The 144,179-nt window shown below is 34.9% G+C and overlaps 4 protein-coding genes across 5 annotated transcripts in view; 2 read left to right on the top strand and 2 right to left on the bottom strand.

Moving 5' to 3' along the window:
* Positions 1–43,422: 43,422 nt before the first annotated feature.
* On the bottom strand, positions 43,423–97,088 carry LOC127879840 (uncharacterized). 2 transcript variants are annotated; one of them, XM_052426887.1, is made up of 8 exons: positions 96,274–97,086; positions 94,770–95,678; positions 68,165–68,311; positions 59,900–60,051; positions 51,528–51,737; positions 49,038–49,203; positions 47,965–48,099; positions 43,423–46,966 (listed from the first exon to the last, which is right to left on the bottom strand). In XM_052426887.1, the coding sequence occupies exons 1-8, from the start codon at positions 96,278–96,280 to the stop codon at positions 46,482–46,484; spliced, it is 2,211 nt and encodes a 736-aa protein (XP_052282847.1). In that variant the 5' UTR covers positions 96,281–97,086; the 3' UTR covers positions 43,423–46,481. The 2 variants fall into 2 exon arrangements, with proteins under 2 accessions (XP_052282847.1, XP_052282848.1); XM_052426888.1 differs by lacking the exon at positions 51,528–51,737 and having other exon boundaries at positions 96,274–97,088.
* Positions 97,089–109,008: 11,920 nt separating this feature from the next.
* LOC127879843 (uncharacterized) lies at positions 109,009–110,953 on the top strand. The gene is made up of 4 exons (XM_052426892.1): positions 109,009–109,114; positions 109,446–109,811; positions 110,269–110,520; positions 110,731–110,953. The coding sequence occupies exons 2-4, from the start codon at positions 109,448–109,450 to the stop codon at positions 110,862–110,864; spliced, it is 750 nt and encodes a 249-aa protein (XP_052282852.1). The 5' UTR covers positions 109,009–109,114; positions 109,446–109,447; the 3' UTR covers positions 110,865–110,953.
* A 4,141-nt stretch (positions 110,954–115,094) lies between these two features.
* On the top strand, positions 115,095–121,539 carry LOC127878284 (uncharacterized). Its single transcript, XM_052424804.1, has 9 exons — positions 115,095–115,234; positions 115,480–115,759; positions 116,573–117,356; positions 117,613–117,819; positions 117,995–118,225; positions 118,379–118,617; positions 118,940–119,205; positions 119,655–119,903; positions 120,364–121,539. The coding sequence occupies exons 2-9, from the start codon at positions 115,550–115,552 to the stop codon at positions 120,950–120,952; spliced, it is 2,775 nt and encodes a 924-aa protein (XP_052280764.1). The 5' UTR covers positions 115,095–115,234; positions 115,480–115,549; the 3' UTR covers positions 120,953–121,539.
* LOC127878285 (leucine-rich repeat-containing G-protein coupled receptor 6-like) overlaps positions 121,209–144,179 on the bottom strand; it is a 37,565-nt gene continuing 14,594 nt past the window's right edge. The window contains 2 exon segments of the mRNA XM_052424805.1: positions 121,209–121,230; positions 124,810–125,054. Of these exon segments, the coding sequence (XP_052280765.1) occupies positions 121,209–121,230; positions 124,810–125,054 (267 nt within the window).

Consider the following 144,179-nt stretch of genomic DNA (forward strand, 5'->3'; position numbering starts at 1 on the left):
CACGGAGACTTTCACACATGAAAACTTGATAAATGACGACACTCCATGTGGAGAAGAAACATCTCCAGTGGTTAACACTGACACTGTGCGAATGATCACAAGAAGTCAGAATGATCCATTGATTGTCTTCAAACAGACATCCTACCCAGTTCAACAGTGGTCCTTGGGTGATATCAATTCACAACAAAAGTTAGATCCTTCGCTGCTCTTCATAATACAGTCACTAGAAAGGTCATCTATCCGCCCTTCTTGGCAACAAATCTCAACTCAGAGTGAGTGTGTCAAAAGTCTCTGGCGAATGTGGGACCGGCTTTCTATCACTGATGGATGTCTAATGCGTTCTTGGTTTGAGAAGAACAAATCTTCACGCCAGGTCATTGTACCTGCAATAAGGCGCCAGGAGTTGATGAGGTACATGCACGACATTCCTTCCTCAGCACATTTGGGTACTGACAAGATGCTTGATAAACTCCGCCAGACTTTTTATTGGCCTGGTATGACTACCGATGTGGAAAAATATTGCAGTCAATGTCACAGCTGTGGCGCCCGAAAACCACCTAAGCCAAAGAAGGCTCCACTTGGTTCTCAGCCTGTCCTCGCCCCTCTAGAAAGAGTCGCTCTTGACATTCTAGGTCCTCTGCCTCGCAGCGAAAAAGGCAACACGTATGTTCTAGTGATCTCTGATTTGTTCACTCATTGGACAGAGGCCATAGCCATCCCGGATCAGCTTGCTGAAACAGTAGCAAAAACGTTTGTGAATAATTATGTCAGCAGATTTGGTGTCCCATTACAAATTCACACAGACAGAGGCACAAACTTTGTGTCCAAATTATTTGCAGAAATGTGCAAGTTACTTCAAATGCATCACACTTTTTCAACTCCTATGCATCCACAGTCAAATGCTTCAGTGGAAAGATTCAATCGCACACTAGGGACCATGCTTAGCATGTATTGTCAAACAAATCAAAAACTATGGGATGAGTATTTGCCCCAAGTTATGATGGCTTACAGATCAAGTATCCATAAAACAACTGGTCAAACCCCAAACAAAATGGTTTATGGAAGGGATGTCGTATTACCTGTTCAGGCATTCATCGGTCTTCCACCGCAAGACTCGGGCAACACTGACTTGGAGGCCACAGATGACTACGTGAAAGAGCTTCGTGAGCAGCTTGAAGAAATCCACTCGCTTGCTCGGGTCAGCCTGAAACAGAAACAAGAGTATCGGAAACGCCATTATGACCTTACAGCCAAGAGTAGAGCTTTCAAAACAGGTGATGCTGTATGGGTTCATGACACCTCTCGGAAACCTGGAGTCTGTACTAAACTGGGAGCTAATTGGAAGGGCCCATACATGATAGTCAAAAGGATATATGACCTCGTTTATCTAATCAAGTCTTCTGCCAGCGGACCAATTAAGTCAATTCACATTGACCGTCTAACGGCATACAAGTGCACAAACCTACCAAGTTGGTTAATTGACCAAAGAAAAACACAATAGATGTTCACATGACAACCAAGAATTATTATAATATTATTTATTAGCACAATCAGGCCTCTTTAACAGTTTTAAACCACAATATTTTTTTTTAATCCATAATCCATGTTTACAAATGACTGATGTTCATCATAGATGCATACAACATATCCTTATATCCAGGAACTCTTTAAAGTTGTTAGAGATGAGTCGATCTAAACTCTAATGTATTTTCATTGAATATTGTGTGTTGTTGATTCCTGTAGGAGAATAATTTTTTTATGCTTGTGTAAAGTTACCTGATAGTCCGGACGACAATTCAGTGGCCTGATCAACCACAGGAGATTTGTCTTAAGTTTTGTACGAGGCTTTTCATTTTTGCAATGAGATTGCGTAGACGTGAGGTCCGCAATGCGTTTTATTTCCTGGAATCAACAATAGATAGAAAACAATGTTAATACAAGATCTAGGGTTTAAGAACAGATTTTTTTTTTATTATAAGGAAAGAGTCCTCTGGATGGATACAATAAAGCTAGGAAAGCTTTTAAAACAGGGATAGTTGTACATAACAGCATTCATATTTAATGGCGATGGATTCAGTTGTTTTTGTTTAATACAAACAATTTAGGATTAAAATTTGGTAGTCTATTATTTACATATAAATATATAACAATGTTATGTTGGTATCATATATCACACTACAGGCAACACCATATTAGAAACCTTGAATGTTTTGTATATTGCAGGCAAGACCATCCACAAATGTAGTTACTGCTACGAAATATTTACTTGTCACCGGGATGTGGTGCACCACACCATCAAAGCGCACCAGTCCTGCGAATTGCTGTGTCCATGGTGCATTAAGGCTGAGCATCTCTTCCGTTATCCCGCGGATCTCAGCAGGCATACCCAACATCAGCATCTTGAAGTCTACCACTCCTTGCCCCCACGAACCCTGACAGCAGCCAACTGTTTCTACTTCTCCAAGGTGCCAGCACAGTACATGGAACTTTTTGTTGCTGTGTCTGTATTCACGTCCCTAGAAGCCCAGTTCGCCATGAAGAGTGTTGCCCAGTGGTGCACTGGTCGCACTCCTGGGGCCTCACATTGGATGACAGGTTGGCAGCTTGCCAAGTCCACCTCCACCAATCCCCAGATTTCATCATCATCAGTGATCGCCTCTTCATCTCAGAAAACCACTGACCACTCCAAGACTCCTTCATCCACCACTTTACCACCGTCCTTCCCCCTCATCTTGAAATCTATCGACATTTCGAATGGGGCCGTCAAGATTTTCGTTTCATCGGAAACCCACCTCTATCAGGTCAGGCTGCTTCAGCAGGCTCGTAGTAGACCCGAGGTGATAGGGAGAATTGTGACCCTCTCCGCTACAACCGTAGAAATGTTTATCGCCCCACCTGCTGCAATGTTTGAATTGTGTCCTGATGACGAAGCACGGAAACACATCTCCAAACTGCTTGCCATCGACGCAAATGATCTAACCACAGTCCGTCAGATGCCCTACACATTGAAGAGGTCCCTCCCAATCCATACAACCCACATAGCCAAGAAGATTTGTGCCAGTCCACTGCCGCCTTCTCACCCACCTACACATCCATCGAAGACCCCCATCCATCACCCCTATTCCGCAACCTGTCTCACCTGTTTCAGATCGTAGTCAATCATCAACATCATCCTTGCATGATCTGAAAACACCATCACCTTGTTCTCTAGGATCTCCTTCACCAATCGACCTTGAGAATACTACCCCCTTCAACAAATATCCGTGCAGCCTCCAGCACTCACACAACTACAACAGACTCCAGTACAACTGCTGCTGCGACCATTCCCCAAGTATCTCCGTTGTTTTACAGACCACCTCCAGACTGCAGTACTCCCTTACTCTACGTCCCATCATCATGTGCAACGCCAAGTTATCATCCTACAACGATGACATCCTTCAGGCCCGTACAAGCAAGAGTCCGCTTCGCACCACCAACTGTTCCTTCCTCTCCTTCAGCCCCCATCTACATCCCCACTCCTAAAAATAACGACCTGCAACAAATGGCTCGAAGCCTCTTGTCTACTGGAAATATGCCAGTCCTCCCTCCAGCACCCAGAGAATGGAGTCTGGTCCCTGATGAAAGCATTCATCTGACCCCCTGTCTATCGTGGCCACCAAAGAATTGGACATCATTTTCACCAGAAGAAAAGGGTGTCCTCACTGAGTATGCTGCTGGTGCGCTGGAAATGGCAAGCGGAATTCACCCGATCCAGCGCCAAGTCCTTTTGTATAAATACAGCTATCTTTCACTGACTGGAGCCATGATTCCTCCAAACAAGGACACACAAATGATTTTCTTCAACTTCAAAACAGTTCGGGACATTGCTCTTGGGATAAGTACCTTCCCAAAGGAATTCCAGAAGCAGTTTCTTGAATGTCTTCAACCTTTAAGTCCTGTGGACATGGTGAAGTTTGCTGCCGTCCCATTGAGGCTAACGTCTGAATAAAACCATTATGTTACCTTGCTGCCCTGATTCCGATGTCCTGCTACCTTGCTGCCCTGATTCCGATGTCCTGTTACCTTGCTGCCCTGATTCCGATGTCCTGTTACCTTGCTGCCCTGATTTTGATGTCCTGCTACCTTGCTGCCCTGATTCCGATGTCCTGTTGCCTTGCTGCCCTGACAGTTAACCGACGTCCTGCCAAAGACCCTGATGCCCTGTTGCTGTCCTGATGCTCTGTTCCTGCCTTCTGACGTTTCGTTCCAATCCTGCCTGTGATCTCTGATGCCATGTGCCAGTTTGCTGATGCCTCGCGAACTGACATTTCAAAATTGATTAATTATTTGCATAGACATTATTGTGTGTGAGTTTAAAGTATGAGCTCATACTATATTGTAAGTATGGTAATTGATTAAATGTTTATGTGTAATTAAGTGTTTTAAAATAATATTTTGAGATATTCTGTTTTCAATAAATAACTTTTATTGACTTTTTTTTTTTTTTTTTTTTTTTGTTTTTTTTTTTTTGTTAAAGAACGTAACCTTTAATTGGGTAAAACAAATACATTTACGTGATACTAGTTCTTGCATAATTGTTCTTGAGTCTGCAAACTAGGGTGAGCTTCATAAACTGTGTCTGAAATCAAAGCACTGAGAAGACTTGATTGTACCTGAAACAGAAATGTAGTGTTATTTATGCATTGTTATTAATGTGTTAATTGTTCAGTAATTGTTATTCTTTCATTTCAAATTTGTATATATCTGTAAGTTTAAATTTTTACTTCAAACTTCAGGAGAAGTTTATGTCTTTAAGGTGGGGGAAGTGTAATACCCTGTATCCGAATACTATATACGTCCGAAATATGTACACTTAAGAATGCCTTACCTGTTTAACTTTAATAATCCAAATTTTCCTTGTTGTTATCTGGTTTAACAACCATTATCAAATGTTTGTTAAATCCAGTTAATGCTTTCTCCATTATTGAATATCCATTACTTGTAATTTGAATCGCCAGCATTGAATCGAACGCGGGTTAAATGTTCCAAAATGTCCGCCATTTGCAATGTCGAAGGTTATGACATAGCAAGTTAATTCTACGCGAATAAGTTATATCTTATCGAAGAAATGTGTTTTCCCAATGTTTATGTGTAGTATTATGACCTGTTAACTGTTTTATTGTTACAATGTTACTTATACAGTTAGTAGTCCTGTCAGATATTAATGCTGGTGGGGAACTATTTCAAGTATTTTCGCGCAATGCTTTCGCATTGCTTTCACTATGTGTTAGATGAAATATTATTATTATGATTGAGAAATGTAATGAAAGCATTGTATAGTTATGCATAATATTTTCTGAGCTTTTTATTGATGTAATGCTTTCTTGTTAGACTTGCAATGCTGTTAATGCAAATGTTGTTAATGTTGCTTAAACCGTTTTACATAGTTAAATACTTTCATGAAAGTCTGGCTCTGATTGGTCGCCAGCAACGCCCAGCCTCAGCAACTGCTTATAAATAGAGCTGTGGTTGATGATGAAGTCAGTCGTAACTCACTAGTCAGTAGTGACTTGACCCAGAATAGTCGCTCATTACTTAACAACCCATTTAAGATGTCGAAAGCCAACAAAGGTAAACACTAACATATACGACTCACTTACCTACGTTTAATCTACATCTGTACGTCATAGTTCTGACTAGTTCTAACTGACATTTTGCATCTGCATTAAATACTATTTAGAATAACTATAAAGAGTGACGACTGATTTCATCGCTTTATTTAATCTGAACTGCTGTTCAAATAGTTAATATCATACTTGTTGTTTAATTAACCACTCATAGTACTGTTTATATGGCAAACGTTAAGCTTCTGCCCTAATAAATAAATAGTTACAGAAACCATCCTGACTTCTTTTTAATGCGTTTGAGTTCTGAATAAATAAAATGCAACATCATCGATACCGCTCGGCTTACAATATAAATCATATGAGTGGAGATGAATAATAAGTAATTAATATCGTTCATAATACAACTGTGTTACTTTTACTGGCTGTTACATTAATGAATTTTTGTTTGTTAAGAGATTTAAAATAAACAAATTTAAATGAGGTAAATCGTAATAATATTCACTGTGTTTGAATTTATTTATTTTGAAATGTAAACAAACAACACTTCATAGCCTTAAAATGCGAAACCGCGTAACAGCATTATTAAGAGAGGAGACAATTTACCTATTTTTGTAGATTGCAAGAATTACAATAAATATATATTCACCCTTTAAACTGATCATAAATACTCAAAATCAACTAATACTTCGCAAAAAATTTCATACAAAATACATTAAACCCATAACATATCAGTATTCCTTATATAGCAATAGCCAAAATTTCAACGCTATATATGGTATGGTAACATAGAATTATTAATATAAATATATATATTCCTTCCCTTTAAACTGATCATAAAGCACATTATCACACGGAAAACAAATATTAGCCTTGCTCTGGAAAAACGGGCTTTAATGCATGTAAGTAAAGTGTCGTCGCAGATTAGCGACTAATTATGCTCATCAGAGACGACACCTTCCGCTTTGATTTTGCGTTTAAGATAGATATCTTCTGAACGAAAATCCAGTCTTATGACGAAAACACATGTATTGGTTACCCTTATAACATAAATAACATCGTTTCGCTTCGGTGTTTTTTTTTCTGAAGGGATATATACAGGTACTTTTCCGTATTTATCATGTAACACGTTCAACCAAAATCTCATATATTGTAATTCATATAAATGATACATGTTACGGAATTAAAATTGTTAATGGGTTATATATTACTCAGCATATGCTGTATACCTGGTATCAGCGCTCACTTGGTCATATAATGAGAAATAAGTGGTTTAATACTGATGTTCATATTTATTCGTTGCCTTTCAATGTTTCATCGTAAACCGTAAAAACTGAAATCAAACAATAAGATATTCTTAATACAACTCGTACGACCTATACTTACAGTAAAGTATTATAAAAAAAGACTGAATATGCAAATTGAAAAGCTAGATGGCGTAAAGTATTATTCAAATTCAAACCCTTGTTTAGCAGTGACAAACCAACCTCACATGACTGTACGTTCTTTGAATGCAATAGTACCGTAACGCTATTTATATTGCAAACAAGTAGTAGTTTAGAGCATTAAGACCACCAATCTTAATAAGCACAAATTATAAAAGACAAGACTATATATTATGCACAAAACCAAAGAAACAGTATCATAGATCTGTCACAGCTAAAACAGTATTAATGGTATACATAGCATTTGAATTAAGCTCGTTAAACATGGGGGTTAATTCTGCTAATTTGAAACTTTTGTTCAACAACATTTGTCTCCCTTGAAAATGCAATTTAAGAAAATTCATGCAGAATCGTTATGCAAAGCTCTCGTAAATAATCCCTAGTATATGCACATTAAGAACAAAACATATGCTATATCTAATATTTCGAAAACACACGTACTTGACCTAAACATCATTAGAATTCAACAATACACTTTGGTAACAGTAAAAAACAATGCAATTTTACAGACAATAGAAGTCGTAAATAAACGCAGAAAATCATCATCTACATGTTTCATAAGATCTTGACAGTGTATATGCAAGTGCATGACTATGTATATACCTCGATACTCGACCAAGCTGGCTGAAATTGTATTTATTTGAACATTAAAATTTAGTTCTTTTGTGTGTTGCTCTAACTTTCCTTTAAATGGCTGAAAATACCGCATGTAAAAACAATAATAGCGCATGCGCATAATAAACGGTTACATTCCACTAAACTAGTTGCATCAAAGACACTCACACCAGGTAGTCCGAATTTTTTATGAGTTCTTTTGCGTAATGTTTGTGTCACGAATCAATGCTTTTATTCATTGATGCATAAATAAGTGTATAAATATAACTAGTCCCATTTCATATACATGTTGTATATGTATTTATCATTTATTATGTTAAGTAACTTCGTTAACTGACCATTTTAGGGCTTGGAATCATTATGCATATATATGTATCTTAATGTCATTATCATATAACATATGACACGTACTTCACTGTACTCAAAATGGACCATAAACCTAATGGAAACGCTGTAAATGAAATCTTAAAATCATATCACATTTGCACTTGTTACACATTTCGAGGGGTGAACGGAAGACTGTTGTAACTCATATTAAATAAAGAAGGATATACTGCAGTTTTCCGTTCAGCCCTCGATTTATAAGTTAGTTTACAATAAATCAAATTCCTATTGGTACCATTATAAAACTGCTAACTGTCAAGGCATATTTCACGGCCGTAAATCACGGGCGCCACCTCTTTTGGAGATGCATTAATAAATGAGCAAATGCACCTTTTTGTGTATTAAGTGATTTGATTGGCTGGGAATATGCTCGTCACACAGGCAAAAGACATCGATTTGCTTTTACGAATTCTTCCATGCCACAACTTATAAAAGTCCTCACGTTTCCAAATGTGTTGTGATTATACGTTTCTGTACAATTGTTTATTAATTTATCTTCCCTGAAACGCACTTCATTGGTCAATTGTTACAAATAATGCGAAATATGTTTTAAAAAACTTATAAAACCTAATCACCCAGTCAAATTATGCGTTAAATTGATGAATATCCGGGCCTGAGCGCCACCTCGAAAGTAGCATTGGCTCTTTTATTAATGCATCGCAAACAAGAGGTGGCGCCCGTGATTAACGGCCGTGTATTTGTGTCTATGCTTTATATCACATTGTGCAAGCCTGATATCAGTAAGAAAAGACGAGATATTAATTCAAAGAAAATGCATCTCGCCTGAATGAAAACATCGGTAGATAACATTTCGAAAAAGCCCATAATTACATAAAGCGTACCCCAAAATTCCTTTCTCGACTTAAACTGAGATGAAATGCACTTAAATGTTAAGACACACGCATAGCATAGTAAAAGCCACACAAAGCGTATGTGCGATAAATAGCTTTTATACGAGAAAATAAAAGAAATCTCTTTCAAAAGCTGCACTCCGACCAAGGAGCGATAAACAATGATTGAGTTGAATATAACCTAAGATGAAGATCAAACGTTCAGATCATTGGAAAAAACGCTTTAACATAATTATTCACATTTGTGTAACACAAACGCAACATAAAAGTTCAATCCTAAAATTAAAAATTATCCTGAAACACATTTGAATATGAAATACGATAAGCAGTCTGGCTGGGGTTTACAGTACTTGCTTTTCATGGGCATCGCGAGCTGAAATTCGTTTGTAAGTTTAGTAAGACGGTAAGATTAACAACTAATGTCGAAAACCTTAAATGCAATAGACATCTACGATGTGTCAAACGAATAATAGGTATCTTTTAACACGTTCTAATGTGCTGCGAGATGAAACCTTTTTACGCCAAACAAATGTTTCACTAAAAAAAAACGTTTTTTAAAACGTCGTTTATGGTTTAAAGCAAATGTTTTCCCGCTTAAAAAAAATCAATAAAATAAAACAGACAGACAGATAGTGATTTTATAAAAAAAGGGCCTGTCCCTGGTTTTCTTAAAGGTAAGTTTACACTAAATCAATTCCAATACAGACCCTTTATAAACCGGCCAACTTTTAAGGTATTGTTCTTGCCCTTCCTTTTGTTCAGATAGATTACAGTGCAAGCTTGATATAAAGTTAAGATGGAAACGTAATCTTCCAAAAATTGCAGTAAGAATGTATTGTCATGTTACTTCCAAGAAAATCTCACGTGAATGCCTACTTGCGCTATTTGCATGTACCGTTATCTCTCATCTTCATTATACTAGACTTGCGGAACAGACTGTCCGTGACCTCAACCTTCGTTGTATAACTACATGGAGTGATATGTCCTTGAGCGGGTTGTTGTTTCGCTCTTGTACTGTATTTACGCATGATCTATAGCATCAATAACCGTGAAGACAACAAAACAATATCTGACTTGAATAACTACGCCTTTAATGCGTTGATGTGAGTTGAGATTTTTTTTATCAGATTGGTCTTTTTACGGAAGTGTGTGAACATACAGTTTTACTAATATCGGTAAGATTTCTACTTCGCGCAGTTTGTTTTTGCTTCGTATTCGCTTATTACTGATATGACTTTTAAGCATAATGTATAATCTTTTTGAAGTTCTCTCCCGAGTGATGTTAACAAGCGAAGAACGCACTGAAAAGCTCATGCGGGCAAAAAAGTCAATCCTTTAACTTCCTAGTAACAAGAGTTATGAGCGCAACTAAGTTATATGCGCACCTATGCATATTCAGTGCACTATTAATTTTACAGTGCATTTGAACCCAAATCGGTAGCAGAAATATAACCGGGCACATACCTCTGCTGGTGAACATACATATATGCAATATTTTCTTACGTGCAAGGCCGACGGCGTATATTGGCTAAAAATATTAACCTTAATAAAAGACGCGAACACTAAAACAAATTGTTAGTTATCGATATCAGAGGGGGTAATCACGTGACGATCAAGATGGCGACGTCCATGCTAAAACAGTATTTTCATTATGCACGAGATTCATAGTTATCTGTATTTTCAACGCAAACACCATTGCTGTCATGAACAGATCTTTCTAAAATGCATCTACCATCACTTTTATTGATTACGAATAGTGATTTTCAGATCATTTTGAAACTATTATGTCACGTTACATCACGTAATGACACAGGTCCCTGGGTTTTTGTAGTAGTATTGCTATTCCTTTTAAGAAATCATAATCCTCTTTATCCCTGTGTATCCCGACAATAAAGTGTCGTGAGCTCACATAAAAGATAATAGCCGTGTTAAATTGGGATAAGATAAACTATGGCTGAACTTACCAATTTTAAACATATTTAAGATCTTCTGACTCCAATTTATTGTAGCTTATTACTGTAGCTATTGACATTGCGTATGCTATTACATGTTATGCTGTTGTTTATGTTAACATTTCTCGTGTACATATTTGAATTAATTCTAGCATATACGCTTCATAAATAATCTCATTTAGCCTTCCACTGTTTCGTTTCGAATATATGGCAAAACAAGTGTATTTCATTTTGTACTGCGTGATACTGATGCCGATGTTTTTATTAAACTTCGATAAATGTAATATCAATTAAAAAAATTATACTGATCACTTAATTTAAATAAAAGTGTTTATCATTCTGGACTATGTGTGATTTTTGACAGGCCTAGATTGTCATTCGTAAGGATTTTGGTATTGAATCACGGCAAACTTTTTTTTCATGTTTTTACAATCTTCAATACTGTAAGATTTATCCGAGAATATGTTCACTGTTATTTCTTCAGTCAGGCTAATAGTTGTTTGTTGTTGCTGTTGTTGTTCTTTAAAATGTAAGCTTATAAATTATATTTGTAAGTTTTATTTGACAAGACATATTTATATTGTATACTTTTCACACGACTCGTCTTGAGTAGTATGTAAAGGTTGTTTTGCTGGATCGATAATCCTGTTTACTTGTAGTTTCGCTAATTGAAAATCAAAGCTATAGCTCGTTGCTAATGCTACCTAACATATTACAACATGTAAAATATTATTTTACACATTTAGTGCAACAGGTGAATTTGTATTACTGTCTTTCCCTCTTTATCTGGCTCTCGCATGCTTTATTCTCAGGCTGCATTAGTCGACCGTTTATATTCGTAACGAATCTCATATTATGATCAAGGTATCGTGAATCTTCTATATTAATCGTTGTTAACTTTACGGGCGTCATGGTCATAGAGACAAAGATTCAGTTGTAATATGCTATTACAGCACGTCGTCAACATAAATATTGGTACCATTTCTTCTTTAGTTTGAAAAAACTATTCCTTTTGTAAAAATCGATGTTAAATTGTTGTCAAGCTAGACTAATGATCAAACTTGAGGATGCTGCCTTATATCTTCAGCAATTGAATTAGACCGGTGCATCGACCCGGAGTTATAATTAAATAAACATAATTTTAATAATAAACATTTTCTACGAACGGAATTTTTGTATGGTGTTGTTGTTGGACAAACTGATGCAGTGCTTTGTTGTCTATAAAAATCATGTGACATAATCATCTTTCCTAATTCACGTGTACTCGTTTTTTTAATTCGCGTGTTTGGTTGTTTATTACTCTACTCTTTTTTCGTAATGTACGGTTGTTACCCCCTCCCCCTTAATCCAAACGTGGAACTCCACTAAAAATTATATAAAGATTATACACCTCACTCCAGCGGCTTATTAAAATATGTAAATGAGTCTTTACTGTCGCGGCATGTTATTGAGTTAGAATGTCCCAGTGTGCATTCATTATGGATTGAACTTAATACTGGCTACTTTTCCGCTTTACTTTGCTGCTTTTATCGTCCCCCCCCCCCCCCAACTCAAATGTATCTTTTTGGAATGACCTCGAAACTAATATTGATAAAGCCTTGGATATGAACCAAAATGTTATTATGCTTGGTGATATAAACGAAGACCAACTCAAAAACTATACCCGTCTTAAACAGGCATTGACAATACTTAATTTAAGAAACGTCATAACTGAAGCAACTAGTGTCATTGCAAATACTTCCACATTAATTGACCCCATAATTGTCTCCGATAATTTAATTGTATTGAACAGTAAGGTTATTTCAATTGATAAGCGATCACCATGCCACGGCTGCGCACATTAAAGTCTTAACAGTCATAAGTAAACCGATGCAGAGACATGTTTGGTTGTAAAAACGAGCTGATTTTCAACGTCTAAACATTTTAATTAACATCGAAAATTGGAATTTTATAACAATGATGAGTGTAGAAGATGCTACCACTTTATTCACGGACAAACTTTTGGAACTAATGAAATTATGTATTCCATTTAAATTAGTTACAGTCCGTCCCAATGATAAACCTTGGTAGGACTCTATGATACGTACATTTTCACGTAAACGCGATCGACTTAAAGCTACCGCTATAAATCAAAACCTTCTGAAAACAACAGGGCTAAATTCAAACATGCTCGTAACAGAGTCAACAATATGATTAAACATGCAAAGGAACAATTTTACTCCAATATTGAAACTACATTAACTGATTTAAAATCAAGCAATTCCAGGCAAAACCGGAAGATGTTAAAACAGCTCATCAACTTGCATTCACACTCTGATGTGATACCACCCCTTAAATCGGTCAACTTACATGGAAACGTAACTATATATACTTCTGAAGAAGAAAAAGCAACGTGCTTTAACACTTATTTTGTTTCCATTTCAACTTTAGATTCATCTTCGGGAGTTCTTCCCGTCACTACTCAGTTTCCATTTGCCAGTTTGCAAAATGTGTCCATTACTGAAACTGAAATAATCGATTTAATCAAAATTTTAATAACCAACAAAGCTGTTGGTAAAGATTTAATCAGTCATCTTGTTCTTAAGCGTACGTGCGAGTCCATTTAAAAACCGTTATGCCTTTTGTTTAATAAATCACAACAAGAATGCACATTTCCTTCATTATGGAAAAATACAATTGTGATGCCCTTATTCAAAAAGGGTGACTCGAACATACCTTCAAACTATCGCCCATCTCTCTTTTAAGCTGTTTAGGAAAACTTATGGAGCGTGCTGTATATAAACACTTGTATAACCATTTTATTGCACACAATGTAATTTATTGCAAAAAATCAGGATTTCATAGAGGGCACTCAACAGTCTACCAACTCATTGATATATTTAATCAAATAGCTCGATCTATTGACGACAAGAAACTTATTTGTATGATATTCTGCGATATATCCAAGGCGTTCGACCGTGTTTGGTATCGAGGTCTTTTATTCAAACTTAAACAAAATGGTATACGTGGAAATATACTACAATGGATAGAGAGTTACTTGTCTAACCGTACCCAAAAAGTATTTGTCGGCAGTCGCAGTCATATGAAGTAAATTCCGGTGTACCCCAGGGCTCGGTATTAGGACCGTTGTTTTTCTTGATTTACGTTATTATATCAATAATGATATTGTAGAAAACCTTTTAAGTATTACTCGACTGTTTGTTGATGATACTTCATTATCATGTACCACGTCTGTATTAGGTGATCTCGAGGGTATTTTAAATCAAGATCTTTACCTAATTAACGTATGGGCAAAGCGTTGGCTTGTTGATTTTAATCCCAATAAAAAACTGAAGCTATTCTATTCACAACACAAAATAATATTCCTTTTCCCAAGTTAATGTTTGGTAATGTACCCGTAACATTTGTTGATGAACACAAACATCTCGGTCTTACGCAACATACAGCAACCTTAACTCGGACTTATTCATTAATCATTTAAAAAATACCCCCCTATGTGCGTGCGGAAATGATGTTGAAAATGTTGAGCATTACTTCTTTCGTTGCCATACATACCATTTGCAATGAACAGCTCTATTTACTGCGCTAAAATCGTTTCATCCCCTTAATTGTGAGATGCTAATTTATGGTAAGCCTTCTCTAAATAATGAAAACAACACCATCATTTTTAACGAAGTTAAAAAATATATTACTACGACAAAGCGATTCATTACTTAGCTAACTCTTTTTTTACATTTTGCTGGACAGGACTTATTACTTATTACTTATTACTATATTACTATCTTTAGTACTATCATTATTAATATCCTTCATTGTATAAGATATCTGTATATTTTCTATAAAATCATTATTATTATTTTGTTTAATTATTATTATTACTATTAGTTTTACTATTCTTGGTAACTACTGTTATTATTAGTAGTACTGTTGTCATCATATAATAAATATAATTATTGAGATTTATGTTCTCAATTGTATACTGTGTAAATGACATGAATTAACATCCTATGTAAGTATTTCACCATTACAACACGTTAAAACTAGTGCAAGGGAAAGACCCCCGATAAGGTTGAAGAACTTCAGGTCTAACCCTTTTTCCATTATGTATGTATGGACCAATGTTTATATTTGTGCAATGTCATTACTTGGAAATAAAATATGTTTAAAGTAACAGTATTTTTTGCCGTCAATACCTTTTATTACTTTTGTTTATTAATACCAATTGCACGCTAATCAATCTCTTGCTGACATGGCTGGACATTGAGCGGCATTTGAAAAATACATTAAATTTAAACAAGACAAATCTTTAAACAAAAGTAATATGGCGTTGGTTATGGTCGGTGTTAATAAACGATCAAAAGTTTTATCTATGAGATCAAAAATAGCGAATGCTGCTTTTTCTGCGCAGTTCTTAGCTGCAGCACAAGCAAATCAATTACGGGATGTTGCGCACGATTTCGTGGCTTAATTCGCTTTATTATATATTATTGATCATATTCTAAACTAGCAGAATAGAAAAACACAAGAAGAATGAAAATAAATGAAGGCATATAGGTCAGCCGGAAAAACACGAATCATCCGTACATGTGTGAAATATTTGTACGCGCTTTTTTCTAACAGACATGTTTTAGTAGTTGTCGGACATTGTTATTTGATTCTATTACTAATAGTATCGTGAATCATCGCGCATATGCTTAATAATTTGGTCTATATGGTGGAATAGTTATAATTAAACTATTCAAAATTGGTACTTATCACGCAATCATTGATTAGGAATCTATGAGAGACATACCATATTAATTTCGCCGAATATCTTCATTTAATATCTTTGTGATAAAAAAAACCTTCAAGTTCACATAGTTAATAATCTATGATTGACATACCATATTTATATCGCCCAATATCTTTATTCGATATCTTTCTGATCAAAATGAACTTTAAGTTCACATAGTTAACGCGATAGCGTCTCTATAACAATTTCTGTTACTGACCGCGAACTGACATTGATACCTCGCGGGTTGGAATGCAATGCATTAAAGTGAGGTAACGATTCCACTGCTGAAACGACGGCTTGTTTAAAGCTTTATTCATATGCATGTTTAACGGTCTATTTCGCGAACAACTTAAATTCAAATCTTTTCGTCAAAGCGTATATCAGGTTACCAAACAACAATACTTATATGATTTAAAATATATGAGTGCACAGAATGCATTATCGTAGTAATTACTAAATATGAGAAAACAGCCTTTAAGTACAAACGCTCTGGCGCTGACAATCTTCTTAATATAAAGGGGCACACACAAATGTAATGGTTACTACAGTGAGTGTGAAACTGCTCTCTCGCCCAAGCCTTATCAATAGAGATAAAATTGTTTCATGCTGAACACGAAGTTAACATCGTTGCTTAACGCACTGTAGTATCCCATTTCATACCCTATATATACTTCCCAAAAATAGAAAGTTGATTGAATAACATATTAATGTAACTGTGAAAACTGTTTGCAGAGTGCACGTTTTCTTATTTGGAAAATGTAGATTGACAAGCGAGCATTAATAACAGAAATCTAAACCGATTCAGATGGACTCAGCCAGCGTGATTGCAGATATTCAGAAGGAGTACAGTCGCCAGCGCGAGGATCTAGAGAGATCAGCTGCCTACCTTACAAAGAAGTTCGCAAAGGACTATGAAATCCACCATTCTGACAATGCCCGCATTACGCAGGTTGGTGAAGAGTCTACGCTGATATTTAAATATTTATTTAACACATATTTATTACAACTACTTTATAAAAGGACTGGTGTCTGACATTATTTATTGCCTTTCAATCAAAAAGCTATAACATATCTAATCATTAAAAGTCAAGTACCAGGTTTGATTATTAGTTCATTTATTTGTTATTAATAATGGTTGTCATAGGATTTCATTTGCAATTTGTGTGTGATGGGCAAAAATCCTTCGAATCAGTGATATCCACTGTACCTAAATACGACATTGTGGTATTCACTGTTTGGCCCGTAATGTACCCCTGTATCGTAGATCTTGTTTTATACAACTGTGTTATCAATATGTTATGTTAAAAATCACAAAGATCTCACATTGCTTTACTTTACCAAATAACTGTATGCGAATAGTTGATCGTGTACATTATAAAATAATAACTTTATCAACACCAGTCATGTACTCTATCACTATAAACTCTTTATCAACACTTGTTGTGTTTTGTTAGTGTGTAATTGATCATGAATCACTGTGTCACTACATATTATGTACCATACTTCTAACTTAAAAGAATACACGGTCGACCCATTTTTTAATACAGATGACCTTACTTGTGCTGTGACACTTTCCTCTCTGTTTCTTTTAATTTTGTAAAACGTAGATAAGGAAATATTGGTGAAGCAACTGTTGCGTGCTTTATTGTATTTACTTTATAATATATTGTTTTAGAATTGGATCAACTTGGATCCCCTTATGTCTAGGCGGACCATATATCTACATTGCAACTTCCTTTTGAGTTTTGGCAGTATTAACAATAATTTTGCTCATTTTAATTATGCAATAACATGCAATTATGTGCGAAAGATATTTAAACGGTCACAAATTATAAATAATTAATCCACTATTGGTATTCATCATATGTTTACGAACTCCGTCAAATTCTGAGTTGGGATCGATCACTGCCAATTTATTGACGAAGCTTGTCATGTTTTCATTTCACATACTTTATGACTAACCTTGCGTAATTGAGCCAGGATAATTTTGTTCGATCACTCAACAAGCCGTTGGTTAATTTTAATTGACTGATTAACAATTGATTTCTTTATAATCGGACAATATATATATTAGTTAGATTATTCAAGTCTCATCCAATACATGTGTTATACAACATATATAATACAAATATTCACTGCATAAATTATAACAACTTGTACCGGCAAATCTAAATCAGATTTACAGGAGACTATTATACACAAATAGCCAGTAAAATTAGTCTTTCTACTTATATATCATAAAAGGAAGATTACCATTGTTAACCTTAAATAAAGAACTGCCCTAAAAAGGAAAGGACCTACGAAACTGAATTGTGTAAACCCTGGCACTATCGCGCTTAAAAATGTTTTAAAAAGCATATATCACCCATAATCAGATTAAGAATGAACTGGTTTACTATGATTATCTACACAGAGTTAAAACATAATAATAATGAAAACAAAGTATAGTATCAAAATAGTATCATTATATATACAATAAAAGTGCACAAGATACTTTTGTAAAAGTAATACACAATTCAAACTTGAAGCTCAATGAAATTAGATAGGGAGAGGTCTGTCAGTCAATTACCATTGCTAAAAGTCAACAAATAACAGAAAAAGCCTTGTCACCCTTATATTATAAATAGAGTAGATTAAAACTTACCATTTGAACACCAACAACAGAGCAATTCATCGGACAAACCCCCTTCACTCCCTACCAAATACTAGTATTTCCAATCACTAAGTGAATGGGGAGGCGGAAAACTACAACGGGCGAGGCATGGTCAGGGGTGATAACCCCAAAAAAGGGTTAGGGTAAGGGTTAGGATTAGGGGTCGGGTTAGGGTTAGGGTTGGGTTTAGGCTAACCCAAACCCTAACCCGACCCCTAACACTAACACTAACCCAAACCCTAACCCTAACCCTCTAACCCCCCCCCCCTTGCGCAATACCATACCATGCCTCGCCCGTTGTAGTTTTCCGCCTCCCAAGTGAATGTTCCAAACATTATTCTCATACATGTCAAATCATTGTATGGGATTCTATTAACAGCAGAGATGAAGGAATAGGACATACACCGGCTAACCATAGACTCTCCATCGGGCAGTGCCAATGAGCTGTATCATCCATCCATTTTCCTGCAATTTGAAGAGACCCAAACACAGTTCCGTGTATATTAAGTAAACACTTAATTATATAAATAGTTATTTCTAGCTAGTTTTAACATATAATGGCGGGTTTTGGCAGTGTACATAACAATTTTAATATTTGATAACAAGAAAATCATTTTATCAATATCTGAGTGATTACTGAACTCGCTATGAATATCATTAGCCTTTTCATATAGTTCATTTCTTGTATTTAAGTGAGCTTGATAATGCAATAAAACATGTTCATCATTTTATACAGACACTTTACATAATGGAAAAAAGTCTAAAATTTTCAGGTATATTTTCATATCTCCCAGTTTGTTTCTAATCTTATGGGAGCAACTCCACATCTGAATTTAGCTATAGCAGATCTATATTTATATTTTAATGGCAAACACGAAGTTCAGTCTCATAATCTGTCTTAAAAAGAGCACATGTTCTTAATTTATTTCTTCCTCTACCCGATGATCCAACTGGATTTTGTACACTATCTTTCCATGTAACAATACATTTATCAATAGCCTGTTTAACAAAATAATCACATAAACTTCTTAATGACCTATTTATAACAGCATTCTCATCTTAGTCTACAAATTGAGCATCTTCAAAATGTTTATGATCTCTGTAATTCCAGTTTTATCAGCTTCTATTACTTTAAGTATAACACAATTTGTTAACTCTATAAATCAATCTACTTTTGTCCATACACGTATTAATTAGTCTATGTAAATTTGTGAAACATACCTCAGTTTATTAACTTGTGGCGGCTACCAACCAAATGTATGATGTCGATGAATATCAATAGTGGATTAATTATTAATAATTTGTGAAAGGAATGTAGGTACGGTATTTAGACGTCTCTGAATCACATTGCCTTTGTCGAAACAATCAACAGGGGTTGTTGACAGTATGAAAAAACATTTAAGCGGAAATCAACAATAAGCGTAAATGAGAATTTAAAGTTCTGCCATTAAGCTTAGGAATATTATTTGATACGTATTTTGTCACCAAGTATATTGTTAATATCACACCACAAACAAACGTTATGAAATGTATCGCATGACAATTTAAGCTACATGAACATCAATCAACATTTGGATAATAATCATACACGTGCAAATAATAGATATATTTTCATACTGATCATGACAAAATATTTCAAAAAAGAAATACACTGAGAGGAATATTAAACTTGACAAACTTTGGAATTGTCTTTTCATTTTCTGGAAAGTTTAGATAAACATAGAAACAACATTAATTGAACATCAAAATGTATAATATGATACAAATAATCAAGTATGAACTTTAAAACTTGAATAAGACAGTTTTGTATTTTAAAAGATAGAAAGAAGACAACGAAACCTGAACTTTGACTTTAAAAGTTTAGACACATTTAAGGTATTGAAGGCGCAAAAACAAACGTTGTGAGGCAACAAGTCGAATACTATTTCATTTTAGGCTCTTTTTGTTTAGATAATTATTAAAACATAAATACAAGTAATACTATCATGGGCATCTTTGCAAATTATAGAATAGTGTATGCTGCATTGTATATAGTACACGTATGTCCGTTTGTGTGGCATTATACTACGCTTGTTTTAAGAAATAAATACCAAATCCATATATATTGAAGTGTCACGTAAATTAAAAATCAGAATATATCCGATTGTGTTTTTCCCCATAAATAAAGTGTACATTAATAATTTACAACATGATAACACATTTTAACTACGAGTTAACAATGGATCGTCTTCCCGCGGTTCTGGACGCTTGGATAGTGAATCCACTAAATGTAACAGTTTTTCCTTGAACAATATATCAAAACACTGTAGGTACTTCTTCGTGTAAAGAATGCTCCTCAGGGTAAGGTCTAACTTTTGGGAGAGAACGGTCTGTTCCATGATCATTATTACAAGTTTCTGGTTGTTGTTAAAAATCATGTGATGGTGTGCTTTTCTGAACTCTAACCTTCCCCATCGACTCGTTAGAAATGACTCACTTAGCAATATAATGGTCACTGCCCTCTCTTTGATGCCTTTGAGAATGGCATCGGCAATATTATCGCCAACTTTAAAGTCTCTATAATATACACAAAGTTTAAATTCTGGCTCTAGCAAAGGCACTAATGTTTCTTTAACAAACGTAGTATCCTCATCAGTGAAGCACACAAAAGCGTCATACATATAGCAGGCCTCAGGTTTCTTGCGTCTTCACTTTCCGCAATTTACTAGAAAGTCGAGACGAATGTGCCATTTGTAAAAGGCTATAGCCTGGATTTCGTACCGAAATTTGAAGACAACGATAACAACTATGAGCAAAATAACAGATACAGAGGCTACTGGAATTATAATTTTAAGACGCTGATATAAATCCCAATTGTCAGGGTGAAAACTAGCAGCAGCAATTGTGCCTGATTGACCTGAAGTGCATGTTACATTGTCGATAGACGTTGTGTGTTGGGTTCGGATCCAGGTGAAGAAACGCTCGTTTCACACGAGCATTCCAATGGATTGTCTCTTAATGTTAGAGATAGTAGATATGACAAGTCCATGCTATTGAATATTTTGAGTTTGTTATGGTCATGGTAGAGACATTTCATCGATTCTGGAAAAATCTTCGGAGAGACACTTTCAAATAGGTTTTCCCCTAGGTCCAATATTGTTAACGCTTTTAATTCAACATATGAAACGTCTATACGTTTGATGTTGTTGTGCCGTAATCTTAATTCACGCAGCATTGGTAACTTATACAGTAGTCAATTGTGTTAACATAATATCAGAAAAATCTAAGAATTGAATGCCTGATAAATACTGTAAACATAGTGACATTATTTGGTTAAAACTTCCATTTATACAAAGTAGTTTTTGAGAACAAATCTTCAATGCAAGGTTATGTTTCTTTTGCTATCAGAGTTGGAAAATATATTTCAAATTATTGTTCGAGATATTAATACCAGAGATACCAGTTGAGACAATCCGCTAAAAGTATCCAAGGGAAAGAAATCAACTTTGACTTTAAAGTTCAAATGTTTTAATATGTTCATTCCTTCAAACAGTTGTTTGGTTACATTCTTCAACGGTAAATCAGCTATTTCGAGATTAACACTATTTTTAAAATTTCTTCCAAGATATCCCCCTTCAATATCGTTTATAACTAAATGATTGTTATAACCGCTTCTTCCACCTATTAAAAGACTTTCAACTCTTTGATACGCCAGGTTCCATGGTGTGCTATTCATGTCTGTCCAACTGATGTTTGATCAAAATTCTCCCGGTTCAGATTTGATTTCTTCATTAATATCAGGCATTAAACGGTCGTAGAAATCTCTTTTCCAGATTGGAAAATCACATTAAAAAATTATTATTTCCGGTATACCATCATTTCCTGACGGTTGTCTTCTTGCGGTAACAGAAAAACTAGCCACTATTTGTAGCATACCAAAAATACCATACACGCGAATCAAAGACATAATGTCGGCTTGAAAACGTTTTATAAAATTCAGACAGAAGCTTTTTACAGTCACCACGTTTTATTTATTTCAGTTGCGGTTCGCGTTTTGTTGCTACAATATATAAGATCAATTTAGGTTACACTCAGCAGTCGAGCTTTGATTTCTGGAAACTAATAGAGACATACGTGTATCATTAATCTCAATTATTTATCAAGCAATGTTATTACATAACGCAGGTAATACGCTTTCCTTCTAAATATAAAAGTATATTCAACAATTTCTGTCGTATATTATTCATAGTTTAGTTTTACATTTCCATTGACTGAATTCAAAAGCCGTATCTGCGCACCTAAGTCGTTGATTGCTTGCAATACAAAAGATTATTCATGCACATTATCAAACATGGAAGAAAAATACATTCCATAAATAAAATATTTCAGCATGTACAACTTCAGCCGTTTCTCATTTGCTTTTTGTTAACACACTCAGCCTTTATTTACGCAATTGCAGATTGATGTTAAACCTGTAATAGAATCCCGGCAGGGTTAAGGACGACTTAATTTTCAAAATGATTACATACGATTTAGAATTTAGCAATTATTCATTTGATACTCGGTTCACTTCCTAATTTAAAAGTTTGGGTACATTTATAGTAGAGGACAAAACAGGAATTGCTATCCTGATAAAGATTATAGAGTTTTGTGGCTTTCAAAATATTACAACAGTTTATTTCGAGCTGTGTATATGAAGTAGAACGTATTTACAATACATATCTGTAATATTGTCGTATTTCATTCTTAAACGGTCGGTAGCGGAAGAGGTATTTTTGTTATGTGGATGAAACATATTTACGATCTTACTTACATAAATTTTGATTGACCTATTTCTTGAGATACTTCACTAACTCGAAAGTGTATTGTCTTTACATATGAACCATCTTTCTGTGTAAACTGATAACTTTATAACCTACCGCTAATCAGTTGAATAGATTTTTGATACTTACTTAACTAAATAACTACACTTAAATTATGCGTTTAATATTTGATTCGCGATACACGTTTTGACTTTTGCTTTTTTATCATTTTCTGTGTGCAAAGTTACATTAAATTTTGATTAAAATTATTTTGGATGCGCGTTGGTTTATTATTAATTCTGAAGTAAGTTTGAGGCTTTGCTAGCCCTAAAACCTATAAAAATGCTCGGCATAGACCTTTCTTAGGCGTTGATCCCAGTTTTCCCTAGTAATCATCCCAAACATTTTGTTTGTATAGTTAGTATTCTGATATAAAAGTAGTGGATAAGAACAAATTAAAAAATGGTCAATACCAGGAATAAACAATTGTATACAAATTAAGTAAATGTCATTGTGTCTAAAGAAAACATGAGATATGATAGGTACGATAACGCAATAATAGATGAGGTGAAGACAAGGCTCTTTTCGATTCTAACAGAGAAAACGAGATTTATTTCCCAAATTCTAAAGCGTAGTCATCTGTATGAGTTATTGAATATGATTTGAAAGATTTTTATTTCTTCGACCTTTGACGTCTGATTTGACCTTTCATTTCTTGATGTGTAAAAGGTTATGCGCCATCCTTTGTCAAAACAAATATACATACTTATCCATATGATCCTATGTTATCAATATGTTAGGTGAAAAAATTGTTCATGTGTGCCTCAGGGACCATTCGAGCCTCCCGCGTATCAACCACCAGAATCTTGAATGGCAATCTGTGAAAAAAAAACATTCTATATGAATCACATGGAAACCAATTTTGTGTAACAAGCGCAAGTGGTCTTGATATTTTCCTCAGGTCCCGTCATACCTATTAAAATGATTTTATGTCAATGCGTTCACTAGATAACATGCTGAAACCTTTGTATACCTGATGTTTTGTCACGAACGTAAACCTTTCGACCTGAAAATAAACAAGCTTTTTTTGTTTTTCCGAAGAAACCACTTTAAAAAAAAAGTTTTGAAGAAACCGTGCCTGATTGCAGTCAACATTTTATTTAGATTTAGTGCAAACACACATGTTTTTACAAGCCTCTGTGACCATGAACTTTTACTGGACCTCAAAATCAATAGGCGTCTTCCCTTCCTCCAAAGTAATCACTTTACAAATTTGTGTATTCAAACGTGAAATTATTTTCAAACCTGTGCAGAAACAAATGTACTACTTCAAGTTCATGTTACCTTTTCCTTTGACCTGTTACAAAACTAAAAATCAATAGGCTTTTTCCTCACTAGTTATCATACCAATATGCGTGATTGTATGTCAAATCGCATTCTCTATTTGTCGATAGGACTCGAAATACTAGTGGATCGACCTACCGACCAACCGACCAACCGAAGGACATGTGTAAAGAAATATAGCTCCTCTTCTTCGAAGAAAAGACATTGAAGAATCGCCCATACCAGATAGATTTTGTTGCTTATCATGCTTTTTATAAAGTAAATCTCTAGTTTTGTTGCGCAACAATTTTAATAGATGACCAAATTAAATTAATCGAGTATTTATTTCTAAAAATACGAAATAAGGAAAACAACATGATGATAATGATTGTTATTGTTTTAAAACCTTATATGAAGTTGATTTTTGGTAAATTCAAAATATTTGAAGGCCCGATGCGTATGAATGGCAAATCTAAAGAGTAGAAATTTCATTTCTGAGAAGTTGAAATTGTAGCTCTTATTTTGTAAAATTGCACGCACAAAGAGTAGGAATAACAGTTCTGATGCGCATAATATTTGAGTTCTAAGAGGAAGGAAATTTAGTTCTGATGCGAATAAATTGCAGTTCTGATTGATAGGAATAACAACATGATAGCCTATAAAGAAACTTGCACAAACGTTTATCAATTTTAATAACCCAATCGTTAAACATACAGTAAGTTATTGTGTTCTTTTTTCTGTATGAAGATCAGTTGTATCATGGTTTGCTATCATGTGTACTTGTATAGTATATTATTTTTAAATGGGTAAATAAATGAATACATATAAGTAATCATGGAGATAATTTCTTCATTCAATGATCAAATTGAGTTGATTAATCAAAACTCGTTTTATTGTTTTCGTTGTTTTTATCATACGAGATCTAGAAAGACCGATTGGGTCTAAAATCACAATAGAACACACGCATTTTCATCACACTCAACATTTGCAAATCCATCTGCATTATCCTCAAACGATCATCACAATATCATGAACACCATCAATATCATATGATTGTTTTTCCAAAACTAAAATTAAAAGTATACAAAGCACGTTTCATCACGACGCGACACACGACTCAATGTTACCAATCATGAAGATGTGCCTTGTCAACAAATTGTGTTGTTTTTTTCATGTTGCGAGCGCCTTTACAAAAGTCACAGTATCATCCTTCTATTCAAATTCACGTACGAAACGCAATAAATCAACATACAGATTATCATATAATTGAAAGTGTTTATGCGTCTAATGGGATAATTAATATGAAACATTACTAGTTACTGCATACCACTAGAAGTGATTTTTGATTCGGTTATAAAAGCACATCCTTATCGGAAACAAACAATATATGCATATACATGGAGAAAGGTCGGCAGTCACTAGCTGTTTTATAAAAAGCTAACAGATGAAAACAGAAAACCATTCTGTTCTATTAATTAATTAATGCGGTATCTTTGAAACGTTAATTATGTATGGTCACTTTGCTATGCTTTAATTATTCACATCTACAGCTTATTCAACGTGTATTGTGCAAATATGGTCCTTTCCAATAGCAAGCTCTTAAACAATATAGAAATGCGTTTTAAGCTGTTAACACTTTCTTAAGTTTCTTGAAATAAAATGCCATAACATGTTGGTTATACAAAATCAAGTTTATCGCAATATTGAATTAAGGTATATGATACGTGGATATGCTTAGTTCAACAAAGTTATTTAATCTTTGAAAAGTTGATACATTAGGTATTATTCTAGAAGAATTTCGTTTGATTTAAGCGCATGATTTTTTTTCACTTTTTATACAAGTTTTTTTAGAATTTACAATATTACCATGTAATAAACAATTTTTATCACATGCTATACACTGTTTCCCGTGTAATACAACCGTTACATATTTTTTTATATTACACATGTGTAAAACAACATTTTTAAGCGTTTTCATTGGCTTAGTTTTCGTTTATTGACCAATCGCATTTTGTTATTTTGCTGAAATGACGTTGCAACGTCAAATGACGTCACGAAATGTAAACAACATTCGGGATTTATCATTATGTTTACGTAAATATTTATTTAATTTGCTCATTAAAAAGCATGTGATAAAAAAGATCTGACACTCGTTGTCATATCATACCATATTTTATTAAACTCGTCCAGGAAATTCGTTAGTAAGCGCGCCAAAGGCTCGCGAACTCGTTTAATAATATTAATGGTATAATATGACAACTCGTTCCAGATGCTATATATAGCGAATAGGTATTATTCTAGAAGAATTTCGTTTGATTGAAGCGCATGATTATTTCACACTTTTTATACAAGTTTTTTTAGAATTTACAATATAACCATGTAAGGAACAATTTATAGCGAATAGTGCCTTACTATTTTCGTTACAGAAGTGAATAGTATTCCTAGCTGGACAAATATTTTAAGGAAGAAATAGAAAATAAATGAGACAATTGAAAAATTTGAAAATCGGAGAAAAATTATTTTAAACCGTTACAAAATGAAAAAAAAATATCCAAGCATAGATGAAAATTGGAACTTTGTAATAAGAGTTCAAATGAATTCAGAGATAATAAGAAATTACATTGTTCACAATTCGTCGCGTCTGTCTGATTACGGACGAGGTGAAAACTATCGACCGTCACTTTCAGAGTATTTCGACTTCAGGTGCTCGACAAAGAGTGTGTACAAAACAGGCCAACTATATTCTCAGTCAAACCAGGGTCATTTTTTACCAACAGATTCTTAGACTCAATAATATTGTCAAACATGTAATGTTTAAAAACTACTTACAAGTGAAATAAAGCATGTTTTAAATACCTAGAATTGCATTTGTTTTATTTAGAACAGTGTGTTAATGATATAAGCACCATTTTAAGTCTGTATATATTCACACACTGAAGTATGTTCATATTCCCCTTGTCACGAAATGTTTACGGCTGCATCGGATCTCGCTCACTTGATACTCAAGAGCTCTGTTTGAAAGGTGGTATTTCCATCAGACATGAAATCACATGATTCCAGTACAGGTATCAAGCTTTATGATCAACCGCCTTGACCCGTGATATCGGTGTGTAGAAACAGTTTTAGAGATAAAAAGCCGTGCACAGGAAGGTAAGGATTTAGATTTTTACCCTATAGTGTCTTTATTCCTTGCTCTAGTTCGAAGATGCCTGAAGAAAACTGTTCAAAGTATTACAGAAAGGATCGAGCGGTTTCAATCACTTTTGTTTGCAGAATGTCATCGCCGCTGATCCATCCATCATACCACACCAGTGGTCGTTACAAAAGTTGCAGAGTTGCATTTGTGTTGCACTTTTGTGTTCGCACCTGTTTGCACACCACTTAAAGGTCGCGGCTATGAGAAACACTGAGTGAAATGTTATTTTGCAAAAATCTGGCTAATTAAAATGTTTAAGAATAGTTGTCTGAAGTTAAATTTTTTGTTTACATAAGATGTATCTTGTTTACAATTACATAGTGTTTTCCCAGAAAAGATCATCCTTAAAAAATGCTTGTTTTGAATAACCCGACAAATTACATGGAAGGCGGGAAGATGATTTTGTTTCATTTATGAATTTATTTTTACATGTTGCCATTTTGATTTATACTGATTATGATTTAAAATGCTCATATTTAATCTAAATGAAAACGCTTATACGCTTTCACGCGACATGTTGGTAGCTGTGTTGTTGTTGTAACTACTGCTACTCACAAATAGCAGCGTGTTGATGTTGTAAATACTGCTACTCACACGAAGCAGTGGTGATGTTGTAATTACTGCTTCTCACAAGTAGCATCGTGTTGATGTTGTAAATACTGTTACTCACAAGACGCGGTGGTGATGCTGTAATTACTGCTATTCACAAGTAGCAGTGGTAATATTGTAACTACTGCTACTCAGAAGTAGCAGTGGTGATTTTATAACTACTGCTTCTCGCACGAAGCAGTGGTGATATTGTAACTACTGCTACTCACAAGTAGCAGCGTGTTGATGTTGTAACTACTGCTACTCACAAGTAGCAGTGGTGATGTTGTTACTACTGCTACTCACATGTAGCAGTGGTGAGGCTGTAACTACTGCTTCTCATAAGAAGCAGTGGTGATGTTGTTACTACTGCTACTAAAAAAAATTCGCCGTGGCGTAGTGGATATGTTGTCCCCCTAGAGACCGGCACGTCATGGGTTCGATCCCCACTCTGGGAGCGTTTTTTCGATCACCTTGTACTGGTTTTAGTTCCAGGAACTGAATCAAGAGCGTTTTAAATAAGTAGAGAGTACTTTTAATGCAATCGATTTAAAATAAATAATTTTAAACTAAACTACGTCAAATAATACGTAACACGCTCTGCTAACGTTTATGGGACAAAGTGCATTGGTTGCGTTACACTGGTTTCAGCTTTAAAAAAGTTTAAGCTTAAGTTGCTAATTACGATAGTCGAATTTGGAAGTATCCTACATCTAAAAGGGCATGCTGTATGCTGTCACCTCTGCAAAAATAAGGACTACTAAAACGCGTCTTATAAATTTAAGTGTGAGTTTCTGTGATCGTGATTTCGATAACAATACTCGGCAGAGCAGGGCCACGCCGGGTATGCGGATACTTTGATAACGGACGGCACTTCGAAAACAGAGAATAACAAAAGCTACGCGCGAGAGAAGAGTTCTACAACTTTTTGCATTTATGTTCTGTTCATTTGGTTTTCAGACACGGTACATTGTTTGGTCGATAAATCGAATAGCACTTTGTATTGCGAAGAAAGAAATTCGCGGAAAAACGATGGATTATATTTTAAAAAACGATAAAATCCCATCGATAATCAGCATGAATTGGATGATCAGTACATATTTAAAAAAAAAAATACTTTTAAATAAATAAAGAACGTGTTAACTTTTCAAAATAAAAGATCAATATTACCATTAATGTTACAACACGTTACATTTTAATTTACTAACGTATTTGGGAAAATTAAAATGTTTAAAGAGTCGGATGCCAAATTTTCATGGACACTTCTTTTACCGATCATCTCAATAATAATGGCAGTTCTATTCCCGATTACTCGACACTTTTTACCAGTTATAACAATTTTTTTAATGAACCATAAATGCAGAATTCGCTGTGGAATACTGTTATAATAGGCAGGCAATACATGAAAATGTATTTACTTACGTAAAATAAAAACGAATTACCGCAACATTTTCTTGGCACTTTGGAATATGATTATGATTTTGTAAAAATGTGAAAGATAAATGTGAAACTAATTCGATATTTCTGATGAGTACAGTCTTTTTGAACATATTTTTTTTATAGTTTTCGATTCACCCAATCGCTAGATCTTCGCATAGTACAAGAGCTATGTTGTTGGTAGCGAAATGGTTTATCTTAGGCATGTATATTTATGTCCTAATGAAGGTACTCAGGCCATTTACTTTATATTATATAGCATGTCATTAAACCCGCGATGCAGGTCCGAAATTCTTTTAGCTCAACCAATACAGTGATTGAGGGTCAGGTAAATCGCACTTCGAGCTAACGTTAAAATTGCGCAACAGTAAGTGCTCCCTATAAGCAGAGCTTTAAAGATAAAGGGAGTTTTCCCTTCTCTTATTTATTTTGTGGCTACGCATTAGTATTGTCTGGATGATGCGATTCTAATGAAAACCAGCGACATAGGATTTTATGAAGAACAAAAGTGCATTTTCTTTTAAAAAAAACTTTGCTTTCGCTATTAAGAGCCCTGCTATAAGTAAAATTTAACACGATCGAGTTGATCCATATGACCCGTTGTTGTTCATCTCTCTGAACTTTAAGTTACCACTACCAACAAGTTCATTATGTAGACAATTATTTCCAGTCGTCAATTGAAACATATTTATTCAAAAATAAACATTTAATCTTATTAAAAAATTGCAATCATAATATTAATAGGAATGTGATTTTTGAAAATGAACAATGCCGTTGGTTACATTTCACGTGTGTCTGTAATTAAGTTATGCAAATTTCCTCCAATGTGTCACGCTTGACTGTGCACATTGATTCAAACTTCAAATATGTTTGGTATGAATAGCCATAATATACATAAATGCATTTTAGGTAGAAGATACAACTCGGTTATCAGAGTTCCCAATTTATTGAAAGTCTCTGTTAGTCGAAGTGTCCTTTATCGGGAATCAAAGTGTCACCAACTTCAAGAATAACCACAAATAAAAAATGCTCTAGCTTCGTTTATACTTCATTGAATACTATCAAATTTTCAGTATTTGAAGCACAGTGATTACTATACATGCTGTAATATCAAACAATATATTGCAATATTTCTAATACGTTTTATTTTGTTTAAATGTTTACTGTTCTCCCAGTTCATGCTGTTTTCCGACCGAATTTTCTATTTTATGGACAAAAATCTATCATTCTTCCGTGATTTTTTTTCTTCCCAATAGAATAGGATACACCATTTATCAACTCGACCATGTGCCTTTACTAAAATTCTAACCTTAAGGATATAAACTAAAAAAAACTGAGGAACTTGGCTGTCGCGCGTTTCTTTTGCTTTCTCTTTATCGATGTGTCATCGGTTATCAAAGTATCCGCATTACCAGCGTGAGGGCCATAAGTAACTAATCGGCACGCGGCAAACAGAACGGCCCGATGGCCTTTTGGCCGAGAGCCATTAAGCTGCCAGAGTTAATGATACATTCCGGCAAAGCTCTGTCGTGTGTTATCGGTAAATATTAAATACAGTAACATCCTGTTTTGTTCTTGCACTTAAATTCATTACAGAACAAGCTTCAAGTACGTTCATTTCATTCATTTGAATACACAATGTATGCCATTTTTCGTGAGAAGTAATTTCTCTAACGAAACACACAAACAGTCGATTGCATAAACAATTTAACCATAAGGTAACCGCAAGATCGCGGTAACTGCCGTGGTTGCCGCGTCTCTGTGGTTTGATTTATAAAAACGACGTTGCCAGTAACGGCCCTATTTCCGCGTTTATTTTAACCCATCCCTGTTCAACCCTGGTTACCACACGGACTACTGACCAACATGGCGGACGTACTGTATTTTAGACACAAACAACAGCAACGATTTCGGCGAATTGACTTACAAACGATTGGCCTTACTATCGACAAACTGCGTCGAAGGTATAGGTTTTCTTCCAACAGCCTAGTCAGACTTGTCGACCTTTAGGACTCTATTTTATGACAACTGACGCGACGAAACGGGTCAACGCGATATCAGTTACTGAAAACTTTACGATTCTTTGTTATTTTGTATGTTTTTGTCAGGTTATCGGCAATAACTGTGGCGTCGACATAGATAGTGATTCTCGGGTTATTATCATTGTCGTTGACGCTATGGTCGGACTGAGGGACCGATTTTTTAAGTTTTACATTTAAAAATCTATTTAAGCTTATGTAACCTACATATGCAATGGACCGAAAAGAGTTGAACAATTTTGAAAGAAGGCATCCGAGAATCATTACTGTGAAGATTCCTGACATTAACATCTGAACAGCGGTTTTGGGGGAGATATCGTTTGAAGAAAAAAAAGACGGACACACGGACGCATGCACGCACGCACGGACGACATATACCACGGTATTCCACTAGATCGTCATTAGCACGGTACATTCATTAGAGCTTATAGTAATGTTAACGCAAATGACCAAAATAATAATATAAGAACAAAGACTTTATTAATGACCGTAACATGGTAAAGTAGGAACGAAGGAGGGGGAAAAGAGGAAAGGGGTTCCATAAAAAATGAATACACGTTTTGAAACTTTTTATCATTCATCATGTAAATGTAAGTTCTACAATCGTAACAAATTTTATTTTTGATGTTAATCACCAATGTTAATCATCAGTATAGGAATATACATATATAGATGGGAATTCATTCATACATATTAATGAATCATCTGTGTCATACTTTACGATGTGAAAAAAATCGGACTGCAAGACGACATAAGCATAAACATATAAATTAATTATAAGTACAAGATACAAACATATACAAAAGTATTTAATTACAACAAATACTTGTCCTGGTTTAATTGAAAACGACGATTAAGTAAAGGAAACAATGTGCAACGTCGACTGCACCAACTGGAAAAAAGTCTTACAATAGAACGAAGGCCTCATTTATGGCAAGTGACTTGTAATGATCAACCTGATTTTCAATCATCAGAAGAGAAAATTGATCTTTACATCCCTCGGGTATCAAATGGTTATCAAACTAATGCACTTGGCGACATACTACTGGAGTTATGCAAGCACGTGATTTACGAATATGTAACGGTCGAATAGGGAGAAATGCGGGAGTTGGTAATTCAAGTGTTACACGCATAATGTCGAAAGCGTTGTTGATTATTTGTTAGCAAGTTTCAATTGTTTTGACCATTAAAGTAATTTCTGTGTTCAAGATTATACCGAATTTTCAAATCACGCAGTGCTAATATTTGATTTAAAAACGAATATAAAAATATATGTTTATGATATAAACGCAAAAAAGCTATTACGTTAAAAGGGAAAATAATATATTGATCAGTTGATTTGGGGTATTTCTACAGGAGTTTATCAGTTATGCCAGGACCTATATCAAAGCAAAGAAAATAATTTAAATACGGATGAAATGGTCGACCGATTGACATTGTTTTTAAATAATTTTGGAAATAAATACCTCAAAAATGCTCACAGTTTTCAAACACATGCAACAAATGGTTTGATAATGTATGTAAACAAAAACGAAGTATAAACATTGAGAAGTAAGAAAAGTACACCTTGTATAAAGATGGTCATAGTACACATTTAATGCTTATAGCGAAAAAAGATTGTTAGTATAAGTATAGACAATCTAAACGTAATTTTAACAGGATTCAATATTATAAAACGAATGAAATGCGATTTAAATATATATATATATACATTTGGATTTAGAAACCTGTTTACAAGAAGTCATTTAATAACTCGGGTGATAATATTTACACAGATTCCTTTTTGAACATTTTAAAACGTTATCTTCTTCTAATATAATGACGAAGAAGAAGATATTAACAAATAAGTAATACGTCAGAATACAAGTAACATGGCGTCGGGGACATTTCAAGAGTTGGATAGTTTATTTACAAAGGGAGAAATACGAAAGGCAATACAATTATTAGGAATCTCATCAATCTCATTAAATTGATAATTGTATATACGAATATGTTTAAATGGGAAATGATGTCCTTGATACACCACTTGAAATATTATTTAACTTTATACTAACTAAATTTACTTGAAAAGCAGCCATTACCAAAATCGTGTTCAAAGGGAGTAATTATACATATTTTCAAAAAGGTAACTCATTCGACCCAAACAAATATCGAAGTATAACATGTGTGTACTGTTTTGCCAGATTGATTGACAGTCGTAATAAACGAACGGCTTAAAAAAGTGGGCTATTGTAAACGATACGCTCACATACGCTTATTTCGGATTCAAAACTAACAACAGCACGGTGGAGGCTATTATTGTAATGAAGGCTTTTATAGATAAACAATTATGTAGTAAAAATGAACTATACTGTTGCTATATTCACCTAATGAAAAGCTATTATTCAGTCTATTGTAACGGACTATGGTACAAGCTTATTAAGAGCGGACTTAACAGTATACTGTTTAAAATTATTATGTCGATGTATGATGAAGTGAAATTATGTGTACAAAATATGGGGACCTTGTCGAATTTTTTTCAATTGCGAAGTTGGATTATTGTACGGGGACACTATCTCGCATATATTATTTTATCCCATCATCAGACGTGCATTGTCGAAATAAACCACTGTGGAATATATTTTCCTTTATTTCGGCAATGCTGAAATATAGCTGTCACGCGCGGCGGAGGATGATCATATTACTCGAAATCAAATATAAAGTAATTATTTTTAGTAAAATCAAATCAGATTCAACAAAACAAACAATTTGATACCAAGATGTAATATATTTTTAACACAAAATGCAACTCAAAAAGCAAAAAAAACAACATTATTTACAAATATTAGGTGCGCGTATTCGTGACGTGATTATTAACACGTCATACGACACAATGCATGTTCTTTCACGCTAAAGCTGCAGTTGTTTAGTGTGTTTTTTCATTATTTCTTAAAAATCGGGGACGTAGAGGTATGATGAACAGAAAAACAGGTTAGTTACTGATCTTTTTGCAAAGTATTAGGCTCGGCACGATTAGAATAAGGAAACAATGTTTGCTTAAAATAACTTTGGGATTTTCCGTGTAGTTCGATTTTCCTATTCTATTTTTAAAGAAATAATTTACGACTAAGAAAATTGATGGGATAAATCGAATACTAGGTCGGTGCCGAATAAAGTCGGCACCGACCTAGTATTATCTATTTCTCCTTTCACTAACGTAATCGAACACTTTTTGAGTAATAACAATGAAAACTTGATAACGTTAGACCAGCCCTCTATTTATTATCCCCGCCGAAATAAATTTCGGAAGGGGATATAGTAATTGGTCTTTCCGTCCGTCCGTCCGTCCGTCCTTCCGTCCGAAACTTTGTCCAGAGCATAACTCCAAATCTATTCAATGGATTTACTTTAAACTTAGAATATAAACAGATGGCAACTAGGAAAAGTTCAGTGACCAATAACCATAACTCTATCTACCTGAGTTTTTGAATTATCTCCCTTTATATAATTTCAAACTTTTGTCCGGAGCATAACTCTAAACTTTCTGAAGGGATTTACTTGAAACTTGAAATATAAACAGATGGCAAGTAGGAAAAGTGCCGTGACTAAGAACCATAACTCTATCTACCTTAGTTTTTGAATTATCTCCATTTTTTTATTTCAAAGTATTTTTTTTTTGTCCGGAGCATAACTCTAAATTTACTGAAGGGATTTGATTGAAACTAGAAATATTAACAGATGGCAAGTAGGTGAAGTGCAGTGACTAAGAACCATAACGCTATCTACCTTAGTTTTTGAATTATCTCCCTTTATCTAATTTCAAGCTGTTTTTTTTGTTCGGAGCATAACACTAAATCTACTGAAGGGATTTACTTGAAACTTGATATATAAACAGATGACAAGTAGTAAAAGTTCACTGACTAAGAACCATAACGGTATCTACCTTAGTTTTTTAATTATCTCCCTTCATTTAATTTCAAAGTAATTTTTTTTGTCCGTAGCATTACTCTAAATCTACTGAAGGGATTTACTTGAAACTAGAAATATGAACAGATGGTAACTAGAAAAAGTGCAGTGAACATGAACCATAACTCTTTTGACCGTAGTTTTTGAATTATCTCCCTTTATTTTATCTTTTTTATTTTTTTTTTCATTTGATTTATGTATAATTTCAAATTATATTTAATTTAATGTCATAGAAAATGTTTTAGCTTTTCAATTTTTAATATCTCCCTTTATCTAATTTTAAAATAATATTTTAATTTGAACACTGAAGTATTCACTGTAAAATGAAGGAAAATTAAGGAAAAATACAGTGATCAAGAACAGAAACTGTTTATAGTCTTCTTTTTTAATTACCTCCCTTTCTTTCATTTCCATATATTTTATTCTCTACAGCATTACTCCAACACTATACAACTAATTGATCCTTTAAATATAAATAGATTACACAGGTGCTATGTTTTACAAATATTATTCTACTCTCTATAACAAATGTTGTCATACAAGCAAACACATTTCGGTGGGGATTTGCACTACTCTTGTTTAATATTGTATGCAGATGGTGTATTTGTTTTCCAAAACACCGAAATGATTGTCAAAATCTGTAAATAATTTATACACATTTTGTGATCGATGGAAGCTGAAAGTAAATATAGAAAAAACAAAAGTATCGGGAGTCATATATAAAATGGAGGAAATAATTCACAGAACGAGCCAATTATTTATAATAATTAGCAAATGGAAAAGGTTCAATCTTTTAACTATCTCGGCATTGTACTAACAAGTGGTTGGTCATTTATACAAACTACACAAATTTTAGCAGATAATAAATAACAGGCTATGGGGTCACGTTTTTCAATCACCAAAGACATGCATGTTCCTGTTAAAATAAGATTTGAATTTGTTTGATTCGTATGTTTCTTCAATACTGTGTTATGCCTATAAGGCTTTGAGTTTTAAATGCTAAATCTATTTAAAAGATATTAAAAGAGCTCAAAGAATATTTTTGAAACGAATACTTGGTGTCAAAATGAGTACTCCTATTTCAACAGTATACGAAGAACTTTGGCGATACCCGTTATATAAATCGCTTTTAGCGATTTATAAAATATTGTATAAAATTGCAAACTGTTGAACTAACGTGTATATTATATGGTACACTATTTTATATCCGAAACGGTGCTAAAAATTTGTAGATGTTAGGATGTATCCAAAGTCAGTCAGTTCAATTGTATTTATTCCTTTATTTAAAACTAGACTAATGATATGTACATGGGTTTGTGGCGAAATGATTTAAATGTAAAAGATTAATTAACTTTATACAAAAAAATGAAACATCGATTTGAATTATCCGATTACCTGAACATAATTCAAATGTTCCAATTTAAGAAAAACATATTAAAATTAAGACTTTCGTCACATATGTTAAAATTGTTTCTCGGAGACATAAATATTTCTAATATAGAACGTATATGTAGCTCAAATGATAACGAAGACGAGTATCATGTTGTAATTGTATGCCCTCTTTAAACCGATATTATAAAATGTATATTGACAAATTCTGTTATAACCAACCTAGAATGAATACATTTAGATTTTTTGTAGCAAATACTAACACAAAAGTTCTAACTAAACTCGCGATATATCGTAAAAGTTACGCACTAAGCATGTGCTTTTTGAGTATATATTGCCAGTTTCGTATAAGACTTATAAATTTCTGAATATAAATTAATAATATTTATTTTCGCGGAACCGATGGTTGTTTACTGGTTTCTATAGGTACGATTATGTACGGATTGCCTCGGTCGAGATCGTTAGTACAATAGAATTACGCAGTTTCCGTACCACGTGATATGACGTCATTCCGCCTTTTGTAAATTGCCTATGCTGGTGTTTAGATTGCCAAAAACGTTTACAATTTATATCTCGAGCAATCTTCGGAAACGCCTCGCGGTAGACGAAAGAAGCAAGTGGAGTCAACGGGAGGACAATACTCAATTTCTGCAACCCGACTCAGGTAGTGTTTTTTATTGATTTTAAGGAGATTTTTCGTGCTACATTTAGTGTTCGTGCTCCATTAAGTGTTCATTGCAATACAAATTACGAAGCGGGGTGCGGTGTTACTGGCGAATCTGTTACTACATTCAAAAACGTTATCTTTGCTTGATTTAGCAAAAAATCGGGGGCGACCCCTGAATACGGGTCAGTCACTCGAATTACGGCGTTAAGCGCACAATAACTTGGACGCGCAGTGAAACAACTCATGGCGAGGGGCGATTATGTGAACGCGCTTAGTGCATTCTATTTAATGTTCAAACATATATTCAGAACATTTCCGTTAAAAATGGACACAGTATTTTAAACAAATAATCTTAATTAAGTACACAAAAATCATGTAATAAGTGTGTGACATTAAGCTACTCTAATTAAAGCACTGCAGCAAGTCTGTTTTCTACTACGACTGTATTCTGTATTTCATATATTATAATATTTAGACGTGTTTGTTTTTTGTTGGCAATATAGCATGTTCTATCAAAATGATTACTCGTTTTGGGTGTTGTTTGTGCACGTTATTTTATTCTAGCAAAACGTCTCTTTTTCTCCTCACAGCAATTGTTTATAAAATTCTCTTCTCACGAAAATCCAATACATAATCGTGTCTACCTTATTAATAGCTTGTTTTCAGTGTAATCACAGTCTGTTATCATTCCCTAGCTGAAACACGACGTTTCGTGTATCTGGCATTTGTTAAAAAACATTTGCCCTGCACAAATAACTCGGAGGTTTACAACAAAAAATCCCAATATGATTTTACGAACAGAGAAGTATATAATGTGTTATGACAGGTTATGTTATTATCTTTCGTGGTTCGCATTTCATATTTAAAAAATTATGCAGTTAAAGAAAAACATTAATTGCATCGTGAACAAACATAAAACTAATTTATTACACAGTGGCAATCGCTTATTGGGTCCATCGTTTGCAGGGCGATTCCGGCCGACCGCCCATTTTGTAGGATCTTAATTAACACCACCTGCGGCATAACAAATGCAATTCACCGCATACATATAACGCGAGCTGTTAGGCAAGACCTTGACATGTGGCTCACATTTTTGCTCATTTACAAGGGAGTATCGATTTTCAATGACATTTTTTTGTGGTCATATAAAAGTGGGTTCTATGGGACAATCGTGTTAACGTTACGTCCGTGTACACATATATGGGTTTCCTGTTTACTCCTAAATTAAGTTGGTTCAAGGCTAAAACTAAGTTGGCAATGCATGCTGAAACAATCCATTAATGCTATAAAAGTTATCAAGGCTATTATGGAAATTTTGACATTCATCAGTATTTTAACCTTTTTGATTCAATGGTAAAGCCGATCCGTCCATACAAAGCTGGGGTCATTAGTTTTCTCAAATATAGAACAAGTCCAGGCTAAATTTTGCACAGATTGGATTGGTCTCAATAGGTCAACACACAATTGCATGGCTCTAGGGGAGTTAGGTAGATAAGAATTATGGTCGACTATCATTTTAAGTGTGTTAAACACGTGTGTAACCTTATTCACCTGTCGTTGCATACATATACCAAAAATATGTTATATGTTGAAACGCCATGAACAAATCCGAAGGACAACTTGGGCTACTTTTCTTAAAAATGTGTTATACAATTATGGATTTGGTTATGTCTGAGTTTATTAGGATGTTGGTAATGTTCATGTATTTTTACACCTGTTTAAAGATCGCCTTATCTGTTGTCACAAGCAACAATGGTCAGGTCGTTTATTCGACTGTCTCGGTGTGAAAAAAAAAAATGTTTAAATCATTGCTTGAACCCGGAAAATATCTTTCGCTTCAACTTACCATTATCCCATATAAAAGTATTTGCCAAGTACAGATGCTCCAACCGCAAGTTTCTAATTGAAAATGGACAACATCTTGGTATAGAGCATGATCTTACATATTGTCCACATTGTCCTAATGTAAAAACTCTTGTGTCATTCAAAACAAATTTCATATATTTTTATTGTTCTACATTTCAAGAAGAACATTATTATCGTTTACCTTGGTAAAGTGGTACCGGAGAACAAATCGTTTTTATTAATATCGCAGGCCATTGCATTAATTATATCGCTCTTAATGCCAACGTATAAACATACACATATTCACAAATCATGCATTAAACATTTCAGCTTAAAAGATTGAAACAATACCGTAGGGAAAAAACTTCTATGTGTCAAATCGCTGGTGGAGCGATTATTGGTATTAAACGACCGAGTTAAACAGTGTATAATCGCTGGTTGAGCAATTATTGTGCTCATATTACAGTGTTTAAAACAGTGTGCTATCGCTGAGCGAGTTACAAAGCCACGTCACAGGTTACCAATAGTTTGTCGGTCAACTCGTGGCCTTCGCACAATACCGCATCAGAATTTGTGGGGGATAAATTTGTGAAATTTATTGTGGAGGAAAATTCTGTTTTCCGGAGGCTTGGATGGGTATGCGTACTTATTCTACAAAATTGATCTCTACAAGCTAACCTTAGCGACAATTACTCAACAAAATGGCTCGAATGGACCCTGGGCTTCATGCGTAGTATATCCAAGTAATTAAAAGGTTAAGCTTTAAAAATAGTAGCAATGTCGTAGGGGAAAAACTTGTATGTGTAAAATCGTATTCAATGTCCGAGTTAAAAAGTGAGTAATCGCTGGTTAAGCGATTATTGTGATTAAATGACCGAGTTTTAAAAGTGTGGACTCGCTGGTTGAGTCAAGTGACCATTGGTATAAAAAGTGTGTAAAGGTATCTTGTAAATGGTCAAGTGACCATTGGTATAAAAAGTGTGTAAAGGTATTGTGTTAATGGTCAAGTGACCATTGGTATAAAAAGTGGTGTGTAAAGAGGTATAGTCGCTGGTTGAGCGATTAATGGTAAAGCGACTGGTAGAGCTAGGCTTAGCCCAATCAAGTGAATGGTTTTTCCTGGCCCGGTCGCTTGATGAGCAAGAACATTTTTATTTTGGGTAGGCAGTGTTGTTACTATAGCGGCGTTACTTCACATCGGTAATTTAACGTGTGCTCGTCCACCTCCGGTAGGCATAATTTTCGGCTGTTTTCTGTTTAACGCTGCGCGGCCATTATATCCCACTCTCTTAATTGCATGATATATTATATGGATCTATTTTTAGTGAATACTTCATACATGTACATTCGATTTCATTTGTGTGATGTTTATTGGGAGGCAAAATATATTGAAATAATGTCATTAAACTATTGAAATAATGTCATGAACTGGACTTATTTTAGTTATATTAATCAAATTCTGTTTTGTTCTGTACTAATAGCCAAACTTTCAAGCCAAGCGGCCCTTTTTTACTCGTTTTTACTGTTAAAATAATTTATAACTTCAAAGTCATTTGCCTTACATAAACAACGTGTGGATGAAAGTGAGCATTTTCGTTTTGCAATCGTTCTGGAGTTTCTTTTTTTTCAAAATTTAATCCCTCTTACCTCAAGGTAATAAATGTAGTAAAATATAAAATGTATTATTCTATCAAAAATGATTTTCTACAAAAACTAATATTACATAAAACTATTTGCTGTCATTCACACCTTGATTATACTAAAAAATAAAATTAAGTTTAACACAGAATAACAGCATCCTTGGGCTCTTGATGACCATTGATTTTGAAAAGGCGTTCGATACCCTAGAGTTTGATTTTATTGAAAAAAAACACTTGACTATTTCAACTTTGGAGTAACATTTAAAAAGTGGATTTCACTCTTCCTCAACAACACCAAAACAGCAATTCAAATTAATGGCTTCCGTTCAGACTTTATAACAATAGAAAGAGGTTGCATACATTGGGACACCATCAGCTCATACATTTTTATCCCCACGCTTTTTGAAAAGCGTGGGGATATTGTGGTTATCACTGCCGTCTGTCTGTCTGTCCGTCCGTCCGTCCGTCATGGCCACTATCTCCTCCTACACTATTAGCACTAGAACCTTGAAACTTACACACATGGTAGCTATGAGCATATGTGCGACCCTGCACTATTTTGAATTTTGATCTGACCCCTGGGTCAAAAGTTATGGGGGTTGGGGTGGGGCTGGGTCAGAGATTTTCACTCATTTTTTTAGGTTATTTTTCATTACCTTCTTCATTTCTAACTACCAATTCACTTCAAATTGATACTGAACCTCTCTTATGACAATACGGTCAATCTCAACTATGCATGGCCCCATTACCAACCCTGGGGCGCCCCGCCCACATAGACCACACCCACCCAAAATTGCATTTTACTATAATTTCTTCATTTCTACACCGATTCACTTCAAATTGATACTGAACCTCTCTTATGACAATACGGTCAATCTCAACTATGCATGGCCCCAGTACCAACCCTGAGGCGCCCCGTCCACGTAGGCCACATCCACCCAAAATTTCCTTTTACTATAATTTCCTCATTTCTACACCAATTCACTTCTCATTGATACTGAACTTCTCTTATGACAATACGGTAAATCTCAACTATGCATGGCCCCATTACCAACCCTGGGGCGCCCCTGGGTCAAACATGCTGCGTGGGGATACGCGTCGGCCTCTGCCGCGCCATTTCTAGTTATTCTATGTGCTGAAATCTTAGCAATTAAAATACGGCATTCCAATACTATCAAAGAAATTGAAAGTGATAGCACTGAATATAAATTAAAATATCTCAGTTTGCTGATGATACATCACTTTTTTGATCTTTTAAATGACTTTGCATTGTATTCTGGATTGAAAATAAAGTACGACAAACAAATTTAATATGGATTGGCTCCAAAAAGTACAGTACACAATCCATAAAAACAAAATACAAACTAGTTTGGGGTACAACTCAATTTAAAGTTCTTGGAATTATATTTGATGTTGATTTAAATAGAATGATAGATATCAACTTCACAAATAAAATTACTAAATTACAAAATACTATACACTTTTGGAATAAAAGAAATTTACCCCCCCCCCTAGGGAAAATAACTGTCATAAAATCTTTATTACTTCCCCTATTTACTCACTTATTATGGTCGCCGTGGTGTAATGGATAGGGTGTCCGCCTAGCGACCGGGAGGTTATGGGTTCGATCCCCACCGTGGGAGCGTTCTTTAGATCTCTCCCAAAGACACCAAGTACTGGTTCTGGGCCCATAATTTTGTCCGGGATGGCCCTGCGAAAATCAAGCATAGTATTGCTATTCAATCTTTTGAGGAGGGAGGAATATCTATGATAGATGTATATGCTTTTGAAAAAAACTATGAAACTAACATGGTTAAGAAAAATCGTCTTATGCACTGGAAAATGTTTTCAACTTGTTTATTTAATATTTGATGTTAAAAAATGATGACTTTAGGAAAAGACTATGCTGAGAAAATTTGTAACGTATTAAAGAATAGTTTTTGGAAAGATGTTCTTACATGCCACATTATGTATATCAGTAAGAAAGTTGTTTGCAAATGTGAAGATATACTTAACATGCCTTTATTTTATAACCACAATTTTAATAAAGGTTTTAGTAGTATATATAATAAATTCATGTATGACAATGGAATTCGATTTGTTAGGGATATTGTAGACACCTAGAATTATATTGGCACAAAGCTCAACTTCTTATTTTATGAAGATTGATTAGAACTGTGAAGAATTTTCTCAGTCATTCGTAATTCCCAGTTATTAAAAAGCCAAATACAGAATGTGCATTTATATCGTCTTACTTGAAAAGCATAGTTTTTACGCAAAACCCAAACCAAAATGTCTATAAAACTTTTATTATCAATTTTGATATACCGACTTGCCAAAATAAGTGGAATAAAATTTTCAACAACATCGAATGGAAAAAATACATAGTCTCGTATTTAATATTTCCAAAAATACTTACACTCAATGGTTTCAAACAAGAATAATACATAGAATCCTAGGAACTCAATCTCTATTGTATAAAATGAACATTTTGAACGATAACATGTGTACTTTTTGTAAAGAAAATGAGGAAACTATAAAACATCTGTTTTGGGATTGCTGTTTTACACAGAGAATCGTGAATTATGTTGTTGAATTTTTAAGTGAACATAATGTGCAAAAACACTCAGAAATAAGTTGTAAAACAATGATATTGGGAAGTACAAAACGTAATATGACTGATATAAATATTCTTTAATAGAATTGAAGAAATATATATACCTTTGTCGGAAAAAGGAGATAATTCCATCCATACAAGGGCTTACAATTAGCCTGACTTTGTCTTTTAAAATCCAAAACAATGTTAAGTGTCATGAAACAGAACTACAGTCTTGGGCAATTGTAAGTTTGTTTGCTGAACCAATATCATAATATGAATATTATTTATCTTTTATAAACTCCACAATCAACCATTTGAAAATACTTAATAAATTGTCACTTGTCCGATGCTTATATACTTCCACAATGAAAATAGTTTGTGCATATGCTTAACCTAACATTGCATTTGCTCTTCATGTTTTTATAATATACTTTATTTTCTTTTTTTAAACATGTGTAAATGGTATAGAGTATATGTATGTATAAGGATGTTTTATTCTAACAATTGAATACAACACTGTTTACTGTTTACTCATACTATCACAAAAATGTATGTACGGTATGGAGCAGGATGACCTCGACCTGCACATACCTATGGACAAGGTAAATACAGATGTAGTATTACTGCGAAATCAACAACAATTAAAACAAGAATACTATTCTATAAATGAATGTGCAAATATGGCTATGTTTTAATGAACATGCGTATAAACTTACAAACGCAATTGCACAACCATGGCTCTGAAATGTATAAACACTAGTAACAAGGCATGCTATAAAAAAAAAGCCCAACGGCGTTGCAAATTTTTTTTTTCAAAAATGTAATTGTAGATGATTACTTACGGACCCCATAGTTTTCAGTCCTTATTAATTGCAGTTTCAAACAGCATAAGACAAATGAACTTAAACGAAGGTAAATTAATTCAATTACTAACACCTTTAGTATGAATAAACTGATCATGACATACAAGAAGAAAAATAGTTTATTAAAAATTATTATGTTATCAACGTATTCTTCGTGCGTCTAAGAAATGCTAATAACTTTTAAATTACTAAAAAGGCTTATGTCACCAACTGTGGCATTTGTATTCACCAAAAGATATGAAACGGTCAATGGTACATAAAACAATCCATTCACTAAATAACCAAAATTTACCGAATTTAATCCTCAAATAATGTTCCAGATGCATATTTGTTTTTTCAATAAATTTAAATCAAAGTATTTTCAGTCAAATGAAATTGAGTGTGGAGAACAATACAACTTATATTAAGTTCGCTAACTAATCTTCACTAAGGGTGTTCGTTTATCCAGATGTAGGTATGAAGCAACAACATTCGTATTGTTAAACTCCACAAATAAAATATATTATACAGAAGAACAAAAACGTTATATTTATAACGCATACTTAATAATAATGTGTATTGAATATATACTTTCAAAAACACTGGATCCTATGAGGATACAAGAACAATTAGAAATAAGTAAACATATGAGAAAAAAAATTGTTAAAACAGTGTAAAAAATAAGTATCTTATACCCTATTTTTACACTGTTTTAACAATTTCTTTCTAACATGTATATATACCACAGCGGAATGGAAATACAAAATAAACCGTAAGAATACAATAAATACAAACCAGAAATGTACTTCTAGCAATGTTCAGTGCAAATATTTGATTTGCTCATTTATGGTAAAGGTATTTTGTACACATAATATAACGTACGTATTAAAGGTAAACGAAAATTCTATGGACCCTAAGGCGCTAACCATGAGACCCGAAACAAAACTATTCTGAGAAGGTGGAGTTAACAAAGATCAAGTACTTTATGAATTTTTATTTAATTTTCTAGGGACAATTTGCCATCGACATCGGCTGAGATATAATTAGAATTAATGTAATGACCGAGAAACAGGAGGATTGGAGAAAAATGCGACTTCTAGAGTGTTCGCAATGGTCTAATATAGCCATATAAGGAAACCTGCCCCGTCCCTGGTGGCCATGTTTTCGACGAACAACAACCAATTTCGAATTCGGCCGAGCTATCATTAAAAAAGCTGTTCTGACCAGGTTTTATGAAGATTGAACAAACTGTGACTTCTAGAGAGTCCACAAGGTTACACTGTAGCAATATAAGGAAATTGCACCGCCTCATGTGGGCAATGTTTTTTGACGAACCGGAACCATTTTCTTACTCAACTGAGACATTATTAGAACAAATGGTTTCATGCAGAATAGACAAGCTTTTTCTATTATCTGTCATAGTTACCTATTTTCGACCTCACGCGACCCAGTTTCAAACTCGAACAGGATATCATTGGGATATATGTTCTGACCAAGTTTTATTATTGGACAAGAAATGTGGGCCTCTAGAGTATTTACAAGGTAAAGATTGACGACGCACTTCGCACGTCGAACGACGGATTAAAAAAGATCCCAAAGTCTCTGGAAGCTAAAAACGGGCATGCATAATGTATATCATATTAAGCATGCTAAGCAACTAGTCAGACTGTCCTTTTAATATTAAAGTAAATATTAAAACGTCAAAATGTGAAACAAACATGTTTTTAAAGTCATAACTGTGGATTTAAAACAAAACTACACGATTAACATTCATTATTGCTAGTCAGATACATATCTACTGCTTTGTTTGAAGTAGAAATTCGCATTATTTTCAACTCAAATTGTTTTGTACTTGCAGTATTTCGGTGAACATTGTCATGTTTACAAGGTAGCTTACACCGCCATAAGCCACTTCACAGTCGTAACTCACGTCCCCAAATGAGAGCTCCTTGAAGTACAGCCGTGTCATGTTCAGGTGAAATGAAGACTTGCATGTCTGTAAGGGCAGTTTTCACACCTTGCTGAAGCGGCGTGGGTAAAGCAAGCTCACTTACTATGAAAACGTGTTTAATCCCTATTGCGCAATGCTTGGCAATGAATATCCTAATCCGATCGACTGCCTGTGTAATAAACGGATCAAATAGGGAAACAAAAACGCTTGGTTTGATTCTCAGCGAGGCGGCTGTCACCGATACCCCGTTCTTGTATACTGAGTTTTCTATCTGTTCGTTAATAGATTTCCCAGTGAAGTCTCTGACACAAACTGGTAATTTTGTTGGCATCCGGAATGTGCATCGATCGGACATTTTCCAACTGCGGGATTTCATCCTGAAATCTTCTATCAACTCCATATACGCATCTATATGGTGCATCTTGAGGAAACTCACTGCTTCACAGCCTAAAAAATATGCAAATATCATGTGAGAACTGTGTTTGGAATTATATTATTCGATGGTTATTTAATTTTACCTGTTTCAAGTTTTTGTAGTTCAGCATATAAATAATACATTAAGTAAGAAGTGTTTTAGTAGGTGATGTTGGGTAGAAAAGTAGGTAAATAGGAGAATAGATTGGTAAGTAAGTCGGTCGACCGCAGACACGCACTAACGAACTGATTTTCCAAGTGTGTGAAATACATTTAGGAATAATTTATTAAAAACAAATGTTTCTGTCAGTTTTATTTTAACGACTTTATTAAACACACATCGCTTGTAAAAACCCATTGCATTTACAAAACCGATCATCAAGGCCGTAAATCTTTATTATAGATAATTCTATGAAAGTGATCAGAAGATCAGGTGAGCAATAGTCCGCAACGTTTGACCATATATGGAACCGGTTGTCGGCTACTAGCACACACGTTCTCCACGCCTAGTCGTCAAAAGCTCCAGTAGCTGGCTTTCGCATAGCACACTAATCTGGTGACCTATTGCTGACTATCTAGAACGCATCATGTGCCCTAAATCAAGTAACTAATGATACAAGTCTCTTTAAGTCACAGTAATCAGTTGATTCGTAAAACCAATATTTTCCACGTCGGGCCGTCAATTGTCTTAGTAGCTGGCTATATAAATATCATAACTACGTTTTATATACATGTTTTACTCCATAGTAGCTATCGATGCAAATAGCATTACACCTCTCCATATCGATGAATTCCGTTTATCAACAAGAAAAACGCGTTGCAATATGAGTATGCTTTTCAAGTATTGTTGTTTATGCGTTAATTATTTTAGTTACACTAAAACTAATAAGAACAATGTTATACTTAAGTTTCTCAGTGGTTTTGAATCTCGGTATAAACATTGACGTAACTATGGCCGCAGCAATGCGGCTTAGTATTTGGTCTCTAAAAAAATTATAATATGATAATTATTGATGAAACATCTGACGTACCAGTTAACGTATCGATGAATGTTTCAAACTCCCCATTCACGTTTGATACACGCAACGTGCTGTCATACTCAGTGATAATATGCTTCATCTGCATGTCACTTGTCATCATATGCAAGCTCAGTGCAAGTTTGTTCTCTAAAATGGCAATAAGCGTTTAGAATTGTGTATTTATTCTATAAAATGAACATTTCGCTATCAATGGAAGTATCAAATTCTATTTTACACAAGCATACATTTAAGAGAATTTATGTTCGACAAAAGTTTGTTTCAGTTTCAAATGTCTTGTTTCTGTAGTTTATTTGGTCGTGCAGAAGGTTGAAGTAAATTTATTGCACAGTTCAATACATTTATAACGTATGAGAAACGTATTACTTATGGCAATAACAACACCAATACAAACTTATGAACGACTAGCGAAAACCTCTAGAATTAGTAATTATGCAAAGATTATAACATTCTGGAGAAAATGATATGATCATGCATTTAACGTTGATATTTACGATGGTTATTAATAGGCAAAACGTTTAAATAAGCAATATATAATACGACATATCAAACACTATACTATTCTTTGCACATATTAGAAAATATATTCCTGAGACAGTATCAGGACAAACTACTGTTATCTACCGCATTCTTTTGCTAAAGGAAAGTGACCATTTGCCTAAAAATAAGGGACTGCAAATACAACAAAAACGGTCTACATATAACAATTATTAAAACTAGGGTGATCGCTTTTAAATGGTCAATTCAAAGAATACCGGGTTCTAAAGACATAATGTGTGTGCGTCAACCCTGAATAAATGCGCATTGGTTCTTTTTCAAAACAATCTCATCAAGTAATGTGGGCATTCTCATATTATGATACAAACACAAGTATTATTTATTTTTTGAAAGCTATTATCGCATGAATAACGGGTTTTTATCAATTTGAAATTCATAAAAAAATAAGGATCAGACAAAACAAGAAAACGAGGTATCTTGATACTTAGTTCTGCCTTCAAGGCGAAACGAAAATCGTGTGATCAAAGCAGAAGTTGCATTTCTTCCAGCAAGTTAAACACAACACAAACCTTGAAAATCACAGATGATGAAAGACTCCCATTTCCCGGGAATCGTGTGGTTTCCTTGAACATTTGGAGTTTGAATATCATTTACGATACTTTTCGGGTGAAGATAATAGACCGCCGCTGCCTCAGATTCGAGCATTATACTAAGATGTCCAACCTCAATGCCAGTCTAAGCAGATAAATATACCATATTAGAAAAGAACAGACCACTAAGGGGTTTCCCGCAAAACGACCTACCATTCAGCCGAGTTTATGTTCGTTCGACGTTTGCGGATCAAATGGCGGAGCGACCAAAATTAGTGTAGGACAAATATGTTCTCTTCTAATGTGTTAACTATTCCGCTCGAAGTAAATATAAACCTTTCCAAACATCAGATTGTATGACTAATTGTGTTGTGTGTTAGATGTTTCACAATAGCACAACAAATGGCTATAAACATGTATTCATTTCATCATAATCTAAACAAATATTATAATATAGCTTAAGGACAACGCATTACAAAAAAAAAATATTATTTTATTTTATATATAATATTTTTTCAACAAGAGGACCAAGGGGTATAAGTCGATTACATGAAAACCGAAGTTACGGTTCGAAGCAATATTTGTATGTTTTAATTATATTCGTAACCTCGCACTTTATACAGAAGCATTTTGAAACTGTACTTATACATATTCAGAATAAATGTTTTAATAAATGCGAGTGCTTATAATGTAAAAACGTGTGACTTCTAGAATGTTCACCAATACAAATGTAAATATATAAATATTTTTGCACTTAACCTATCAAACAGAGGGCTAAAGAGCCAAGGTTTCTCTCATGATACCCGAAAGAATTTAACTGTTGTAATCGGCTTTTTTTACCATTTTACATGTCGTCCACTGTGTCCTTAGGACAAATATTATGCACACGTTTTTTTTTGCAGATTCGGTAACACATACGGCGTCTAGAGTGTTGTCTAGCATTTCATGCCATTTGACTCATTTTCTAGTTTTGTTGAGCCACGCAACCCACGTTGGGAGCAATTCTTAGCACGGATGCATTAAGATTGAGTAATAAATGTAACTTCTGAGTGTTCACAAACATTTGTGATTGAACATATTAACCTATTTATCCCACGTGTAAAAGTTCCGAACTCAATTAATATATAATAAGGAAAATGTTCTGGCAAAGTTTCATTCAAAATAGGGTTCTTCATGTGACCTCTATATTATTCAAACTTGTTTTAACGCGACCTAGATAATTATACAGTCTTTTTTAACTCATGTGAACCAGTTTCGAATTGTGGGTTGATATCATTTGATAGCATATTCTCACATTAAGGTTTGACATATAATGTGGCCTCTAGAGTGTTTACAAGCTTTTTCTTTCCTTTGACCTGGTGACCTAGTTTTAGACATCACGAGACCCAGTTCCAAACTCGGCCGATAAACAATTGGGACAAATGACAACAACCTTCATGTAGAAGGCAATAAATATGGCACCTTAAGTGTTAACAACCTTTGTCGATAACAACATGTATGATCACATTTAAATGAACTCGGTCTTTTATCTAGCCTTAACAGTGTTCACACGTTTTTTCTTTAATTTTTACAAAGTGACCTAGTTTTTGATACAACGTAATCCAGTAAAGAAATCGGCTCAGATATCATCGGAAGAAAAAAGTTATCAACAAGTTTTATAACGTTTGAACAACACACGTGGCATTTTGAATGTTCACAAGCGTATTCTTAAATTTGATCTTGTTACTTCTTTTACACTCGTTACCCGGTTTCAAAGACAATCATGATTTTATTCGGCCTAATATTCTGACAAAGCTTTAAGACGATGGGGCTATATGTACGATTTGGAGTGGTTATCCGCGTTTTCATTAATTTAACATAGATTTTATACCTGTGCCACACAGTTTCAAACACAGCCGATATGACGTTAGGATTAGTATTCTGAGCAATTTGTGTGTTCACAGTGGAAATAATGACGACGGGCGACGCACGACGAATAACAGACAAAAGGATATCACAAAAAAAACATTATCCATTGAATCCGACAAAATCGTGAACATTAGCCTCGTTTCTTTAAACACATCAAGGACATTTGTTTTATAAACTTCAGCTCACACTTGGGCATGCATTTCCTTAAGAAATATACCTCTTATGTTATGTTGAATTCCAACCAGTTGTTGTACTCATTTAATAGCACGGAGACGCTTTATGCATTTAAGAACTTTCTGTCTCAATTTGGTGATGACGTTATATAATATACTTCAATATGGAATTGAACGTTTATCTAACAATAGCAATATTACATTATGCAACTTTCTAAACGGGTTCACTTTCTACTGATGTAATGTTTTGAAAACTATAACGTACTAAACTCTCAGTTTCGTTTCTTTGAAGTGTTAATTTCCCATAGGACATGCCTGAAGGAAATACATATGTTTTATATAAACAAATACGCGCAACACACTGGTGAAACGTAATTTGTGTGTTTACCTTCTTAACAGCTAGTTTCAGTAGGTTCTCCATATCCGTATTCCAATTGGCAGGCACAGTCAGTATAAAATGTATGTCTTTAGACTTTAGATTTCGAATTTTAAAATCTAGTAAACTCTGAAGAAGGCATTTTATCAGGATGGAAATAACTTTCACTACTGGTATTTCTTTACCCGATTTATCTTTTAACGTTGCCGCCTCTAAGAACGCCTGAAAATATTAATCGGTTCATAAGTAAAAGCAGTCAATATCGTTTTTTTTTCTCGGGGAGGTCGTTAAAATTAAAACTAGCAATAACTGAACTTTAAATCCTCAGATAATAGTGTGTATTTGTGTTCTTAAATAAGAAATATTAATAAATAATACTTGATAAAGTTTAAGACACTTTTATAATACCTTTATAACGACACTTAAATAAGAAATATTAATAATTAAATGAAAAGATTGTAGACATAGATAGACATGTACTTTTGAAAAAAAGTCTGCCTCGACCTGAAATATTACTAAGTTTTGCAAATGAATAACTCATTAAATGTTTTACTTCAAACACACAATCATTTTCGGCATGATATTTTAATATTTCTTCACAGATAATAACACGTGAAAAATATTAGTCAATAAATTGGAAAAGGACAGATTGTTACCGTTTTTATTTCGCGAATAAATACATCCGGATTTTGTTCAGTTAAAATCACAAAGTTTATTATAAACTATAAATTTTATATTGCCTATAAAATAATGATATAATCAGAAGTATATGTTAAAACATAACACAATCAAAAACAAAGGCAAATATGAACGTTTCAGAGAAAAATGTCTGCCTCGGCCTGAAATCTTTTGATGTTTCGCTAATTAATATATCTGGGAGTATTTAAGTTCAAATCGCAAATGTCCCCTCAGACTATAGATTTTAAAGAAACCTTTACAATAAAACGTAATAATAACATTCGATAAAGAAACATTTACTTTTGAGGTAGAAGCAATTCTGAAATGTGTACTTTAAAAAGCTTACTCGGTCTTAAATATAACGTATAGGCTCTTATTATTGCTGTAGCGACACGTATTGTATCAAGGTTTTATGTATATTTCTTATGACTTTCATTTGTTAAAACAGTAATATGTATACAAACTTTGTTTCATGCTTCATCAGTTTCAATTCTACTATGCGAAGTTATAAAAACACGGATATTTTAATCGCACGGGCGTTCACGCTGAGAAGACTTCTTTTCACAATAAGCCAAAATTAATAAGAGCGCGAAGTCATGTGACTCGCAGAATTCCAGAACGAGGCTAAACGTGTTGTCATTTTTGATAGTGCTAGACAACGCAACATTCGATTTCGACCCTTCTCGTTGTTGAAAATTCGTCGAGGTTACGATATTGTCAACACAAGACGACATTGTCAGAATTAGCAGTAGATATATACTTCTCAATAATTAGAAAAATGATTAAAGTTCTTGTTTTTATTCAAAAGATTGCACAATAATCTTGTTTAGTTATAGTCCTGTGGTATATTATACCCCATGGTTCAGCATAAACCAATTATCTCGTTATAATCAGATACTGTGTCGACAAATACTAAATAACAACATGGTACCATAAACCACAGGTGGCAGTTGTCTGGTCATTATACAATATTTATGATACCACCATGCCTTCTCGTAGTATAAGTATTCGTAATCATTTCTGAAAGTAACTTAACGCCAAATACTTAACTGTTGATTTAAGTAGATATATAACATATTGTAAAAATGAAAGTCATTTGTCCAAATGGATTGTCAGAAACTAAACACTGTATAGATATTAGCCCAGTTTAATCATAATAAAGAACTAAATACCACAGATTTATAAATACAACACATGTTCTTTAATAGATCTTTGTTAATGCCTATACATTTTTAATATTTAATTAATGTAATGCTAGACATGAAACGTATTTAGCGGGTATAAGTAGAATAAAGTCCGTAATTATATAGTCATATAAAGAGTGCTCGATAGTGTACGGAACAGCACAATTAAAACAAGCATTTTGTTAAATAGTCTCTACGAAAAAATACATATATATACAAATTTATGATATAAAGCGCTATATTTATCTCCCATACTCACTTATGGAGATTGAAATATACATGCATAGACAGTTTAACTTACATCACGTCAATTTTTATGTCCCCCACCACTATAGTGGAAGACATATTGTTTTTGCCCTGTCTGTTGGTTGGTTTGTTGGTTTGTTGGTTGGTTGGTGTGTTTGATTGTGCAAACTTTAACATTTGCAATAACTTTTTGCAATATTGAAGATAGCAGCTTGATATTTGTCATATATCATGGAGCTGCACATTGTTAGTGGTGAAAGGTCAAGGTCAAGGTCATCCTTCAAGGTCAAAGGTCAAATATATGAGTCAAAATCGCTAATTTAATGTACACTTTTGCAGTATTGAAGATAGCAGCTTGATATTTGGCATGCATGTGTATCTCATGGAGCTGCACATTGTGAGTGGTGAAAGGCCAAGGCCAAGGTCATCATTCAAGGTCAAAGGTCAAATATATGGGGACATAGTGTTTCACAAACTCATTGCTTGCTTTCACTTTTATATCATATTTTTTCAATATTTGCATTCACTGTAAAAGAAAATGTATTCAGTGTACTAGAAAATTAACATAATTTTTATAATAAAAAAGTGCCATGTACTAACTTTGCTTTTTGTTGCGCTTTCTCTTATGGTTGACTTTAAACACCTCTTAAACGTTAGATCGTTCACAAAAATTAACACACACCAACACACCCATACCTTTGAGAATTATAGTGAATAAAACTATCATTGTATCATAAAGCTAATTTATATCTTTATTTTGCGCAATTATCGATGTGTAGTCTTCAGACCACCTTTACTCTGACGTTAATGGGTAACTCGAACAGAACAGTCAACTCGTTTTCCCCAAAAAAACTCGCTCCCTCCGCGGGTCTTTTGTCTGCTAGCGAGTGTTTCCGCGGAGGGGAAGACGAGGTGTACTCGCTAAAGCTAATATCCGCGGCGTGTATTACTTTAGCCTAGTCGGTAAATGCAAACAGTTTCCGTTCTTATCATGACAACGCCGCGCAACACCGCGGTAGCAGTGTGCTACTGTGCATGCAAAAAATTAAAGCATTGTAACTAAGAATTGTTTAAATAATGTGGCTTATAAAAATAAAGATGATTGTATAGAAAATTAAAATATGTACAGGTACGTCTACAATATGAATGAATATGTCAGGTTATCGTTTAAAATTATTAGAATGAGTATCACGTTCTTCCATAATATAGATATAAACAATATATCTCGCTCATAGCTATATATATGGGCAGAATCGTAAGAAAACGTGTTTGTATTGAGGATATCACTGAAAATCCGAATGAAATCGTTTGAAAACAAACAATAAAGTGATTTTTATTTTGAAGTCGAGTACGGTAATGTGCGAAAACGACCTAATTAATATTCATGATTCGACACGTGAATTAAAACCTAAACAAACAAAATAACGAATTCAGCGGAGAGAAGGTAAGAAAAAATGCAAATACATCTGTAACGGACGGGAAATGAGTTGCAACGCTACGTTTTTGCTAAATCTATGTATTTATCTTCTATATGCTAATAATGTTTAGCGAAAGCTAAATATAGATATAATTTGCATAACTCGCGACGTTACAATGATTTTCGCCTATTGCATGTATCTATGATTATTTATATATTATTATATCGATTCAAACCGATTTTAACCAGGTTTTCGATGTCAACCTTGGTAAAAATGTAGTTTAATGAAAGTTTATTTCTCGCTATACGATTTACAGCCAAACCTGTACCTAAGACCACCTTTTAATAGCGACCATAAGTCAATAACGACCACACCGATTTCCTCCCGAACGATTTCACTATATATTGAACTTGCGAAAAAAGCCCACCTGCGAACAAAGACCAAAGACCACCCTTTTACATTCCCAAAAGTCCATTTTGATAGCTTACAACAACCACTGCAATAATAACAAGAGGGCCAAGATGGCCCTAGTTCTCTCACCTAAGAGGAGTTGGTTCATTCAATCTTTACCGAACGTCAAACTTGACCTAGATATTGTCCAGACAAACATCCTGGTCAAGTTTCATCATTATTGAGCCAAACCTCTGCGTATGGGGTGATTACTAGGTTTTTGTAAGATTTGACCTGGTGATCTATATTGACCCCTCACCCCTCACGACCAAACATCAAACTTTGCTTACAACAAGAGATGTGTTTGTCAGAAACACAATGCCCCCTATTGCACCGCTTTGAAATCAAATTTCAATATATCATTTGGCAGGTTTAGAAATTATGTCTCTTTTTAACCTGATTACTTCCATTAGATTGTATTTTTTGAATTTTGACCTTGAAGGATGACCTTGACCTTTCACCACTCAAAATGTGCAGCTTCATGAGATACACATGCATGCAAAATATCAAGTTTCTATTTTCAATATAGCAAAAGTTATGGCCAATGTTAAAGTTTTCGGACGGATGGACGGACGGACTGACGCACTGATGGGAAGTTCAAATGCTATATGCCACCCTACCGGGGGCATAAAAATGAATATTATGACCAAGATTAATAAAATCTGAAACAAAATTGTGACTTCTAGAGTGTTTTCGGGGATTTTGTATAATAAAATGAAAATTTTGACAATCTAAGCGCAATAATTTTGTCATGTATTATGCGATTTTGCTCATTATCAAACTTGACTTAGATCTTGCGGCCATATAGCTTCTCAGTAACTTTGATAAAGAATGCTTGAGAAATGTGAATGCTAGAGTGTTTACAAACCAAATGGGGACGGACGGACGGACAGCGGACAGAGACCAACTCTAAAACCTCACATGAGCAATCAGGTGAGCTAAAAAGTCTGTTTTTTCACCGATCTGAGCCATTTTCCAACTTACCCGAGATATCAATAAAACCAATGTATTGACTAAGTTTCACGATGATTAAGCAAAAAATATGACTTCTAGAGTGTTCACAAGGTTTCTCTAATGTCATATAAGGAAAACTTCCCCACTCACCTCCTGGCGGCCATGTTTTTTGACGGATCAGGACCATTTTCAAACTCATCTGAGATATAAATAAAACCAATTTTTTTACCAAGTTTCATGATGATTGGGCACACAATGTAAATTCTAGAGTGTTCACAAGGTTTTTACTATATAAATATAAGAAAAATGCGCCCCCCCTTGGCAGCCCTGTTTTTGAACGGCCCGGAACCATTTTCAAACTCAACTCTCGTATCTAGGAAACAAATCTTCTGACCAAATTTCATGAAAATTGGGCCAAAAATGTGACTTCTAGAGTGTTCACATGTTTTCACTTTATACATATAGAGAAAATTGCCCCACCCACTGGCGACCATGTTTTTTCACCGATCTGAGCCATTTTCGAACTTGTCGAGATATCAATAAAACCAATGGTTTGGCCAAGTTTCATGATGATTGGGCAAAAAATGTGACTTCTTGACTGTTCACAGGCCTTTTTTACTATATAAATATAAGGAAAACTGACCCGCCCCCCTGGCAGCCATGTTTTTCAACGGACCAGACCCATTTCCGAACTTTACTCATGAAGATTGGACCAAAAATGTGGCTTCTAGAGTGTTGGCATGTTTTCACTATATACATATAGCAAACACTGCCCCGCCCCTTAGTGGCCATGTTTTTTCACCAATCTGGACCATTTTCGAACTTGTCCGAGATATCAATAAAACCAATGTATTGACCAAGTTTCATGATGATTTGCCAAAAATTGAGACTTCTAGAGTGTTTACAAGGTTTCTCTATAGCAAAATAAGGAAAACTGCCCCGCCCACTGGCGGCCATGTTTTTCAACGGACCAGAACCACTTTTTAACTCAACCAACATATCATGAGGACAAACAATTCAACAAAGTTACATGAAGATTAGGAATGAAATTGACTTCTACAGTGTTTAAAAGGTTTTTTCTTTTTTTGACCTAGTGACCTAGTTTTTGACCCAGCATGACCCAATTTCGAACTTGATCGAGATATCATTGGGACAAATCTTCTGACCAAGTTTCATGAAGATCGCACAAGAAATGTGGCCTCTAGAGTGTTTACAACCAAATGTGGACGGACGGACGACGGACGGACGGACAAAGACCGATCCCAAAAGCTCACTTGAGCAATCAGGTGAGCTAAAAATCAACGATTTCGCAATTTTCAAAAAACAAAATGACCGCCAGGACGCTGTGTAGTCACGTGATACACATCTTACCAGTGGACTCGTCGGTCGCTATGGAGATATTGGCAAGTGACAGTTTATTGCACTCGATAGCAGTTGTTTGTTTATTTAACACGCATTGCTAATTGGTAGTTGCCTGCTTCTTTTATGCATTTGACAGTTGGTCAAAAGTGTAAAAATTTGCCTTTGTATTTAAATGACTCGCGATTAATGTACTAACTGCCGAAAATATCAAAGACAAGTTTGGGGCTTTCATTAACTCATTAAGGAAATTAACGGTTTCATATCAATTACGATGCCTATTACACACAAACATTTTGATAGTCATCCCCCCAGGAAACCCGATACCTTGCGGGTCGTGTAATACCATAGGGGACAGTGCTGTGCATTTTGGCATGAAATTACATATGGTAAGTAAATTGGAAAAATTTAATTTGTCAAAGTCCAATTTGAAACAACTGTGTATTAACATTGATAACAAAGGTATTGGCCTACATGTAGAAACAATCCTGACAAATTTTCTTAAAAAATGAGCGAAATGTGGCTCCCTGCAGAAGATCGGGCAAAACGGGCCATGTTCAGGCATTTAGGGGAGAAAAAATTGTGGGAACGAGTAAGCTTTCTTGTGGGGACGACTTACTTAGTCGAGGGAACGAGATAGAAAAAACAGAGTGCAAAAGAAAATAAAAGAAGCGTGTGTATATATATATATATATATATATATATATATATATATATATATATATATATATATATATATATATATATATATATATATATATATTGTGTTTCCTAGTTTCCTAGAAGCGATAATTCGAACTGGTGCTGACCGGATTCACGTTTCAAAGATCAAAGCGTTTTACTGGGTGATACAGGTCGATCATACCATTGTTAATACTTCTTTGTTGGCACCATAATCTAAACCTACAAACAAGTAGATTAGTAGACATGTTAGAAATATTATGGCAGATCAACGCGAAACCGTTAAAAAAAACGAATACGCGCAGTGCTGTGTACAGTGATATAGCTATTTTCGTACAGAAAAAGTGCGCAATATTCCTAGTGAGTGATATTTTTTTTCTTCGTATTAAATAACGTGACGACGCCAAACCACGTGTTTTAACAAATCCCCATGTCAGTCAGTCAAAAGTATTCGCTTTAACACAAACAATACATAATACTCATACTTGTAAAACTGATTAAATGTGTGATAGAAACACGTCCTTACTTTCCGATCGTCTTAACATCGGTTGTTCATCTGTAAAAGTTTCAGAAAATTCAGCTAACGGTTCAAGAAGATTTGGCTCAACAAATAATTTCATAATTATACTATTTTAAAATAAACAAGAGATATACATGTGCCATAATCAGTTATGAAACATTTTAAATATACGTTGATTAACTTTTATCAATATTTATTATCTAGATGTTGTATAATAACTTGTATAGAGGGATCGATTGCAAACGACTACCACATCAGCGTATAGTACTAAATCGGGAAATCGCTTTTCTGGTTGAGTGAACGCCGATTATCATTAATTTATTTTAACAAAGCTACCGAAATCTGCTTGAATTAAATAACAAAATCGTTAGAATCGTGCAAAATTATCACTGCTTTATTTATCGTTTAATCATAGCTTTACAGAAATCGGACGTAATTCACGTTTCGTTTTTCGAATTAACATTATGCTTAAAGTAAAACGAATATGTGCCAACATTAAACATATTAATACCAAATCTTTTCATCGAAATGATCATACAAACGTTTGCGTTTAGAAGTTGTGTTAAGTGTTTTATGTATAAAACAATTAAACAACGTCATTTCGTCAAAGTGGACTATACGACAAATGTCAAATGTGTGAAGTTAGTATTATGAACGATCATATCTTCATATATTTCTATCTGATTGCATGTGTGTTAAATCCCTAATAGGTGGAAATATAACTCTGATATCACTTTTTTGTACATAATTCTCAGCACATATCGTGTTTTTCCGTCAATGATATGGTGATAAAACCAATGCACACGTGTAATATGTGTTTGAAAATATTACGCATGTGTTCATGATGGCTTAAAGTTACCATGCTACAAAAATTAATTATGATATCATACGTACCGTGCTTTCATCGAGGTCCATCCAAAACCGCTCAAAGAAATACCAGTCATTCTGTGTTCCATTTTCCGCCAACTCTGAATACTTTTCTTCTGCGTCATAGCCAAATGATTCAAGAGTTCTTCCATCAGAATGGATTAACACAGTTGCTGGCACTAAGTCAAACAAATGTTTACTATATTTTGTGTATATGGACACATTGATCGTGAGCCCCTCCACATTGGCATGGCCTCGTGAATATTCCGTCGGAAGTAAAATTACACCTGATTGCTCGTAAAAGTTTAAATGAACTAATTCAAACATAAACGTATTAATTAAGCAAACACACTTTTAACAGGGAGAATTTAAAGAAAACAGCAACATGTGGATCAGGAGGCGTTGTGATTCTTATTAAAAACACGATTGAAGAAAATTTCTATGTTACGTGTGCTAGCAAAACTTTCGAAGGCATCCTTAGCCTAAAGCTTACGAATAAACTATCATCGTTTGAAATTGTCATTACAGTATGTTATCTACCGCCCGAAGGTTCAGAACGAGGCCAGCACGTGGACGAATTATTTGATCATCTAACGGGCATTGTATACCTACACTCAAATGCGGACTGCTTATTGTTTTGCGGTGACAAAAACGGACAAATCTCGGATTTAAACGACACCATCGTAAATATAGATAATGTGAATGTCAGAAAACCAATTGACTTAACAAAACATAGGCACGGTGAATCATTTGTAGAATTTTTAAGAGAAGCGAAACTGTGCGTATTAAATGGACGTATTTCTCCGGAATATGACAATTTCACGTCAATTTCTACTAAAGGGAAAGCAGTGGTAGACTACATATTCACCCCACACTCGAACATCGATTTATTTAACAGATTCGAGGTACATACCGTTAAAGAACTCGGCAATAAGTACCACATTAAACCGGATTGCGCAATGCCTGACCACTCAGTACTATGTTGTGCAATGATTGTTAAAACGTTAATCAATAATGAAACAAACAGAGCCAACGGACCGTGCACTGATAATAATAATCCAATAGATGGGAAGAGGTTCAATTACGACTCAATACCAGCGCAGTTTATCGAAAACAACAGACTGATAGAAATGATCGATAGAATACAAACGTGTAATTTGCGCCAAAGTGAAATCGATAATTTATATACAGAGGTGTGTAACTTATACTATGAAACACTCCTTGCAAAAGTAAAACACAGTGACATGTCAAAACGATCAAAAAGGGCTTCCGTCATCAGTCAAAACCGTGGTGGAACAGTGACTTTGACTCTCTCTTCAAAGATGTGTGTGAAAGTGAACATGCATTCCTAAAGTGTAACAGTACCAAACGAAACAAACTTGAATACAGGCGCCTGTATACATTAAAGCAACGTCGTTTTGATAGGGAAATTAAACGATGTAAGCGGCAGTTTGAAAGGGACAAACAAATTGAACTGGAAACTATATGCACGGAAAACCCAAAAGAATTTTGGCACCATATTAAGGCGCTAGGTCCTCGACGAGACCACAAAATACCAATGGAAACTGTCGACGAAGATGGTAACATAGTAACCGACAATAAAAGTGTCCTTAACATTTGGGAGAGAGAATTCCAAAAACTTTTTGACAAAGCGGAAGCGTGCGAAGGCGGAAACTTTGATGAACAATTTTACGAAGAAGTAAAGAGGTTTAAATTGGAACTCGAACAACAATTAACAGAGGCTAAAAATGTTTATGACGATAACTCGAACCCGATGCTTAACGCAACAATAAGCGTGGCGGAGGTGATAAAAGCTCTATCACACTGCAAAAACGGTAAAGCATGCGGAGAGGACTCACTTCCTTACGAAGTTTTTAAAAATGAAAGTTCATACCATCTGCTCTCCGAACTGTTTAACAAATGTTTTACCCCTAGGATAACGCCCTCTATGTAGTCCGCGTCAATAGTCAAGCAAATCCCGAAGAACAACACGTGCGACCTTCGTATACCACTTAATTATCGCGGTATCAGCGTACTTCCGACCGTGAGCAAAATATTCGCGAGTGTTCTTAACAACCGTTTGACACAATACCTTGACCAGAACGAACTAATTGTCGATGAGCAAAATGGCTTCCGCAAACTTAGATCTTGCACCGATCACCTATTCACATTGTGTTCCATCATTCGCAACAGAAAGGCAGAGGGACTAGCAACGTATACATGTTTCATTGATATGATGAAAGCATTTGATAGGGTGGACAGAGATTGTCTGTTAGCCAAACTTTTGGCAATAGGTGTGAACGGTCGCTTCTATCACGTTCTACGTCATCCTTTACAGCACTTCGAAAGCGAGGGTGAATATTAACAATCACTTAACCGACTACTTCAACATCGAATGCTCGGTCGAGCAGGGAAACATAAGTTCACCGACGCTTTTTGGACTCTATATAAACGATCTTGCTCTTAAATTGAAGGAAATAAACTGTGGTATAATGATCAACGGTGAAAATATATGTATCCTACTGTACGCGGACGACTTTGTAATTTTAAGCGAAAGCGAACAAAATCTCCAAAAGATGCTGGATAAAATCGATACATGGTGCAAAAAATGGCGCATGTAAATAAATCCTTAGAAAAGAAAACGAGCGTTATGCATTTCCGAAAACAAAGTCAGCAACAAGCAACGTGTGCCTTTAACATTGGAGAGCACGCTATAAACATAACGAACAGTTATTTATTCCTCGGGTGCATTTTATCAGACACGCTTGACTTCTCCGTTACCGCTAACACACTGGCGGAATCGGCCGGCAGTGCTGTCGGTGGGATTTTAAACAAAGCTGAAACAATAAATGGACTAACGTTTACCGTATACACCAAACTTTATAACAGCAGTGTTATACTTGTGATGGATTACAGTTCAGGTGTTTGGGAATACAAAACATACTCGAAATGCGACACTTTACAACAAAAGGCGATTCGAGCCTTTCTTGGTGTGCATAAACACGCATCGAATATTGTAATTAACGGCGACGTTGGGTGGCAGACTACTACCGCAAGACACCATATTGGGATGCTACGCCTGTGGGACCGCCTTGTAAAGATGCCAGACGATAGGCTAACAAAGAGGATTTTTAATTGGGACTTCTCGCAGAATAAGGACTGGAACTCCGACATTTAACACATCTTTGAATCACTGAACCTCCAGCATTTATTTGCATCCAGATCGATGGGCAATATCTCATTAGATAGTCTTCTCAGTCGGACAACCGAACACTATAAGAAAAACGACATCAACAAATGGACGCAGGGTCTCGAAACCCAGCCGAAACTCAGAACCTATCGGCTAATAAATCATCTATATGAGTGCGAAAACTACGTGACAATGTACCTCCCGAAACATCTCAGATCGTTTATTGCACAGATCAGAACTGGAACCTTGCCACTACGCATTGAAACCGGGTGATTCCGACAACTGAAGCCTGAAGACAGATTGTGTTTACTCTGCAAAGGAACCAAATAAAATCGAATCCGAGTACCACTTCCTATTTGAATGTTCCTGTTATACAAACCTCAGACTTATGTTGTATAATTCCATCATAACGATAATACCAGACCTGATTCGTATGGATTATAGTGACAGACTCAAATGCTTAATGACGGACAAACGAGTGATATATAAATTTGCTTTATTTATAAACGATTGTTATTTAAAACGAGAAAGTATACTGTGTGTGACGATATGACTTTATTATGGCTATTATACAAAGTTGTATATGACACTTACAAAATGCTATATCCTATATTAAATTAGTGATTATTTTACAATATACTCTTTAACAGACATTAGGCGGCTACACTTATCCATGTCTAATTAGTGACTCGTAAGCCATTTGCATGGCTGGGTAGTACTGTTTGTTTTGAAATTGTATATTATAATAACTATATGTATATACTATGTGTCAGTTAATTAAAATATGAAACTACATGAAACTACACTGTATTGCATCGTTAATGAAACAAGTATTCTTTGGCGCGATTAAGACAACTTTTCACAGATTAAAATAGTTGAAACCAGCACAAACAAAACAGCAAATCACAATGGTTTTACAAATATTACCCACTCACTCAGTTTTGCTTGTTTAAAAAGAACATGTTGATCTGACGGATATGTCTGGTAGATGTAACTTCTATTTATGACTTTAACTGGCATTCGCTTATAAGAAAAAAAGCCTGGACTTGTAACATAATACTGTTGATAGCACTAGTCCACGTAAATATACCAAGAAACAAATGTATACGGTAATAGATTTGAAACAGGTAAAGCAATGAAGGTTCATCATTAGTTCGAAAAAAAGATAACGGAAACCGGTCTTGCCTGGCAGTTAAAGAAATACACATTGACATGATGAAATGACTCACAGACGAAAAAAAATGAAAACAAAATACAGACTCTTTTAATCAAAGCATCGACTGTTGCAAGACAAGAAAAAAAATCTAAAAAGTTTTGCCTTCAATAAGTCTTGTTGTACTTAAAATAAGCTTTTACAAAACCTTAAATGCTGAAAGTAGACACGATACGTTCTGTAATCAAAAGATTCCTGACAGTAAGTTAGGTTGTATGCCAAACACACTCTGTTATAAACAGCATATAATTGTACAGTAAGGTAAATGGGGGGGGGGCAATCCGGAAGAACTTTGCAATATCATAGCGCTGACGGGGACGTCGAAATAGAAACAGCATCGAATAGAAATTTATTTAATTTAATCAAATTATTCACCATAGACTCGCAATGCAGCAGTAGAAGAAACATCATTTGGGTCGGAGTAAATTCGTTATGCAATTTATATATAAACATAAAGTGAGATTACGTAGGTAATGTTATTAACAAACGAAATAACCTATCTAAGTGAACCAATACTTTTTTTCCTAAATACAACAATCTTAAAAAATAAACATTGTCAAAAGTTTAGAAGAGAAATTAAATTGATGTATATATTGATCACATCGTGTATTGCATTTGAACAAATCTTTCTATCCACTACATGTTCACTTTTGCGATTTTGATATATTCCTCTAAGCTCGCGTCAAGTATTTCTAATCGCAATAATGGTAGTATTTTGTCTCACCAACCTTGTCATAGTATCAAACCGACTTTAGCCTTTTTGTTTTTCATTTCACTTGTATAGTGTGTTTAACTGGCGTGGTACTTAGACGTAATCTTTTTGTTTGATGGGTTGGACATTTCGCTTTTAATAGCGCTGCTTAGTAACGCTTTCTTTTTAAATCTTGGCATCCTCAACTTCTGTAACTGGCGTCTTGTTACATGGGATTAGTAAGCCTAGTATTCTGTTTAGTAAGCATAGTATTCCGTTTAGGCATATTCAAACATAAGCATGTTTATACGTGTTAAAAAAACATGTAACAAGAGGCCCCGGAGGGCCCTGGGTCGCTCACCTGAGAGACTTAGATGGAAAAAAAACAAAGATTAAAACTCTTCAGCAAATATTTCAAATAATTGATATGACACGACTAACTTCAAAAATAAGGCGTTCCACAGGATTCACAATAGGCCTTTATAGAAAATTACCCCACCCATCCTGGCGGCCATGTTTTTAATACCCAGATTAAAAAAATATATATAAGGAAAATGCTTCTTACATACATATAGATAAAACTGCCCCATGCCCTGGCGGCCATGTTTTCCACTGATCACAACCCTTTTCAAACTCATTTTACATATCAATAAAACCAATGTTTTGACCAAGTTTCATGATGATTGGCCAAAATATGTGACTTTCAGAGTGTTCACAAGCCTTTTTAGTATATAAATTTAAGAAAAAAGACCCTTGGCGGTCAAGTTACTAGATGGATCAAAACCATTTTGGAACTCAACCGTCGTATCCAGAAAAAAATATGTTCTGACCAAATGTCACGAAGATTGGGCAAAAAATGTGCCTTCTAGACTGTTCACATGTTTTAACTTTATACATATTGAGAAAACTGCCAAACTCCTGTCGGCCATGTTTTTTCACTGATCACGACTATTTTCAAACTCAACCAAGACACCCATAAAACCAATGTTTTTACCAAGTTTCATGATGATTTGGCGAAAAAATGTGTCTTGTAGACTGTTCACATGTTTTCACTTTATACATATAGAGAAAACTGCCCCATCCCCTGGCGGCCAAGTTTTTCCACTGATCACGACCATTTTCAAACTCGTCCGAGATATCCACATAGCAAATGTTTTGACCAAAGGTCATGATAATTAGGCAAAAAAAGTGAATTCTAGAGTGTTTGCAAGCTTTTTTACTATATAAATATAAGCAAAAAGACCATCCCCATGGGGGTCATGTCTTTTACCGATCCGAACCATTTTCGAACTCAACCGTCGTATCCAGGAAACAAATATTCCGCCCAAATTTCATGAATATTAGGCAAAAAAATGACTCCACATGTTCTCATTATATACATACAGAGAAAACTCAACCCCCCTGGGGGCAATGTTTTTCACCGACCTGGACCATTTTCGATCTCGTCCGAGATATCTATAAAACCAATGTTTTGATCAAATGTTATGATGATGAGGCAAAAAATGTGACTTCTAGAGTGTTCACAAGCTTTTTTTACTATGTAAATATAAGGAACATGACCCCCCTTCCCTGGCGGCCATATTTTTTTTACGGATCTGAACCATTTTCGAACTCAACCATCGTATCAATGTTCTGACCAAATTTCATGAAGAATGGGCGAAAAATATGTCTTCTAGACTGTTCACGTGTTTTTATTATATACATATATAGAAAACTGCCCCACCCCCGTGCGGCCATGTTTTTCCACGATCATGACCATTTTCAAACTCGTCCGAGATTTCTCTATAGCCATATAAGGAATATTGCCCCGCCCCCTGGTGGTCATGTTTTTAAACGGACCGGAACCATTTTTTAACTCAACCAATTTATCATTAAGACAAACATTTTGACAAAGTTACATGAAGATTGGGCATCTAATGTGACTTCTACAGTGTTCACGAGGTTTTTCTTTTGTTTGACCTAGTGATCTAGTTTTTGACCCAGCATGACCCAGTTTCGAACTCGACCAAGATATCATTTGGACAAATCTTCTGCTCAAGTTTAATGCAGATCAGACAATAAATGTGGCCACTAGAGTGTTCACAAGGCAAAATGTTGAAGACGAACGACGCACGACGGACGACTGACAACGGACGGCGGACGACGAACAAAAGGTGATCCCAAAAGATCACCATGAGCACGTTGTGTTCAGATCAACTCAAGATTACACTGTGTAAACAATACCGTAAATGCATTATATAAGACACACGAGATGTTAGTGCTAAGTATGTGAACAAACATTCAAATCAGTGTTTATATCACCTTTGAGATAGTGATTTTAACAAAACCATTCCTCATATATTTCACACTGGGTCACTTTCAAAAGAATACAAAATGTTAACTCTTGACTTCTTATGAGTTCTTAAAACATTCACATCAATACGGAATTCATTCACAACAGTTATACCGTGTAAAACCTGTTGCCATAGGTATAAGCTGTGTTTGTCGTTTGAAAGTAATGTCCCAAAATATGGTCACAAGAAAACAGTTCCAAAAAGGGGGGTGTAACCATAATAATTTCGCATTAAATGAATTAATAGAGATAAAACACGTCGAGATAATTAAACAATCGTGACATGTGTTTTATTTTACTGTTAACATGCGCAAATACTGTTTAATAATTAGAGAAATTCGTACATCCAAAATTTCGAAGGTCAAGTTATTTAACAATTTCCTTCAATATCTGTTTTTTTTCGACGTCTAAGATCTTGAAACAAAATCGAGGAAAGCTTAAACACTGAACAGCTAGTGAGTATTCATTTTAAAGAAATATCAATATAAAGTGGCTTACCGAGTGAAAATACAAGTTACTCCTTAGCGAAAATCATGAGAACGACGCCATTTTGGTAGTCAGTTCCAACTCACGTCACTTAAACACATAAGCTCCCGTATATGCATTCCCCCTCCCTCCTTCTGGGTAGGCAAGAACTTTCCCATTGGAATTTAAAATGTATGCATAGAAAGCGATCGAATAAACTAAAACAAGATATTTAATACATACACGACTACAATGACGCGAATCTACGAGCTGTTAAAAAACAATATAGTTTCAGACCAATGGTGTTATTATAATTCTTACACAATATAGTAATAAATACTTTTCTTCCTGCAACGCAAAACAATTTATTTTTTGTGATTATAACTGTATCTAGATGTTACCTTTGTCACGGATTGTTCGATCGAAACGCTGTACCGAACTTCCGAAACGCTGTACCGAACTTGCCGCCTTGATGTTGTCGTGTTTGAAGATGAATGATAAAGTAGTATAAGCCACTCCCAGACTTATACTTGCAGTGACAAGACAATCTGCAATATAATAGGAATAAAGTTACTTTAACAAGGGACAACATTGTCACAAAACCAGGTTTTCAACTCAAAGTGTGACCTTGACCTTGGAGATATCAACGTAATTCTTTCGCGCGACACACCGTCCAATGATGGTGAACAAATGTGCCAAATGATTTTAAAATCTCACCATGAACGACATAGTTATGGCCGGGACAAGCTCATTTATGGCCATGTTTGACCTTTGAACTCAAAGTGTGACCTTGACCTTGGAGATATCGACGTAATTCGTTCCCGCGATACACCGTCCAATGATGATGGACAAATGTGCCAAATGATTTTAAAATCTTACAACGACATAGTTATGGCCCGGACAAGCTTGTTCCACCCGCCCGCCAGCCCAATAACCCGCCCACCCGCCCGCCCGCCGACATTTGCCCGCCGACATTTGCCAATCTAATAACCATTTGTTTCCTTCGGAAAACCTGGTTAAAAAATATATTTTTAATGCAATGAAATGAATAAATAAATGTTTAGCTCTTTAAGGACGCGGCTTTTCAGCAGCTCATTTAAATTCATGTTGTTTAATTGTTGTTTACCCTTAAACAATCCTATATTGAAACGTAATTAATATAGATTATTATGTATTCGTAACTATTCTTGTATTTCTTAAACGGCTCATATTCAAAGGTTTCATTTTTTTATATAAGCAAACGAAAATGACTGGAAATTACGATTAACTGAAAATTACGTCATGAAAATACACCCTAATGACGTCATTAATCCTGTTGTCAGCAAGGTGGGATATAGTTTATTTAACACAACGAGAAGTAATTTCATCAATTAGGAGCTCGACAAAGCCTTTAATTTGATGTAACGTAAGCTTTACCAATTGATTGCTATTAGACGGGCACTCCAGAAATATTTTCTTAAAAACGTCTTCTTTAATCAATTATTATAACTTCTTACTGAACTAATGGCGAACGATACACATTTAACTTGGTAAACACATGACGTCTGAGTAACTTGTTTTATCCCATATTTACTGCAACATTGACGGTATAACACCCCATGGAATAAACAAACCCTTATCCCACCTTGTTAAATAAACCTGTCGCGTGCACGGACTACTTTTTATTCTACCACTGAATGATTTTTCATAAGAAATCTCTAGAGTCGAGAAAACTTTAGCTTTACAATTATACGACCTTCAACCTTTAGATCTAGTCAAGGGACATAATATTTCGCCATCCGTAATGAATCAGCTTATTGACGGCGTCATAACATGACATTCTTATTGCGTCATTTTCCAATAATATGCGATGTCGTCTTTTGGTGTACACGAAACTAGTATGCGATGTCTGGGAATAAAACATTGAAGACGCGCTTTTTTTTCGTGTTAATGTATCCTGGATCTTATTATGAAAAAGTGCATATTCTATGGACAACTTACCTCGGATGGAACCGGTGAGACGAAGGATTTAGATCTACATGTAGATCTAGCTTATTCTTGTCATTGATTTTCAGAATGTGCGAGCCTATTGGGATGTGAAATTGTGTGTGTAGTCTGTAGAACCTACTGATGGGTGTGTATTTTGGTTCAGTAGTCTATTCGAATTGTTTTGCTTTTGGATGTAAGTAAACGTAAGAGTATTTTCTTTGATTAATAAACTCTGTCTTTGTTATGTTATCTAAGAAAGTCTATTCAGTAAGAATAACCCGTTTGTATCAAGTGTTTCAAAGCTTAATATCATTAGTACGGATTATCTTGTGTTTGAGTTACAAACTACAGGATGTGAAGGCTAGATCTAGACGCCATCAAAATCTGCAATTTATGTTTAGAACGACTATGTGTGTAAATCTAAATGTACATGCATGTTGACATCGACATAATTTTGTCAGGAGCAATCGCCGCTATATTGGAATTTGGTCATTTTCTTTCGAAAATTAAATGAATTATATTAAAGTAAAATCTTCTTTTCGCGGTCGTACATGTAATGTGTTACAATTTGCATGCTGCGTAAAATTGAATCGAGGCATATGGTGATATTTTTTCTCGTTATACAGTTTTTGTGTGAAATTTTATCAGACTATTTTGCGAACCAGAACAAATACATTCTATATCACTACACATGGTTACATTCGTAAGATATAGATTTTAAGCGCTTTTAAAAATGAATTAAAATTATTGTTAGGGTTATTAGATCTTTTTATGTTAAATGTCACGTTGAAGAAAATCAATGGGATAACTAGAATACTATGATTAGCATTGAACTGAGAGAAGTTTATGTTGCTCGGCTCAAACACCGAAAGCGCTCGCCAAGGCTTGCGCTCCCGGTGTTCTAAGCCTCGCAACATAAACTTCTCTCTATTCAACGCTAACCTAGTATTCTCTATATCTTATAGAATCGAGTGATTGAGTGATTAATCTAGTGATTAAGTCGAAGTAAATCCGCATGTACATTAAATTACTACACGCTACAACTGCATCGCAATCGTATGATAGACACTGTAAAATGCATACCGTTCATAAGAAAGAGTTTTAATCGGATAAAATTCGTTCAAGTTCATCAGACGTTACGTAACATAGAAATTATAAAATTCAAGAGACAGTATCAGGATAAACATTATTTATAAAAAAGGCTAGTCAAATATGTCGCCTGTCGCCCTTGCAAGTCACCACAAGGCAATTGAAGCGACTTACGAAAGACACTCGTATTGTCGCGTCTGTAGTCGCATTGCAACTACGATGATTGCTTATATAAAGTATAAAATGCATCTGTCATTGTATTCGGAAGAATGGCCGAGTGGTCTAAGTGGTAGACTTTTTACTCCAGGACTCCAGGGTCAGTGGTTCGAACCCTGCTTAGGGTTACCTTTTTTTCTTTTTTTAAATTTATACTTGATTTTTTACTGGAGCTTTATGTATCCAATGTTTACATTTATCAATATAAAGCATTTAATGACAAACTTCAAAACATGACAAAATCTGCGAAAAGGCCCCTTTAACATTTAGGTTCTTTTTGCAGTACATCCAGACGGACGAATTTATAATGGAAGGTATTGACGGACAAACATATAGCAAACCCATTGCTCGATGCGATATTAAGTTAAAGAGGATGTCTTATATTCTTTTTGAATTATCACACTTATAAATTGTGTTCTATTGTAAGCAGCAGTAATTTGAGCTTCTGACTATCAAATGAAAAAGGTTCGTGAATAATCCTAATATTTCCCACAGCTGTTAAGAAGTAAACCGAGTTTTACAGTATCCAGTCCTTTCAAACGGAAGGACTTCCGCGCGGACAGACACATACGGTCGAGGGGTAAAGCTATAGTCTCCTCCGTTGAAACTTGTATGGGGACTTATCAAATAGATACTTACTCTAAATGTTGATAATGAAACACTCAAATCACAAGAAAGACCAACACACATATTTTTATCATGGGCAGCGTGGTTTCAAACCAATCATGTTTCATCAACAAGCTCCGGAATGCTAATTATAAAAGAAATATTTTGCATACAAATGGTCTGCTGAACCAGAGTGCTAACCCAGAGTGGAGAATGTAAGTCTCTAAATAAAATATCAAAACTTAATGCTACACACAATTATTTTGCCATACCGGGTTTACTTGTAAATGTTATCATCAATAACAAAAATAGTATTCACACTAAGGTGTATTTCGAGGTATATGAAGTCCTCTCCGAGCAAGAGGCTACATTATGTGCGGACCCAGGGTGTGCCCTGCACTCCTACATAATTAATTTACTAGTCTCACGAACGATGGAATGAAATGCGAATTATAGCTGCTATTTCCAGCTGTGGTGCTGTGTGTGTGTGGGGGGGGGGGCAGCCGGAGTAACCGGAGAACACACCGGAACGTGAATTGAACCCGGGTCGCCTAGGTGAGAAGCGAGTGTTCGCACTAACGAAAACTGAACTTGCTTATCTACTGCGACAGGGACTCATCTTATCATTAAAACGGTTTAATGGTTTCTTTCGATTATGGGGAAAAGGCATTGCCCTTACATGGGCTAAAAGTATTACGTAAAAAGCATGTAGGGGAGATTTTCGGCGCAAAAATCAACAACTATTAACATACACACATAAGTGTTGTTTTAGTATTTAATGAGGTGAATCAAAGATACTCTGTATGTTCACTTCCAATTGCTTCCATTTCAATAACTTGATATTACTGCAAACTGTGTAGAGTAACAAACATAAGAAAGCGGAATATGTAAAGGGATCGGACTATGTATAGATTAACCACATAATATCTTGTCCATATCATTTCCATAACTTTCAAACGACAATATTTAAAATGAGTTATCTTTGCGAAAAGACTGTAGTCCGATTGTTATACGCGGTCGTTTTCATGACACACTTTCACTGTGTAAATTTATCATTAATATTGTTTCATCATATCTAAAACGTTTTCTAAAAGGTGGTGGGCGCATATCATTTGCCGTTTTCGTCGAGAATTTTAATTCCTATTAAAGCCACACAACTTATTTGGCATAGTAAATTTAAGTATAAATATGAAACATATTTTATCTATGCCAATTAGAATATATCTGGTGGTTACAAGGTAGAAATCCGTCTTTGTTGCGCTTTAAAACTTGAAAACAATCGCGTTTGTCGAAATGGACATATAGGTTTAGAAATCCTACTTTCGGTTTTAAAAGCGGTACCGTTTGAAAAAAAAAATTACTTGCTAACTAGGCTTTATATTTAATTTTATCTATGCCAATTACAATATATCTGGTGGTTACAAGGTAGAAATCCGTCTTTTTTGCGTTTTAAAACTTAAAACTTATCGCGTTTGTCGAAATGGACGTATACGTATAGACATCCTACTTTCGGTTTTAAAAGCGGTACCGTTTAAAAATTAATAAATTACTTGCTAACTAGGATATATATTTAATTTTATCTATGCCAATTAGAATATATCAGATGGTTACAAGGTAGAAATCCGTTTTTTTTTTGCGTTTTAAAACTTGAGGCTATAGATTTATGACACTATTGCACACTTTCAAAATGCATCTATATGTATTGATTAAAGTGATATTATTGGCATTTTTCACTGTTGAATTGAGCTGAAAAGAATTAACAGGTCAAAAGAATTAGTTAAAATGTGGTAACTGACCAATTATCTACAACTCATCTTGCTTCCACTTGTTTATAAAAAATATATATTAGTTTCGATATTTAACATGACTCACCCAGTCCTCTAAGCCGAAATGATCCGTAAAACAAAATTGTGTATTTGTGTCGTATGATCGAATCTGCATGAAAACTACATTTAGACTCACATCGTACATCGAATCATTTCTGTCGTCAGTTGTCAAAACGAAAGTACGGTCGATATTCAAATGGATTATTTTTCTCTTTCCGGGTTGTTGTTTAAGTTTAAGTTTGTTGATGCTGCATTAAAAAATATAAGTGTATACGAAGTGAAAACACCAAAAATAAACAAAGGTTGCGATAGACATTTATATACTGTTAGATTCCCATAATATCACTTTAATATGTATTTCATTTCAAGGTCAGAGGCAAAGTGCGTGGCTTTAACAATGTCCTCCGTCGTTGGGACACGGGCGAATAGTAAAATAAAATCATTTATGTCCCGACTACATTCGCGTTACAATAATTAAGACTGATGTTTTTCGGTGACAGAATGCCATATATAGCGCGAGATACGAGTAACATAGGTTTTTAATAACATCAAGATAAATTAACCTCAAACAACGTATAGGGAACGACCTTGGGTCGGTAATTTCGGAGGTTGCGATACTAAACGCTTACATTATGTAACACACTTGTAACGCTATTTTGCCTCAATATGTAATCAAAGTACTGAAAGTACTGGTGTGACGATGCTTTTGAAGAGGATGTATATATAGAGGAAATTTGTTGGATTCGGTGGAATATCGATTTTCCCAGAAAAACAGCGATACATATCGATATTTTCACTGTTATTTTTCACTGTTTAAAACAGTGAAATACCAGTTTTATTTCACTGATATTTCTGTTTAAATCACCGGAAAGCATAAAATAAATAAGCATCCATTAGAGTTAATCTACATCACCGCAATTGTGTAATTTTTATTGCTTGTCATTTATCCGCAGGTCAATAGTTAATGTTTGTGGTGCAATAGTTTTCGTTCTTGGACACTGCACTCCTCTTCAATGAAATTTATTTACCTAAAAGTCTCATATTTGAACTTACAATTCTTTTGGGAGTAATGGTCCAGACAACCAATGGATAAAACAGCAACAATATGCTAACCCATAATTTTTCGAGGAACATTATTGAGAATTCCTGTGCTAGCCCCCAATCACAGTATGTTGGGGTATAATAATAGTCAAATTTTGTTTTTCTTCTCAAAAGATTGTCGTAGATTATAAGTTGAGGAATATATCATCCAAGACTACAACTTTTAGAAAGCCTTTTTGTTTCATTTATTTGTATTGATAAACAAGGTTTTGTAACAATCTATACTATACATAGATAGCTTTAACAGTACAATTGGCTCACCTGAAACTGATTGTTTCCTAGTGATGTTAACTAATTTTTCATGAAGATCTAGCAAAAATTATGGAATTGTGAGTATGAACACACTATTTGCGTCTATCCGATCTAGTTGAGCCTTGTTACCGAGTTCCTACTTTTATTTATTTGAACATTTTGATCAACTGCCATGAAGATCAGGTAAAAATTGTAAGTGTTAACATAGATTTTAATGATTTTAGTTAGTGATCAAATGCTTGGAAGCACATGACCCACTTTGGAACGTGACCTGTTTATCACTGAGACTAGACATTGTAACCTAAATTTTGAATATGCTACTTTCAAGCTTGACTTTGAAATCATTTAAAATAATGTTCTAACCAATTTACAAGTGGATCAGAGAGAGAATGTGACCACTAAAGTATTAACAGACCTTTCCTTATATTTGACCTAGTGCCCTAATTTTTGACAGAATATGAAACCCAAAATGACATAGAGGTGACTACGTTTCATAAGAATCTGGCAAAGAAGTGACACCCAAATTTAAACATTGTAAAATTATATCTTATGTGTTCACAACAAACTTTGGATAAAATACAAAAGACAAAGAGTGATAACAAAAGCTCACCTTGTCACATAATAACAAGTGAGCAAAATAACCAAAACTATGACATCATATAGTTTCTCAGTAACTTCCAATAACAATAAAATGTTACTTTTGAAACAAATACAATACCTTCCCTTTCTTACTACAGGCTATTCAAAAACAAGATAGCCCTGTATTGCTCACCCGAAACTCCATCTATAGTGTCAAAAACTTGTGTATGATTTGACTAAGTTGTAACCTAGCTTTAGCCTGCACATGACCAACTTGCAAATTCAGCTTTTGATTTGCTTCAGATGGACATTGTAAGCAATTTTCATGAAAATCAGCAAGATAATGTGACCTGTAGAAAGGTAAAGGAAGTTTTCTATAATTTGACCTAATGACCTAGTTTTTGACAAACTACCAACTTTCAAACTGAAACTTCATTTCATCGAGATAACATTCTGTCCAATTTTCATGAATATCTAGAAGAAAATGTGACCTCTGGAGTGTTCACTAACCTTTTCTGTGATTTGGTCTGTTGACCTAGTTTGGACCACATATGACCTACTTTCAAACTTAACCTAGAATTGACCGAGATGAACATTTACCAACATAAGACAAACAAGGGCTATTTGTAAAACATGCATGTCCCCATATGGGCTGTCAGTTGTAGTGGTAGCCATTGTGTGAATACATTTTTTGTCACTGTGACCTTAACCTTTGACCTAGTGACCTGAAAATCAATAGGGATCATCTACCAGTCATGATCAATTTACCTATGCAGTTTCACGATCCTAGGCCTAACTATGCTTGAGTTATCATCAGGAAACCTTTTTACTGTTATGAGTAACTGTGACATTGACCTTTGACCAAGTGACCTGGAAATCAATAAGAGTTATATACCAGTCATGATCAATGTACCTATGAAGTTGCATGATATTAGGCGTAAGCATTTTTTAGTTATCATCCGGATACCATTTTACTGTTTTGAGTCACTTTGACCTTGACCTTTGACCTAGTGACCTAAAAATCAAAAGGGGTAATCTGCCAGTCATGATCAATGTACCTATGAAGTTTCATGATCCTAGACGTAAGCATTCTTGAGTTATCATCCGGAAATCATTAAACTGTTTTGACTCACTGTGACCTTGACTTTTGACCTTATGACCTGAACATCAATAGGGATCATATGCCAGTCATGAGCAATGTACCTATGTAGTTTCATGATCCTAGGCCTAAGCATTCTAGTCACTGTGGCCTTACCCTTTTACCTAGTGACCTGAAAATCAATAGGTTTCATCTGCCAGTCATGATCAATGTACCTATGAAGTTTCATGATCCTAGGCCTAAGCATTCTTGAGTTATCATCCGGAAACCATCTGGTGGACGGACCGACTGACGGACCGACCGACATGTGCTAAACAATATACCCCGAACAAACCACATACGAAATGCAGCAAAACACATTCTAAAAGTAAAAGACATCTGTGCAATGATATATTTTCTTCAAATGGTAAGATGAACAAAAAAGGGCCTGAAAGGCCCAAAGTCGTTTACCTGAGATTACAAGATATTATTGTGACCAAAATTCATGAAGATCGGAAAATAAATGTGGCCTCTCGAGTGTTAACAAGGTTTTACTATAGCAATATAAGGAAAAATGCCCCACCGCCTGGCAGCCATGTTTTTCAACCAATTGTAACCATTTTCGAACTGATTCAAGATATCATTGAGACTTATATTCTGGCCAAATTTTATGAAGATTGGAATATAAACGTGGCATCCACAGAGTTAACAAGGCAAATGTTGACGACTCACGACCGCCATAAAGCGATCACAAAAGCTCACCATGAGCATGTTGTGCGATTACACTCAACATGTTTAAATTTTTCTCACAGGCTTTGCCATTGACCTTTATAGTATGGGTGGCTTTGTTATTATTTATTGCTATCATGTACCTGCAATAGTGTGTGTATATTTACAATACACAAAGCATATGATATAAATAGACTAATTGAGCTTATAATAGTCTGATTACTATAGCCAGGTTAATTAAGGACTTAAAAAACATTGTTTTGTCCTGATTTCATGAAAACTTGAGATATTTATGCACATAGAGTTTCAAGATATGGGATGATCCACAAATAAAAAGTATTTTTGATCTGTGTTGTGCAGGCTTTTTTTCTACAACTGTCAAGGTGAAATTTCCATGTGAAAAGGATGTCATTTTATTTCTGAAGTGCTTCATTCAACTATTGTTTATAATGAATTGTTCTGCATATAATTTGCCATTTTGATAGGAGATGACCAGGGTAACAGAGAAAAGGGATATGCATTTAAGATCTGGTCAGGACTCCATATAAAAGTGGTTATATTTAAAAATGTTTAATTACCACATGACCACGGACTCTAGATCTCCGTGACATGACTAAGGTTCTAAATTAATCTAGTATGAACATTTGATCTATATCTTTTTAACACTAAAAAATAATATTTGATGTACACATTTAATCTACCAATGTGTACGGATACTACTTAACATATATTTGACAGTATTGAATGTAGGAACTAGTTAAAATATCCATTAGAAAAAGAGATCAGGATATGAAATATTCATTGCCTGAAGCACTGACCCTGGAGCTATGTTTATATATCTTTAAACACACTGATTAAAGAAGTAAAACAATGCATTGATACAACAGAGTGAAAATCATCCCCTCTTAACAATATGATACATAATTATGTATCATATTTTTTATCTGGATCTGGATAGGTACACAGCAGGATGTTTAGGTGTGCGCGCTGCGGGAGAGATATAGGAGTTACTTATATTTTGGATTTAATTAAATTCACTGAAATTCATCACTGAAGTTACAGTATGATCTCATTTGATATAGATGTACATGATTGTATCAAGCAAAATATATTAAATAATTATCAGTATTAATTCACTGTCATGATTTCAGTATCATTAAAATAATTTCAGTAAAGTCTATCATTCATATGCATCAATTTTGTAAATATCAATATAAGTTTACTACATGAAAACATTTTTGAAACAAGAGCTGTTTGTAAAACATGCATGCCCCCCATATGGGCTGTCAGTTGTAGTGGCAGCCATTGTGTGAATACGTTTTTGGCACTGTGACCTTGACCTTTGACCTAGTTACCTGAAAATAAATAGGGGTCATCTGCGAGTCATGATTAATGTACCTATGAAGTTTCATGATCCAAGGCGTAAGCGTTCTTGAGTTATTATCCGGAAACCATTTTTCAAAGTTGAGTCACTGTGACCTTGACCTTTGACCTAGTGACCTGAAAATCATTAGGGGTCACCTGCGAGTCATGATCAATGTACCTATGAAGTTTCATAATCCTAGGCATAAGCGTTCTTGAGTTATCATCCGGAAACCATTTTACTATTTCGGGTCACCGTGACCTTGACCTTTGACCTAGTGACCTGAAAATCAATAGGGGTCATCTGCGAGTCATGATCAATGTACCTATGAAGTTTAATGATCATAGGCCTAAGCATTCTTGAGTTATCATTCGGAAGCAATCTGGTGGACGGACATACGGACCGACATGTGCAAAACAATATACCCCCTCTTCTTCGAAGGGGGGCATAATAATACAGTAGCATGAACCAACAAGGGAGGCAACTCGTTATGTCACAATTTTGCAGTGTATAAAAAGCAATCGTAACACTTCGTCCATCTCCGGATTCTCCGTAAAGAGTAGACTCGTACCTAACTACCAGCCATCTTGGCTTTGATACACCCAACGCGTGATCCGCCTGCGTTATAAGGCGATATACTACGCATAAAAATAGTGATGCAATACATAGAGGGTAAACGCATTATTACCATTCCAAATCATTTTCTTATTATTTTTTATGCAAAAACAAGCAATTGAATTATATATAATTACATAATAAATGATAAGTTGACTTTTACGGCAAACGGTATATTGCATGGTATTGTTTACATTTCAGAGTTATAATGGATTTCAAGTCTTATCTAGAATATGCGACGAGCAAGCTGAAGATAGAGTTTAGTTTTAGCGACTACCAATTGAAAGCCCTAAAGAGTCTTTATGATTTGAAAGATACGATCGCAGTTCTTCTAACTGGCTCAGGAAAAAGCATTATTTTTCAGGTAGTAAGATGTTTTCGCGATCTTTACCAAGATTGTTATATTGTGTTGAATGACAATAAGCAATTTGCTAATTCCACACCTAGCGACTATTCATAAATATATCTGACTGTTTATTATTCACAGATTTCTGAGTAACTATGGACACATTCCTTGTTTAAAGAATGAAAAAAGTTGAATTTTCTGATTGCATTTTCCAGTTCATTCAAAAACAGTGTTATAAAATAAATTAAATATGGATTGCTGGAACTACGACAGAACAACATCATATTTGTAATGTGTCTTGTTTTTACAGGGGTTCAGATTTCTGCAAAGCGTTCAACAGACTTGGAGACCTGACATGTTTGTTTCCCAAACTACCTCACTTGGCACTTACAGCGACAGCAACACCAAATGCTATAGAAAACCTTATTGAAAGCCTCCAATTCAAGAACACAACAAAAGTATTAGCCAACCCTGACTGCCCTAATATTTTTTGGGGAAAAATAAGAAAGAATGCCAAATATTCACAAATATGAAAAGTATGATATGATAATGCATGAAGAGCTGCCTGAATTAAAAGAGCAACATATTGAGTTTATAGTCACCATAAATTATGTACTGTGATAATTTGGAATCTCTAGGCTATTGCTTTTAACTACTTTGCTATGAACTAGGAAAACATGCATATTGTCCTGAATCCAGTACACAACCAGAAGATTGAATTGTAGCACAATTTCTCAAAAACTACAAGGACAGAATGAAAGCTCACATTATTTCTGAGCTTAGAAAGAAAAATCCAAAAGTTTGTTTAGTGCTTGAAACAGTTGCCTTAGTTATGGGTCTAAACGCGCCTTCGATTGCAAGAGTTATTCATATGCAACCACCTACAACACTTGAAAAGTACATGCAAGAAATCTGTAGAGCAGGTTGCAACGGTAAACCTGCAAGTGCCTTGACTGTGTTATTATAACAACGGTGACATTTTGAAAAACAGGAAAGGAATGGACATTGAAATGTTCTCATACATTCAAAACAATTTCACATGCTTGCGCTTACATTTGGTTAATCATTTTGGCTACAGTAACAGCAGTGTCTTGTTTTCAGGGAACCAAAATAGTTCTTGGAGTAATTGTATGGCTGGTTAAATGACTGAGAGATGCCAATTAGAACCATTTTCACTCTGAACCATGAAAGAATTTATTCACAACTATGTTTAAAGTACTTGTTTGTTTTTATTCACTATACATTATATAGACATGCAATTTAAAGTATATAATAAGAACAGGGACTATACAAACAGGTATGTATAGGTCCCTGCTAGAATTGGGAAACATCTTTCAATCAAGTACATGCTATGTTTTATCCTTAAACATGACACAGTTGCTTGACCTTTCACATTTGTTAAATCCAAAATTAATTAACTTGAAATTGAATAAGAAATACCAGATGTTTCCTGGTCACGTTTTGTGAAAATAGTCTAAAAAAGATGTATTTTAATGCGAAAGACAATGTCATGTTAAGTGGAGTATTTAAAAACTATAAAAATTTTGACGGATTTCACATTTTAATGTGTTTTTTTGCAATCAGGTCAATATCAAGGTGTTTATAGTGTATTCTTAATGTTTATGTTGGGTACTAATCAGTTCTGATTATGATGACTTCCTTAATGCATACATATGTGTTACACTATGTGTAGTCCAACTAATTTAGGTAAAAAGTGGACAATGTTATTCCATTTTTCATCTATCAATATCGCTACTTCTTTATCCATTGCAACAAAAAATAAATGCCTGGTAAAAACATGACATTTATATTTAATATCTTTGCAATTTTATATTGCATATTATAAAAGAAATGCTATTATCACACTATATGTATATTGAAAATCGTTAAAATAACAATAAACAGCTCTATGCAACTGGATTTGCTTGTTTTACTCATAAATGTAGCACTATATTTTGACATTTTTCTGATAATATTTTTAATATATACTGGTATGTGCTTCTAGAATGATTAAATATAATCTAAAAATTAACATCTCTTAAAGTAGAACAGTTTTATAGTGCTTTCTGTCTGTATTATTTAAGTTTTAATTACCATACTTTTTGGGCTTAAATGAACATAACCATCAAAGCGCAATGTACTGTATGTCTATATTGTTCCAATGAATCAATAAATGCAAACGGTAAATATAAATGTTACTTATTCACAATTATCACAGAAATCATTACTAACAAAAATATACACCGGCAATTGTGTGTAAGATTAAATACAGGACTTACATCATGAAGAAACTCATAAATGTTGAAATGATATTCACTTTGTGCTAAAAACTTCAATGATTAAAATTTCCAGTATCCAAGATCATACTTAGATTTAAATGTTTCAACAGTACATAAAAAATTAAGTTTTTTTACAAAGGAACACATTTTAATGTTTATCCCATAAACGTAATTAATACCTTTATATTTTGTGAGTACCTGGGCTGGTTTTCTAGAATCTTCTAACATAAATTTAAAACTTAATTTGACTTAGATGGACATTTTATATCAATTTACTGTGCCAAATTCAACAATTTATGCTCTCAAAATCAAGAATTTACTTCACTGCATAGAATATTATTTACAGTTGCACAAACAATGCCAGAATCATGTACATTGATATGAAAAGAATTGGTGATTTTCTTAGACAAAACTGTTAATTACATATTCAGAACGTATTATTGCAATATTCATTCGTTTTTAGTACCAAAGCGCGTTTCTCTTACTTTATTATTTATAGTAATTGCATATTTTATCATTTTGACTGCATTTATAAACTGTATCATTTTTTGAGTATTTACAAAATCAAATTTAACAATTAGTTTTAATGTAAAATCAGTTTTTATATGCAAGTGTCTATTTCACTTTCAAATTATAACAGCATAATTATTATACATTATTGAAAAGATTATTCCAAGCTTGATGTCATATTCCAACTTTGCATTGTGTATTTAATTGAACATTGTATTGAACTGTATGGGAAGCTACTAGTATATTGATTAAGTAATTTATCTATCTATCTATCTATATATACTGTCTAACTCCCCTTTCGGGTAATATCGACAGGTGTGTTGTATTATACAAAATGCATTATTTCTACCACAAGTATACCATATAAGGCCTATGGCTACTAATTAGGTACTGTATAAATTGTATTCACTATTATTTATATTAAATTCAAGTTTTTAAGACTTCATCTCCATTCGTTAGATACTGATGGGAAGCAAACAGCATAAAACCAGAACAGACTGTGAGTTACTCGCAAGCTATTCTGGTTTTATGTTGTTTTCACATAGCAATTTCCACTTTAGCTCTGAGTGGGAAAGGGTTAACATACTGATTTCCTAGTAAAGTGTAATTGTGATGATAAAAAATATACTAGAAGATTATTAATGCTGGAAAATGCTGAAAAAATACATTCTTTCTGTTAAAAGTGTGTCTTGTCTCCATTTTTAAGTGTATTGAACGCACACTAAATGCAGAAGATACAATGCAATTACTGTTGCATGAAATGTGCATTAATTATATGCTTAAGTAATTAAAATCATCTTTAAATAACCTTTTATTCCCCCGGATCGAATGATCTAGGGGCATATTGTTTTTGGCCTGTCTGTCTGTTGTGTGTGTCTCTCGAAAACCTTAACCTTGGTCATAAATTTTGCAATATTGAAGATAGCAACTTGATATTTGGCATGCATGTGTATCTCATGGAGCTGCAACTTTTGAGTGGTGAAAAGTCAAGGTCATCCTTCAAAGTCAAAGGTAAAATACACTATATGATATCATTCGTATGAATCATGTGTTCTGCTTGAAAAAAAATCTGCCACTTCTGTTTTGTTGTATGAAAATTACCCATAAAATTCATTTGAAAGCTCAAGAGATAAATAAAAGCATGCTACACCCTACTCCTTTTAACATGACTTGATGGTAATTAGTTCCCAATTCTATATGGCCAAGGGCAAATTTGCAGATTTGACAAGTCTGAACTGGAATCCAAGAGGCAGAGTCTTTCCTTATACTTGTATTTAATTTAATTTAAAATCTGATCAAAATTTTGCTCTTTGGCAAATTTTAGTTGGTCACAGTATTCAACTGAAGTTTTTTCACTTTGTAGTTATTATATATTTATAATTTTAATATCAGATAACATCTCTCTTCAAAAGTTTAACATGATAATAGATTGCTTGGTGAATTCAGAAACAAGATCAATGCATCATAACATAAAATAATAAAAATATGTAAAAATGGCAGTTAAAAAAACAATAGATTATCTGCCTTAAATCTGAGATGATATGGTGATGTATTGGAATTTCTCTTAAAGATAATGTGTCCCGTAATTTTATAATTGTATAGTCACATCATGAGTGGTGTCATAATACAATTTAAAGCCTATAATTTACTAAAATTTACTATAATTAAGTGACAGTATAACTGATTTGGTTGTATGCACATGCAGATATATCATGTTTTGTGCTTAGGACAGTGGCAAACAAGAGCACCGCATAGCTGATGCCAATGCTCGGCTGCGGGTGAAGTTTTGAATAAATGAAAGCTTTTCAGAAGAATATTAGAGGTCACAGTGACACTGACCTTTGTCCTAGTGACCCAAAAATAGGTGTGACATGTAGAACTCATCAAGGTGCGGCTTCATATGAAGTTTCAATGTTGTAGGTGGAAGCACTGAGATTTAAGAGCCAATGTTAAGGTTTAAGCAAGCCGGAAAACGAGCTGTACATACACAGTGTGTTAAAGGGGCCTTTTCACAGATTTTGGCATTTTTTAATTCATTCATTAAATGCTTTATATTGATAAATGTAAACATTGGATCGTAAAGGCTTCAGTAAAAAATCAAGAATAAAATTAAAAAAAGGAAAAGAACATTGCCCTGCGCAGGTTTCGAACCAGTGACCCCTGGAGTCCTGCCAGAGTCCTAAAGAAAAACGCTTTAGCCTACTGAGCTATTCCGCCGAGTACACAAACTAGACGTATTTTATACCTTATATAAGCAATCTTCGTAGTTTCACAAAATTTAACGACAAAAACAGAACTCTCCAAATTATTCAATCGTTTCGCGTTGCAACGCTTTATAATTTTTAACCAGGTTTTCCGAAGGAAAAAACTGGTTATTAGATTGGCGAATGCGGGCGGGCTGGCTGGCTGGCTGGCTGGCGGGCTGGCTGGCTGGCGGGCTGGCGGAACAAGCTTGTCCGGGCCATAACTATGTCGTTCATTGTCAGATTTTAAAATCATTTGGCACATTTGTTCACCATCATTGGACGGTGTGTCGCGCGAAATAATTACGTCGATATCTCCAAGGTCAAGGTCACACTTTGAGTTCAAAGGTCAAAAATGGCCATAAATGAGCTTGTCCGAGCCATAACTATGTCGTTCATTGTCAGATTTTAAAATCATTTGGAACATTTGTTCACCATCATTGGACGGTGTGTCGCGCGAAATAATTACGTCGATATCTCCAAGGTCAAGGTCACACTTTGAGTTCAAAGGTCAAAAATGGCCATAAATGAGCTTGTCCGAGCCATAACTATGTCGTTCATTGTCAGATTTTAAAATCATTTGGCACATTTGTTCACCATCATTGGACGGTGTGTCGCGCAAAATAATTACGTCAATATCTCCAAGGTCAAGGTCACACTTTGAGTTCAAAGGTCAAAAATGGCCATAAATGTCCCTTGAGATATAACCTTCATATTTGGTATGCATGTGTATATGGACAAGGCCTTTCCATACGCACAACAATTTTGACCCCTGTGACCTTGACCTTGAAGTAGGGGTCTGCGTTTAGGTTTCAAAATCTGCGTTTAGGTTTCGAAAAATGCTCTTAACTTCTATGTCCCTTGAGATATAACCTTCATATATGGTATGCATGTGTATATGGACAACGCCTTTCCATACGCACACAAATTTTGACCGTCCGTCCGTCCGTCCGTGTGTCCGTCCGAAAACTTTAACGTTGCTCATAACTTTTGCAATATTGAAGATAGCAACTTGATATTTACCATGCATGTGTATCTTATGAAGCTGCACATTTTTAGTGGTGAAAGGTCAAGGTCATCCTTCATGGTCAAAGGTCAAAAAAAATAAATTCATGTGCATATCTCCAAAGTCAAGGTCGCCACGACTAAAAATACAGGGGTGTCAATTTACCGAATTCTAAAATCCTGAAAATCATCCTAGAATTTGGGGACCAGAGTCAAAAGAGTTTTAATGTTTCATTAAATTATGTTTCCTTTGTAAACAATATATGCCAAAGGTCAATAATTTGTGTTTAAGAGTGACATTTTGTGACAAGAATGCTTAAAATAACCAAAACAATCCTCTGATTTATATCAATATCAAAAGATTTCCTTGAGGGCTTAAATCCTGAATTCAGGAATAATCCTGAAAATTGACACCTCTGAAATAGATTTATTTTAAAACAAACTTACAAAGGGGGTAAATTTTCTTTGTTCATTTCAAAAGTTCAGTTTGAGTTGTCTCCCTTTATCAGATTTTTTTTCACAATGAAAACCTGGTTTTGTGACAATTTTGTCCCTTGTTAGGTTTTAAAATCGTCAAAAGATGCATATAATGGCTATATTAGAGCATGTTTAATGTTCAGTATTACTGTTTCCTCACAAATATCATAACTTAAACGAAAACTTACGAATCTGAAACAACTTTTTTCAATTTTGTCAATTTACCAAAGCGTGAAAAGATCCCTTTAAGGCTTGATAAGCATTATAATTCAAATAAATTATATGTTTGTTATATTTTTAATTTAAGTTTAATGTATGAAATTTTCTATGGAGCATACTCTTATTTCTTATTATTGTTATTTAAAGTAATACGAATATTACTTATATCTTTTGTTCTTTTCTTACATTTGTACAGATTCAGCATTAATAACACATTGTTTTTGTAGTAGTCTTGTGAGACCTATATTAATTAAGATATCCTGCTCAGTGCTGGAAAATCAAGAATCTGCTTTACCAACCAACATAATTATATATTTAAAGAAAAAGAGTGAATAAAGTAAAGTAAATCACTTTTAAAAAGTTAATGTTACATTACTTCAAATTGCAATCAATTTAAACTAAAATTTACAAGAGGGTGATATTAATTTTGTAAAGAACTAAGAAATGACTGTGTATTTAAAATGCAGTTGTTGTTTTTTTACAAATATTTATTGGTTTATTTATTCTATTATTCTCTTTTTTTTATGAAATACTCTCACAACCAAGTTTAACAATACTAATGTAGTCTATTGGGGTAAATGGACTTGTTACATGATTTGAGTTTAATTCTGGCGTTCTTATAGATTCTGTCTGGATTTTCCAATAAACAATAGTGGACAGAGGGCTGATTAATTTGTTATTAGAAACCCAAATGTCATAACAAAATCAGTAATTTAAATACCCTTTGTAAATTTTCTCTTAGAGTTAAGAAAATATTACATATTTATAATAAAAATAAGCTGTTTTTTTCCATAGTATTGCTTTTACATTGCATGGGCGGCTTTCTTAAAAAGTTTATGCATAGTTCACAAAATATTGCATTAATAATTTAACTTAGATAATTTCTAAATACCTTTAAAACTAAATAAGTAACTCAGTGCAACATTTATTAACTCAAAGATTTAAAGGAAAAACTTAAAGAACAATAGCAACTATTTTTTCTAAGTTAACTCGTATTATTTTACACGTGTTCACATTTTAATTCTCGGATCAGTGTAAATATCACATGTCAGTTTAACGTACTACTAAGAATGCATTTGTATCAAAAGAAAGTACATGTAATCAAGTGTGTTTTTTAGTTTCATTTGTGCTGCTACAAAATCCTTGACAAATTTTGTTCTGAGGAGTACTCAGTAATATGAAAATGTTATGTCATTGTAGCTAAATGTACATGTAAGCTATTTTTATATTAAATTTGATTAAACAATATCATAGTAGGGGTTGCAGTGCTCCAGCTCGGCCTAAATCGAAGGGCGCCGAGCCCTACCCTCCCGAACCTCCCCCCTGGCCCCACCCCCCACCCGAACCTCCGCCCTGACCCCCCTCCCCCCAAAAAAAAATTTTTTTTTTTTTTTCCCATATGATTCATAAATCTCTTATTACATTGTAATTACTTTAATCCTCATTGTAGAGATTATATTTGAATGGTTTAATATTAATGGGAATAATACAATTATTTATAACATATAAATTAACATGCAATAGGAAGCATTTCAGAAACACCCGCGCGCTCGTACGTGCCCTTTTGACAAAATACTGCGCGTCGAAAGTGCCCTTTTGACAAAATACTGCGCGTCGAAAGTGCCCTTTTGAATAATAAGCCCCCTGCCCTTTTCAAATCCTAGCTGGAGCACTGGGGTTGTATTATTGGATAAACCAACTTTTTGACACTCCACTAATATTGAGCTGATTTTTTTAATGGGCAATATTTGGTTCCAAAGAAGACCTGTAAAAATAACCTAAATTCTTTGCTTTTTTTTTCATAAGAATAATTGAGATGCACTGAATTACAGTACCTTAACTAATTTACTTCCAGGTTAAACCAATCTGGTTGGACAGGGACATTAAATTTCAACTCTTGTGTCGTCCAGCTGGGCCATAGGGTTGTATAAGAAGCTTACAAAACATAATTAATTGCCCACACAATTTTAAAATGTGTGTGTTTGATATTTTTGCTTTATGAAAATGTAATGAATACTTAATAAAAACAAAGTTTCAACACATGATATATGTTAGTTTTACAACATACGATGACGACGGACTTGTACTTTTGACCAGACAATTAGAATACTTGAGATGGTTGAGTGGCAAGTCTTGGAAACTGGCCATGAAAAGTTAATGTGCATCTAGCTGTGTTGACAAAAAGTATTAACTATATTGGATAAATGCTTACCACAAGCTTGCTCCAAGAAACTTGACTTCGAAGATGATTGTGTTTTATGTCTTAAGCACTATAGCTATGAAACACAAATCTGTATTGTTAGTTTCATAGAAATACTGCTGACGACAATTCGAACTATGGTTAGAAGTTAAAAAACAAAGTTATAGCTATTACAGGGTGCCGCTACTACAGAACTTAGAATTAGATATCCAAATTTTCCTTGTTCCTCTCCAATTCCCAGGACAGAGCGTTCATAACTTTGGTCTTAAATCGAGGCAATCTATAGCCTAACTGCACTGCATACTTTATGTATCGCGTTCCTAAGTATTGGGCATGATTTGCACTTTGTTTTCGTTCAATTGACAGCTGTCGATGGGCGCGGCCATTTTGCTTGAAAGGGGTGCTGGACGTTTCGTGCCACTACCAGTTCGTGCCACTGATATTTGTGTAGGAGGGCATTGGACGTTTCGTCCCACTGATAATATATAGGCGGATAGGTGTGAATAATACCGTATAGGTGTGAAATCAAACTTTCGCACCTTTGATTGTAACATCTGTTCAATGGGAATACAAAATTGTTTTATTTCAAGATTGTTTAAGAGTCGATTTAAATGCTTCATATAATACATTTACAATACGTTACATAAATATATTAAAACATCAGAAGTAAATGCATACATACATTTTAAAAAAATGGCAGAGATTACATAAATATATACAAACATTTGCAATAAATTGACATTAACAGCATCAGAAGTGAATGCATGCATACATTTTAACAATATCTAGATTGATTACATAAATATATTCAAACATTGTTTTAATACACATATACAAAATTGCACAAATATAGAAACACAAATACAACAGCATACTATCCTATCATACACATACACAAATCATATATACAATGTATTGCATTTCAGAAGTCCTCATCGTGGATGTCATCCTGGGTTGTGCTCGGTCCAAGCCCGATGATATGGCTGCACGCTCTCAGCAGTTGAGAAGTTGTCATGTCATCGTCTTCGTACTTCTCCCAGATCTCGAAGAGCCGCCCGTGCACTTCTTTGAAGATTTTCCGGTGTACCCGAGTCAGGGCGTGCTCCGACACAAGGTGGATTGTCAGATCCACTCTTTCTGCCTCACGGCGCAACAGGGGGACGAGCACGTAAAACTCTAGGTCGGGACGCCCTGCTCGACCGTTGATTCTGCGATGCCATCCTGGAAAATAGAAATATGTTGTGAACTATGATGTATATTAGTTTGTATATAATAATATTTAAATTATAACTATCCAATGAAAATATGATATATTAGTTTTTATAAGATAATATTTAAATTATAACTATCAATCGAAAATAATATATTGCTTTATTATTCTATGTATTTAAAAAAAAATACCTTCAACGTCGTTGTTCGTTCGTCCGTCTGGCGGTATTATATACTGTGTGTTCAACTTACTTCATTTACTCTTTCAGTGAATTACACAGTTTGTATCATAATTAAAGCGGTGAGTTGTTTACTAATAGGTTACTAATTGGCCATTAAAGGCCCGTGTCGGTAAATTAAAGGCCCGATTCGGTAATTAATTGTTTGCTAATTACGTTAAGACACATACAGCTAATTGAAAGTTTGTGAGTCGATAGTAAAGCATAAGCTTTTCTTAAAAGAAAAAGACCAACTTTTTTTAAAATTGTATTATTGTTCATTCATGTTATATATTATTATTTATGTATTTAATACATACAATTGAAGCATAGAAAATAACAGCATTTCATGTTTTATATTTATTAAACATAATGAACTATGCAAAATTTTATTATTACAAGCACATACACATGATTCATAAAAAATAAAACACTTTTTGCTTTATGTTTATCGCATATATTACACTATTTACAAATATTAGTATACTAACGATAAATCATTTTATTTGTTTGTTATTTATAATCATAATTGTCAAAATTGTTGTAATTTTCTACATTTATTAACAACCCAATATCATTCACACCTATACGGCATTATTCACACCTATCCGCCTATATATTATCAGTGGGACGAAACGTCTACCCCTTTTCAGCACAAATATCAGTGGCACGAACTGGTAGTGGCACGAAACGTCCATAAACCCTTGAAAGAAGTCCGAAAACAAAATGGCGCCCACGTTATACCAGAGGCTTCCTTATGCAATAAAAAGCCGGTTGGATCCAGAGTGTATAAAAAGTTGTACTTAATTATCTCCCTTAACATGGGTTTAAATTACGTTTAAAAGCTATTTTCTGATTGGATGAAACAGTCCGAAATCATCCAATAAATAAAGTCGAGATATTTATCTTGCGGAACATGCAATGCCATGCCGCATGCAAGCTATTTAGAAAGTAAATATCGTAAATCAAAAAGTTTGTTTTTTTCGCGGTCATAGACAGTGTTCCTGGCTGATAACGATGCAATATTACTTTTAAATCATTCAAGTATTAGTTTTTAGCAAGAAAGAGGTATAGTATTTGTGTAAGAATACGAATTTTTATTTAAATTTGTGTCTGCTACAATTTAACGAGTGGTTACGGAAACTACCGATTGTACAGATGTATCGACAGACATATGCAAAACGAAAGAATAGCTTGCATATTTCAAGTTTATCAGCCTTGAAATCACCTATTTATCAAATGAGAATCGAAATTATTAAAATATAAACCAGTAATGTTCATTAACACCAAAATCTTTGGGCGCAACCATCATATTTTTGGAAACCGCGACGTATTGTTTTTCGGAAACCGACGATCGGTAATTTCCGTACCCATATGGAAAATTTCATCACTGGCAAGTTTCGTTCCTAATGTTTTTCAAATATTCTACCACAAAATTATTGTATACCATTACGCAAATGAATAACAAGTAATAATTCCTTTGTTTTCGGGAGGGACACTGTCTATAAATGCTTATAAATACGCATTAAGGCTAAACTTAAGTGCATAAAATATTGAAAAATAAATCATAATTCAAGTGTAGTCAAGTGTTCGTTCCATCCGATATATTCATTCATCCACATTGCTATGTCACTCAATTATATTGGAAATTATTACGAATATCTGATAAAACTTGCATTATTTATTTTTATCTTTAAACTTACATTTCATAAATATTTTTTTGATGAACGTCGTCAATTGTATATAGATTTCCCTATAGTTTGAAAAACATTTAGGCAAATATTACTCATGAAAGATAAAATGCAAATAATTAATAAAATATTCCCTTTTCATCAGTATGTTGGTTTATCGGTCATTAACAATATCACTTTGAACATTGAATTATTTAAAAGTTATATAAAACATAAAATGTTCTCCGAACAAATGATTCATAACAACATATAACAGATTGACAGGAAGATATGAACAAATCAAGGTTGCTAGGTTTCCCGCCTAGAATGGTCCTGTTAGTATGGAATTACTTGATATCTAAATTTATTAGCCTTTGGGTGTTGTAAAGACATAAAATATTTTATGAAATGTCTCAAAGTGTAGAATTATTTTGCATTTAGTAAAAGAAAGAAACATATAACCTTTAAGTGGCTGACAAGAACTTGAGGCTGAATACAAATAAAAAGAGGCATTATGCTTCTTGAAAATCAAAGTATACATCATTTTATAGGAATTTTCTGATCAAAAGTGTTATTTTTAATGAATTGGGGTAATACATTTTCAAGAATAAACAATATAATTATAAATGTTTTGGTGAAGTGCATCATAGTATTATTATAGTACCAGTTTTTGTCTAAAAATCCAATAACATTTTTTAAATTTCATAACCGTTTGTTGCAAAAAAAAAAATCATGAAAAATAGATTTTTCAGAGTAACGTATTAAAATAAAATAAAAAATGCTTTATTAGACCCTAAATATTATTTTTGCAATCATTTTTCATCAATTACATATGTTTAAAAAAAATTGTTTCATGCTACTCATGGTACCAGTTTTTTTTGTCAGAAAATTAATTACATTTTTTTTAAATGCGTTACCCCTTGTTGCCAAAAAATCCATAAAAAATATAATTTTCAAAGAAATCCATTAAAACAAAAAGAAAATGCCTTCTCAAACTTTAAGTATATTCCTGCGAGCATTTTACATCAATGAATTATGTTTGAAAAAATCATTGGTTCATGCTAAATACAGTTTGAAATACTGTAAATAATGAAACTACACATCCAAGTAGTGAGTCCATCAAACTATTGCAACCGAAACACCTGGTGTGCTAAGGCACCAGCCGAAGTCATATGCCTTCTGACTTAGTGCATTTTACTTTTCATAACATATACAATAGTTACAGATACATGTTTACATTTGTATGTGTTCGAAGACATGTTTAATTTCAAAATCCTGGCCCTGGTCTGACACATCGGTAACATTAACATTAAACTGTTACCAGGCTTCTGAATTTAATTAGCCAGGTCACAGGAAAAGGGCAGTCTAATCAGTATCCAATTAAACTATTTGTCATTGTCAGAAAACCGCTCTTAAGCAAACAGCTTTCAAGCAACTGCAGGCTGATCTGGATCTAAACTGGCCACAATCGCCTTAATGTCTCTTTTACTGTGATACAGTTCATTTAACTTTAAAGGGATCTTTTCGCGTTTTGGTAAATTGACAAAATTGAAAAAAGTTGTATCGGATTCGCAAATTTTCGTTTTAGTTATGATATTTGTGAGGAAACAGTATACTAAACATTTACCATGGTCAAAAATAGCCATTATATGCATCTTTTAACGGTTTAAAAATTATAAAGCGTTGTAACGCGAAACGACTGAATAATTTGGAGAGTTCTGTTGTTGTCGTTTAATTTTGTGAAACTACGAAAATTGCTTATATTAGGTATTAAAAACGTCAACCATTTATACTTGGCAGAATAGTCGAGCAGGCTAATGCATTTTTACTCCAGGACTAAGGGGGTCACTGGTTCGAGCCCTGCTGCGGGCTACTTTTTTTTAGAATTATATTCTGGATTTTAACTGGAGCTTTTAAGATCCAATGTTTACATTTATCAATATAAAGCATTTAATGATTAACTTCAAAACATGCCAAAATCTGTGAAACGGCCCCTTTAACATGATATCTTCTGCTATAAATATGAGGTGGATATACATGGACTAAACGGTACATAACGTCTAATTATTTGGACTATAATGATAGCAACTACTTAAATAGAAAGAAGAAATAATTCAAACAAACCAGTAATTTGAGTAAAGAGTTTGTAATCAATGTTGTATTTCAGGACAGCTTGGTGATATGCAAATCCCATATGACATAATGATATCGGGTATCATAGCCATTAAATAAGTCGCAAAATGCTCGAACAAAATTTATAAAGCAAAATGTGACTTAAATTGATAACTAAAAATACCAGTATCATCAGTATGCCAGTTTTGCCTTGTCAGGCTGTCGAGATACAGAAAGTGCTTCATTCACATTGAATATATCCTTCGAATTCCATTTATTGTTGCATTACTAAATAGCGAAACAAGCCGATTTAAGCTGTAAGAAAGTTTTGACGCGAGTGTTATCAAGTCTCTCATGGGCGAAGCCATTGTTGTATAAAGTTATTCATTCACATCGAATATATCCTTCGAATTCCATCCATTGTTGTCATTAGCGGAGATTTAGTGAACAAATAATTCATATATCATAAATTACAGCTTCTAAATAGCGAAACAAGCCAATTTATGCTGTAAGAAAGTTTTGACACGAGACTCTCATGGGGCCGCCATTGTTGAATGTTGAAACACGAACGACAACTCTGCTAGGAGAATGTTATCAATGAAAATCAACGAGGTCGAGGTATTTTGATTTGAACAACCGAGATATCTCAATCGGACTTGCTCGGTCTTACATGGGTCGCCATTGTGAAGAATTTTTTTATGGTATCATACCTTAGACGATGCTGAAACAGCATCGTCAAAAAGTAGCCCTCGTGCCTTTTTAATATCAAATACATTTCAATCTTTTTGTGTTACAACACTGCAAATAAACATTTGTAGTAAATATATTGGAATGATGTTTCTTTAGGTTAAAACAGTTTTTTAACATAAATACGTATTACACAATATCTGTGTTCGAAAACGCTTGGTACATGCATAAGCTATAACAAGCTAAACGTTAACGGTTACCCAAACATGGCTATAATTGATTTTATTAATAATAGATCACGTAAGAGCAATTCCTGCAAAGTTTTATAGTTTCAATACTTTTGATGGAGTACTACTATAAATTTAATTTTATTTAAGGTGCATACGGTTATCTAAACAATTAAACTAACCTTCTCCATAACACCGTCGATATCTTGTCGCGACTGTCTCGGTTATCTCAAACGCAGCTAATGAATGGAAAAGACCGATCAATACTGTCTCGTCCTTGAATGAAAATGTCATGTCTTTTAAAGGTTTATCAATCTTTGTAACTTCTGTGTTTATGCCCTCAAGTTGTGATTTAATCGTTTTTACAGCTGAAAATAGCTCAATATCACTAGCTTTATTGTCGATTAGCGATATTTTCATGCCATCTAAAAGCGATCGTGCACTATCTAGCGTGGTTCTCTTTGAGGCATTAATAGTGCTGTGTGCTTGCTTAAGTGTTTGGATGTTGACCAATAATTCCTTTTCTTTGTTTTCAACCATTGCATTCATTTTTATTTGAAGGTCCTTAATCAAATTTATTCCTAAAGCATAAGCTTCGTCGATCTGATTGCATTCTTGTATAGCATCACGCATCTTATATTTCACATTTGTTATGGATTCGTCCACCTCTTTCTTTAATTCCAAATACTCAGCATTGTTTCGGAAGTCGGTTGATGCATCCGGAATGTACTCTACCTGACAGTCGCGATGGTCCAGTGTAATACAAACAGAGCAAACAAGAACTTGGTGAAGTTTGCAGAAGAATTTTATTATTTCGTTTTGATGTTTTCTACAAGGCTCAATGCATCCGACCAAACAATTTTGCTTCTTCTGGCGTTGAGAAGGCATCTTGCCTTGATCAAGAACTGAATGCATACGCGATATACTAAATTTTTTATGATCCTTGATGCACGTGTCGCATAAATATTCATCACACTGTAAACAAAATCCATTAGCAAATGTCTTTTTTCTGTCTGTGGAACACGGTTCGCAGTATATGTCTACTTCATCGGACGCGGTCGCGACATCTGTTTCTTCTGTAACGCCGTGTTCTGGAAAAAAACATCATGGAAAGATTTACCAAAATGGGCTTACATTATTTCGGTTTTAAGTCAAACCCTTAATTCAGTAAAGAATAGCAAACAAGACCGATACGGTAACAATGCGCCGCTTAAACCGGACAGGGTGAAATGCATTACCATTTAAGTGGCATTTCTAAAAGTGTAATAAATCTTGGCAGAATTTCGGAGTCTACAACTTAAATAATTAGGTTTAAAATTAAGTTTCCAACAAATATTAAATTGAAACTTTTTTTATAAGTTTTAAATGTTAAGTAAGAGGGGCAGGAGGCGGGAACCAAGATGGAGCAGGCGCGGCAACCACCGTTTTCATTTTAGATCTTTCTCTTGACGTAACATTTTTAAACTTCACCCACTTGTATCACGCAATTAACCATTATTGGCCGGTTTAACGGGACCGGTATGTCTACGTGCCGAATTCATCTAGTATTTTATATACGTGTAAATTGTACTTTCGATTTCATGACAAGTCTAGACACTTAAACTATATGTTTAAAGTTTATATTTTTTATTTTACGTAATCGCAAATGTCTTAATATATTAATGAAAATGATGCAAGCGCACTTACCTGCCATTTCAACGACTAATTACAAAATAACTCCACATAAAACTCAATCAATGTGCTGTATAGTGTAAAGCACAGCAAAGCTTGTAATCAATTGACCTTTCGACAGCGAGAGTGAAGCCACGCCCCCCGATTTCAAGGGAGGTCACTCCGCCGAAGTCCGTCATAAAACTGGCTACGCGAATCGGTACGTTGGAAGATATTCACAAAGATTTCGGTCCAAATTACATGAAATGTTTCTATTGCTATCATGTTTTATTTAAAATGTGTTAAATGTAATGTATCAAATAGGTGTTTAGCTCCCCTCAAAGATATAGTACCAGAAAGGCCGTTTACCAAAAAGGCTTCCCAAAAAGTCCGCATCAGTGAACCAAAAACGCCTCATGGTATACCAGAAAGGCCATACAATATTTTTATTATCATTGAATAGTTATGCTGAATATAATTATCATATCTATGAAATAGTCATAACTTTTTTATAAGTCTACTTAAAAGTCGTTAATCTATAGTCAAAGTCGGCCAATTATCGCAAATTATCACATACAGTATGCATTGTCGTTTGTCACAATACTTTTCATTGAGTAATAGATGTTTCAGTTTTTTAATTAAAAGCCGTTAATTTTGCAACCGATGGCAATATTGCAAATGTGGCAAAGGTAAGTAAATTTATTATATAAGAAGACAAAGAACGTTATATTGAAATCCGATATAACACATATCTATAATGCGTTTGGTCAAAATGACCCATGAGCATTGTTATAATCGTGTAACATAGTCAATGTCGTCAAAAAAGTAACATACACAATATATTATTAATTTCCTCTTAAAGGGGCCTTTTCACAGATTTTGGCATTTTTTAACTTATTCATTAAATGCTTTATATCGATAAATGTAAACATTGGATCGTAAAAGCTCCAGTAAAAAATCAAGAATAAAATTTAAAAAATGAAAAGAACATTGCCCGGACCAGGTTTCGAACCAGTGACCCCTGGAGTCCTGCCAGAGTCCTGAAGTAAAAACGCTTTAGCCTACTGAGCTATTTCGCCGAGTACATATGCTTGAAGTATTTTATACCTTATATAAGCAATCTTCGTAGTTTCACAATATTTAACGACAAAAACAGAACTCTCCAAATTATTCAATCGTTTCGCGTTGCAACGCTTTATAATTTTTAGGTTTTAAAATCGTCAAAAGATGCATATAATGGCTATATTAGACCATGGTAAATGTTCAGTATTACTGTTTCCTCACAAATATCATAACTAAAACGAAAATTTGCGAATCTGAAACAACTTTTTTCAATTTTGTCAATTTACCAAAGCGTGAAAAGATCCCTTTAAACTATTTTTTGCAATGTTTAAAATATAAGAAGTTGAAAGAATTTTCATGTACAAAAAAAAACTCGCTAATCAGACTGGCTATCAAAGTGTCAAGGGTCATTCACAGTTTGCGGCATCTGTTTTGATAACGGATTGGTAGAAAGCCCACATATGGTGTAAAATGACATTTATTGGCAACTATTGATAATTACATGCGCATTTTAAAATAGTTTCTTAACTTTTAACGATATACAACTAGCTACATTAAATTCAGAAGATTTAAACCGAAAGAAATAAAAATGCTCTATTTTATGTGATATTATTAAAAATTATAACTGATTGTCTTTATTATTACGCATTTCATTAGCATTAATAATCTAGTTAGCAAAGTTTAGAATATTTTTTTATAAGCCGACTGCATTAGAATGTCAAATTTATTTAACGTTAGCCACCTTTGAAAATATGGTTTTAAATGTTCCTTTCTAATTTCTCTATATAGAGGAAAAACAAGTAAAAAGTGATACTCGTTTTCTATAGCGTGTCCGGTGCAAAACTTACATATTCTATTTTCGCGTAGTATCTTATTATGACGACCTTAGAACAAACGTCGAGGTGTTTTGCTTTCGGGCGATAGCTTAATATGTTGAGATTAAGCTGTTCGTTGAGACGACTACAAAGACGAATCCAACGTTTGCATTTTTTAAGATTAGTACCCGGTTAATGGAACGGAAAAAACGTAGTTCCATCTTTTAACCGTTCTGGATACATTGTGTCTGAATAACAAGTGCCATAACAGCACCTTTTAACCATTTTCTTTGTTTAAAACACAGCATTACGTATAAGCTTATGTGACGAACAACGGCGAGTTTGACGGACAAAATGGCGGATAGAAACGGGCCTAATCTATGCAGTAATCTGATTGGTTAATAAGCCTGTCAATCAATCGGCTGTCGAAAGGTCAATTCGTTCACGAATACTCAGTGTAAACAGGTAACGCAACTTGCAAAGTTGGTAATCGTGATATATCGGCTATCGGCTATCGATTCTTCCGCAAAATAGGCCTCGTGCATAAATGTCGCCGTCTTGCTTTGTAGGTCACAATATATTAAAAGATTTCCTTATCAAATGCAATGTGAAAGCAATAAAATTCACAAAATATAAAGTCAAAGTTTTTGCGCGTTGACACCCTTATAACCATACCTGTTCTTAAAGAGAATTCCAAGCCGAATTGATTTAAACAATAAAAAAGATAGGTCATGCAGTATGTAAGAAAGAAGTCTACGCGAATCAACAGTCACTGTTTTAAGGCTTTTTTTGTACTGGCTTCTCTCCAGCTGATGAGGGGTTCTCGCCATCTGTCAAAGTCTCATGTTGTCTCCTATCTAAAAGCAAACCACTGAATTTGTAGTATACAACAGTGTTTTCCCTACCACAAGCACATAGAAATAATAAAAAATAAAGTAATAGCAAGTGCCCATACAGAGAATTGTGTCTTCAAATTTTAGAGGGTATAGCAGACAGAAAGACAGACAGACTGTTTATTCAGACTTATACACAAGTACATCGTCTTCATACAAAAGTATACATATTATTTTCTGTCACGTAACTCGGTATAACAAAATAACATTACATAACGTAAAATAGACATTTGCGAATACACATACAAATAAACTATAAAAGCGGTAATGAAATTATTGAACTGAATTATTTAGAATCGCATTTCTTATCACAAGAGCTTCTTTGATAAATTTACATACATTATAAATAACAGTTTTGTCACATGAAACTAATAAATTGTGGAATTTATATACAGATGGGTTTATATAAAAATTTACGGCTTATAATTTTTTCCATAAATCAGTATAGCATTGAACACCAAACGTATTTAGTATACTGGTACCTATAAGAGAAATTTATTCTTATTAAAATGTGTCTTTCTTGCATATTATTACATTCCCATGAATTTTGCACCACTGTATTAAGTTTGGCTTGTTTATCTGTCCATTTGGCCATTCTGCCCCATATTTTCAAACGCAGATGATTTCGATCCGAAGAAGGCCATTATTAAGATTTAAAGCTGGTGCGTTCTTTACCTGCGACAAAATACCAAAACAAAACAAATAAACATGCCCGTGGGGCTTATGTGAGGTGAGGAAATAATGAATTTGTTAGATATTTTTACTCTAAGCAATTTTGATAATGGTTTTTGTTGTATTTAATTTCCATTACAACAGGGAACTACCTATAGGTCCCTGGTTCCAATTTTGGTTGCTCGCGAACTATGTCAAAAGCACCATAACTATGAAACACTAGTATTTTGCATATTGCAATGTTCCACAGAAATGATGTTGATGATAAATCAGCACGATCATGACGATGATGAATGATAAGATCATTTCATCCTATCATTTCATATCTCTCACTTGACCTAGCGCAACCCGTAACGTAATAATCAAGTTTGATTGCGCCGACGTATGATGTAGATAGAGACAGATGCTCCTTAATTCCAGTTTACTAGCTATTCCACTACCAGTTCAATTGCTTTGAATTAAGTTGAAAACAACACTATTCCACTGATTAACCGTACCACAAATAATGAAATTCGAGCGTCCTCATGATTTACACATTTTCTCTGACATTTAAAAATTAGAATTTCGATAGCCATATTGTTGTTGTTGTTGTTGTTGTTGTTGTAGTTCTAGGTTGAAAGTAGTTTAATATATTGCGATCATTAAACCAGAGATTGATTTATGGAATTAATCGTCTGCTGATCCAGAGTGGCACAGTTGCGATCAATGTTCAAACGAAACGACCTTCATCAGAGTGATAAGATATAATGCAAAACAATCTTGGATTTGAACAAAACTTGAAAGCATATGAAATATCACACAGTGTAATGGTATATGTGTGAAATAAAATGGTGAATCCATATATTACCGGTAACGTGTGCTTGTTATTTTGACTATACATTAATGGGTCAAATAAATAAAATGACGTTTGACTTGCTATTATGAAAGATATATTAACCACGACTATTTATGTAAAATTAGCATAAACAGGCATTTCATTAATTGTAATAATTGTAACACTTTTTAAGTTCGCAAATGCGTCTGCGTGTGTGCGTGCGTGTGTGTCGAAGTTCGAGGTGTGAAGTCCATCTGCGCCTGTGGTTGCACATTAATGATCCGGAGCGTGTCCCAACACTTCTACACAATTTAATTACTAGACAGACACAATTTTGAATTTCAGCTGTAATTACTATCTTTTGTGTGTTCACTGAGACCTAAAGCGCTTACATGAGCGCCCAGGGAAATTAACTATTCAGAGCAAGTTAATAAATACATACATACATACAAGTACTTTTTACAAGGTTTACCAAAATACAAGTAGTGAAAACTGCCCCAGCAACTGGCTGCCATATTGGCTGCCATGTTGTTATAAATCTAAAAGTCAGTTATGAACTCAGCAAAGATATATAGTTTACTTTTATATTATGTACAAGCTTTATAATGAGTTGGTAACATTATGACTTCTCGAGGGATCCAATGGCTTCACTTAAGCGACATAAGGGAGAATTCCGGCCTAATGACAGGCATGTTTTTGCAATGGACAGTAGTGACCATATCTCACTGTTCTGAAATATCATTACAACAAAATATTCAGATCAACTATCATGAACATTGCGCATACGAAGATGCCTTATTGAGTGTTCAAAAGAGTTTCCTCTAATTTGACATATTGACTTAATATTTGGGGCCACATGGCCCAGTTTCAAATTTATGTGAGATATTATTGGGCCACGTGTTTCTAACCAAGTGTGATGAAGCAATCTGAAATTAACGTAACATCTACAGTGTTCACAAGCTCTTTCGTTAATTTTATATGGTGACCAAAATGTTAAACCCCTAAGACACAGTTCGGAACTCGCCTGGGATATCATTTGGACAAATCATCTGACCACGTTTAATGGAAATGTGGCCTATAGAGTGTTTATTAGCTTTGTCTAAAAAATCACCTAGCAACCGTCTTTTACAAAACGTCATCTAGTTTTGAAATGGTTTGAGGATATGGAAGAACATAAAATTTATTTATACTGTATATATTACATTCACATATGGTTTTCTTTTTTAAATATCAACCATTTTAGTAATGCATTTCAAAAGATCTAAATTGAGAACATATTATGCTGGTATTTAAATGAAAACATTTTTTATCAACAGTCATGTTGCAGTTTATAATAAAAAAAACACATGCGAGCAAAATCCTTGTTTTTATCTGAGTTGAGTGACGCCTTGTTCGTTGGCAGTGCAGTTGCACACAATTTTCAATTTACAATTTAGATAATAACACTGGTTGAAAAAAAACTCATTTTGAATGTTGATAGATATATTGGTTTGGTATTGCAATTGACAGCTGTTGCAGCTGTTACTCATTTTGTTTTTGTTGTCAATGACGACTGACGTTAAGCAATACAAGAAAAACACATGGACTACCGTTTGCTACGAGGTAACACAGTGTTAGTGTACTTCCGGAAAAAAGATATCACAAGCGGACAAATGCCGCTTATAATGGTCTAGTTATGATCAATCGTATTAGCATGATTATGTACATCACACATTATTGTCGTTAAATTAATTGTAATAAATTCAAACATGTTTGTAGCAGTAGTCTTCCTGGTCACTGTAGGACGCCCGAAGGATTGGGTATTTGTGTGTGGGGGGGGGGATGAAGGTACAGTACGAAGCACGACAGAAAATAGAAAAATGAAAAAACAAAAGCACACCATTAGAAGAGTGCTTACGTGAGCTAATGATAATGAATGGGAATTACCGAAAAGATAGACATAAGTATTTTCTTATAAAATTGGACCGATCGTTTCTATATGATACATATAATAATACAGATTTTGTTACATGGCATTCTTACTGTAGAATAACAAGCGAACAAGACTTTGAGACTCGTCTCTAGCCAGTCCACAGCAGAGATCGAGAACCGTTGAATTGATTCGGAACACTCACCAGCTTTTTAGCTGCATTTACACATTGCCCGTAATGCTCTAGACTTTCCCCATCCTGCTTGAATATATTTTGAATATACGCAACATTTGTTGGATATTGTTTTCCAAAAAATAAAGTTGACGTTTAATTTTCTATTGTCTGTAATCGCATAGCTTAAACGGCTTTCTGGTTTTGCTAAACGTCTCAATCTTTGTTAGAAATCTATCTCAGTCTATTCTTCAATCACAACTAGACAGTCGTGGTATTGAATCTGATGTTAGAAATCTCATTGTTGTTCAAGCTAAATGTCTCGAGCGTGTTACTGATTCGGATGTTATAATCACACTGTTCGTCAAGCTAAACATCTCATCGTGGTATAGAATCTGATATAAGTAATACAATTTTTCTTCACGCCTTGTGTCTTTCGATCGTGGTATTGAATCTGGTGTAAGAAATCACACTGTGCTTAAAGTTAAACGTAGCAATCGTCGCACTGAATCTAATATCAGAAATCACATTGTACTTCAAGCTCACGGTCTCTATCGTGGCACCGAATTGCACTATTCTGCTTGCTCACATTGATAATCGTAGTACCCAGGGTGCTGGATCACGTGACCTTTTAACTTTAATGGATTTATACACGACGGTTAGTGGTGCTTAATTTCAAATAACTTTTTAAAATTCTTTTTCTTAAGAATTTAAACTAGTGCATAAAAGACAGATTTTTATAAATACAGTACAAATACATGTCACTTATATAGCGCAAAAATTATTATAAAAATATTCTATTGCGCTTCACAAACGATGCACATTGGTTATCCGTGAAAAAGATTGAACAAATGAGTTTTAAGTCTTGATCTAAAACAGCCCTCATTGTCAATGATTTTAAAGTGGCTTGGTAGATTGTTTCACCACTTCGGGCCAACAACAGCTAAAGATCTATCCGCCATCCTAGTTCGCCTCCTGGGAATAACAAGATTACAGTCATTTTGTGATCGAAGTCTATACCGACTGTTTGCTGGGACAAACATTTCTTGCAAGTAACCTGGAGCATAACCATGGACAACACGAACAACCATAACCAGAACTTTGTACATGATTCTAGCTTTTACTGGTAGCCAGTGGAGTTGTTTCAAGAGTTCAGTACTTGGATGATCAAATGACGCATTCAGGACCACTATTGCGGCATGATTTTGAGTCCGCTGAAGCTTTTGAATTTGGTAAGCTGGTAGATCGGTGAATAAACCATTGCAAAAGTCAATATGGGAGTGTACAAGACCATGCACTATCACCTCCGCTGACTTATGTGTCAAATGCCTGCGTATAGATTTTAAATTACGCAATTGCATTTGGGCAATTCGGCACGTCTTCGTGATGTGAAGGTCAAGGTTAAGAGTGTTGGTCATTGTAACACCAAGATCTCTCACACGGTCTACTAACTTAACCACGCATCCTCCAACACTCACACTTGATATGGACATTTTAGATAAGTGTTGCCTTGTTCCGTATAAAATGATTTCTGTTTTTGATTGGTTCATTTTCAGCTTGAAAGTTGTCATCCAGTTTATAATATCATTGAGACACGTATCAAGTTGTTTGTAGAACGTATGCTTCATTTTCATGATTCCCTGCCTGAATCTTGAAGGCAACCTTGTGGTCGTCTGCATAGCCATACAGATCAGCTGGATACTTCTGAACCACCTTGTTGAGGGCCGATATATACAGAGTGAAAATCACTGGTCCAGCACAAGAGCCTTGGTGGACGCCGAATCTCAAAGGCTCAGTGTCAGATGAAGATTAATCTATCAAAACTTTTATTGTTCTGTTAGTCAGGTATGACTCAATCCATTTGTATGGGGTAATTTGGATTCCAAACTCATTTTGAAGAATTTGAATAAGAATAGGAATATCAATAGTGTCAAACGCAGAACTTAGGTCTATTATTATAACAACGGTTAATAGGTTTTTGTCTATGGTTTCCAAAAGGTCATTGTACATTTTTACCATGGCTGTCTCTACTCCTTGATGTTTTCGATAGGCACTTTGATATGTTGGCAGGAGGTTATTTGACTCAATGTGGTTGTTTATCTGATGTATTGCAGCCTTCTCAATAATTTTTGAGAGAAATGATAGATTTGACACAGGACGATAATTTTGAAGTTCAAGTGGAAGCCCTTTCTTCTTTAAAAGAGGTTTAATGACAGCTCCCTTCCACTCGTCAGGAAACACACCAGAAAACAGTGAGCGGTTGACGATTTCATTCACAACAGGTGCTAGTTGTGTAAAATGAGCTTTGAGTTTAGTTGTTGGAAAGACATCCAATTCACATGTTGTAGGTTTCGATGAATAGACCAGTTTCGCAATATCATGTTCTGAAAGAGGCTTGAATTCAGTAAGCATGTTCATACCAGAATCCTTGTAAGTACCTATAGATATATTGGCAGATGATGGGTCAGTAGATATTGCATCCAGATCATCCCTTAACTTGATTATCTTGTCTGCAAAGTAACGCAATAAATCGTTTTCAAGCGAGACTGCACTGATGTGACACGGGAGTGTATTGACTTTTGACCTTCCTAGTAAATCAGATGTTACCGCATACAACTTCTTGATGTTTCCAGCTGCATCACCTATTCTATCCTGGTAATAACCATTCTTCTCCCTTGAGACTTCAGCAATATAAATGTTTCGTACATGGTTATAGACTTTTTTGTTAAGTCAGATTTGTTTTGCAAATATATGTTCTCTATTGATCGCCGGTACATTTTCAACTGCTTCAGATAGCAAGAGTACCACGGAACTGTTGGTCTGCAGACTATGGTTCGTTATTTTAGAGGAGCGTGCTTTTGGACAATATCTGACATAGTTTTTTTGAATTTTAAAACAAGATTGTTGGCATCGGACGTCTCATGAATAATATCATTCAAACGGTCAAAGTCCTTTTGTAAATTATCAATGGATATTGATTTCCAGCTACGAGATATGACCTGCTTATGGCAATGTGAAATACATCGGAATTACTTTATTTAACAAGCCTGTGTTCTTGTTCAGAATTCGGTATCTACTGTTTTCATTGTACACGGCTATGTATCACGCAACGTGAAATTTTGTCAACGATTTCAGACGTATTCAATGATTTATTCTTATACCTGAATATATCGGCACAAACTGCAAGAAAAACCTATGCACTAAAGATTTTTGCAATTGTATTTCAATAACTTGAGATATTTGCACAAATAAAGTTCTTAAAGGTGTGTTTACATTCTGTCCAACCCGTGTGTAAACCCCGGGAAACCCCGTTGATTCTGCACCTTGGTACCAGAAACTTGAAAAATGTCTGTTACGACCTTTCAGCGATATGACCCGGAAGTGTTTTACTTTACCGACATAAATGTGTCGACATCGTTCACAGTGAATAGTACCGCTATAATACATTTGTGCAATTCATGCTTTTGTCTTCTGATTGTACATATTTTATTATTATTATTTTATTATTATTATTATTATTATTATTATTATTATTATTATTATTATTATTATTATTATTATTATTATTATTATTATTATTCAGTATGTTCAAAGTAACATTTGATTTGAAGATTAGTTAAAAAAAAATTTAATTTTAGCTCGATCGTATTGAACGTATAAGGCTAAAATGATACTGTCTCGATGCCGTTGCCTGGATAGAACCAGTACTCTGTCTTAAGAGAATATCATGAGAACGCTTTTAGAATTGGATCAACTGGGATCCCTGATGTCTTGGCGCAACATTTAGCTACTTTGCAACTACCTTTGGAGTTTTGGCAGTATACACAATAACGCTTTGTTCATGATTATTATACATTATCACACAATGATGTGCGAAAGATATTTAAACTTTCACAAATTATTAATAATTAATCCACTATTGATATTCATCAGCATTACATGTATACGAATTCCGTTAAAGTCTGAGTTAGTGTTGGGATCGCTCTCTGCCAATTGATTGACGAAGCTCGTCATGTTTTCAATTCACATACTTTATGACTAACCTTGCGTAATTGAACCAGGATAATTTTGTTTGATCACTCAACAAGCCGTTAATTAATTGTAATTGACTAATAACAAGTGATTTCTTTATAATCGGGCAATTTACGGTACAACATTTAAGACACTATGTATAATGCCGATGAATATCAATAGTGGATTTATTATTAATAATGTGTGAAAAGAATCTAGTAGTGGTATTTAAACAATTGGTCTCTGAATTACAATGCCTTTGTCGAAACAATCAACAGGGTTTGTTGGCAGAATAACAAATCAATAAAGCGGAAATCAACAATAAACTAAATGAGAATTTGAATTTCTGCTATTAATTTGTTGTGGAATATTATACAAGGCGTATTTTGTAAAAAAGTATATTGTAAAGATCACAACACATACAAGCATTTTTAAATGTATCGCATGACAATTAAAGCTACATGAACATCAATCAACATTTCGAAAAATAATCATACACGTGCAAGTAATATTTACATACTGATCATTACAAAATATTTCAAACAAGAGACGTGTTTGTCAGAAACACAATGCCCCCTACTGCGCCGCTTTGTTTTATATATTTTTGTTTTTGATTATATCCCTTTAAAAAATATTACTTCCCTTGTAAAAATGATCTGTACTTGTCAAATGATAAATACAAGTTATCTCCCTTTAAAGCTTGTTACTTCCCTTGGATTTTTTTTACCTTTGGCCTTGAAGGGTGACCTTGACCTTTCACCACTCAAAATGTGCAGCTCCATGAGATACACATGCATGCCACATATCAAATTGCTATCTTCAATATTGCAAAAATTATGGCCAATGTTAAAGGTTGCGCACGGACGGACGGACAGAATGACTGACAGACGGACGGACAGTTCAACTGCTAAGAAATACACTGAGAGAAATATGAAACTTGACATGCTTTGGTATTGTCTTTTCATTTTTTTGGAAAATTGAAATATAGATAAACATAGTAGCAACATTTATTGAACATCAAATTTGTAAAATATGATACAAATAATCAAATATGAACTTTAAAACTTGAATGAGGCAGATTTTGTATTTCAAAAGATAGAAAGAAGACAAAGAAACCTGAACTCTGACTTTAAAAGATTGGACACATTTAAAGTATTGAAGGCGCTAAAACAAACGTTGTGAGGCAACAAAACGAATAATATTTCAGTTTAAGCTCTTTTTTGTTTTGATAATTATTAAATCATTAATACAAGTATCATGGTCATCTTTGCAAATTATAGAATAACGTATGCTGCATTATATATAGTACACGTATGTTCGTTTGTGTGGCATTATACTACGCTCGTATTAAATCAAAGTACTGGCAGTACTGGTGTGACGATGCTTTTGAAGAGGATGGATTTAAAACATCAATTTAAGTTCATCTATATCACCACAATTGTGTATGTTGATACGAAAATATGGTACGATAAAAATTTGGGTACGAAAATTTTGGGTATGAAAAAAAATTTGGTACGAAAAAAAATTGCGTACGAAACATTTTTGGTACGAAAAAAAGTTTAGGGGTACGGGGAAGTAGTACCCGTGGGTAACTTGACCCATTGAGCGAAACTGGGAGGCGGGTCACATTCTTGTTCATTAAGTATGGCAATACCTTCATGATGATTCTCGAAAGTAGGTATGAGCACATAGCCGGACCATGTGAGCTCAATCGTATGAGCACTTGACTATCCGAGTTCGCCCACGAACATATGGATTAGTTAACTAATAGCGAAATGACCTTATACATGTATATGCTGAAATCTAACAATCGAACGAAATATCAAACATGGTATGTACACTTAGGTGGTTGTGTAATTTCTGTTAGAAAATCGTATTCAATATGTAAATTTTAAATGAGTGTGCCCGCACTTGAGTTTGTTGCCTTGTTTGAGTCTATACGCGCCTAGGCTGCACCCAGTGTGTGTATTTGTGTTTTTCCAAGGTAATGAGTTACCTCCGCGCTGAGGCTGCATAATGTTGGGACCCGGAGTGTGTCCAGCACTCCTACCTAATAAGATTATATTGACGACAGTTGGGACGAATTTTGAATGATAGCTGCAATTTTCAGCTATTTGTTTTGTACTGAAATACTTTTTAATTTTTTTATATGGTCAAATGCTGCGGGGGGGTGAGATTATCCGGAAAAAAAAAACACCTGTCCGGAATGGTGACCACAAAACATACAAAATATAACATTGCGCCGGGAGCGGTAATCGAACCTGTGTCGTAAAGGTGAAAAAGCGAACGTCCTTACCACTGCGCTAGCGGGACTCCGTGGAGACGAATATTCCATCTTTCGCTGACGAATCAGACTGTAGCAGTCTCCCGTAAATCTTCCATAAATTGACCAATCAAATCGCAGCATTCTTCCAACAACTTTCCATAAATCGCCATCTTGAAATTCTTAGCGAGAAAGCCTGTGTATTATTTGCGTATTAATTTAAGCACTTATAGAAATGTTATAACAACGATTGTTCATTTAAATAGGTGAGAATAATATCACAGTCAATAATGTCAGTAATCGTTTTTAATGTTAACGTGCACATTTGTAGTATCGTCTTGTTATTGTAGTGTACATATTTTTCGGATTTCGGACAGCCCATTCATCGAGTATTATTGTTGTGGTTTCGTGAGTACCCTTCGTGTAGAATACTGCTGTTTAGATGTTTATATGGATTTTGAACGTTTTCCGTTTTAATCATTTACCCCCCTTTCGTTTATACGTTAAATTGCACAGATGACAATGTTTACTTATTAAAATTAATAATATTTTCTAAATCTTTTTGTGTTTTCATATATAATGTTGTTACATGTACAGTCATGAATCTGCGTCCGAAATTCGAGCGATTATCCTCTGGGGATCTGCGGATGATACGCCGAGAGGTCCCTATGGTAAGCACAGGCAGCCTTCCGGCACTGTGTCAGTCACCAGATGTGATTGAGGATCAGGCGATAGCTGCCGTGCGAAGATTGGGCGGCGATGTCACTAGTCGCCAGCATATCCTAGGGCAGTACACAATCCAGTTTGGAAAGTATAAGGGACAGACTTTCCACTGGGTTGTGGAAAACGCCCTAGGATTTTGTGCATATCTTGTGTACGACATGAGGAAGGAGGTGCGGGTAGACACTCCTTTGTCGGCAAACAAGTTTGCCTTGAAGGAGTACCTCAACTCATTTCCACAAGGTAGTTTTAATAAGGAATTGATTAATTACTTGCTTTATATACATGTGTGAGACTTATATTCAATTTAGCTGTTCAATCATAATGTTATTCTATTTTAATAAGAGAGAAGTGTGACCTAGTTTTTTATTGTACATCCACCTATCTGGAACATGAGGTTGTAAATGTTATTTTTAATGTTTTCTTCTGATTTGAGACATAGTGTAAGCATTGTATGTTTTGATAATATTTAAAGTGTAATTTGGTTCAATATTAAAAAAAATGTACATGACTCGCTTGAGTAAATGCATATACTTCACATTCCTTATTTTATCAGAAGAATTTTTTTTGCCAAAACAATCCAATGTTGAGTTTGTAACTATGTATTTTTGGTATTCAGTAGTTGTTTCTGTTTTATGTTTGTTGGTCTGTTGTGGTAGTAATTGCATATAAGCCACCATATAACTTTTAACTGTTAAAGGCAAGGAGGCTGTAGAGCAACACAAGGCAAAGAAGGAGAAAATGCCGACACCCACTGCCAGTACTCCAACCACCAAGGCAGAGCTGTTCAGCATGATGCCTGCTGACCTAGCCCGTAGGCAGTTGCGGGAACAGTCTGCCCGCCTTCGACCTCTCAGACCAAACCTTTCTCACGCAAAGTTTTCCCCCAGGAAGGAAATGAGCGATGATGTGCTTGTGTGGGAGGTTGAACAGATGGAGGCTGCTAGAAAAGGTAATTAACTTCTAATGCAAAATAACTAGTTATTTAAATACTTAAATCTAGTTTGCAATTATCATAATAACTGAATACATTTACTGTATTCATTATATAATCAAAATGACTTTCAAGTGGAAAAAATATGTTGATACACGTAATTTGTTATTTTTTAAAACTATTTGTACAATAATTAATAATTATTTTCAATGTCATTTGTTTGAATAGTGGTGCTGATGTTTATCCAACATGAGGTAATGATGTATTTTTCCGGTGTCTGTGATACCTTTTCTGTGAAATTATATATCCTTGGCTTTTGTTCTACTATATCAATAGATAACTGGTGTTGGTTGTTGTCTTAGTAATAAACACGTAGCTCCTAAACTGATAAATTTCACCTGCTCATTGTGTTTCTATTTTTAATATTGGTTTCACCTCAAGTTGTAATTGCAAGTTTTTTTGTGTTTTTTTTTATTTAACAGATGTTAACCTTTATATTTATTAACCTCACAAAACACTTCTTTCTTGCTTCTTTTGCCTGCCTTTAATTGCTTATAGATAGCCTTTCATTTTATTTCTAATATGCTATTACTTCTTCATAGTTTTTAAATATTTACATCATTCATCACTACAATCACACTAATTATGTCATTGAAGTGTCACTAACTGGAATGAATTAATATTTCTTAACCTTAATGCCAAAATTTGTTTTTATATTAAATATAATGTTTAGTAAAAAGTCTATACTTCTATTATAATTTGATGTATAAATTACAATACTGAATTGTATTCAAAAATTTGTTTATTGGAATAAAATGGTTAAATTAAATGGTTTAGACATTATTTTAGTATATAACTTAAATAACTATTGATTAAAATATATTATTTTATAGACATAATAATTTACAAATATATCTTGTTAATGGTTTGGAGCTTCTTCAGTGAGTTTTTCTTAAGTGCCAACTAGTGCACAACAGCCACCTGCAACCAAGCCACCACCAGCTACCATCACTGCCTCTCAGTCTGTATTGACAACCAAGCCCCCTGGAGAGCCCTGTAGAGAGTCGCTAGATGTGGGCCATGGCAAGACAGTTAAGCTGCCACCAGCTACCACAACCGTCCCTTTGCGGACAACCAAGCCCCCTGGAGAGCCCTGTAGAGAGTCGCTAGATGTGGGTCATGGCAAGACAGTTAAGCTGCCACCAGCTACCACAACTGTCCCTTTGTGGACAACCAAGCCCCCTGGAGAGCCCTGTAGAGAGTCGCTAGATGTGGGTCATGGCAAGACAGTTAAGCTGCCACCAGCTACCACAACTGTCACTTTGCGGACAACCAAGCCCCCTGGAGAGCCCTGTAAAGGGTCGTTAGTTGTGAAGCAACCTTCTGCCTTCACAGAATTGATGAGGCCCACAGTAACAGGTATTAATTATTTTAATTAACAAAAGGTTCGCTCATTTAGATAACAGCATAAATTACAAAAGAAGTTATTGAGAAAAATGATACTTATGGATAATTCTAACACGGAATGCGACTTGTTTTCTATAGACAAAGAAGGAAATCATGTGTGGGTTATTCTGCAATAAATTATTGGCGGAGCTTAATGTTTCGAAAATAGTTCCGAATTTATGAATAAAATATTGCAGTGCACATGCTAAATTGCGCTCTAAAAGAAATGTAATAAATGTAGCATGTATATTAGTGTAATGAAACAACAAATGGTATATTTGGTGATCAGTGACATAACCACGCCTGCAAAGAATGTTATTTGTTAAAAAACAAAATTAAGGAAACATTATAGCATGTCAGCTTTTCAGTAGCATCAATAAACATGATGTCATTTAGTTTCTACGATTGTTGTTCTCAATGAAAGTGACGTCATTCGCAAAATATTTATGAATGAAAACAACGTCATATGTTTGTACAATTCAATGACGTCACTAAATAGTGAAATTTGTACAAAGAAGGGCAGAGTATTAAACAATATAGTTCACGTCCAAAAGCTTGAACCAAATCAATCGGAATAGTGTTAGAATCAAAATATTATTTTTCTTTGATGGTTTGTAGTCGAATAACCCACAGTAAGGAGTATAGATGCGTTTTATCAAATCACTAGTGCTTTGCACTCTTGATTAAATTCCTACGCATCTATACTCCTTACTGTGGGTTATTGGACTACAAACCATCATAGAATATTATTACTTAACTCATATTTCTCATGTGAAATCAATTACTGGAACAATGGCTTGCAAGTATCAATGTTGTAGCTTATGTTTCTGTTCCTCCCAAATCATGACACTGCCAATTCCAAACACTCAAAATAAGTAAATATTAGATATTACAGAGACACTTTTCTTTAATTCCAGAATTTCCCTTCATCGAGAGCTGGCGCGCCTGTGTGCCAGAGGTGGACCAACAGTGGATCTCTAAAGCCCTGTTCACTTACAGCAGTAATGGCCACCCTGAGCTGGATGAAAGAAAGCTGGATGGTTTTTGGTATGACCCTCCTATGTCCCAGACAATACCAAACCAGAAGCCAAGACTTGACAGGTGTGTATGATTTAAAAAACCATTAAGTGAAGCTGTTTTAACTCACAATATGGCTTTAATGGCTGCATTATGTGTTTGTTTTTTTAGCTCATCTATTTTTTGAAAAAAAATTATGAGCTATTGTCATCACCTTGGCGTCGGCGTCGGCGTCGGCGTTGGCGTTGGCGTCGGCGTCCGGTTAAGTTTTGCGTTTAGGTCCACTTTTCTCAGAAAGTATCAATGCTATTGCATTCAAACTTGGTACACTTACTTACTATCATGAGGGGACTAGGCAGGCAAAGTTAGATAACTCTGGTGTGCATTTTGACAGAATTATGTGCCCTTTTTATACTTAAAAAATTGAAAATTTTGGTTAAGTTTTGCGTTTAGTTCCACTTTTCTCAGTAAGTATCAATGCTATTGCATTCAAACTTGGTACACTTACTTACTATCATGAGGGGACTGGGCAGGCAAAGTTAGATAACTCTGGCATGCATTTTGACAGAATTATGTGCCCTTTTTATACTTAGAAAATTGACAATTTTGGTTAAGTTTTGTGTTTAGGTCCATTTTATTCCTTAAGCATCAAAGCTATTGCTTTCATACTTGCAACACTTACTAACTATCATAAGGGGACTGTGCAGGCAAAGTAATGTAACTCTGACTGGCATTTTGACAGAATTATGTGCCCTTTTTATACTTAGAAAATTGAAAATTTGATTAAGTTTTGTGTTTAGGTCCACTTTATTCCTACAGTATCAAAGCTATTGCTTTCATACTTGCAAGATTTATGAACTATCATAAGGGGACGGTGCAGGCAAAGTTATGTAACTCTGACTGGCATTTGGACGGAATTATGGGCCCTTTATACTTAGAAAATTGAAAATTTGGTTAAGATTTATGTTTTGGTCACTTTACCCCTAAAGTATCATAGATATTGCTTTCATACTTGGAACACTCACAAACTATCATAAGGGTACAGTAAAAGGACAAGTTGCATAACTCTGGTTGTCATTGTTACGGAATTATGGCCCTTTTTTGACTTAGTAACTTTTAATATATGGTTAAATTTTGTGTTTCGATCCACTCGAAGTATCAAGGCTATTGCTTTCAAACTTCAAATACTTACATGCTATCATGAGGTTACTGTACCTGGCAACTTGAATTTTACTTTGACCTTTGAATGACCTTGACTCACAAGGTCAAATTATTAAATTTTGCTAAAATTGCCATAACTTCTTTATTTATGATTAGATTTGATTGATACTTTGATGAAACTACTCTTACCTGACATACCACAATAGACTTCACCCAAACCATCCCCCGTGCCCTCCCCCCCCTCCCCCCCTCCCCCCCCCTAATTTTCTTTTTTTTTTTTTTTTTTTTTATAAGATCATCTCACAAATGACCACCACACCCTCACACTATACCCCCACCCCACCCCCCCACCCCCCCCCCCAAATTTTTTTTTTTGATTTTTTTTTTTTTTTTTTTTTTTTTTTTTTTTTTAAGATCATCTCACAAATTATCACCACACCCTCACACTATACCCCCCCCCCCCGATTTTTTTTTTTTTTTTTTTTTTTTTTCGCTTTTTTGGAAGATAATGTAATAAATGTCCACAACCCCACACTATACACCCCTCTTCACTCCACTCCTCCCTCCTTTGTGATTGAAAATGAGAGTCCCTTCACCTTTAAAAAGAAAATAGATGAGCGGTCTGCACCCGCAAGGCGGTGCTCTTGTTTCTTAATGTATGCATGTTATTACTAGAATATGTATAGTATATTTTTAGTGTTGTTATGCATGATTTTCTACTGCCTTTATTTTTTACAGTGTTGTATTGTGTGTGCTGGCATTCATTTTGGTGTCAATTATATATTTAGATATTTTGGACATCGCCTATTCCTGTGGCTTCCACTGCGGCTATGCAGGATGGCGCTGACCTGTCCCTTCTGCAAGGTTACTCATCTGACCAAGCAGGGCCTGTACCGGCTGACCAGGATAGTGCTAGACATAGATTCATTCTACATTCTAGCCACTGAGAGTTTGCACTGTGTCAAGTGCAAGAAAAATCAGATAGGCTGGAGTGAAGCCATCTTGGATCAGCTGGATCCGGCTACCAGGTCCACGTTTCCGGTACAGATGATGTACCATAGCGCATGTGACACTCGTGTCATATACTTGTTGCGTCAGCGAGGCTTAGGTAATCATGACTTTGTTAAGCTAAAGATGTGTATATATCTTCCCCAAATGAAATTTACAATACGGTTAATTTGAGTCACTCTGTCGGTCAGTTAGTCTGTCTGTCAGTTAGTCACCAAGTCTCCATAAAAAGAATTAAGTTTGAAGATAGAGCTTCTCCTTGTCTTAAAGCCATACTATTTTACAACTTTTAAGACGAACCACACACATGTGCAAGTTTTGAAATGTTGCTGTTTCCGGTAACAGCCCTACTCAGCTACAGAAGCAGATCACTGAGCTTCACAATTTGAGGTGGACGAAGCAACAACTACAGTACATGAACGACTGTTCTTTGTACCTCAAGTCTGTGACAGCAAAGTTGATTTCCAAAACTGTCTTCGAGGAGCTGCCCAAACAATCTCAGTTGCCAACATACCAATGGTTCCTGCGTGTTTACCATCAGGAGGTTTTGTCTCGAGCAGAAGAGGTCAAGGCTGCTTTGACATCCATCTTTGGTCGAATTTTAAAGATGGACTCTACTAAGAAGGTATACATGGGTAGAAAATATTGAATTATACACTTTTAGAATCTGTTTAAGAAATAATATTTTTCTATCATGTATTGTTGTCGAATAACCCACAGTAAGGAGTATAGATGCGTAGGATTTAAATCACGAGTGCGAAGCACGAGTGATTTGATAACACGCATCTACACAACTTATTGTGGGTTATTCGACAACAAACCATCATAGAAAAATATTATTTTGGTTCTAACACGATTCTGATTGATTTGGTTCAAGTTTTAGGATGGAACTATATTTTTCAATACTCCGCCCTTATCAGTACAAAGTTCACTATTTAGTGACGTCATTGAATTGTACAAACATATGACGTCATTTTCATTCATAAATATTTTGCAATTGACGTCACTTTCATTGAAAACAACAATCTTAGAAACTTAATGACGTCACGTTTATTGATGCTACTGAAAAGCTGACATGCTATAAATGTTTTCTGAATTACGTTTCCTAACAAATAACATTCTTTGTAGACGTGGTTATGCCACTTATCACCAAATATACAATTTATTGTTTCATTACATTAATATACAGGCTACATTTATTACATTTCTTTTAGAGCGGGTTTTAGCGCGTGCATTTTACTGCAATATTTGCTTTATTTATTGGGAACTATTTTCGAAACATTAAGCTCCGCCCATAAGTTATTGCAGAATAACCCACACTTGATTTCCTTCTTTGTCTATAGAAAACAAGTCGCGTGCCGTGTTAGAATAGAAAATAGACACAATAACCATAGAATAAAATTACAATTGTCTTAGAACTATTTTACATTTATTTCAGGTGACCAAGAAGCTGGCAGGTGAAGCTGCTCGGACGGCAGCATGGTCGACTAACGTTGGCAATGAACATGGCCAGGTGCTAATGAGCGTTATGACATCAATTGAAGGGTGTGGGTTAGACGACATGGTGAAAGAACGCTATTCCGAGGCTGATGTCCTACCACCAATCCTGCTGTACACAGACTGCGACTGTTGCGGGAAGTCAGCACTGATCGACATTTTCAGGACAGCTTGGCCTGACCTTGTGGTGCGATTAGACGTGTGGCACTTCATGCGGCGTCTTGCTGTTGGGGTCACAACGGACACCCACAGACTGTACGCGACATTTATGGGTCAGCTTTCAGCAGCCATCTTTTGTTGGGACAAGTCTGACCTGAATCTTCTCAAAGAAGCTAAAAGGCAGCAGCTTATACAAGCAAACATCACGGACCCGTCTGACTCAGATGTCTCTGTCCGTTTAGACCGTAAGGAGTTGTCCCTGCACTGTCGTCGGATGACTCGAAGCACAGAGGTCATCAGGGAGCGTATCCAGGCTGTCTTGGAGTTGTTCGGTGGTGACTCAGGAAGGGATACCATGGGTGTACCACTGTTTCATGAGCGTATCTGGGAGCTCTGGAAACAGCAGCAGAAGCATGTAGAGTGCATCCAGGACCCTAAAGGTGTACAGCTCTACACTCAGACGGGCACGCTGAAGAAGGGTGGCGTGGTGTTGCCTGTGTATCGCTGTGCACGAGGATCTACCTCCTTGGAGTCCTTCCATCTCCACCTACAGCGATTCATTCCTGGTAAGATTTATTTGTGTTCTTTTTTCTGTGTTTTAATTTAAGGTATAAATATATTAATTGCTATTATAGCCTTTAAGGTACAATGTCATACAAAATAAAACCCCATTTGTTGCATGTTTCTTAATTCCAATCATGAAAGATATACAAAGACATGTAAACTAGTTATAATACTACTAATCTCTTGTTGAAACATACATCACTCCGTTGAATAGTGTTACGATCTTAAATAGTAACATTTTGTGTGATTGTTTTGCAGGAACCAGTGCAAGCGCCAGCAACTTCCAGACTTACCTGCTGGAGGGCCTGATGCGCTGGAACGCAGACCGGCAGATTGCTGCGACCAGCACTAAGAAGGAGACTGTATTGTATGACTCCAGATTGAAGACAGCAGCCAACAGACTGAGTCAGGAGCTTTTCAACAAGGATATCTTCCCGACATTCCAGCCACCAAACAAATACACTGGTAATTTAAATTTCTATTTGCTTTTTTATTCACACATTTCTCTGACATTTATTCTATATTAAACCAGATGTACATTGTGGAGTAAATCAGGCATAATTACCATTTTTAAGCAGATTACTCCTTGACATGAACCTATATCATATAGCGCTTAAGTTCTTACATTTTTGTTTTACAGGAGAGCTGATAGGTATCGAATACCTATACAACCAAACGGGTAAGCCTCTAGGTGCTAAAAACCCTGTAAATGAGGTGGAGCCTGATGACAGCCTTCTGGATGAGGGCTTTGAGGACTCCGCGGCCATGGATGATAATGATCCAACCATCCACATAGTGGATTCCTTTCTGCCTGCTTTGAGTCGTGAGAGGGCTCAGCAGATCATGCAGCAGAACAGGCCGTCTCAATCAGGTATTGAAGGAGAACAGTGATTATACTTATTTTCATGTTGAAATTAATGGCATGTTTGTGTTACTTTTGTTCAGAAATGTTGATTGTTAAAAAGTTAGAGAGGGTGTTATAGTAGATGTCATAATTTAACAAAACTGTTCTGATTCTTTAAAGAGATGTCAGCGAAGGATGTGTATGGCCAGCAGATGTACAACGTTCTCGCTAAGCTCAAAGCCAAACCTACCACCATGAGTGCCTCTTTAGAAACAACAACAGCAGCTTCTATGACAAGAGCAACAGCAGCTTCTGTTACAACAGCTGCAGCAAGTACTTCATCATTATCTGCCGTAACTACCGCTACATCAGCGTCGGCTATCGCTGGCAGTTCCCAACGTGTTGAGGATAAAGCTGAGGTAGGTTTTGATGAATGATATAATGTAATAAACTTAGGCATTCTGTCCTCAAATGATCACTCATTAATGATTACAATTTTACAATTTCATGTTGATTAATAATGGAAACTAATAACTCAATATAAACATTAATATCTTTGTGTATTTATGATTACACCCATTTATAAATCAATAGGTATATTATGGAGTCAGCATGTTAAATTGGCATTTTAATTGCAGGAACTGTGCAAAATAAGCATAACACATGTACTTTTAAATTTTTAGTGCTCTGCTTATTTTCCATTAATACATTTCTTTCTCAACTGATTATCCATGCTTTCAGGACTCTATTGGACCAGACAGAGTTGCAGGTTATGGTCATGTGATGGACCTGGCTGAGTATTTGTTTCATTTAAAAGACAAGGAAAGTAAGGCCATCACCAACGCAGAAGCTGACCACATCGTGAAACTGTGGTGTAAAATGTCCCCTTACGACCAGTCGCCGTCAAAATATAAGGACCGACATCAGACCCAGCTGATCAAGGGACGCTTCAAGGCAACAAAGACAACCCGGATACAGCTGGTTCCTGGAGTCCAGAGTGTCAGAAGGCAAGAAAACTACACAACATCACATTAGTTAATTTTCAATTTATAATTTGTTATGACCCTTATTTGAAGAAGAGGGGGTATATTGTTTTTGGCCTGTCTGTCTGTCTGTCATTCTGTCCCAAAACTTTAACCTTGGTCATAACTTTTGCAATATTGAAGATAGCAACTTGATATTTGGCATGCATGTGTATCTCATGAACCTGCACATTTTGAGTGGTGAAAGGTCAAGGTCATCCTTTAAAGTCAAAGTCAAATATATAGGTCAAAATCGCTCAAAAGGGGAAATAGTGTTTCTCAAGCACATCATTTGTTATTAATGTTCCACAAGTTTATCAGGATTTATTAGCAAATAAGCAACATGTATCAAACCTATTTTCACTGTTTTATTTCTGTTATTATTGTGTCTGTATTATTCATAAAATATAAACCATTATATTTAACAATTACAGATGTGCTTTAGCCCCACACCTTGGCCCAGCCACCTGGCCTGACTGTAACAGGTATCAGGAAGCCTTGCTGGTCAAGTTGTGCGCAGCCTTTCCGGGTTCAACCACCAAAGATGGCGTTCAACAGGCGCGGTGGCGGACAGTACTGGAGAAGTACAACCTAATAAGAGAGATGGTCTTCAACAGTCAGCGCGTGATACAGAATACACGCATTCAGCTGTCTGATATAAACCAGCGCACCTTGACTGCTTGGTAGGTATTTATTGACTAGTACAGTGCACATATACATAAATATTATCGGCATATTATAATATTTCATTAACATTTTGAGTCAATTTATATATTACTTTATTTATATGACAATAATAATCGATTAACATAAGAAAGGCTATTTATGCCCCTTTTTAACAAAAAGGGGGTATATCGTTTTTGGCCTGTCTGTCATTCTGTCCCAAAACTTTAAGAAATCTTAAAGTTTTGTTATACCTTTTGCAATATTGAAGATAGCAACTTCATATTTGGCGTGCATGTGTATCTCATAAAGCCGCACATTTTTAGTGGTGAAATGTAAAGGTCATCCTTTAAGGTCAAAGGTAAAAAAAAGAAACAAAGCGGCGTATTTGGGGTATTGTGTTTCTGACAAACACATCTCTTGTTCTTGTTTCTATTAAAAAATATATAGATTATAATTTATATAGTTGTCTGATTTCAGGTTCAGTGCTCGTGGAAAGCGCAGAGAAAGAACCTTGCTGGAACAGGGACTTGCCCTTCAGTCAGTTCCACTGGTAGCGCCTGAATCACTGCCAGCGCCCCTTAAAAGGCCAGTTTCCTTGGAAATGGGAACCACTGAACCACACAAGTTCCCCATCCAGATCACCACGAAAGGCTCCCTCATTCATCAAGTGCGCAGAAGAATTCTGCCACTAGATGAGGTAAACCATGAAGTGCCGGTGCCCATAGCACCAGCCCCATTTGTGCGTTTTGTGACTGCTCCCGCCCCTGACCTGGCACTGACTTCGTCGATTTCAGCCCCAGCCGAATCTTACCTGCCATACTCTACAAAGCATTACAGGAAGAGGAAGCTGGAGGCTGAGCAGGCAGGGGAGTTCCGGAGACAGTACCACAAGAAACTGCCCTACCACAGCTGCAACAAATGTTTTGAGGACAGGATTACGGGTGGGCACAAACAGTACTATGGAAATTGGTGGTGCCCCTTCAAGTCATCAGAGTCTTATGAAGAGTGGATAGATGCTCTTAAGCTGAAGGGCTATGGAAAGAAGAAACCAAATGAAAAAAGTTAAACATTAATAGCTGGACATTCATCATTCACACTTAAACAATATCTGGATATAATAGCATTTTCTGACACTGTGCTTTTGGGCTTATACAACAACAGTATTAACATTTACTTTAACGACAACAGAATTAATATCAACTTTAGTAACAATTAAACAAATCTTAATGCTGCCTAGCTTTTATTGAGAATTACACAGTGGTTTATTCATTTGTGTTTTGCATATATAAAAGCTAGAAGGTCCCAAGCCATTATGGTACATGTCACAAGTAAAGTGACATCTGCCTTGAAAAGCAGAGGGAGAACGAATTGTGTTTTTTAAAGCTTCGAATAATGTATTTACACATTTGATGTTTCTTTACTTTTGGAAATAGTTAATTTATATGACATTTATAATTGCAACCAATATTGCTGTTAACGGGAACTTCCTTATAGTGTAAGCAAACACACCTTTTCGCGTGAAGAGGAAATCCAGGTTCAAATCCTGGTGGGGATCCCAAATAAGCAGCAACTCTTTTAATGTAAATAATGCACAGAATATTATTTGTTTTCATAGTGAATGGATTTTAATATTTATATTAAAATTGATACCAAGATGTTTTTTTAATTCTGTATCACACACAAGCACACACATAGTAGTAATAATGTTGTTATACTATAGGATTTATGATTAATATTAGGACACTATCATTACCTTCAAACTATATTAGACCTCAAAAACAAAACCTCAGTATTCTGACTCGTTTATTTATCATAATTGTTACCCTTTTTTCACTTAAAAAAAGGAAATGGTTTGTTTGAATGAAGTGTGCATCTTTGTATCGGCTACAGAATCCTATATTCATGTCTTCAAGGTCATCATATAAGGCAAATACTGATTAATGTACACAATTATTAGGTCTGATATTGAAATTTTTAGACATAAAAGCCGATATATGTTAAGCAAAGGTAACATAAATGATGGTTTGGGTACGAATGTAAAGGTACATAGCAACGTGGTATAAATGTAAATAATTGGATTTTTAGCTCATCTATTTTTTGAAAAAAAATTATGAGCTATTGTCATCACCTTGGCGTCGGCGTTGGCGTTGGCGTTGGCGTTGGCGTTGGCGTTGGCGTCGGCGTCCGGTTAAGTTTTGCGTTTAGGTCCACTTTTCTCAGAAAGTATCAATGCTATTGCATTCAAACTTGGTACACTTACTTACTATCATGAGGGGACTAGGCAGGCAAAGTTAGATAACTCTGGCGTGCATTTTGACAGAATTATGTGCCCTTTTTATACTTAAAAAATTGCAAATTTTGGTTAAGTTTTGCGTTTAGTTCCACTTTTCTCAGTAAGTATCAATGCTATTGCATTCAAACTTGGTACACTTACTTACTATCATGAGGGGACTGGGCAGGCAAAGTTAGATAACTCTGGCATTTTGACAGAATTATGTGCCCTTTTTATACTTAGAAAATTGACAATTTTGGTTAAGTTTTGTGTTTAGGTCCATTTTATTCCTTAAGCATCAAAGCTATTGCTTTCATACTTGCAACACTTACTAACTATCATAAGGGGACTGTGCAGGCAAAGTAATGTAACTCTGACTGGCATTTTGACAGAATTATGTGCCCTTTTTATACTTAGAAAATTGAAAATTTGATTAAGTTTTGTGTTTAGGTCCACTTTATTCCTACAGTATCAAAGCTATTGCTTTCATACTTGCAAGATTTATGAACTATCATAAGGGGACGGTGCAGGCAAAGTTATGTAACTCTGACTGGCATTTGGACGGAATTATGGGCCCTTTATACTTAGAAAATTGAAAATTTGGTTAAGATTTATGTTTTGGTCACTTTACCCCTAAAGTATCATAGATATTGCTTTCATACTTGGAACACTCACAAACTATCATAAGGGTACAGTAAAAGGACAAGTTGCATAACTCTGGTTGTCATTGTTACGGAATTATGGCCCTTTTTTGACTTAGTAACTTTTAATATATGGTTAAATTTTGTGTTTCGATCCACTCGAAGTATCAAGGCTATTGCTTTCAAACTTCAAATACTTACATGCTATCATGAGGTTACTGTACCTGGCAACTTGAATTTTACTTTGACCTTTGAATGACCTTGACTCTCAAGGTCAAATTATTAAATTTTGCTAAAATTGCCATAACTTCTTTATTTATGATTAGATTTGATTGATACTTTGATGAAACTACTCTTACCTGACATACCACAATAGACTTCACCCAAACCATCCCCCGTGCCCTCCCCCCCCCTCCCCCCCTCCCCCCCCCCCTATTTTTTTTTTTTTTTTTTTTTTTTTTTTTATAAGATCATCTCACAAATGACCACCACACCCTCACACTATACCCCCACCCCACCCCCCCCACCCCCCCCCCCCCCCAAATTTTTTTTTTTGATTTTTTTTTTTTTTTTTTTTTTTTTTTAAGATCATCTCACAAATTATCACCACACCCTCACACTATACCCCCCCCCCGATTTTTTTTTTTTTTTTTTTTTTTCGCTTTTTTGGAAGATAATGTAATAAATGTCCACAACCCCACACTATACACCCCTCTTCACTCCACTCCTCCCTCCTTTGTGATTGAAAATGAGAGTCCCTTCACCTTTAAAAAGAAAATAGATGAGCGGTCTGCACCCGCAAGGCGGTGCTCTTGTTTAATTTCTAATAAGTCTCAGATGCACCATCCTAGATATATGTGATTATATGTCAAAATTAACATAATAGTGTGTTAATTTCAGTCAACATAAATGATGGTTTGGGTACGAATGTAAAGGTACATAGCAGATTGGTACGAATGTAAATAATTGGATTTTTTATTTTTAATAAGTCTCTGATGCACCATCCTAGATATATGTGATTATATGTCAAAATTGACATAATAGTGAGTTATTTTCAGTCATATTATATAATTTAATAAAAGCATTTATGGAAGGCCGGGATGTTGAAGATCTGCAGGGATCCTTTGAGCGGACAATTACGCAAAGAAATGTAGTTTTATCTATATATATCATAGCAGTGCAGCGTTTACAATTTGCAGGTTCGAAATCGTTCGCATTCTTTAGTTTTGTGATCACGTGAAAAGTTAATTTTACATGTTTTTATTCGCAATTTATTTACTAAATCGAGAACAAATATCAAACAAAATAGAGAAAATATATAGTTGTTTCATTGGTCCATAAAAATAAAATGGATGTAAAATTACTAATTTGAAATTAACGTTCTGATACACTTATTGAATCTGTTTCCCCAGGATATGCTGTTCTATTAATATTTACCTTTATCAACACGAACGACAACTCTGCTAGGAGAATATTATCAATGAAAATCAACGAGCAATCTCCTACGCAGTGGCGAATGCCAAGGGAAGTAACTGAAAAATCGAGTTATCTCAATCGGACTGGCTCGGTCTTTTACATAGGTCGCCATTGTGAAGATATTTTTTACTGGTTATCAAACCTTGGACGCTGCTGTTCCAGCATCGTCAAAAATAAATACCAAATCCATATATAATGAAGTGTCACATAAATACAGTTTGAACATATCCGATTGCGTTTTTTCCCCATTAATATATTGTATATTTAGTTTTAACAACATGTAAAACATTTTAACTACGAGTTAACAATAGATCATCTTCCCGCGGTTCTGGACGCTAGGATAGGGAATCCACTAAATGTAACAGTTTTTCCTTAAATAATGTAGCCCAACACTGTATGTACTTTTTCGTGTAAAGAATGCTCCTCGGAGTAAGGTCTAACTTTTGGGAGAGAACGTTCTGTGCCATGATTATTATTACAAGTTTCTGGTTGTTGTTAAAAATCATGTGATGGTGCGCTTCTCTGAACTCAAACATTCCCCATCGACTCTTTAGAAATGACTCACTTAGCAATATCATGGTCACTGCGCTCTCTTTGATGCCTTTGAGAATGGCATCGGCAATATTATCGCCAACTTTAAAGTCTCTATAATATACACAAAGTTTAAATTCTGGCTTTAACAAAGGCACTTATGTATCTTTAACAAACGTAGTATCCTCATCAGTGAAGCAAACAAAAGCGTCATACGTATGGCAGTAATCGGGTTTCTTGCGTTTGCACTTTCCTCAATTTACTAGAAAGTCGAGACGAATGTGCCATTTGTAAAAGTCTATAACCTGGATTTCGTGCCGAAATTTGAAGACAATGATAACATCTATGAGCAAAATAACAGCTACAGGGCTACAGGAATTATAATTGTAAGACGCTGATATAAATCACAATTGTCAGGGTGAAAACTAGCAGCAATAGCTATTGTGCCTGATTGAACTGAAGTGCATGTTACATTGTCGATAGACGTTGTGTGTTGGGTTCGGATCCAGGTAAATAAATGCTCGTTTTCACACGAACATTCCAATGGGTTGTCTCTTAATGTTAGAGTTGACAAATATGACAAGTCCATGCTATTAAATATCTTGAGTTTGTTATGGTCAAGATAAAGCATTTTCAGCGATTCAGGAAAGATCTTTGGAGAGACACTTTCAATTAGGTTTTCCCCTAGGTCCAATATTATTAACGCTCTTAATTCAACATATGTTACGTCTACATGTTTAATTTTGTTGTGCCGTAAACTTACTTCCCGCAGCATTGGTAACTTATACAGTGAAGGCAACTGTGTTAACATATTATCAGAAAAATCTAAGAATTGAATACCTGATAAACACTGTAAACTCAGTGTTATTATTTTGTTAGAACTTCCATTTATACATAGTAGTTTTGAAAACAAATCTTCAGTGCAAGTTAATGTTTCTTTAGATATCAGAGTTGGAAAATATTTCAAATTATTGTTCGAAATATTAATTGACATAATGTTAGTCGAATTTAAAATTAGATTACCTACATCTGATAAGTCGTTGTGGTTTAAGATAATTTGTTCTAAAGCTGTGTTATGTTTGAAAACGCTTTCATTTAATGCCGTGATATGATAATTGCTTAAATTGATGTATGTTAATTTTAATAAATCAACAAACTGATTAGGGTCCACTTGCGTTAGCCTGTTCTGTGACAGATCTAATTGACTGATAACTCCAATACCTGAAAATGCGTTCTTATCAATCGAGGCTAGTGAATTGTTCGCAATAATGAGTTTGCGTAACTGTGCTAGTCCTTTAAACAAGGACTCATGTACCGTTTTCAATTGATTGTTAGCAAGATTAATTTCAAATAAATTATGCATAATTGCAAAAGTTCCGACAATAGAATGTACTAGATTGGAACTAAAATCCAGGCTTATAATATTATCAAGGCCTCCGAATATACCCTCAACATTTATAATAGAAACAAAATTATTTGTATTCTCTGGATTGAGTTATTCATCGGGGAAAATGTTCCGTTATGAAATTCAGTAATGAGGTTATTAGATATATCTAGATCAAGCAAGTTTTCAAGCCAAATAAAAACTTCTCTTTGGATGCTAAATATTCAGTAATTACTAATCTGCAAAACTCCATTCACATTGTAATCCTTAAACATTCCAGCCGTTAGAGAGGAAAAATTGTTTCCACCAAGATCTAACGAATTAATTGTAGAGCCACTGCAATTTTGTGTGAGGTTTCCATTGACAGTTGTAATGAAATTCCGACTTAACTGCGAAAAGACTAGTTGGTTATTGCGACAGAAATGAGCAGACGAAATCTCCCGTAACATTGAATCCTCGAAGCTGAACCACACCAGTTGAGATAATCCGCTAAAAGTATCCAAGGGAAAGAAGTCAACTTTGACTTTAAAAGTCAAATGTTTTAATCTGTTCATTCCTTCAAACAGTTGTTTCGTTACATTCTTCAACGGTAAATCACTTATTTCAAGATTTACAATATTTTTGAAATTTCTTCCAAGATATCCCCCTTCAATATCGTTCATAACTAACTGATTGTTATAACCGCTCCTTCCACCTATTAAAAAACTTTCAACTCTTCGATACGCCAGGTTCCATGGTGTGCTATTCATATCTGTCCAACTGATGTTTGAACAAAATTCTCCCGGTTCAGATTTGATTTCTTCATTAATATCTGGCATTAAACGGTCGTAGAAATCTCTTATCCAGATTGGAAAATCACATTGAAAAATTATTAATTCCGGTATTCCATCATTTCCTGACGGTTGTCTTCTTGCGGTAACAGAAAAACTAGCCACTATTTGTAGCATACCAAGAATACCACACACGCGAATCAAAGACATAATGTCGGCTTGAAAACCGTTAATAAAATTCAGTCAGAAGCTTTTTTTAACAGTCAGCACGTTTTATTTATTTCAGTTTATGTTTTCATTTTGTTTCTACAATGTATAAGATCAATTTAGGTTACAATCAGGCAGTCGAGCTTTTATTTCTGGAAACTAATAGAGACACATGTGTATCATTAATCTCAATTATATATCAAGCAATGTTATTTCATAACTCAGATAATACTAAACATAAAAGTATATTCAACAATTTCTGTCGTATATTATTCATGGTTAGGTTTTATATTTCCATTGACTGAATTAAAAAGCCGTATCTGCGCACCTAAGTCGTTGATTGTTTGCAATACAAAAGATTTTTCATGCACATTATCAAACACGGAAGAGAAATACATTCCATAAATAAAATATTTTAGCGTGTACAACGTCAGCCGTTTCTAATTTGCTTTTTGTTAACACGCTCAGCCTTTATTTTCGCAATTTCGTAATACCTGTAATTGAATCCCGGCAGGGATACGGACGACTTAATTTAAAAAATAATTACATACGATTTAGAATTTAGCAATTATTCCTTTGATACTCGGTTCACTTCCTTATTTAAAGGTTTGGGTACATTTATAGTAGAGGACAATAACAGGAATTGATATCCTGATAAAGATTGTGGAGTTTCCTGGGTTTTAAAATACTACAACAGTTTATTTCGAGCTGTGTATATGAAGAAGAACGTATTTACCATACATATCTTTAATATTGTCGTATTTCATTCTTAAACGGTCGTAAGCGGAAGAGGTATTTTGTTATGTAGATGAAACATATTTACGATCTTACTAACATAAAGTTTGATTGACATATTTCTGGAGATACTTCACTAACTTGAAAGTGTATTGTCTTTACATATGAACCATCTTTCTGTGTAAACTGATAACTTTAAAACCTACCTCTAATCATTTAAATAGATTTCCGATACTTACTAAACTAAATCACTTCACTAAAATTATGCGTTTAATATTTGACTCGCGATACACCTGTTGACTTTGGTAATTTTTTTCATTTTCTGTGTGAAAAGTTACATCAAATTTTGATCAAAATCATTTTGGAAGCGCGTTGGTTTAGTATTTATTCTGGAGTAAGTTTGAGGCTTTGATAGCCATAAAACCGATAAAAAAAAACAATGCTTGGCATAGACCGTTGTAAGGCGTTGATCCCAGTTTTTCCTAGTAATCATCCCAAACATTTTGTTTTTATAGTTAGTATTCTGATATAAAAGTAGTGGGTTAGAAGAAATTACAATATGGTCAATGCCTGAAATTAACAATTGTAAATAAGTTAAGTAAATGTCATTGTGTCTAAAGAAAACATAAGATAGGTACGATAACGCAATAATAGGTGAGGTGAAGACAAGGCTCGTTTCGATTCTAACAGAGAAAATGACTTTTATTTCCCAAATCCTAAAGCGTAGTCATCTGTATGAGCTATTGTTTCATGATTTGAAAGATTTTTATTTCTTCGACCATTGCCGTCTGAGTTGACCTTTCATTTCTTGATGTGAAAAAGGTTATGCGTCATCCTTTGTCAAAACAAATATACATACTTATCCATATGATCCTATGTTATTAATATGTTAGGTGAAAACATTGTTCATGTGTGCCTCAGAGACCATTTGAGCCTCCTGCGTGTAAACCATCAGAATCTTGAACGGTTGTCTGTGAAAGAAAATATTCTTTATGAATCACATGGAAACCAATTTTGTGTAACAAGCGTATGCGGTCTTGATCTTTTCCTCAGGTCCCGTCATACCTATTAAAATGATTTTATGTCAACGCGTTCACTAGATAACATGCTGAAACCTTTTTCTACATGATGTTTTGACATGAACTTTAACATGGTGACCTGAAAATAAATAAGCGTCTTTTGTTTTTCAGACGAAACCATTTCAAGATGACCGTTTTGAAGAAACCGTGCCTGATTGCAGTCAACGTGTACTTTAGATATAGTACACACACACACAGCCTCTGTGACCATGACCTTTTACTGGAACTGAAAATCATACCAATATGTATGATTGGAGGTTAAATCGCAATCTATATTTGTCGATAGGACTCGAAATGCTTATGGATCGACCTACCGACCAACCGACCAACCGAAGGACATCTGTAAAGAAATATAGCTCCTCGTCTTCGAAGAAAAGACATTTAAAAGTCGCCCATACCAGATAGTTTTTGTTGCCAATCATGCTTTTAATAAATTAAATCTGTAGTTTTGTTGCGCAACAATTTAAATAGATGACCAATTAAATTAATCGAGTATTTATTTCGTACAATACGAAATATGGCAAACAACATGATGATAATGATTTTTAATGTTTTATAACATTATATGCAGATGATTTTTGGTGAATTCAAATTAGTTGAAGGTCCGATGCGTATGAATTTCAATCTGATTAGTAGGAATTTCATTTCTGAGGAGTTAAAATTGAAGCTCTTATGCGAAGGAATTGATGTGGACGTTCAGGCACGAAAAGTCGGAAATGCAGTTCTGTTGCGCATAATATTTTACTTCTATGGGGAAGGAAATTTGTTCTGATGCGAATAAATTGCAGTGCTGATTAATAGGAATAACAACATGATAGTAAATAAAGAAATTTGCACAAACGTTTATCAATTTTAATAAACCAATCTTTAAACATACAAGTTATTGTGTTCTTTTTCTGTATGAAGATCAGCTGTATCATGGTTTGCTATCATGTGTACTTGTATAGTATATTATTTTAAAATGGGTAAATAAATGAATACATATAAGTAATCATGAAGATAATTTCTTCATTCGATAATCAAATTGTGTTGATTAATCAATACCCTTTTTCATTATTTACGTTGTTTTTATCATAAAGATCTAGAAAGACCGATTGGATCTAAAATCACAATAGAACACACGCATTTTCATCACAGTCATCAATTGCAAAACTATCTGCATTATCCTTAAACGATCATCGCAATATCATGAACATCATCAATGTCATATGATTGTTTTTCCAAAAACTAAAATTTAAAGTATCCAAAGTACATTTCATCACGACGCGACACAAGACTCAATGTTACCCATCATCAAGATGTTCCTTGTCAACTTTTTTGTTCATGTTTTATTTCCAGTTGCGAGCGCCTTAACAAACGTTTCATCCTTCTATTAAAATTCTCGTCCGAAACGCAATAAATCAACATACAGATAAAAATATAATCGAAAGTGTTGATGCGTCGAATGGGATAATCAATATGAAACATTACATTTATACGGTAGTTGTGAAACGTTAATTATGTATGGTCACTTTGATATGTTTGTTCACATCTACAGCTTATTCAACGTATATTGTGTAAATATGGCCCTATCCATTAGCACGCTCTTAAACGATTTAGAAATGTGTTTAAAGCTGTTTACACTTTCTTCAGTTTCTTATAATTCAAGTCCATAAAGTGCTGGTTTTACAACATAAAGTTTATCGCAATATGAAATAAAGGTATGTGATTAGTGGATATGATGAGTTTAAAAAGTATTGTAATCTTTGAATAGTTGATACATTAGGTATTATTCAAAAAGAACTTTGTTTGATTAAAATGCATATTTTTTCCTCATTTCTTATACATGTTTATTAGAAATTACAATATAACAATGTTATATACAAATAGAGCGAATGGTACATTTTCATTTCGTTAACACTATTGCATAAGTATTCCCAGCTGGACAATTATTTATGGAAGAAATAGAAAAACTTGAGACAATTCAACTTTTTTAAAATTGGTAAAGAATGATTTGAAGCCGTTACAAAATGCAAACATAAAAATAAAAGATCACAGCATAGAAACAAAAACATGAAATGTGTGATACAAGTTCAAATGCATTCAGAGATAAATAGAAATCACGCTGATTGTAAGCCCAACGTTTCGATCGTGGTGCTGAGTCTGATTTTAGAAATCACACTGTTCTTCAAGCTCAACGGCTCAATTGTGGTACTGAGTCTGAGGTTAGAAATCACACCGTTCATCAAGCTAAAAGGCTCAACCGTCGTACTGAGTCTAAGGGTAGAAATCAATTTGTTCTTCAAGCTCAGTCTCAATCGTGGTGCTGAGTCTGAGGTTAGAAATCACACTGTTCTTCAAGCTCAAAGTCTCAATCGTAGTACTGAGTCTGAGATTAGAAATCACACTGTTCTTCAAGCTCAAAGGCTCAATCGTGCTTATGAGTCTAATGCTAGATCTCACATTGTGCTTCAAGCTCAAAGCTCAATCGTGGTACTGAGTCTGAGGTAAGAAATCACACTATTTTTCAAACTCAAATGTTCAACATGGTACTGTGTCTAAGGTTAGAAATCTCAATGAATTTTAAGCTTATAAACTCAATCGTGGTACTGAGTTTGATGTTAGAAACCACACTGTGCTTCAAGCTCAAAGTCTCAATCGTGGCTCTTCGTCTTCTATTAAAAATCTTACTGTTCAAACTAAACATCCGATCTTGGTACTGAATCTCAAAATAGACAAAACACTGTTCTTTTAGATTGTGGTACTGAATCTGATGTTAGAAATCACACTGTTCTACAAGGTGAAATTCCGATCATGGTACTGGATCTGATGTTAGTAATCATACTGTTCAAACGTGGTAAAAGTTATTATCAGAAGTAGATATCCTCATAGTAACATATTTACTGTGCCGAGAAGAATAATCCTCCATTTATAAAACCCTGATGCGTAAACGCTTAAATTAAATTAATACTAAGTCGTATTGTATACTGTAAAGCAAAAAGACTTACAAAAAGGCAAAACTGGAAAAAATATAAAAAGAGCAGATCCTTCAATAATCGTTCACATAAGGGCCAGAAAACATCCAAACAAAATGCATGTGTCTATAGTTAAAAGAATAAAATAGCATTCTTTAGCAAAACACTATTGTTTTCAACCAATAATTATATAGATTTAATACACATTATTGGGAAGTATAATTATCAAGTTCATTAAAAAGCTCATCTAATGAACACATATCCTAAAAAAGATGATTCTCCGTATAGTTGCAATCTTTTCTCACATATGAAGTGCTAACATAGACTGTATATTAGTAGCTTGGTTGTTTGTTAATCGATTGTATTCATAGAGGGTTCTTCCATATATAACATATAAGAAAAATAAATTGTAAACAGTATGCTTAAAAATCAACATTGTGTGTCTTTAGATCCATGTGAAAGTCGTTCACTTTCAGAGTCGTGGCGGAGTGATTATATTGGTTCATTTGGTGGAGTGTTTCTGTCTATTAAACAATAACATTCGATAACATTGTCTAGTTTCTTTTGCTTGAGTGTTAGAAAACATCTTTGCGCATTAGGCCAAACAAGGTGCCTGTTGTGTCATTATGTGAAATTGTCCAGGTGATGTGTTCCTTTCTTCGAAATTAAGGAACACTTCAATACATCGTGTTGTTCATCCTCATCGTCTTCAGGTTCTTGGGGTTTGGCTTTTTCTGAATCTTAAGGTTCGGTTCGCTGATCACTCGAACAAGGTTCAGTTGTAAGTGGCTGACTAAACGTTATTTAAGATGTCAGGTCTTCTAATACAACATCTGTATCGCGAAACCAATATATGTCGTCTGACTGCTGAGGGGTCAAATTTTGTAAAAGATTATCCCTAAACTGGTCTTCTAGTTGTGAATGCATCAAAGAATCGGGGTTGTCGTCATTAAGGTATTTATGTTTAACTATAGTGTCGACTTCAAGTCAAAGAGGTTTTTTGAGGTGAGTAACTAATGCCTGTATAATTTTGTCTTTTTTTTTTCTTTTTTGAAGTAATTGTAAGTCGGTTCGGATGCTTGGCGATGTTCCCAATGGAAATTCTGTGGAATATCTTCTAACAACATTCTGAGAAGGAATAAAATGTTTAGGTGTTGTTTGGTCGCTTTCGTCCGATGGCCGTGGAACATCATCTTTGGGCAGGTAATCACGACTTCGTAGTACCAAATGAAGTTCAGGCTCAAATGAGGTTATTAAAGTTTTTGTCAGACAAACCCAATTATCATCAATCATGTCGGTTTCGGTGAGATCATAAGTGCTCCAGTCTTGGAGTATCCTTGGCACAACGACAACTTCTCTGGTGATTGGAATTAACCGTTCCTTCCTTGCGTCTAAAGAAGTTCGGGAACAAGAACAGTTAATCAACGAATATACAACGCGTGAAACAAAATAACATCTTAAACACATAGAACCTGTTATTATTAACACGTTTTACTTCAAACATTCTAGAAGCGCAAGTGGTACAACCTCAGCGGTTAAGAAATATAAAAAAACACATTTAAAAATATGTTTTAATAATTATAACTGTGAAGAGAACAGTGTATATAATTATTTAACCTGGTAACAATGCGTCTGCAAATCGTTCTATAAATTTTCGAAAAGGACTCTGAAAAAACGACCTTGACATGACGATTATCACCCTTCTGCACCTTATGACGAAATCAATTAGCACTTAAGATTCAAACATATTGAAATAGCATTTATCAAACATTGATATCATGACACATGAATCTGTTAATTGATTACATAAAAGCCTGTGGATATTTAATGCTCAGACATGTTTTGTACCTCCCGGTCCATGCTCAAATCGATGATATATAAGATGGAAATAAAGGTCACATTTCTTATTCATGTGCAAAGCGATTCTTATCATGTCGATACTTGGACACGTTTTGTCGTATACGGAAACGTATATGGTACACCCCAATAATGTGGTCATGCCGGAATAATTTATATCGACTTACTGTAAAATAACATGGTATGTCGACATAGTTTTGTAGCTTTTCCCACCTTAATTTTGCTCGTCATAACGACATTAAGTTGAAGTCTCGACGTAAATGTGTCAGGCTTTTCCCGAAAATATGTTTGGTCGACATGATCTAAGTCGACAAATCTACATAATTGTTGGCGTCATGCATTTGTGAAAATGACTTGCAATCATAGTTTTTGTCGACAAGATGAGTTATATTTTTGCGCCATGACACCTTTTTCATATCATGTCGTCATAAAATTTTGACATCATCACATTATTGCAACATTGGTTCATGACTTCCGGGCGTCAAACAGAATTTTAGTTTCTGGTATATTCTTTCGAAACACGCAAGACCTCAGACAGTCCATTTTTACAGTAGGAATGCTTGGTATAAACGTAAAAATAACATACACTGTTTGCAAACAATACATATTTATGTGTTCGTTGGGTTGATTCATTTAGATATTTCTCCTTAACTAATACTTGCAAAACGTGTGTTTAACGACTCACAACTTTTTTATATTGCAGAGTTGTGTCGTAGTGGTACTGATATATGTTGACTCATCGTTAGCTGTACTTTCAAATCAAGAAAGGGATGCTTGGATTTCGCGTTATCACAAACAGGGCTATACGCGTCTGGATTTATGTGGATTCTTGCTTTCCTACACAACACTGCTCTCAGTTTGAGTCACTTGAAACGTATACTGCAAAGGTTAGGGCTAAAAAGACGCAACGCGTCGTCTCCTCTTCCAGACGTTATACGAGCAATTCGTTTAGTATATAAAAGAGGGATGGCTGAATGTGGTTATAAAACTATATGGAAACTGGTCAACACAATCACAAATGTCAAAGTTACCCAAGAAACAACAAGGTGTTATTGAAGGTAATTGATCCTGAGGGTGTTGCTCTTAGGTCTGCACATCGCCTGCGACGCATAGTCTATACCAATAAAGGCCCTTATTTTACTAAACAAATTGATGGGAATGTTACGCTAACCACTTTTGAAATTGTTATACAAGGGGCGGTTGATGGATTTTCCAGATGCATGTTATGGCTGGAGGCATGTTATTCGAATAATGACCATCGAATTATTGCGGGCATCTTTGTTAACTTTGTGAAACGGATTGGTCGCGTTCCACGTCTGGTTCGTGACGATGCAGGGACAGAAAACGTTTAGGTGCGGGCTATGCAAATAGCGTTTAGGTTTAATGACAGAGATAACATGTCTGGAATGAACAATTATATGACTGGGAGATCCACTGGTAATCAAAGAATTTAACGTTTTTGGGTAAATTTAAGAGTCAGTTTTACTGTGTTTTGGAGGAACTATTTTAAGGACATGGTACACAGCGGCTTGCTACGGATTGATGATCCTGTGTATTTAGAATGCTTGAGATTCTGTTTCATACCATTAATACAACATGATCTGAACTATTTTACCCATCTATGGAATTCTCATCGGATTCGGCAGCAAAGACACATGGAAGCACCAAATGGGATACCGACGGTAATGTACTAGCAGCCTGAGGCGTATGGAACCAGAGAATTTTTAATTCGGCTTTCTTGCGAATTGGAAACCATTGATCGTATTCAAGAGAGATACTTTGTAAAGAAACCGCAGTTTGGGTGTAAAGATGACTTCATACCCGTCCTAGAACATGTGTGTGAAATGCAGCGGGAGCAACTGCCAACTCCTGAATCGATTGAAAGTGCGACTTCTTTGTTCTTGGCCTTGACTGAAATATTGGATGGTTACTAATTACATATGCAAAATATATGCTTAAAAAAGAAAAGTGGTTATATTTTCGAATTTTATTTACAATGTGTCGATGATCAACAACAAAATTGACATTCTTGTTATTGGAATTGATCATGAAGTAGTTAAACGTTTTTTTTTCTTTGCTAAAATAAATTCACTCATATTGTTGTACACATTTAAAGACATTGCAAACTTGGCAAAAACAGATTATTCATGTTCTTCATTCCATTGTTAGATTGCAAAAGAATGAATGAAACGTCACTTATTGTTTGAAAACATGGCGGTCATTTAGTTATGAAATCCTCGTAAATTGTGGTCTGTTCCTTTCAAAATATGGTTCTTTCAAAAGATTTATTAACATTTCATTTAAAACGTCAATATTTTAAACAAAATGACTGTTGTAAATCTTATAGTTAATATTTACACGGGCACAAATATATGATATGTTTATTTTGTATTTTCTTACTTGATTTTCTGTTCCTGAAACTCTAGTGTACATGTATATATTACATGTTTGAAATAAATGTTCATTCTGCAATTCGATCTTATTTTTTTTTAATGGTCAAATGATTCGTTTATGAGGAAATGGAAAATTATTAAAATGTGACACAAAATTGGGCTATTTGTTGATCATTTTCAGGGCTAGTTAATGTGATCGGTCTTTCTTCGTCGTCCGTCAAAATTTTCACTAAAGCGAAATCACCTACTCAGCTGTGTCAATGGCTTCAACCCGGCAAAGTAGGGGCATTGTGTTCGTGAAACACAATGCCCCCTACTTTGCCGGGTTGAAGCCATATATTTTACCTTTGACCTTGAAGGATGACCTTGACATTTCACCACTCAAAATGTGCATCTCCATGAGATACGCATGCGTGCCAAATATCGAGTTGCTATCTTTAATATTGCAAAATTCGACCCTTTACCTTGAAGGATGACCTTGACCTGTCACCACTCAAAATGTGCAGCTCTATGAGATACACATGCATACAAAATATCTTCAATATTGCACAAGTTATGGGCAATGTTAAAGTTTTCGGACGGACGTACGAACGGACGGACGGACTGACGGACGAACAGACAGACTGACAGTTCAAAAACTATATGCCACCCTTCAGGGGCATAAAAAGTTTAAGTTTTCTGACTGACTGACAGACGCCATATATTTGACATTTGACCTTGAAGGATGATCTTGACCTTCACCTTTCACTACTCAAAATGTGCAGCTGCATGAGATAAACATGCATGCAAAATATAAAGTTGCTATCTTCAATATTAAAATAGTTATGGCCAATGTTAATGTTTTCGGACGGACGGACAGACGCCATATATTTGACGTTTGATCTTGAAGGATGACCTTGACCTTCACCGTTTGCCACTCAAAATGTTCAGCTCCTTAAGATACACATGCATGCCAGATATCATGTTGCTATCTTGAATATTGAAAAAGTTCTGGTGAATGTTAAAGTTTTCGGACGGACAGACGCCATATATTTGACATTTGACCTTGAAGGATGACATTGACCTTCACTTTTCACCACTAAAATGTGCAGCTCCACGAGATGCACATGTATGACACATATCAAGTTGCTATGTTCAATATTGAAAAAGTAATGGCCATTTAAGTTTTCGGACGGACGGACGCACACACTGACTGACGGACAGTTCAACTGCTATATGCCACCCTACCGGGGGCATAACAATTTGAATATTTGTTTACGAGCCGGTATAGTTTTATATGAGTTGTGTCTACTTGTGATACACGTACCTAGATTGGTCTATGGTCTGACCCTATATATATTGTTATTAAAAGCGAATTATGCATTTGATTGCCAATTATACGTTCAGTCATCATTGTAAAACGACAAAAATGCACGGCGAATATAAAAAGTAACGCTTGACGTTAGTTTTTTTGTTTTTTTTATGCAGTTGATAACATAATAACAATTGCCCTATGTTTCACTAGTGTACATTATTCTGATTGGCTATGGTATATCATTTGACTGGGCGAGCTGCCTCCTCGAAGCGCACGATGAAATCGATCATCAAGCGTGGGACTACTTGGATTAGTTATGCCACTCGCGACATGTACACAGTCGAAAAGGCTCTTACTAAATTCATGCACGAATAAATCCAAAATTATATTGTCTCTTTGCCAAACCATTGAAAGCATATGCACATGCAGACTGATAATTGTAATTACATGAATAAGGATTGAAACGCTCGTTTCTTCGCGTCATCGATGTAAGTAGGTTAGTTTTGGTATTTAATTTGGCTTAATGCAAATTAGTTCCTCACAAAAAAATGCACATGCACACTAGAGACAACTAAACATCTTACATTTAAAGGACCGGAAAGCGCGTTCAAGATAACACTTTAATAGCTTCAGTGATGCATCAAGCAGATACTATAATAGTGAGCAATAAAATACGTTCAATTTCAGATTTAACAAAAGTTGAGCTTCAAATCTTCGCATAAAAGCTGATATTTTTAATTATAAATCTCTAATTCTAAAATTCAAATTTAAAAAGATGATTTATAAAACAACATACCAGCTTATGAGTTTTAGTCTGTTCTTCAGTATTTATTCAGAAAAAGTAAGACAAATGAACTAAAGTTAATGACATGTCCTTAAACAACAAAAACAAGTAACACAAACAAGAGGGCAAAGAGGCCCTGGATCGCTCACCTGAGGGAATGATATAAAAAGAAAGGCGAGTTAAACTCGAATGCAAAGAATTTAGAACATTTATATGACAAAAGCTTACTTCAAGTCAAGGTTAAGGTCTTCCAAAGTATTTTATATAAGCATATATAGACAATAACCCGACCCCCTGGTAGACATGGCCCGACCCCCTGGTAGACATGGCCCGACCCCCTGGTAGACATGGTCTGACCCCCTGTTAGACATAGTCCGACCCCCTGGTAGACATGGTCCGACCCCCCTGGTAGACATTGCCCGACCCCCTGGTAGACATGGTCCGACCCCCTGGTAGACATGGCCCGACCCCCTGGTAGACATGGCCCGAGCCCCTGGTAGACATGGTTACCCGATCCCCTGGTAGACATGTCCCGACCCCCTGGTAGACATGGTTTACCCGACCCCCTGGTAGACATGGCCCGACCCCCTGGTAGACATGGCCCGACCCCCTGGTAGACATGGCCCGACCCCCTGGTAGACATGGTTTACCCGACCCCCAGGTAGACATGGCCCGACCCCCTGGTAGACATGGTTTACCCGACCCCCTGGTAGACGTGGCCCGACCCCCTGGTAGACATGGTTTACCCGACCCCCTGGTAGACCTGGCCCGACCCCCTTGTACACATGGCCCGACCCCCTGGTAGACATGGTTTTTAATACTGATTGACCAGAACCATTTTACAACTCAAAAGTGTCAAGGAAACAAAAGTTTTGACCAAAGTTCATGAAGATTGGGCTAAAATTGAAACTTCTAGAGTTTTCACATGTCTGCATTATAAACAAAAAGAGAAACTGCCCCATCCCCTGGCGGCCAATTACCCCCCCCCCGTATCAGTACCAATACCGATATCGAACTTGTCTGAAAAATTAATAATACCAGTGTTCTGACTAAGATTCATAATGATTGGCAAAAAAGTAACTTTAAGGGTGTTCACAAGCTTCTTTTACTACATAAAATATATGGAAAATGACCCCATGGTGGCCATGTTTTTGACGGCCCAGAACCAGTTTCAAACAAACTATACATATAGAGAAAACTGCCCCTGCCCCTGAAAGCCATATTTCCCCACCGATCTTGACAATTTTCGTACTTGTCCATGATTTAAATAAAACCATCACAAGGTCTTTATTCGTTGACCAAGTGACATTGTTTTCGACCCCACATGACCAGTTTAGAACTCAGTTGAGGTATGATTTGGACCAATTTCCTGACAAAGTTTCATGAAGATCGGACAAGAAATGCGGTCTCTAGTGCTCACAAGGCAAAGGTTCACAACGGACACAGGTCGATCGAATATCACCATGAGTACTAAAGAGCTTATGTGAGCTAAACACTGGGCAGCCAATTTGTTGACATAGGCATTGAAAGGACCAATATGTATGTATGTATGTATGTATGTATGTATGTATGTATGTATGTATGTATGTATGTATGTATGTATGTATGTATGTATGTATGTATGTATGTATGTATGTATGTATGTATGTATGTATGTATGTATGTATGTATGTATGTATGTATGTATGTATGTATGTATGTATGTATGTATGTATGTATGTATGTATGTATGTATGTATGTATGTATGTATGTATGTATGTATGTATGTATGTATGTATGTATGTATGTATGTATGTATGTATGTATGTATGTATGTATGTATGTATGTATGTATGTATGTATGTATGTATGTATGTATGTATGTATGTATGTATGTATGTATGTATGTATGTATGTATGTATGCATGCATGCATGCATGCATACATGCATGCATGCATGCATGCATGCATGCATGTATGTATGTATGTATGTATGTATGCATGCATGTATGCATGCAAGTATGTATGTATGTATGTATGTATGTATGTATGTATGTATGTATGTATGTATGTATGTATGTATGTATGTATGTATGTATGTATGTATGTATGTATGTATGTATGTATGTATGTATGTAATGTATGTATGTATGTATGTATGTATGTATGTATGTATGTATGTATGTATGTATGTATGTATGTATGTATGTATGTATGTATGTATGTATGTATGTATGTATGCATGTATGTATGTATGTACATATGTGACCATATGCGCATCTTGGCACTTCTATATTTTTAATACAAATTCAATTAGTGGCTGCAGAAACCTTAAAGATTATACCTTATAGTGCCTATAGCATTAAAGGGCAATAACTCATCGAATCAGAATGATTAACATTGACATGAATAACATTGTTTTGTAGTTTTATTCAAATGTTTTCAGAATTATAGAAATGTTTAAAGCTAAAAAACAACAACATTTGAACGTCAATCATTTGGAGAAAAATATATCATAAACATACAAATATTATTTTCAATAACACATCGAATCAGAATGACGAATCAGAATGATTACATTGACATGAATAACAGTGTTTTGTACTTTCCTTCATAAAGAAGAGCTTTCTCCATAGGATGACATATGCCGCCGAAAATGCTTTGACAGAAGTTATTAGATTTTTTCGAGACCTAAACGCTAATCTTGAACCTTAACGCGGACCCTTAGTTCAAGGTCAAGGTCAAGTCAAAGTTGTCAAAAATTGTGTGCGTATGGTAAGGTCTTGTCCATATACACATGCAACCCAAATATGAGGGTTACATCTGAAGCGACATAGAAGTTATGAGCATTATTTGAAACCCTAACACAGATTTTGAAACCCAAACGCGGACCCTAAGTTCAAGGTCAAGGCCAAAGCGGTCAAAATGTGTGTGCGTATGGAAAGACCTTGTACATATACACATGCATACCAAATATGAAGGTTACATCTGAAAGTACTGAAGTACGCTCAATAGAACATTTGCGTTAAAAACTGAACTTAAAATGAGCAAAAATAAACAAAACAATATAGCGCAATTAAAACTTAACTAAAATGTTATTTCACAGTAAGTCGATATAAACTAATCCGGCATGACCATATTAATTGGGTACCATATACGCTTTTATAATTTTTAAACAACGCCCTTTGTCCACATAAATTATATCGACTCCTTTAGTTATATCGCCATGTCAACATTATGTTACTTGCAAGTCATCAAGATATATGCCGTCATACAGTAAACAACACAGAAATAGTTAAATTTACATGACGGCTAGGTTCAAATATCTTCAGATATTTAGTCTCTGATGCCAACATGCGGGTTGTTTAAGTCTTGACAACTTATCTTATGTCGACAAATCAACATAATTTTAGGCGTCATGCTCTTTTGAAAATGACTTGCCATCGTAGTTTTAGTCGACACGATGAGCTATTTTTGACGACATGGCACCTTTTTTATATCATGCCGTCATAGAATGTTGACAGCATCACAGTATCAGGGTGTACCGTATACGTTTCCATAGTCGTACGAGTAATGCTATGATTCCCCTTTTTACAAGTCAACATAAATATCGTAGATGATTAATAACCGGCTTTCCATTTTACGGAAACGTATATGGTACACCCCAATAATGTGGTCATGCCGGAATAATTTATACCGACTTACTGTGAAATATCATGGTATGTGGACATAGTTTTGTAGCTTTTTCCACCTTAATTTTACTCGTCATAACGACATTAAGTTGAAGTTTCGACGTAAATGTTTCCGGCTTTTCCCGAAAATATATTTGGTCGATATAATCTAAGTCGACAAATCTACATAATTTTTGACGTCATGCTCTTGTGAAAATGACTTGCCATCATAGTTTAAGTCGACACGATGAGTTAATTTTTTAAGCCATTACACCTTTTTCATATCATTTCGTCATAGAATTTTGACATCATCACATTATTGCAACATTGGTTCATGACTTCCGGCGTCGAACAGATGTCTAGTTTCTGGTATATTCTTTTGAAACACGCAAGGTCTCTGACATTCCATTTTTACATCAGGAATGCTTGGTATAAAGGTAAAAATAACATTTGCAAACAATAAATATTAATGTGTTCGTTGGATTTTATGGGCATTTAGAGAGCTTAAATCTCGATTGATTCGTTTAGATATTTCTCTTTAACTAATACATGCAAAACGTGTGTTTAACGACTCACAACTTTTTTTATATATCAGATTTGTGTCTTAGTGGCACTGAGGTTTTTCATTTCGGCTTCCTTGCGAATTGGAAACCATTGATCGTATTCAAGAGAGATACTTTGTAAAGAAACCGCAGTTTGGGTGTAAAGATGACTTCATACCCGTCCTAGAACATGTGTGTGAAATGCAGCGGGAGCAACTGCCAGTTCCTGAATCGATTGAAAGTGCGACTTCTTTGTTCTTGGCCTTCACTGAAATATTGGATGGTTACTAATTACATATGCACAAATATATGCTTAAAAATTTGTTATATTTTGCAAATTTAATTGTTAAGTTAGTTTAGTTCAAGTAAGTTTCGTTTCGAGTTTTATTTACAATGTTTCGATAAGCAACACAAATTGGTATTCTTGTTATTGGAATTGATCTTGAAGTAGTTAAACGTTGTTATTTTGTTTGCTAAAATAAATTCACTCATATTGTTGTACACATTTACAGACATTGCAAACTTGGCAAAAACAGATTCACAATGTTCTTTATTTCGTTGTTAGATTGCAAAAGAATGAATGAAACGTTACTAATTGTTTGAAAACATGGCGGTCATTTAGTTATGAAATCCTCGTAAATTGTGGAATGTTCCTTTTAAAATATGGTTCTTTTAAAAGATTTATTAACATTTTATTTCAAACTTCAATATATTAAACAAAACGACTATTGTAAATCTTATATTTAATATTAACACTGTCACAAATATATGATATGTTTATTTTGTATTTTCTTACTTGATTATCTGTTCCTGAAACTCCAGTGTATATAGTACATTTTTGAAATAAATGTTCATACTGCAATTAGATTTTTTTTTGAATGGTCAAATAATTCGTTTTTGAGGAAATGGAAAATTATTCAAATGTGACACAAAATTGGGTTATGTGTAGATCAAGTTTAGGGCTAGTTAATGTGATCGGTCTTTCTTCATTGTCCGTCAAAATGTGCACTAAAGCGAAATCCCCTACTCAGCTGTGTCAATAGTACCAAAACATGAACAGTCTTCAAAGCTAGTAAGGTTGTAGTTTGCTTTTATTTCCATATTATGTCCACATCGCACATTACTTAACAAAATGTTTTCAAAAATTTGAAATATTTGTTTACGAGCCGGTATAGTTTTATATGAGTTGTGATACACGTTCCCTTTGACTAGATCGGTCTATGGTCTGACCCTATATATATATATATACTCAACTGGATTATTGAAAGCGAATTATGCATTTAATCGCCAATTTTACGTGCAGCCATCATTGTAAAACGACAAAAATGCACGGCGAATATTTAAGTAACGATTGACTTTAATAACATTTCATTTTTCTTGCAGTTTATTACATAATTACAATTGCCCTATGTTTCACTAGTGTACATTTTTCTGATTTGCTATAGTATATCATTTGACTGGGCTTTAATATTCAATGAAGCTAGTTGCCTCCACGAAGCGCACGAGGAAATCGAGCGTGGGACAACTTGGTTTAATTATGCCATGTGCGACATGCACACAGTCAAAACTGCGTATTATAGGGGCGCCTATTAAATTCATGCACGAATAAATCCCAAATTATATTGTCTTTTAGCCAAACCATTGAAAACATATGCAGAATGATAATCGTAATTGCATGTATAAGAATTGAAACGCTCTTTTTTTCGCTTCATCGATGTAAGTA

The sequence above is a fragment of the Dreissena polymorpha genome, chromosome 4 (assembly GCF_020536995.1).
Source record: "Dreissena polymorpha isolate Duluth1 chromosome 4, UMN_Dpol_1.0, whole genome shotgun sequence".
Taxonomy (NCBI): domain Eukaryota; kingdom Metazoa; phylum Mollusca; class Bivalvia; order Myida; family Dreissenidae; genus Dreissena; species Dreissena polymorpha.

Excerpts from the sequence above, each read along its gene's own strand:
- LOC127879840 (XM_052426887.1), bottom strand. Across the intron at positions 60,052-68,164 it reads TCGAACAATCCGTGACAAAG|TGCCAGCAACTGTGTTAATC; the intron begins GTAACATCTAGA and ends TGTTTGACTTAG. Across the intron at positions 46,967-47,964 it reads ATTCATCGATACGTTAACTG|GCTGTGAAGCAGTGAGTTTC; the intron begins GTACGTCAGATG and ends CATATTTTTTAG.
- LOC127878284 (XM_052424804.1), top strand. The coding sequence starts at position 115,550 with ATGAACGACTGTTCTTTGTACCTCAAGTCTGTGACAGCAAAGTTGATT. Across the intron at positions 117,357-117,612 it reads CCTACAGCGATTCATTCCTG|GAACCAGTGCAAGCGCCAGC; the intron begins GTAAGATTTATT and ends ATTGTTTTGCAG. Across the intron at positions 117,820-117,994 it reads GCCACCAAACAAATACACTG|GAGAGCTGATAGGTATCGAA; the intron begins GTAATTTAAATT and ends TTTGTTTTACAG.
- LOC127879843 (XM_052426892.1), top strand. The coding sequence starts at position 109,448 with ATGAATCTGCGTCCGAAATTCGAGCGATTATCCTCTGGGGATCTGCGG. Across the intron at positions 109,812-110,268 it reads CCTCAACTCATTTCCACAAG|GCAAGGAGGCTGTAGAGCAA; the intron begins GTAGTTTTAATA and ends TAACTGTTAAAG. Across the intron at positions 110,521-110,730 it reads GATGGAGGCTGCTAGAAAAG|TGGTGCTGATGTTTATCCAA; the intron begins GTAATTAACTTC and ends TTGTTTGAATAG.